The following is a 144179-nucleotide window of genomic DNA, read 5'->3' on the forward strand; positions in this document are numbered from 1 at the left end:
TTCTGTGATTGTTGACTGCGGAATATTTGAGGTGGGAATTAATGAATTTTTCAAGTGTCTGAAAGCCTACTTCAGAAAGTGGTGGAGCTGTCTGTTGTTTTGGCCCCACCTACTTTTTCAAACAGAGTGAACGTTTTTTTTAACCCTTTACAGTGTTGTCCTGTTTGAGGGAAGTTTTAAGAAACTATGAACCTAGAATTGAATTACATCTTCATTTAGAAATCCAGGTGTGGATTTATTCGGATGATATGTTATGGAGTTAGGAAATGCACAAAGGATAGGTTTGTTGAGCAAAAGATAACAAATGCGAGGTCCCGTTGGTTTAAATTGTTTTTTTCGACACGCTCACTTGTCAAAAGAAAACACGTATGCATTGATTACATTTTGTTGAAAGAAAATACATTTAGTCTAGGAATGAAATAAAGAACGATGAAGGGAAATTGTAATGCCTTAAAAAAAGAAGCCTGCGTGGGTGTCTCAAGGCTGTGGGCTTGGGAAATACGCCCCCATATTCCTTTGTGTAAAATCTTGATGCGAAAGCTTCTAGCTCTGTAAAAAGATTTTTAAATAAAAGATTGGCAATACAATATTTGAATTGGGACTTTGAGATATTTCAGGTGATTCTCCTTGACAAACATTTTGGTTGTATTGGAAAATATTGTGTTTGGAAGCCTTTTAATAAAAGTAAACATACTGTGTCAGAAGCTGAAGCTTAAAAAGATTACATTTATGAGATACTGTATCACAAAATTGAAGTTGCAGCGCAAAAGATTAGAGTTTTTGACGTTCAGCTTCTAAAACAGAGGATAGGCACATATTTATAAAACAAGTACTTTGCATTCTGTGATCTGTGACTCACTATAAGCATAAATGAGAAGTCCGATTAAAAAACAGTTTTACCATACTTGACATTTCATAATCCAACAAGAAATACAAATACAACAAAAGGGGAGCAGAAATTAGGATGGAAGAAGTGAACAGTTAATTTTGTTGTGAAGATTTCAAGTACCACTGTTTAAGAAAATACACAACATAAAAACTTAAATCTGATCTCTTAAAAAAAAAGAAATAAAACTATAATGTTTCGAAACAATGTAGAAATGCCTTCAGGGATCAGGGCAAATCCTGGGCAAGTGGGGAGCTACCTGTGAAAGTTAAAACGGCAGGCTTTAGCAGTTTAGAACAAAGGAAAATATAAGTTGAACTTGTGACTTCAGATACGGTGGTTGAAGAACCACAGAAAATGAGTCGTAAAGGCTTTGAAACTGGAACAATTGAGATAACGGAAAGCAGTTATCAAAGTCTATGTGTTAGACTCTGTTCTAGTTATGATAAAGACATTTGAGATAACGGAAAGCAGGATTTAAAGTAAATCCCAAAAAGGCACAAATCGGACAAGCTGTGGTACAGTACCTGGGACATAAAATATCGCAAGGAACTCGGACCATGTCCAATGACAGGAAGGAGGACATTAGGATTATGCCCCGACCAAAACCAGCCTGAGGGGGGTGTAAGATATTGGGGTTCTTTTGTTTTTGCAGGAATTTTGTACCTAACCACAGCAATTGCAGAACCAATACAGTGGCTAGTGAAAGGAAAATCCGGTTGAAATGGAAATGGTAAGACTCTAACTAAAACCTGGAATATCCAGGATGTGTTTTATCAACAGAATATAAACGTGATCATCACCGTCCTTCCGATTCTACAAGGACAAGCTGCAAGGCCGCCCCAAGGGGGCCCAGAAGCATTTTACCACACCAGAGGCTACGTAAAGCAGCCTCTAGGGGGCGGCATCTAAGTGTCAGGAGCGTTTGTCTTGAAGCCATAAGATAAGTGTGTAAAAAAGGTTACCTGAATATTGTAAACCAGGGGAATTAACCTTGGGAAATTGCGTGGTAGTTAAACCTGGAACAGAAGTAATGTTGTTATTTGACAATGGCCAGCATGAAATGTGACCTGTGAGCATAAATTGAACAGCCAGAAAAAAGTAGCCACAAGACGAAAGCTTTGTAAACATGATTGCTAGACACAATGCTGAGAATAGCTAGTGACACATCAGGAGCAAGGGAGTAACACAAGAAGCTGAGACACAAAGAAGGAAGACAGAGGAGATCTATAGCAAATGACGTATTAGCTGTACAGGGACATCTCTAGTAGATACACCAGATATACAGGCGATCCAGGCAGGTGTAGATAGTTTGAGGGGAACAACGGAGTTACTAATCAGGAATCAGACCAGGATTGGGATACAGTCTTCACAGTTAGGATACAAAACTTCCAAAAAAATGCTACAGGGTGTATCCGTATTAGAAGGCCATGCACGAACAATTAACGAGCTAAATAAGCAGGAATTGAGAGGACGATGCTGAGGACAGGAAAAGAGACACATGTCATGCCTATGGGAGATGGATGATTGGTCAGGTGAGACACAATATGGATCAGATACAAACCGGGCGAGTTACAGATTCAATAAATAGCACCCAGTTGAAAGTAATGGCACAACACACTGGGCCATTAGATGCATGTACCCTGAAACATAGAAACATAGAAACATAGAAAAAGGTTGCAGGAATAGACCATTCGCCCCTTCGAGCCTGCACCAACATTCAATAAGATCATGGCTGATCATTCACCTCAGTACCACTTTCCTGCTTTCGCTACACAAACGTTGATCCCATTAACTTAAGGGCCATATCCAACTCCCTCTTGAATATATCTGATGAACTGACATCAACAACGTTCTGCGGAAGAGAATTCCACAGGTTAACAACTCTCAAAGTGAAGAAGTTTCTCCTCATCTCGGTCCTAAATGGCTTTTCCCTTGTCCTCAGACTGTGACCACTGGTTCTGGACTTCCCCAACATCGGGAACATTCTTCGTGCATCTAACCTGCCCAGTCCCATCAGAATGTTTTTGAGGTCCCCTCTCATTCTTCTAAACTCCAGTGAATACAGGCCCAGTCGATACTATCTCTCCTCATAAGTCAGTCCTGCCATACCGGAAATCAGTCTGGTGAACCTTTGCTGCACTCCTTCAATAGCATGAACGTCCTTCCTCAGATTAGAACAAAACTGAACACAGTATTCCAGGTGAGGCCTCACCAAGGCCTAGTACAGCTGCTATATTCAAATCCCCAAGATATGGGGCCAACATGCTCTTTGCCTTCTTTCTGTCTGCTGCACCTGCATGCCAACCATCAATGACTGATGTACCATGACACCCGGATCTCGTTGCACCTCCCCTTTTCCTCATCTGCCGCCATTCAAATAATATTCTGCCTTCCTGTTTCTGCCACCAAAGTGCATAACCTCACATTTATCCACATTACACTACATCTGCCATGCAATTGCCCACTCACCAAACCTGTCCAAATCAACCTGCAGCCTCTTAGCATTCTCCTCACATTTCACACCGCCATCCAGCATAATGTCATCTGCAAACCTGGAGATATTATACAAAATTCCTTCATCTAAATCATTGATGTATATTGTAAATTGCTGGCGTCCCAGCACTGAGCCCTGCAGCACCCCACTAGTCACTGCCTGCCATTATAAAAATAACCCGTTTATTCCGACTCTCTGCTTCCTGTCTGCCAGCCAGTTCCCTATCCACGTCAATACATTATCCCCAATACCATGTGCTTTAATTTTGCTCACCAACCTCTTGTGTGGGACCTTGTCAAAAGCATTTTGAAAGTCCCACTACATCATATCCACTGGTTCTCCCTTGTCGACTCTGCTTGTTACATCCTCACAAAATTCTAGAAGATTTGTCAAGCTTGATTTTCCTTTCATAAATCCACGCTGACTTGGACCAATCCTGTCACTGCTTTATAAATGGGCTGCTATTTCATCTTTAAAAATTAATTACAACATTTTCCCCACCACTGATGTCAGGCTAACCGGTCTATAATTCTCCGTTTTCTCTCTCCCTCCTTTTTCAAAATGTGGTGTTAAATTCGCTACCCTCCAGTCCATACAAACTGATCGAGAATCGATGGACTGTTGGAAAATAATCACCAATGCATCCACTATTTCTAGGGCCACTTCCTTAGTACTCTGGGATGCAGACCATCAGGCCCCGGGGATTTATCGGCCTTTAGTCCCATCAATTTCCCTAACACAATTTCCCACAAATAAGGATTTTCTTCAGTTCCTCCTTCTCGCTAGCCCCTCGGTCACGTATCATTTCCAGAAGATTATGCGCATCTTCCTTCGTGAAGGCAGAACCAAAGTATTTATTCAACTGGTCTACCATTTCTTTGTTCCCTATTCACCTGAATCTTACTGCAAGGGACCTACGTTTGCCTTCACTACTCTTTTTCTCCTCACATATTTATAGAAGTGTTTATGTTTCCAGCAAGTTTCCTCTCATACTCTATTTTCCCCCTCCGAATTAAACCCTTTGTCCTCCTCTGCTGAATTCTAAATATCTCCGCGTCCTCGGGTTGATGCTTTTTCTGACCAATTTATAAGTCTCTTCCTTGGATTTAACGCTATCCTTAATTTCCCTTGTTAGCCACGGTTGAGCCACCTTCCCCGTTTTATTTTTACTCCAGACAGGGATGTACAATTGTTGAAGTTCATCCATGTGATCTTTATATATTTTCCATTGCCTATCTGCCGTCAACCCTTTATGTATCATTTCCCAGTCTATTCTAGCAAATTCATGTCTCATACCATCGAATTTACCTTTCCTTAAGTTGAGGACCCCAGTCTCAGAATTAACCGTTTCACTCTCCACCTTAACAAAGAATTCTACCTTATTGTGGTTACTCTTCCCCAAGGGGCCTCGCACAACAAGATTGCTAATTAGTCCTTTCTCATTACACATCAAGCAGTCTAGGATGGCCAGCCGTCTAGATGGTCCCTCGACATATTGGTCGAGAAAATCATCCCTAATACACTCCAGCAAATCCTCCTCCACCGTATTGTGACCAGTTTGGTTAGCCCAATCTATATGTAAATTAAAGTCGCCCATGATAACTGATGTACCTTTATTGCACACATCCCTACTTCCTTGTTGGATGCTGTCAGCAAACTCACTACGATTGTTTGGTGGTACACAACTCCCACTAGCGTTTTTGTCCCTTTGATATTCCACAGATCCACCCACGTAGAATCCACGCAAATGTCCTTCCTGACTATTGTGTTAATTTCCTCTTCAACCAGAAATGCCACCCTACCTCCTTTTCCTTTGTGTCTATCCTTCCTGACTGGTGAATATCCCTGGATGTTGCGTTCGCAGTCTTCGTCACCCTTGAGCCATTTCTCCGTGATGCCAATTACATCATATTCATTAATTGCTGCCTGTGCAGTTAATTTGTCCACCTTATTACGAATACTCCTCGCATTGAGGCACAGTGCCTTCAGGCTTGTTATCTTAACACACCTTGTCCCTTTAGAATTTTGCTGCAATGTGGCCCTTTTTGATTTTTGCCTTGGATTTCTCTGCCCTCCACCCTTACTATTTTACCCCAAAGGTTCCCATCCCGCTGCCATATCAGTTTAACCCCTCCCCAACAACACGAGCAAACTCTCCCTCGTGGACATTGGTTCTGCTGAGGTTTGCACAGGTCCCAGCTCCCCCAGAACGGTTCCAATGTCCCAAGAAATTGAATCCCTCCCTTCTGCAACACACATTCATCTGAACTATCCTGCGCTTCCTACTCTGAAAAGTGGTAGCTATCCCTGAGATTGCTACCTTTGAGGTCCGATTTGGTAATTTAGCTCCCAGCTCCCTAATTTCAGCTTATAATTCCTCAGACACAGGGAGTCAGACTCAAACACATGAAGAGCACTCTAAAGACAGAGAGTGAGAGGCACAGATACATTGCACAATCCCATTTCTTTGAATGTTACAAAGTTATCGACAAATGCAGATTCAACAGAATAGATTCGGGTATAACTGAGCAAGATGGGAGGAAATCGGTTTGAATTTAAAGATGTACCAGGAGAGGGGTTCGAACCCACGCACGTATAAACCCATCGGAATGCCTTAACAACTCGGCCATCCTGGTTTTGTCAATATTCGGATTTTGTCTCTGTGAGAATCTGGGCTGCAGCTCCACTCTCACAGACACAGGTTTTCAATGAGCATGTTCGAATATTTATAGTAATATTGACACAGGGGCAACTCTCCTGTTCTTTTTTGAGTAATGCACTGGGAACTTTCACATCCACCCGAGGGTGCAGACGGAGCTTCAATTTAACATTTTATCCCAAAGTCAACAGCTTCAACAATGCAAAATTCCCCAAATACTGCATTTGAGTGTCAGCCAAGATTATATGCTCAAGTCGCAGGAGTGGGACTTGCACACACAACCTCCTTATTCAGTCGAGGATGCTGCCACTGAACCAAAGCCGATACCAAAGTTCACATCCGTATTATTTTCCCCAAGTCTTTTTATAAAGTATCAGGACATACAGAAGTAATATTCAACATTTTAAAAATGCTTCATCCTGGTCGGGGAATTGAACGCCAAAACGTGCGTGACAGAGCGGGATATTAACTAAGACACGAATGAGGAGCTGAAGGGTGTGGATTCTGTCAGTGCAGGAATCGAGCTCAGAACAGAAATGGACACCATGAGAAGTAGACAGGCACATTGAGAGACAGAGATAAACCGACAAACAGGGAGAGACAGACAGCGAGTTCGAGACAACGTGAGACAGAAAGTGTGAGACTGAGAAGGAGAGGCAGACTGCGTGAGAAAAAGACTCAAACTTATACATATACAGATAGAAAGAGAGAGAGGGAAACAGTGAGAGAAAGACAGTGATAAAGACAGTAACAAGGAGAGAGACAGATGAAGAGTGAGCGACAGATAGAGAGATATACAGAGATATAAACAGAAAAAGATGGAAATACTCAGCAGGTTAGAGACAGGAACTAACAGAGACAGGCAAAGAGAGACAGACAGGTAGAGACATAGACAGACGGAGATGATGGGAATGAGAGAGACAGTCAGACAGATAGACTGAGAGAATCCCACTGGAACCTTCCTAGGGGACTGTGGGTCTCGTGAGAATGAGGAACTGAAAGATATCCTTATTGGCGGGAAATTGTGTTTGGGAAATTGATGGGATTAAAGGCCGATAAATCCCCGGGTCCTGATAGTCTGCATCCCAGAGTACTTAAGGAAGTGGCCCTAGAAATAGTGGATGCATTGGTGATCATTTTCCAACAATCTATCGACTCTGGGTCAGTTCGTATGGACTGGAGGGTAGCTAATGTGATGGCACTTTTTGAAAAAAGGAGGGAGAGAGAAAGCGCGTAATTCTAGACCGGTTAGCCTGACATCAGTCGTGGGGAAAATATTGGAATCAATCATTAAGGATGAAATAGCAGCCCATTTGGAAAGCAGTGACAGTATCGGACCGAGTCAGCATGGATTTATGAAAGTGAAATCACGCTTGACGAATATTCTGGAATTTTTTGAGGATGTAACGAGTAGAGTTGACAAGGGAGAAACAGTGGATGTGGTGTATTTGGACTTTCAATAGGCTTTTGACAAGGTCCCGCACTAGTGATTGGTGCACAAAATCAAAGTGCATGTTATTGGGATTAATGTACTGACATGGACAGAGAACTGGTTGGCAGACAGAAAGCAGAGAATCTGGATAAACGGGTCCTTTTCAGACTGGCAGTAAGTGACTAGTGGGGTGTCGCAGGGCTCAGTGCTGGGACTCCAGCTCTTTACAATATACAAGAACAATTTAGTTGAAGGAATAGAGTGTAATATCTCCAAGTTTGCGGATGACACGAAACTGGGTGGCGGTACGAGCTGTGAGGAGGACGCTAAGAGGCTGCAGGGTGAATTGGACAGATTAGGTGAGTGGGCAAATACATGGCAGATGCAGTATAATGTGGATAAATGTGAGGTTATCAATTTTGGGGGCAAAAACACGAAGGCAGAATATTATCAGAATGGCGGAACACTAGAAAAAGTTGAGGTGCAATGAGACCTTGGTGTTATGGTTCATCAGTCACTGAAAGTGGGCATGCAGGTACAGCAGGTGGTAAAGAAGGCAAATGGTATGTTGGCCTTCATAACTAGGGGATTTGAATATAGGAGCCAGGAGATCTTACTGCAGTTGTACAAGGCCTTAGTGAGGACACACCTGGAATATTGTGTTCAGTTTTGGTTTCCTAGTCTGAGGAAGGACGTTCTTGCTGTTGAGGGAGTGCAGCGAAGGTTCACCAGACTGATTCCAGGGATGGCAGGACTGTCATATGAGGAGAGATTGGATCAACTAGGCCTTTAATCACTGGCGTTTAGAATGATGAGAGGGGATCTCATAGAATCATATAAGATTCTGACGGGACTGCACAGGTTAGATTCGGGAAGAATGTTCTCGATGTTGGGGAAGCCAGAACCAGGTGACATAGTCTTAGGATAAGGGGTAGGCCATTTAGCAGTGAGATGAGGAGAAACTTTTTCACTTAGAGATTGTTGACCTGTGGAATTCCCTGCCACAGAGAGTTGTTGAAGCCAGTTCATTGGATATATTCAAGAGGGAGTTAGATATGGTGCTTACGGTTAAGTGGATGAAGTGGTATGGAGAGAAAAACAGGAAAGGGTATCTGAAGGAATGATCAGCCATGATCATATTCAATGGCGGTGCAGGCTCGAAGGGCCTAATGACCTACTCCTGCAGTTATTTTCTATGTTTCTATGTTTCAAAAACAGAAAATGATGGAAATACTCATCAGATTAGAGACAGGGACAAAATGAGACAGGCAAAGACACGGACAGGGATGATGGGAAAGAGAGAGACAGTCAGACAGAGAGTCTGAGAGAATCCCATTGGAACAGAACTGGACAGCGTGAGAAAGAGACAGATTGAGAGACAGAGACAAACAGAGAACCAGGCACAGACAGTGTGCGTCAGAGAGAGGCAGACTGAGGGAGACAAAGGCTCAAGCACACAAACACATACACAGCTCTCTAAAGAGAGAAAGTCAGAGACTGAGATACACAGATACATTTCACAATTTCATTTCATGATCGGCTCAGAGTGTCACAGAGTTACAGATTCAACAGATGAAAATCCGGTGTCACTGGGCAGGATGCGAAAAATCTCTGTTAAATTAAAGAGATTCTAGGATTGGGGTTCGAATCCACGTGGGAAAAACCCATTGAATTTAAAGGCCAACGCCGTAACCACTCGCCCATCCTGGTCTGTGTAGCGTTTGGATTCTGTCTCTGTGAGAATGTGGCCTTCAGCTCCACCCCCACAGCAACATACACACATACCGATCGGGTTTCAGTGAGCATTTACGAACATTTTTAGTAATATTGAGACGGGCACAACTCTCCTATTCTTTTTCGTGGAATGTTCTGGGAACTTTCACATTCACCCGAGGTTGCAGACGGAGCTTCAATTTAACATTTCAGCCGAAGGTCAACAGCTTCAACAATGCAAAATTCCCCAAATACTGCATTTGAGTGTCATCCAAGATTATCTGCTCAAGTCTCAGGAGTGGGACTTGCACACACAACCTCCCGATTCAGTGGAGAATGGAGCCAATGAACCAAGGCCGATACCAAAGATCACAACCGTATTATTTTCCCCAAGTTTTTAAAACATTTCCAGGACATACCAAATTCATGGTGATGATTTGCATCGACAGTTGCACATACACAGAGACATACATATAGATAGACATACACAGACACGCGCACACACAATAACCAAAAATATACACGCATCAACATAGAAACATAGAAAAATAGAAATTTGTTGCAGTAGCAGGCCATTCAGCCCTTCGAGCCTGCACCGCCATTCTTTAAGATCATGGCTGATCATTCAACCTCAGTACCCATTTCCTGCTTTCTCTCCATAACTCTTGAACCCTTGAGCCGTAAGGGCCATATCTAACTCCCTCTTCAATATATCTAACTAACTGGCCTCAAGAACTTTCTGCGGTCGAGAATTCCACAGGTTAACCACTCTCTGAGTGAAGACGTTTCTCCTCATCTCGGTCCTAAATGGCTTACCCCTTATTCTTAGACTGTGACCCCTGGTTCTCGAACTCCCCAGTAACGGAAACATTCTTCCTGCCTCTCACTTGTCAAATTTCGTCAGAATTTTATGTGTTTCTATGAGATCCCCTCTCATACTTCTAAACTCCAGTGGATACCAGCCCAGTTGATCCAGTCTCTCTTCCTATGTCAGTCCTGCCATCCCGGGAATCATGCTGGTGAACCTTCGCTACACTCCCTCAATAGCAAGGACGTCCTTCCTCAGATTTGGAGACCAAAACTGAACACAATATTCCAGGTGTGGCGTCACCAATGCCCTGTACAACTGCAGTAAAACATCCCTGCTCCTATACTCAAATCCCCTAGCTATGAAGGCGAACATGCCATTTGCCTTCTTCACCGCCTGCTGCACCTGCACACCAACAATCAATGACTGATTTACCATGACACCCAGATCAAGATATACAGAGGTTGCCTTGGACAAATAGATGGATAGACAGGCAGGGTCACTGTCGCTACTTTGTCTGGCTTTTGCGTTTTTCAGTCGAGGATGCTGCCACTGAACCAAAGCCGATACCAAAGTTCACAATCGTATTATTTTCCCCAAGTCTTTTTAAAAAGTTCCAGGACAAACCAAATTCATGGTGATGATTTCCACAGACAGTTGCACATACACAGCGACATATATACAGATAGACAGACACAGAGACTCACACACACATAACCAAAAATATACATGCACCAACGGACATGCACAGATGCCTTAGACATCTCGAGGGATAGACAGGCTTTTTGGTCCAGAGCCAGGGTCGCCGCAACCGAACCCATCTGTCCCGGGAAAGATGATCCGAGCCGGGGCTGCTCATCGCGTCCGTCCGCGCCGCCGCTAAAACCATGGCCGGAGGCGGGCCCTTATCAAAAGCGCAAGGCCTTGAGCTGCGCCGGCTCAAAGGGTTCCTCGCTGGGCTGCTGAAGGAGTGGAGGTCAACAAAAGACTCCGCTCCCTCCCCCACAATAGGTTAGGTAGAGGTTGCACTATGCTTTTGTCATGAAGATAACCATAGCCAGCCTCAACATCAACGGCGTAGATTTAACAATTTTTCGCTCCTGCGGGAGGGGAAATATGAGGTTTGCTTCCTGCAAGAAACCCACACCGTTCCGGGAGACGAAGCCACGTGGCTCCTGGAATGGCAAGAAGAGGTCCGCATGAGCCACCTCACCGCCACTTCTAGTGGGGTGGCCATCTTGTTGGCCCCGCATTTTCAGCCGGAGATCTTGGGGGTCGAGGAGCCCGTGCCAGGCCGCTTGCTGCACGTCACGGTTCGTCTGGGGGACGTGCAGCTCCATCTCGTGAACATGTACGCCCCTCAGCCCGGACCGCAGCAAACGCGCTTCTTTGAAGAGGTGTCCGCTCTTCTTGGCTCCGTCGACGTCGGCGACTGCATTGTCCTCGTGGGAGATTTTAACTGCACCCTCGAGGCGAGGGACCGCTCCGGTGCCCCGCAGAGCATGACGGCGATGGAGAAGTTGAGGGACTTCTTGAGGCTATGGTGGGACGTGGGCAAGGCTCACTTCCACGTCTTCTTGTGCTGAGGTATTGCTTCCTCTGACTTGGATATGGCGTTATATTAGAGTCTCATTCAGCGCTTTACCCGCCCGGCAAAAGTCCAATCCATTAATTATTTCGGTCATGACCCAGCACCCTCACATAAGATCCACCGCTTCACTCACTCCCTGTCACAACACCCAAACATCCCTTCCACTGGTACATTCAGTTCCTGTCCCACCATCCGCACGTCCCATACATTGATTCTTTCTGTACCTGTGCCAAACAGCACACGTCCCATCCGATGATTTCTTCAGTCCTTACCCACACACCACAAGGCCCATTGGCTGGTTCATTTAATCCTGACACATTTCACACGTAATTGTTTGAGACAGCTGTTATTGCTCTCAATCTGAAATATAAATTCCCTGTTTTTCTCTTCCCTGCAGTGAACTTAGTGACAATAATGATCCTGTCTCGACGAAGGTGCGGTCTCTCCAAGTGTGTCAGCCGTTACCTGGTGGCAATGGCAGCGGTGGATCTACTGGTCGTTATACTCGACCTGATATCCAGGCAGATTCCTATTCGTTATTAAACCGCTTTTGAGTTCATGTGGGCGATTAAAGTATGTAATATCCATGCCATCCTGCTTTACGCAGTCACAGACTGTTCCGTCTGGTTCACAGTTGATTTTACCTTTGATCGATGTATAGCCATTTGTTGTCAGAAGCTCAAGCCCAAATATTGCACCGAGAAAACGGTGACTGGGGTTGTGGGAACAGTGAGTGCGCTGTTCTGTGCAAAGAACACTTTCTGGTAGTTTATGTTTGGAGGTATGTATCAGATTTCCAATAATCCCTGGTTTTGTTTTGTTACATGGGATGTCTATGCGTCACTAGCATGGGCAGTAATTGAATTCCTTCATTATATTATTACACCGTTTTTCCATTTGTTCTGATTCTTCTGCTCAATGCTTTAACTGTCAAACACTTTTAGTATCGAGCAGAGCTCGTAGGCGATTCCGGGCCCACATTAGTGGGGAGGGTCCCAGTGACCCAGAGATGGAGATGCGAAGGAAATCCATCATTTTACTCTTTGTTATATCCGGCAATTTTATCCTCTTGTGGGCAGTGTTTCTGTGCTCTTCTGTGGTTCATCGATTGTATTCGTTAAAATTTCTTTCTGCACATCTACCTGATTATATACAGGAATTGGGATTTATGCTTCAGCTCCTGAGTTGATGCATCAACACATGTATTTTTGCTGTGAAATTCAGAGAGGAGTTAAAGAATGTGGTGAAATATCCCTTTACTGTAATTTTTAAATGTATTAAATAATAAGAATCACACAATATGTTGGGCGGGTGTTCTGCCCAATCCGCTCATCTCTGTGATACACACACAGTGAGGCCTGTTTTCATCATTCACCGCCCGGATTCAGCGACTAACAAAAGTGATAGAGGTGGGGAAGTCCACGGGTATCAGTACAGCTGGGCCCCTGCAGGTTTTAAGCCCGCTAAGACCTCTGGTGAGGCCTGGGACAGGTTTATAAAGCTCCCGACCGCCAGGCTCGGGTCTGATGTGGATACCCAAAGTCGTGGGGAATGTGTCTCTGTTACTGTACCGTCCACGGGCGGAAGGGCCGCTCAGTCCCAGCACTCCCAGGGAAACCACGGGAGAAATGGCCTGGGACCAAACAACAGCCAGGGAGGGAGGCTTTGAAAGGCTCAAAGGTCAGTGCTTTCAGCCTTTTACAGGCTCCTTGTGTTTTTATCCCAGTGGGGTTTAACCTGAGCAGCCCCAGCGCCTGCTGATAGCGACGAATCCTTCTTTCAGATAATCTACCTTTGGGATTAAAGGGTCTCCTGCAGACGGAGTATGTCCCAGTGACATTCACCACTGTAACGTTCCTTTGTAAATCTGCCTGAACAATGCAGTGATCTGCAGGATGAAGTGATCCTCGCAAATTGAACTCAGCTCCTCCTCACTCTCTGTAAATTCTCCTTGCTAAACATAGCCCATAATATACAATGTTCAAAGAGGGTGGAAACGAGTTTGTTGCTAGGTATTGCTGTACCTGTGAAGCAATACAGCGGTGAAACCCCCATGACACTGTGCCTGAGCATTGTGACATCACAGACCTGCCCTTCTGACCAAGCCCTGGTCTGTGGTTGACCCACAATCGCATTTCAGACATCCCTTCTCCTTCACCCATCACCTTACATAGAGTTACTTAACGTCTGCAACATAGAAAGAGGTAATTTGGTGGCCACGGCTGCACGTTGGTCTGAGCCTGTTTCTTGTGGTTTCCCTGGGGGCTCGTGGAGTCAGCAGCCCGACTGCCTGTAGACTGCAAATTTATAGAGCGACCTTCCCCACCCCGTCCCCTTTCGGCCCAGCACACCATGCCAGAGTTTACTCCATCACCACATCCTTTTCTTAAACGGAGGGCACAAAGAGAGTGTTAAACTTGGGAATGGGGAGCGAGTGGGATTCAATGGTAAGTCCTGGGTGAGTCTGGCTGAGTATTAGCTGTAAGAAGGGAAATTTAGTTTAACGTTTTGAATTGAACTTAGAACTTTAACTAATGTAGTTAGCAGAAACTGCCTGTTAGTGGTAGTTAAATATCAGTCAGCTGTAAGTGTGAGTCTTCAATATGTGCTAATTACTGCGAGCAATGGGCATGGAGCTGAGACAACTTGTGTGTGGGTCCAAAGGTAAGAATAAACACGAACTGCTGATGCACAGTGTGTTCAGCACAGTGATATTAAACGGAATTTGGAGAGAATTGGAATGGGAACAGTGGTGGAAGGAGGTGCTGCTTTGGTCTCCAAAATACAGCAGGTAGATGAATGTTTGGTGAGTATTGCCTTTTTCACGAAGCTTGGTCTAAACTAAGACCTGGGAGCAATAACAACACTTAATTAAATTAATAATTTAACTATATAACCTAATTAATTAATAGAATTATAAATAACCGTTTGAATAAAAACTAACTATTTAAATTAATTCAGTGTGTAAATAAGCAAATATATTTTTAAAAAATAACTAAAGATTGCAGGGTAGGAAATGAGTCAAGACTGCAGTGTGTGAGAGTTTGTGGACAGCAAATCTGTCCCGCATTTCCACATCTGAAGGAAATGTCTCTGCTTTATTCTCTCTGGCTCAGGGTAATTGGGCTGGAGCGCGAGTTCGACACATTCTGAAACACACAGGAGAAGTGATTTCTGGATAGTTTAATCCAGAAAACAGTCACACACCACAGAAAAGCGCAGGTTCAGGAAAGTCCGTGGCTGGTTGGGTGCCATGTAGCGAGAACTGAGGAGAGGCTGAGAATGAGACACTGCTCCTATCCAACAGGTAAGATATACTCGTTACCTTTAACGAGAAGGATACAGATTGAGTGGAGGACAGCCACAATACATACCAAGGTACGTGGCTCAGAAGGTTGTCCACAGGCAGAGATAGGTAGAAATATTAAACAATTACTTTGCATCAGTATTTATCAGGGAGACAAAAAGGTGGACATGACATCGGATGATATTAGAAATGAAATAACTGCGTTTAATAAGAACAAAAGGAAAATATTATTTAAACTAATCAAACCGAAAAAGGATAAAATGCTTGCTTCGGACGAATTACATCTTGGGAAGAGATAGCAGAGGCATTAATAAACATATTTAATATTTCGTTAGAATAAGGTGCAGTGCCGGAGGATTGGCAGATACCTAATGTAATACCTATTTTTAAGAAGGGAGATGGAACGTGTCTGAGGAACTATAGCCCAGTCAACTTAACTTCGTTCGTAGGAAAAATAATGGAATCCCTACTAAAGGAGAAAGTTAAAGAGCAACTAGAAACCAAAAATGAATAGTCAGCATGGATTATAAAAGGGAAAGTCTTGAATTGACCAAATTCTTAGAATTTTTCGAAGAAGTAACAGATAGCGTAAACTAACGGAATGTAGTAAATGTAATTTATCTAGATTTTCCAAAGGCCTTCGATAAGATACCCCATAATCGACTGAAAGGGCAGATCACAAATCGTAATTACAATTAATAATAATAATTGGGATGTTTTGAAATGGAGTTAACAGATTTTTAAATGGATCCCACAGCCTGATTTTCAGACTGTGAAAAGCATGTGTGAGATGCCTTCCGCACAGGGTCAGATGTTCCAATTCATAGACCAAAGGTCTTGGGAGCTGGGCACAGACACAGATAACATAGGATTTGAATTCTATAACAAAATACAAGTTAAATAAAAAGAATCATAACAACATGTATCCTGAATTACCAATTAAACATATAGAGGCCAGATTGGAGGAAGCAACCTACCAGATAATCATGTATTAATTAATCAGCACGTATTAATTGCAACTTGCGTAATTACGTAATGCTATAATCTGAAACTGTATAAAATAAGATGTCTCTGGCAGTTTCTCTGAGCATTCCTTCAAGGATAGCTCCCCTGTTGGCTTGTATCTTTTATTAATAAAAATTGCATTTACTTTAAGGCTAACGGACTCCGAGTGCTGGTTTGAAGTTAACCCTAACAAGTTGGCGCAGTCAGCAGGATCTACTGGACGGGCAGATTAGACTCAAAAAGCCCACCAACCTAACAACGAGTTAGTAGATAATTACCTTGAGGAATTTCTCTCGCAAAGTAACCAGATCCAACGAATCTGAAGCAGAGTCTGTGCAGCCAGTAAATCCAGTTGAGGGGTGCGTCAGGACAAAATAAGTAAATACATGTGTCGGGAGAATAAGTACGTATACGGGATATCGGGGTAAAAGCCTCGGTGTAAATAGTTCCGCTTAAGTAAAGATGGTAAAACAGGGGGAACTGGGGATAAAGCCCCTGTGTAAGAAATGGCAAAGGAATCTGCCAAGGCATTTGGAGGGGTGAGGTATAAACCACCAGAAGAGTTTCTGAGAGATAAATCTGAAAAGGTTAAGAAGATGGTTAAGGCAGGATATGATGAAGCGAAAAAGAGTAGTTTAACTGCCGGAAAGATGAAAAAAAATACCCGAAGGTGAGATGGACAGAAAAAGTTACAAAAGAAAAGAGGATGTAAGTATAAAAATAGATATAGATGACAGAAGGGAATGGACAGAGGAATTTGGCCCAAATTTGTATCCCCACACTAACAGGGTTATGATTAGGAGCAGAGGAAAATAAAGGATTCATTGGGGGCCAGAAGACTAGCTTAGTAGATATTTTTCCGAAGACCATAATAAAAACTGTTACTGACTACCTTAAGTGAAGTATGGATCCGAAATTAGAGCCGGCCAAACAATAAGCTTTGTTGAATGAAGAGAGCATTTTGTGAATGTCTGTCTTTGAATGAAAGTGATTGTGTGATTTTTGACTGCGGAATATTTGAGGTGGGAATTAATGAATTTTTCATGTGTCTGAAAGCCTGCTTCAGAAAGTGGTGGAGCTGTCTGCTGTTTTGGCTCCACCCACTTTTTCAGACAGAGTGAAAGTTTTTTTTAACCCTTTGCAGTGTTGTCCTGTATGAGGGAAGTTTTAAGAAAGTATGAACCTAGAATTGAATTACATTTTAATTTAGAAACCCAGTTGTGGATTTATTCGGAAGATATGTTCTGGAGCTAGGAAATGCACAAAGGATAGATTTGTTAAGCAAAAGATAAAAAATGCATGTTGGTTTAAAAAAAAATTACTGGGGAAGTACGCCCCATATTCCTTTGTGTAAACACTTGATGCAAAATCTTCTAGCTCAGTAAAAGTATTTTTAAATAAATTGTGTAAAAAATGTTACCTGAATATTGTAAACCAGGGGAATAAACCTTGGGAAATTGCGTGGTAGTTATGCGTGGTAGTTAAACCTGGAACTGAAGTAATGTTGTTATTTGACAATGTCCAGCATGAAATGTGACCTGTGAGCATAAATTCAACAGCCAGAAAAAATTAGTCACAAGACTAAAGCATTGTAAACATGATTGCTAGACACAATCCTGAGAATAGCTAGTGACACATCAGGAGCAAGGGAGTAACACAAGCAGCTGAGACACAAAGAAGGAAGAAAGAGGACGTCTATAGTAAATGACGTATTAACTGTACAGGGACATCTCTAGTAGGTGCACCAGATATACAGGCGATCCAGGCAAGTGTAGATAGTTTGAGGGGAACAACGGATTTACTAATCAGGAAACAGACCAGGATTGGGATAGAATCTTCACAGTTAGGATCCAAAACATCCAAAAAAATGCTACAGGGTGTATCCGTATTGGAAGGCCATGCACGAACAATTAACGAGCTAAATAAGCAGGAATTGAGAGGACGATGCCGAGGACAGGAAAAGAGACACATGTCATGCCTATGGGAGGTGGATGATTGGTCAGGTGAGACACAATATGGATCAGGTACAAACCGGGCGAGTTACAGATTCAATAAATAGCACCCAGTTAAAAGAAATGGCACAGCACACTGGGCCATTAGATGCATGCACCTTGAAACATAGAAACATAGAAAAATAGAAAAAGGTTGCAGGAATAGACCATTCGCCCCTTCGAGCCTGGACCAACATTCAATAAGATCATGTCTGATCATTCACCTCAGTACCCCTTTCCAGCTTTCGCTCCACACCCGTTGATCCCATTAACTTAAGGGCCATATCCAACTCCCTCTTGAATATATCTGATGAACTGGCATCAACAACGTTCTGCGGAAGAGAATTCCACAGGTTAACAACTCTCTGAGTGAAGAAGTTTCTCCTCATCTCGGTCCTAATTGGCTTATCCCTTGTCCTCAGACTGTGACCACTGGTTCTGGACTTCCCCAACATCGGGAACATTCTTCGTGCATCTAAACTGCCCAGTCCCGTCAGAATGTTTCTGAGGTCCCCTCTCATTCTTCTAAACACCAGTGAATACAGACCCAGTCGATCCTAACTCTCCTCATATGTCAGTCCTCCCATCCCGGAAATCAGTCTGGTGAACCTTTGCTGCACTCCCTCAATAGCAAGAACGTCCTTCCTCAGATTAGAACAAAACTGAACACAGTATTCCAGGTGAGGCCTCACCAAGGCCCAGTACAGCTGCTCTATTCAAATCCCCAAGATATGAGGCCAACATGCTCTTTGCCTTCTTTCTGTCTGCTGCACCTGCATGACAACCTTCAATGACTGATGTACCATGACACCCGGATCTCGTTGCACCTCCCCTTTTCCTCATCTGCCGCCATTCAAATAATATTCTGACTTCGTGTTTCTGCCACCAAAGTGCATAACCTCACATTTATCCACATTACACTGCATCTGCCATGCAATTGGCCGCTCACCTAACCTGTCCAAATCACCCTGCAGCCTCTTAGCATCCTCTTCACATTTCATACCGCCATCCAGTATAATATCATCTGCAAACTTGGAGATATTATACAAAATTCCTTCATCTAAATCATTGATGTATATTGTAAATTGCTGGCGTCCCAGCACTGAGCCCTGCGGCATCCAACTAGTCACTGCCTGCCATTATGAAAATAACCCGTTTATCCCGACTCTCTGCTTCCTGTCTGCCAACGAGTTCTCTATCCACGTCAATACATTACCCCCAATACCATGTGCTTTAATTTTGCACACCAACCTCTTGTGTGGGACCTTGTCAAAAGTATTTTGCTAGTTCCACTACACCATATCCACTGGTTCTCCCTTGTCGATTCTACTAGTTACATCCTCACACAATTCTAGAAGATTTGTCAAGCTTCATTTTCCATTCATAAATCCATGCTGACTTGGACCAATCCTGTCACTGCTTTCCAAATGGGCTGCTATTTCATCTTTAAAAATGAATTACAACATTTTACCCACCACTAATGTCAGGCTAACTGGTCTATAAGTACCCGTTTTCTCTCTCCCTCCTTTTTCAAAATGTGGTGTTACATTAACTACCCTCCAGTCCATACACACTGATCGAGAATCGATGCACTGTTAGAAAATAATCACCAATGCATTCACTATTTCTAGGGCCACTTCCTTAAGTAATCTGGGATGCAGACCATCAGGCCCCGCGGATTTATCGGCCTTTAGTCCCATCAATTTCCCTAACTCAATTTCCCACAAATAATGATTTTCTTCAGTTCCTCCTTCTCACTAGCCCCTCGGTCAGGTAGCATTTCCAAAAGATTATGCGCGTCTTCCTTCGTGAAGGCAGAACCAAAGTATTTGTTCAACTGGTCTACCATTTCTTTGTTCCCTATTATAAATTCACCTGAATCTGACTGCAAGGGACCTACGTTTGCCTTCACTACTCTTTTTCTCTTCACATAATTATAGAAGTGTTTATGTTCCCAGCATGCTTCCTCTCATACTCTATTTTCCCCCTCCTAATTAAACCCTTTGTCCTCCTCTGCTGAATTCTAAATTTCTCCCCGTCCTCGGTTCGATGCTTTTTCTGACCAATTTATATGCCTCTTCCTTGGATTTCCCTTGTTAGCCACGGTTGACCCACCTTCCCCATTTTATTTTTACTCCAGACAGGGATGTCCAATTGTTGAAGATCATCCATGTGATCTTTATATGTTTTCCATTGCCTATCTGCCGTCAACCCTTTATGTATCATTTCCCTGTCTATGCTAGCCAATTCATGTCTCATACCATCGAAGTTACCTTTCCTTAAGTTCAGGACCCCAGTCTCAGAATTAATTGTTTCACTCTCCACCTTAACAAAGAATTCCAGCTTATTGTGGTTACCCTTCCCCAAGGGGCCTCGCACAACAAGATTGTTAATTAGTCCTTTCTCATTACACATCAAGCAGTCGAGTATGGCCAGCCCTCTAGATGGTCCATCGACTTATTGGTCGAGAAAACCATCCCTAATACACGCCAGCAAATCCTTCTCCACCGTATTACTACCAGTTTGGTTAGCCCAATCTATGTGTAGATTAAAGTCGCCCATGATAAGTGATGTACCTTTATTGCACACATCCCTACTTTCTTGTTGGATGCTGTCAGCAAACTCACTTCAATTGTTTGGTGGTACACAACTCCCACTAGCGTTTTTTTCCCTTTGATATTCCACAGATCCACCCACGTAGAATCCACGCGAATGTCCTTCCTGACTATTGCATTAATTTCCTCTTCAACCAGCAATGCCACCCCACCTCCTTTTCCTTTGTCTCTATCCTTCCTGACTGGTGAAGACCCCTGGATTTTGCGTTCCCGGCCTTCGTCACCCTGGATCCATTTCTCCGTGATGCCAATTACATCATATTCATTAATTGCTGCCTGTGCAGTTAATTTGTCCACCTTATTACGAATACTCCTCGCATTGAGGCACAGTGCCTTCAGGCTTGTTATCTTAACACACCTTGTCCCTTTAGAAGTTTGCTGCAATGTGGCCCTTTTTGATTTTTTCCTTTGGGTTTCTCTGCCCTCCACCCTTACTTTTCTGCCCCCAAAGGTTCCCATCCCGCTGCCATATCAGGTTAACCCCTCCCCAACAACACGAGCAAATTCTCCCTCGTGGACATTGGTTCTGCTGAGGTGCAGACTGTCCGGTTTGCACAGGTCCCAGCTCCGCCAGAACAGTTCCAATGTCCCAAGAAATTGAATCCCTCCCTACTGCAACACACATTCATCTGAACTATCCTGCGATTTCTACTCTGAAAAGTGGTAGCTATCCCTGAGATTGCTACCTTTGAGGTCCGATTTGTTAATTTAGCTCCCAGCTCCCTTAATTCAGCTTCTAATTCCTCAGACACAGAGAGTCAGACTCAAACACATAAAGAGCACTCTAAAGACAGAGAGTGAGAGGCACAGATACATTGCACAATCCCATTTGTTTGAAAGTTACAAAGTTATCGATAAATGCAGATTCAACAGAATAGATTCGGGTATAACTGAGCAAGATGGGAGGAAATCGGTTTGAATTTAAAGATGTACCAGAAGTGGGGTTCGAACCCACGCAGGTATAAACCCATCGGAATGCCTTAACAACTCGGCCATCCTGGTTTTGTCAATATTCGGATTTTGTCTCTGTGAGAATCTCGGCTGCAGCTCCACTCTCACCGACACAGGTTTTCAATGAGCATTTTCGAATATTTATAGTAATATTGACACAGGGGCAACTCTCCTGTTCTTTTTCGAGTAATGCTCTGGGAACTTTCATATCCACCCGAGGGTGCAGACGGAGCTTCAATTTAACATTTTATCCGAAAGTCAACATCTTCAACAATGCAAAATCCCCCAAGTACTGCATTTGAGTGTCAGCCAAGATTATATGCTCAAGTCTCAGGAGTGGGACTTACACACACAACCTCCTTATTCAGCCGAGAATGCTGCCACTGAACCAAAGCCGATACCAAAGTTCACATCCGTATTATTTTCCCCAAGTCTTTTTATAAAGTTTCAGGACATACAGAAGTAATATTCAACATTTTAAAAAAGCTTCATCCTCGTCGGGGAATTGAACGCCAACCTCGCGCGTGACAGAGAGGGATATTAACTAAGAAACGAATGAGGAGCTGACGGGTGTGGATTCTGTCAGTGCAGGAATCGAGCTGAGAACAGAAATGGACACCATGAGAAGTAGACAGGCACATTGAGAAACAGAGACAAACCGACAAACAGGGAGAGACAGACAGCAAGATAGAGACAACGTGAGACAGAAAGTGTGAGACTGAGAAGGAGAGGCAGACTGAGTGAGAAAAAGACACAAACACACACACATACAGATATAAAGAGAGAGAGGGAAACAGTGAGAGAAAGACAGTGATAAAGACAGTAACAAGGCGAGAGACAGATGAAGAGTGAGCGACAGATAGAGAGATATACAGAGATATAAACAGAAAATGATGAAAATACTCAGCAGGTTAGAGACAGGAACTAACAGAGACAGGCAAATAGAGACAGTCAGGTCGAGACAGAGATGATGGGAATGAGAGAGACAGTCAGACAGAGAGACTGAGAGAATCCCACTGGAACAGAACTGGACATCGTGAGAAAGAGACAGACACGTTGAGAGACAGACAAACAGGGAAACATGGAGAGACAGACAGCGAGATAGAGGCAAAGAGAGACAGAAAGTTTGAGACTGAGTGGGAGGGTCAGACTGAATGAGAAAATGACTCCAACACATACATACACAGAGATGTGTTTGTGTGCTCCATAAGGAGAAGGAGGCAAATATGATGCAATGACAGAGACAAAGACAGGGACAAAGAAATAGACAAAGAGGGAGACAGATAGAGAGAAAGACAGATAGAGACAATAATTCGGTTCTGTCTTTACAAAGGAAGATACAAAAAACCTTCCGAATGTACGAGGGGACTGTGCGTCTCGTGAGAATGAGGAACTGAAAAATATCCTTATTGGCGGGAAATTGTGTTGGAGAAATTGTTGGGATTAAAAGCCAATAAATGCCCGGCTCCTGATAGTCTGCATCCCAGAGTACTTAAGGAAGTGGCCCTAGAAATAGTGGATGCATTGGTGATCATTTTCCAACAATCTATCGACTCTGGATCAGTTCCTATGGACTAGAGGGTAGCTAATGTGATGGCACTTTTTAAAAAAGGAGGGAGAGAGAAAGCAGCTAATTATAGACCGGTTAGCCGGACATCAGTCGTGGGGAAAATATTGGAATCAATCATTAAGGATGAAATAGCAGCCCATTTGGAAAGCAGTGACAGGATCGGACCGAGTCAGCATGGATTTATGAATGTTAAATCATGCTTGACGAATGTTCTGGAATTTTTTGAGGATGGAATGAGTAGAGTGGACAAGGGAGAACCAGTGGATGTGGTGTATTTGGACTTTCAATAGGCTTTTGACAAGGTCCCACACGAGAGATTGGTGCACAAAATCAAAGCGCATGGTATTGGGATTAATGTACTGACATGGATAGAGAACTGGTTGGCAGACAGGATGCAGAGAATCGGGATAAACGGGTCCTTTTCAAACTGGCAGGAAGTGACTAGTGGGGTGCCGCAGGGCTCAGTGCTGGGACTCCAGCTCTTTACAATATACATGAACGATTTGGTTGAAGGAATAGAGTGTAATATCTCCAAGTTTGCGGATGACACTAAACTGGGTGGCGGTCCGAGCTGTGAGGAGGACGCTAAGAGGCTGCAGGGTGAATTGGACAGATTAGGTGAGTGGGCAAATACATGGCAGATGCAGTATAATGTGGATAAATGTGAGGTTATCCATTTTGGGGGCAACAACACGAAGGCAGAATATTATCTGAATGGCGGAAAACTAGAAAAAGGGGAGGTGCAGTGAGACCTTGGTGTTATGGTTCATCAGTCACTGAAAGTGGGCATGCAGGTACAGCAGGCGGTAAAGAAGGCAAATGGTATATTGGCCTTCGTAGCTAGAGGATTTGAATATAGGAGCCAGGAGATCTTACTGCAGTTGTACAAGGCCTTCGTGAGGACACACCTGGAATATTGTGTTCAGTTTTGGTCTCCTAGTCTGAGGAAGGACGTTCTTGCTGTTAAGGGAGTGCAGCGAAGGTTCACCAGACTGATTCCAGGGATGGCAGGACTGTCATATGAGGAGAGATTGGATCAACTAGGCCTTTAATCACTGGCGTTTAGATTGATGAGAGGGGATCTCATAGAATCATATAAGATTCTGACGGGACTGCACAGGTTAGATTCGGGAAGAATGTTCTCGATGTTGGGGAAGCCAGAACCAGGGGACATAATCTTAGGATAAGGGGTAGGCCATTTAGCAGTGAGATGAGGAGAAACTTCTTCACTCAGAGAGTTGTTGACCTGTGGAATTCCCTGCCACAGAGAGTTGTTGAAGCCAGTTCATTGGATATATTCAAGAGGGAGTTAGATATGGTCCTTACGGTTAAGTGGATGAAGTGGGATGGAGAGGAAAACAGGAAAGGGTAACTGAAATAATGATCAGCCATAATAATATTGAATGTCGGTGCAGGCTCGAAGGGCCTAATGGCCTACTCCTGCAGTTATTTTCTATGTTTCTATGTTTCAAAAACAGAAAATGATGCAAATACTCATCAGATTAGAGACGGGGACAAAATGAGACAGGCAAAGACACGGACAGGGAGGATGGGAAAGAGAGAGACAGTCAGACAGAGAGTCTGAGAGGATCCCATTGGAACAGAACTGGACACCGTGAGAAAGAGACAGATTGAGAGACAGAGACAAACAGAGAACCAGGCACAGACAGTGTGAGTCAGAGAGAGGCAGACTGAGGGAGACAAAGGCTCAAGCACACAAACACATATACAGCTCTCTAAAGAGAGAAAGGCAGAGACTGAGATACACAGCTACATTTCACAATTTCATTTCATGATCGACTTAGATTGTCACAGAGTTACAGAAAATTGCAGATTCAACAGATGAAAATCACGTATCACTGGGCAGGATGGGAAAAATCTCTGTTAAATTAAAGTGATTCTAGGATTGGGGTAAGGATCCACGCGGGAAAAACCCATTGAATTTTATGGCCAACGCTGTATCCACTCGCCCATCCTGGTCTTTGTAGCGTTTGGATTCTGTCTCTGTGAGAATATGGCCTTCAGCTCCACCCCCACAGCAACACACACACATACACATCGGGTTTCAGTGAGCATTTACGAAAATTTTTAGTAATATTGACACGGGCGCAACTCTCCTAATCTTTTTCGTGTAATGCTCTGGGAACTTTCACATCCAGCCGAGGTTGCAGACGGAGCTTCAATTTAACATTTCAGCCGATTGTCAACAGCTTCTACAATGGAAAATTCCACAAACACTGCATTTGAGTGTCAGCAAAGATTATCTGCTCAAGTCTCAGGAGTGGGACTTACACACACAACCTCCCGATTCAGTCGAGAATAGAACCAATGAACCAAGGCCGATACCAACGATCACAACCGTATTATTTTCCCCAAGTTTTTAAAAAATTTCCAGGACATACCACATTCATGGTGATGATTTGCATCGACAGTTGCACATACACAGAGACATACATATAGATAGACATACCCAGACACACACACACACACAATAACCAAAAATATACACGCGTCAACATAGAAACATAGAAACTAAAAATTAGTTGCAGGAGCAGGCCATTCGGCCCTTCGAGCCTGCACCAACATTATTTAAGATCATGGCTGATTATTCAACCTCAGTACCCATTTCCTGTTTTCTCTCCATATCCCTTGAACCCTTGAGTCGTAAGGGCCATATCTAACTCCCTCTTAAATATATCTAACTAACTGGCCTCAACAACTTTCTGCGGTGGAGAATTCAACAGGTTAACCACTCTCTGAGTGAAGACGTTTCTCCTCATCTCGGTCCTAAATGGCTTACCCCTTATTCTTAGACTGTGACCTCTGGTTCTCGAACTCCCCAGTAACGGAAGCATTCTTCCTGCCTCTCACTTGTCAAATTTCGTCAGAATTGTATTTGTTTCTATGAGATCCCCTCTCATACTTCTAAACTCCAGTGGATACCAGCCCAGTTGATCCAGTCTCTGCACATATGTCAGTCCTGCCATCCCGGGAATCATGCTGGTGAACCTTCGCTGTACTCCCTCAATAGCAAGGACGTCCTTCCTCAGATTCGGAGACCAAAACTGAACACAATATTCCAGGAGTGGCCTCACCAAGGCCCTGTACAACTGCAGTAAAACCTCGCTACTCCTATATTCAAATCCCCTCGCTATGAAGGCGAACATGCCATTTGCATTCTTCACCGCCTGCTGCACCTGCACACCAACTTTCAATGACTGATGTACCATGACACCCAGATCAAGATATACACAGGTTGCCTTAGGCAAATAGATGGATAGACAGGCAGGGTCACTGTCGCTACTTTGTCTGGCTTTTGCGTTTTTCAGTCGAGAATGCTGCCACTGAACCAAAGCCGATACCAATGTTCACAACCGTATTATATTCCCCAAGTCTTTTTGAAAAGTTCCAGGACATACCAAATTCATGGTGATGATTTCCACAGACAGTTGTACATACACAGAGACATATATACAGATAGACAGACACAGAGACTCACACATACATACATAACCAAAAATATAAATGCACCAACGGATATGCACAGATGCCGGAGACATCTCGAGGGATAGACAGGCTGAGTCACTGTCGCTACTTTGGCTGATTTTTGCGTTTTTCTATCCGTATGAATCGTGAATATTGCAGATTAATAAAAATGAGATATGGATGTCAGTGTTGAAAGGTGTGGGACGTTATTCCACCTATCTCAGTATTAGTTTTGCAAAAACCTGGTTAAATTGTGAAGAAAATTGCTGAGAATCGAAATCGGCAGGATTCGAACCTGAGCGCCGAAAACCCAAAGAATTTCAAGCCAATCGCATTAACCACTCGACCACAATTACTGCGTCTTTGGCACTTTAAATGTTACTCAAAAAAAACTCAGTCATCCATCTCTGTGTAGCAGACGGCCACAGAATCCTGAAAAAGTCTCTGTTTGCAAAAAATCTGGAAGAGGCAATCGCCTCTTGCTGTATTTTTACTGTTCTATATTGTTCTGGAACTTTTTAATATGAATCTATACCAAGAAACAGAAGTAAAATTAGACATTTTGAAAAAACTGCTTTTCCGTCGGGGAATTAAACCCGGTTCTATGGCTTAACAGGGGAGCAAAATTACGACTATACGGACGAAGGTACGGGCGATGCTAGAGCAGTAATCGAGCTGTGAACAGAAGTCGACAGACACATTGAGAGACAGAGATAAACCGACAAACAGGGAGTGATAGACAGCGATAGAGGGACAACGAGAGACAGAAAGGGTGAGACTGAAAAGTCAGGCAGACTCTGAGAAAAAGACTCAAAAACCTACATATACAGAGATGTGTGTGTGTGATCAATACAGAGAGAGAGGGAAAGAGTGAAAGAAAGACAGTGATAAAGACAGTGACAAGGAGAGAGACATATAGAGAGAGAACGACAGATACAGAGATATAAACAGAAAATGATGGAAATACTCAGCAGGTTAGAGACAGGAACTAGCAGCGACAGGCAAAGAGAGACAGATAGGCAGAAATATAGACAGACAGAGATGATGGGAAAGAGTGAGACAGTCAGACAGAGAGACTGAGAGAATCCCATTCGAACAGAACTGGACACCGTGAGAAAGTGACAGACACATTGAGAACCAGAGACAGACAGGGAAATGGGGACAGACAGACAGTGAGATAGAGACAAAGAGAGACAGAAAGTTTGAGACTGAATGGGAGGATCAGACTGAATGAGAAAAAGGCTCAAACACATACATACGCAGAGATATATTTGCGTGCTGCATAAAGAGAGGGAGGCAAATAGTGATGGAATGACAGAGAAAAAGAGAGGGACAAAGAGATAGACAAAGAGGGCGACAGATAGAGAGAAAGACAGATAGAGAGAGAGACATAGAGAAAAAAACAGAACATAATGGAAATATTTATCAGGTTAGAGACAGGGATTAACAGAGACAGGCAAAGACATGGACAGACAGAGATAATGGGACTGAGATAGGCAGTCAGACAGAGAGTCTGAGAGAATCCCATTGCAACAGAACGAGACACCGTGAGAAAGAGACAGATTGAGAGACAGGGACAAACAGAGAAGCATGGACAGAGTGAGTGTGTCAGAGAGAGGCAGACTGAGAGAGACAATGACTCAAACACATTCACAGCTCTCTAAAGAGAGAGAGTGGCAGAGACCGAGCAACACAGATACATTTCACAATTTCATTTCATTGTCGGCTCAGAATGTCACATCGTTGCAGAAAATTGGAGATTCAGCAGATGAAAATCGGGTATCACTCGGCAGGATGGGAAAAATCTCTGTTTAATTAAGGAATCACCAGGAGTGGGGTTTGAACCCACGCGAGTATATAACCCATTACATCTTAAATGCAAAGCCTTTACAATTCGGCCATCCTGGTCCTGATCCTGTCAATGGTTGGACTCTGCCTCTGTGAGAATCTGGACTTCAGCTCCACCCACACAGACACAGAGGATTTCAGGGAGCATTTACGAACATTTTTCGTAATATTGACACGGGCGCAACTCTCCTATTCTTTTTCGACGAAGGCTCTGGGAACTTTCACATCCACCCGCGGGTGCAAATGGAGCTTCGATTTTAAATTTCAGCCGATGGTCAACAGCTTCAACAATGCAAAATTCCCCAAATACTGCATTTGAGTGTCATCCAAGATGATGTGTTCAAGTCCTGGAGTGGGACTTACACACACAACCACCTGATTCAGTCGAGAATGGAGCCACTGAACCAAAACCGATACCAAAGATCACAACCGTATTATTTTCCCCAAGTGTTTTAAAAGTTCCAGGACGTACCAAATTCATGGTGATGATTTCCACAGACATTTGCACATACACAGAGACATACATACAGATAGACATACATAGACACGCGCACACACAATAAAAAAAAATATACATGCATCACCATAGAAACATAGAAATTAGTTGCAGGAATATGCCATTCGGCCCTTCGAGCCTGCACCACCATTCAATAAGATCATGGCTCATCATTCAACCTCAGTACCCCTTTCTTGCTTTCTCTCCATACCACATGATCTCTTTAGCCATAAGGGCGATATCTAACTCCCTTTTGAATATATCTAATGAACTGGCCTCAACGACTTTCTGCGATAGAAAATTTCACAGGTAAACCATTATCTGAGTGAAGAAGTTTCTCCTCATCTCGGTCATAAATGGCTTACCCCTTATTTTTAGACTGTAATCCTTGGTCTCAAACTACCCAGCAATGAGAACATTCTTCCAGCCTCCAATCTCGTCAGAATTTTATATGTTTCTGTGAGATCCCCTTTCATTCTTCTAAACTCCAGTGGATACCAGCCCAGTTGAGCCAGTCTCTCCTCATATGTCAATCCTGCCATCCCGGGAATCATGCTGGTGAACCTTCGCTGTACTCCCTCAATAGCAAGGACGTCCTTCCTCAGATTCGGGTACCAAAACTGAACACAATATTCCAGGTGTTACCTCACCAAGGCCCTGTACAACTGCAGTAATATCTTCCTGCTCCCATACTCAAATCCCCTAGCTATGAAGGGGAACATGCCATTTGTTTTCTTCACCGCCTGCTGCACCTACATGCCAACTTTCAATGACTGATGTACCATGACACTCAGATCAAGATATGCACAGGTTGCCTTAGACAAATAGATGGATAGACAGGCAGGGTCACTGAGGATACTTTGGCTGGTTTTTGCGTTTTCCTATCCGTATGTATCGTGAATACTGCAGATTAATGTAGAAAGAAAACAGCGGCTGCATCGAAAGATGTGGGACGTTGCTCTATCTATCTCAGAATCAGTTTTGCAGTAACGTGGTTAAATTGTGAAACAGAATGAAATATGCTGAGAAACACAGTCGGCAGGATTCAAAACTGCGCAGAGAAACCCCGATGGATTTTTTGTCCATTGTCTTACACACTCGGCCACGACTATTAGCTCGCTGCATCATTAAATGTTAATCAGATAAAACTCAGTCATCCATCTCTGTGCAGCAAACGGCCACAGAATCAGGAAAAAGTCTCCGTTTGCTAAAAATCTGGAAGAGGCAACCTCCTCTTCCTGTATTTGTACTGTTCTATATTGCTCTGGAACTTTTTAATATGAATCAACACCAAGAAAGAAGTAAAATTCTGCATTTTGTAAATGCTGCCACCGCGTCGGGAAGTAGAATCACGGTCTCCAGCGGAACAGGCGGGGATACTCACCGCTATACTAACGAGCATGAGTTCTATCAGAGCAGGAAGCGAGCTGTGAATGGAACTGGACACCATGAGAAGACGACAGACACATTACGAGACAGAGACAAACCGACAAACAGGGAGAGACTGACAGCGAGATAGAAACAATGAGAGACAGAAAATGTGAGACTGAGAAGGAGAGGCAGACTGAGTGAGAAAAAGACTCAAACACACACATATACAGAGATGTGTGTGTGTGATCTATAAAGAGAGAGGGAAAGAGTGAGAGAAAGAGAGTAATAAAGACAGTGACAAGGAGAGAGAGAGCGACAGATAGAGAGTGTCAGAGATAGAAACACTAATGCTGGAAATACTCAGCAGGTTAGAGACAGGAACTACCAGAGGCAGGCAAAGACATGGACAGACAGAAATGAAGGCAAAGAGAGAGTCAGTCTTACAAAGAGTCTAAGAGAATCCCATTGGAACAGAACTGGACACCGTGGGAAAGAGACAGAGACACAAGAACAGACAGAGTGAGTCAGACTGAGAGCGAAAAACACACAAACACAAACACACCTCTCTAAAGAAAGAGAGGAAGAGACCGAGCGACACCGATACATTTCACAATTTCATTTCATTTTCGGCTCAGAGTGTCACAGAGTTGCACATTCAACAGATAAAAATCGGGTATCACTGATGAGAATGGGAGGAAATCCGTATTAAATTAAAGAAGTACCAGGAGTCAGGTACGAGAACACGCGGGAAACATACCATTTAATTTTAAGGCCAACGCCTTAACTACTCGGCCATCCTGGTCCTGTCAGAATATGGATTCTGTCTCTGTGAGAAACTGGGCTTCAACCCCACCCCCACAGACACACATACCTGGAGGCTTTCAGTGAGCATTTACGAACATTTTTAGTAATATTGACACGGGGGAAACTCTCCTATTCTTTTTCGAGTAAGGCTCTGGGACCTTTCACACACACCCGATAGTGCAGACTCAGCTTCAATTTAACATTTCATCCGAAAGTCAACAGCTTCAACATTGCAAAATTCCCCAAGTGCGGCACTTGAGTGTTAGCCAAGATGATATGCTCAAGTCTCAGGAGTGCGACTTGAACACACAAACTCCCGATTCAGTCGAGAATGCTGCCACCGAACCAAAGCCGATACAAACGTCCACAACCGTCTTATTTTCCCCAAGTCTTTTTTATAATTTCCAGGACATACCAAATTCAAGGTGATGATTTCCACAGACAGTTGCACATACACAGAGACATATATACAGATCGACAGACAGAGACACACCCACATACATAACCAAATATTTACACGGACCAACGGACCTACACAGATGCCTTCAACGTATAAAGGGATAGACAGGCTGACTCACTGTCGCAACTTTGACTGATTTTTGTGTTTTCCTATCCGTTGTATCGTAAATATTGCAGATTAATAAAAATGAGAAAAAAATGTCAGTGTTGAAAGGTGTGGGACGTTATACCATCTATCTCAGGATCAGTTTTGCAAAGTTCTGGTTAAATTGTGAAATGGAATGAAAAAATGCCGAGAATCGTAGTGGACAGGCGTCAAAACTACGCAGGGAAAACCCAATGGATTTTTAATCCATCGTCTTAACCACTCGGCCACTTCAAATGCGACTCTGTCTTCTTAAACGTTACACAGAAAAAACTCAGTCATCCATCTCTGTGCAGCAGACGGCCAAAGAAACCTGTAAAAGTCTCCGTTTACTAAAAATCTGGAAGAGGCAATCTCCTCTACGTGTATTTTTCCAGTTCTGTATGGCTCTGGAACTTTTTAATATGAATCTCTACCAAGAAACAGAAGTAAAATTTTACATTTTGAAACACCTGGCTTCCAGTCGGGGAATTGAAACCCGGTCTCCCGTATGACAGGCAGGGATACTCACCACTATACGAACGAGGAACTTACAGGTAGCAGCTCTGTCAGAGCAGGAATCGAGCTGTGCACAGAACTGGACACCATGAGAAGTCGACAGACACATTGAGAGACAGAGACAAACCGACAAGCAGGGAGAGACACACAGCGAGTTAGAGACAACGAGAGACAGAAAGAGTAAGACTGAGAAGGAGAGGCAGACTTAGTGAGAAAATGACTCAAACGCATACATATACAGAGATGTGTATATGTGTGATCTATTAAGAGAGAGAGGGTAAGAGTGAGAGAAAGAAAATGCTAAAGACAGTGACAAGGAGAGGAACAGACAGAGAGAGAGATAGAGACTAAAACAGAAAATGATGGAAATACTTATCAGGTTAAAGGCTGGACGAACAGAGACAGGCAAAGACATGGACAGACCGAAATGATGGGAAAGAGAGAGCCAGTCAGACAAAGAGTCTGAGAGAATCCCATTGGAACAGGCGTGGGCACCGTGAGAAAGTGACATATTGAGAGACAGAGACAAACAGAGAAACAGGGACAGACAGAGTGAGTCAGACTGAGAGAGACAAAGGATCAAGCATGCAAACCTATATGAAGAGAGAGAGAGAGGCAGAGACCGAGCGACACAGATAAATTTCACAATTTCATTGGATTATCGGTTCAGAATGTCACATTGTTACAGAAAATTGCTGATTCAACTGATGAAAATACGGTCTCACTGATCAGAATGGGAGGAAATACGCGTTAAATTGAAGAGATAACATGAGTGGGGTACGAACCAACGCGGGAAAAAACCCCATTGAATTTTAAGGCCAACACCTTAACCACTCGGCTATCCTGTTTCTGTGAGAACCAGGATTCTGTCTCGGTGAGAAACTGGGCTTCAACCCCAACCCCACATACAAAAAACATACATATCAGCTTTCAGTGAGCATTTACGAACATTTTTAGTGATATTGACACGGGGGCAACTCTCCTATTCTGTTTCGAATAATGCTCTGGGACCTTTCATATCCACCCGAGGGTACAGACGGAGCTTCACTTCAACATTTCATCCGAAACTGAAAGCTTCAACAATGCAAAATTCCCCAAGTGGTGCACTAGAGTGTTAGCCAAGATTATATGCTCAAGTCTCAGGAGTGCGACTTGAACACACAAACTCCAGATTCAGTCGAGAATGCTGCCACTGAACAAAAGCCGATACAAAAGATCACAACCGTATTATTTTCCCTCAGTCTTTTTGAAAAGTTCCAGGACATACCAAATTCATGGTGATGATTTGCACAGACAGTTGCACATACACAGAGACATATATAGAGATAGACAGACACAGAGACACACACACACATAACCAAAAATGTGCACGCACCAACGGGCATGCACAGATGCCTGAGACATCTCGAGGGATGGACAGGCTGAATCACTGTCGCAACTTTGACTGATTTTTCCATTTTCTTATCCGGAAGTATCGCGAATATTGCAGATTAATAAAAATGAGAAAAAAATGTCAGTGTTGAAAGGTGTGGGACGTTATTCCATCTATCTCAGGATCAGTTTGGCAGAGAACCGGTTAAATTGTGAAATGGAATAAAAAGTGCTGAGAATCGTAGTCGGCAGGATTCGAACCTGCGCGGGATAACCCAATGGATTTCTCGTCCATCGCCTTAACCACTCGGCCACGACTACTGTGTCGCTGCCTTTTTAAACGTTACTCAGAAAAATCTCAGTCATCCATTTCTGTGCAGCAGACGGCCAAAGACTCCTGAAAAATTCTCCGTTTGCTAAAAATCTTGACGAGGCAATCTCCTCTACCTGTATTTTTACAGTTCGATATTGCTCTGGAACTTTTTAATATGAATCTCTTCCAAGAAACAGAAGTAAAATTCTACAATTTGAAAAACTGCCTCCCCGTCGGGGAATTGAACCCCGGTCTCCCGCGTGACAGGCGAGGATACTCACCACTATAATAACGAGTAACTGACGTACTCCAGTTCGGTCAGAGCAGGAATCGAGCTGTGAACAGAACTGGACACCATGAGAAGTCGACAGACACATTGAGAGACAGAGGCAAACCGACAAACAGGGTGAGACAGACAGCGAGATAGAGACAACGAGAGACAGAAAGTTTGAGACTGAGAAGGAGAGGCAGACTGAGTGAGAAATAGACTCAAACATATACATATACAGAGATGTGTGTGTGTGATCTATTAAGAGAGAGAGGGAAACAGTGATAGAGAGACAATGATAAAGAAAGTGACAAGGAGACAGATTGAGAGAGAGCGAAAGAGACTAAAACAGAAAATGATGGAAATACTTCTCAGCTTACAGGCAGGGACTAACAGAGACAGGCAAAGACATGGACAGACCGAAATGATGGGAAAGAGAGAGCCAGTCAGACAAAGAGTCTGAGAGAATCCCATTGGAACAGACGTGGCACCGTGAGAAAGAGACAGATTGAGAGACAGGGACAAACAGAGAAACAGGGACATACAGAGTGAGTCAGACTAAGAGAGACAAAGACTCAAACATACAAACACATACACAACTCTCTGAAGAGAGAGAGAGAGCTGGAGACCGAGCGACGCAGATACATTTCATAATTTCATTTCATTATCGGTTCAGAGTGTCACATTGTTACAGAAAATTGCTGATTCAACCGATGAAAATCCGGTCTCACTGATCAGAATGGGAGGAAATCCGTGTTAAATTAAAGAGATACCAGGAGTGGGGTCCGAACCCACGCGGGAAAAAACCATTAAAATTTAAGGCCAACGCCTCAACCACTCGGCTATCCTGGCCCTGTGAGAACCTGCATTCTGTCTCTGTGAGAATCTGGGCTTCAACCCCAACCCCACATACAAACACATACACACCGGCTTTCAGTGAGCATTTACGAACATTTTTAGTAATATTGAGACGGGGGCAACTCTCCTATTCTTTTTTGAGTAATGCACTGGGAACTTTCATATCCACCCGAGGGTGCAGACGGAGCTTCAATTTAACATTTCATCCGAAATTCAACAGCTTCAACATTGTAAAATTCCCCAAGTGCTGCACTTGAGTGTTAGCCAAGATTATATGCTCAAGTCTCAGAAGTGCGACTTGAACACACAAACTCCCGATTCAGTCGAGAATGCTGCCACTGAACCAAAGCCGATACAAAAGTTCACAACCTTATTATTTCCCCCAAGTCTTTTTTATAAGTTCCAGGACATACCAAATTAATGGTGATGATTTCCACAGACAGTTGCACATACACAGAGACATATATAGAGATAGACAGACACAGAGACACACACACACATAACCAAAAATTTGCACGCACCAATGGTCATGCACAGATGCCTTCGTCATCTCGAGGGATAGACAGGCTGAATCACTGTCGCAACTTTGACTGATGTTTGCGATTTTTGAAACGGATGTATCGTGAATATTGCAGATTAATAAAAATGAGAAAAAAACGTCAGTGTTGAACGTTATTCCATCTATCTCAGTGTCAGTTTGGCAGAGAACCGGTTAAATTGTGAAATGGAATGAAAAATGCTGAGAATCGTAGTCGACAGGATTCGAACCTGCGCGGGATAACCCAATGGATTTCTAGTCCATCGCCTTAACCACTCGGCCACGACTACTGTGTCGCTCCCTTTCTAAACGTTACTCAGAAAAAATTCAAGCACGCCAAGGTCCCTCTGTTCCTCGACACTTCTCAGTGTCCGACCATTTATTGTGTATTCCTTTTCCTTGTTCGCCCTCACCAAATGCATTACCTCACACTTCTGCGGATTGAATTCCATTTGCCACTGATCTGCCCACCTGACAGGTCCATTGATACCTTCCTGCAGTCTGCAGCTTTCTTCTTCATTATCGACCACATGGACAATTTTCGTATCATCTGCAAACTTCGTAGTCATACCCATTACATTCAAGTCTAAATCATTGATGTATCCCAGAAACATCCTTCCAGTCACAAAAACACCCATTGACCATTAACCTTTGCTTCCTACCTCAGCCAATTTTGGATCCAAGTTGCCACTTTGCCTTGTATCCCATGGGCTATTACTTTCATAACCAGTCTGCGATGTGGGATCTTATCAAAAGCCTTGTTAAAATCCATATACACAACGTCAAACACAACACCGTCATCGACCCTCCGTATGACCTCCTCAAAAAATGCAATCAGGTTAGTCAGACACAACCTTCCATTAACAAATCCGTACTGAATGTCCCTGATTAATCCCGGCCTTTCTGAATGAAGATGTATCCTGTCCCTCAGAATTTGTTCCAATAATTGAAAGTCCAAACTGGGGGAACTGAATTTTATTTTGTCATGCTATCGAGATTGGGGCCAGAGGGACAATAAATAATAATACATAAATTATTTTAAAAATCGGTGATCAGACCTGCAGTATGATCAAAATCTCCAGATAACGCAAAAATTGGGAGCGTGGGGCTCTGTGCAGAGGAATGTAAGTGAGCTCAGTCTGAATGCACAGGTTTGTAAATGGGCTGGATGGATGGCAGATGAAATTTAGTGCAGAGAAATCTGATGCAAAACATTTTGGAAGAAAAATGGAGGAAATGTACATTAAATGGTAACATTTTAAAAGGAGTGGAGGGGTAGAGAGATTTGTGGAAGTAAAGGTCGAGCCAATCCCTTGTCTTATTAATGAGCAAGTTCCAGAGTCCAGTGTTAGCAACTTTAATACCTTAATAAGAAATATAAGATGAACAGTTTCTCCGTCACCCACCGTATCTTATACTGATCAAACAATCAGAGTAACTATGAAAGTCCGGTGTGTCCATAGTAACCGACACCAGGTCAGCCCACTGGATAGAACCTCGGGCGCCCTGAGCTTGATCTCCGGTGTCTCCAGTCCCCACTGCCCCCTTACATCAGTCTCCCCTCACTTTTATACCCTGCACTGATCCACCTCTGGCACCGGACTCTTCTTTGTCTTCTCTGCTGGGTTTGGGCAGGAAGTGAGGAAAAGACAGCTGGAACTTCTCTAATCTGTGATTTTCAAGGACACTTTCCCTCGTTCCCAGCACTTACTTTTCTTCAGTAATTTTCTCATTATGCATAAACTACCCTGCCTGCTGTTAATTCTTATAGTTACACAATTATAGGTATAAACCTCTCACATTATAATCTAATCTATTATATTACTCACAATGGTTTATGCTTGGAAGAAGCACTGAGGGTAGCAAGGGCACAGAATGTACTCTGGGTGGGGAACTTCAATGTCCATCACCAAGAGTGACTCGGTAGTACCACTACTGACTGAGCTGGTCGAGTCCTGAAGGATATATCTGCCAGACTGGGCCTGCAGCAGAGGGTGAGAGAACCAACACGAGGAAAAAACCTACTTGAGCTGGTCCTCACCAATCTACATGTCGCAGATACGAACAATGACGGACAGGTAAAGACCATCGGGTACATCCAGTCTGTCCCACATGGAGCTGCCTCTGTCTATGACAGCATTGGTAGCAGTGACCACCGCACACAGTCATTGTGGAGACAAAGTCACACCGAACACACTCTCAAATGTGTTGTGTGGCACCATCACCGTGCTAAACGGGATAGATGCAGGACAGATCTAGCAGCTGAAAACGGGGCATCCTCAGGGTGCTGTGGGCCATCAGCAGCAGCAGCATTGTATTCCACCACAATCTGTAACCTCATGGTCTGGCATATCCCTCACACTAACATTACCATCAGTCTGGTTCAATTAGGAGTGCAGAAGAGCATGCCAGGAGCAGCACCAGGCGTACCGAGAAATGAGGTACCAGCCTGGGGAAGCTGCAACACAGGACTACATGCATACTAAGCAGCGAGAGCAGCAAGGTATAAACAGGGCTAAGCAATCCCACAATCAATGAATCAGATCAAAGCTCTGCAGTCCTCCCACATCCAGTCGTGAATGAACACAAGAACATACATAACAACTAGGAGCAGGAGTAGGTCATACGGCCCATCGAGCCTGCTCCGCCATTCAATAAGATCACGGCTGATTTTCAACCACAACTCCACTTTCCTGCACTGTCCCCATATCCCTTGATTCCCTTAATATCCTATGCTGGGTTCAGTTATACACTCACTGGTTCCCCTCCCTTTCCTCCCCTGAAGGTGCTGACTCTGGCTGGGTTCAGTTCTACTCACTGGTTCCCCTCCCTCTCCTCCCCTGAAGGTGCTGACCCTGTCTGGGTTCAGTTCTGCACTCATTGGTTCCCTTCCCCTGAAGGTGCTGACTCTGGCTGGGTTCAGTTCTACACTCCCTGGTTCCCCTCCCCTGAAGGTACTGACTCTGGCTGGGTTCAGTTCGACACTCACTGGCTCTCCTCCCCTGAAGGTGCTGACTCTGATTGGGTTCAGTTCTACATTCACTGGTTCCCCTCCCCTGAAGGTGCTGACTCTGGCTGGGTTCAGTTCTACACTCACTGGTTCCCCTCCGCTGAAGGTACTGACTCTGGCTGGGTTCAGTTCTACACTCACTGGTTCCCCTCCCCTGAAGGTACTGAATCTGGCTGGGTTCAGTTCTACACTCACTGGTTCCCCTCCGCTGAAGGTGCTGAATTGGCTGGGTTCAGTTCTACACTCATCAGTTTCGCTCTAATATGTGACCCATGTGCCCAAATTCCATGTGTGAACCTCGGCAGTGAGTGTCGACTGGCTATTTTACTGTCGTCACCTAAGGCCTCACACGTGCATTTTCCAGCAAGGCCACCGGACCCTCCTCCCAATGGCTCAGTGGATAAAGGCATGTCGGATCTGTTCCCCATCCCCCCTCCCTAACTGTAAAATGAATTGTCGAATGCAATATAAAACCTACGGACGGTGGGACGGGTTAATAAAAAACAAACCTCACTACAAACACCCAGAGGGTGGGCTATACAGTCAGGGGTTTATTCAAACATTGCAGCAAAACGATGACTCATTGAGAGACTGGAAGGACATCCTCAGAGACAACGATACAGGACACCTGCCATCGATCTAATCAACACAGGCAATAGCACCAGACGCCGGCCATGCACATCTTCAATGGCCCCTGGTCCCTGTCAAGAAGGAAGAGGGACATTCACACATTCCTTAACTGTGGAGCCAGACCTGTTCCCAAGGAAGGTTTGCATTGTACATAACAGCAGGAGAGCTGATCGTGCCCCTGTCTGGGCCAGGGAGTGGAATACACTGATGATCAAGAGGTTATTAACCATCGGATGAGTCGACAGGGGAACAGCAGGAAATATGTTTGATGCTGTGATTATGAAACCCCATAAAAAGAGGACCACATCGGAGCGAGGGCAGTGCAGTGAAGGAGGATGCAGGGTGGTCACCTGGTCCCGGCCTACAATCCACACCACAACCACCAGCTGTGTGGGTGATTATAAGTTTCAGTCAAACCGTCGGGGAATTTGTCCGAGTCGTTTTATAATCGCAGTCGAATCGCGGAAGGGTGTTAAACTGTGATATTTCCTGTTAGGTTTCAGGTAACCTTGTGGAGGGGGTTTGTATTATAGTTTCGGTTTTATTCCGGTCGGAATCTCAGGGAGGTTGTGTGCTGGGTAATAACGCAAGTTCAATAAACATACAAGTTTAAGGTTGAGCCAAAACCCTGTGCCGAGTGTATTTTGTTCTTATAAATCCTGAAGTCAAGAACTGTTGGTGATGGTTTACCGAATCTCTCACAGGCACCACCCAGTGTGACTGAGTCATAGTCCCACCATTCAATTAGATCGTGACGGATCAGTATCTTATCTCCGTCTACCTGCCTTGGTTCCATCACTCTTAATACCCTAGCAATCACAGTTTTTGAATTTTCAATTGGGCCCCAGCCTCCGTTTTATGGGGAACAGAGTTGCAGATTTCCACAAGCGTTAAGAAGATAAGAAACAGGAGCAGGATTATGCCATACGGCCCTCAAGCCTGCTGCACCATTCAATAAGATCCAGGATGATCTTCTACTTCAGCTCCACTTTCCCGCACTATCCCCATATCCCTCGATTTCTTTCGTGTCCAGCAGCTTTCTATCTCTGCTCTGAATATACTCACACTCACAGGTTCCCCTCCCCTGAAGGTGCAGACTCTGGCTGTGTTCAATTCCACACTCACTGGTTCCCCTCCCTCCCCTCTCCAGCAGGCAGAGTTTAGGGAGTTTGGAGAGAGATTAAAAAGCAGGACCTCAAAGCTAGTAATCTCTGGATTCCTCCCGATGCCACAAGCTAGTGAGTACAGAAATAGGAGGATGGAGCAGATGTACACGTGACGGGAGAGATGGTGCAGGCGGGAGGGCTTTAGTTTCCTGAGGCACTGGGACCACATCTGGGGGAGCTGGGACCGGTACAAGCCGGACGGGTTGCACCTCAACAGAGCCGGGACCAATATCCTAGTGGGGTGGTTTGCTAGTGCTGTTGGGGAGAGTTTAAACCAGCTTGGCGGGGGGTGGAAACCTGAAAATAGATTCAGTAGGGAGGGGAGAAAAGCTAGAATTAGAAAGCAAAATTAAAGAAAGTGAGTTTGAAGGAGAGAGGAAACAAGCAGGAAAAAAATGCAAAAAAACAAACTGAAAGGCAGTTTGTCTAAATGCATGTAGCATTTGTAACAAAATAGATGATTTGACGGCACAAATAGATACAAATGGATATGATCTGATCGGCATTACAGAGACGTGGTTGCAAGGTGACCAGGTCTGGGAATTAAATATTCAGCGGTACTGGACAATCCGGCAGGACAGACAGAAAGGAAAAGGAGGTGGAGTCGCTCTATTGATAAAGAATGGAATCACTGCAATAGTAAGAAACGATATTGGCTCAAATGATCAGGATGTTGAAACAGTTTGGGTGGAGATAAGGAACGATAAGCGAAAAAAGTCACAGGTGGGTGTAGTCTATAGGCCCCGTAACAATAGCTACTCTGTTGGTCAGCGCATAAACCAGGAATTAGTGGGGGCTTGTAAAAAGGGAACAGCAATAATCATGAGTGATTTTAATCTCCATATTGTTTGCACAAATCAAATTGGTCAGGGTAGCCTTGAGGAGGACTTCATAGAGTGCATAAGGGATGGGTTCCTTGAGCAGTATGTAACGGAACCAACCAGGGGGCAGGCTATCTTAGATCTGGTCCTGTGTAATGAGACAGGATTAATAAACAATCTCCTAGTAAAGGATCCCTTGGAATTAGTGGTCATAGCATGATCTGAATTTGAAATTCAGATGGAGGGTGAGAAAGTTGGATCTCGAACCAGCGTACTAATCTAAAATAAAGGAGACTATGTTGGTATGAGGGCAGAGTTGGGTAAAGTGGACGGGGAAAATAGATTAAAGTGTAGGACGGTTGATGAACAGTGGTGTACATTTAAGGAGATATTGCACAACTCTCAAGAAAAATATATTCCAGTGAGGAGGAAAGGGTGTAAAAGAAAAGATAGCCAGCCGTGGCTAACTAAAGAAATAAAGGACGGTATCCAATTAAAAACAAGGGAATACAAAGTGGTCAAAACTAGTGGGAGGACAGAAGACTGGGAAGCTTTTAAAAGCCAGCAAAGAATGACTAAAACAATGATTAAGAAATGGAAAATAGACTATGAAAGTAAACTAGCACAAAATATAAAAACAGATAGCAAGAGTTTCTATAAAAAGGAAAAGAGTGGCTAAAGTAAATGTTGGTCCCTTATAGGACCAGACCAGGGAGTTAGTAATGTGGAACATGGAGATGGCAGAAACTCTGAACAAATATTTTCTATCTGTCATTACGGTTGAGGACACTAACAATATCCCAACAGTGGACAGTCAAGGGGCTACAAGGGGGTGGAACTTAACACAATCACTAAGAAGGTGGTACTCAGTAAGATAATGGGACTAAAGGTGGATAATCCCCTGGAGCTGATGGCTTGCATCCTAGGGTCTTGAGAGAAGTCGCAGCAGGGACAGTGGATGCATTGGTTGTAATTTACCAAAGCTCCCTGGATTCTGGGGATGTCCCAGCAATTGGAAAACTGCAAATGTAATGGCCCTTATTTAAAAAAGGAGGCAGACAAAAAGCAGGAAACGCGAGACCAGTTAGCCTAACTTCTGTGGTTGTGAAAATGTTGGAGTCCATTACTAAAGAAGCAGTAGCAGGATATTTGGAAAAGCAAAATTCGGTCAGGCAGAGTCAGCATGGGTTTATGAAGGGGAAGGCATGTTTGACAAATTTGCTGGAATTCTTTGAGGATGTAACAAACAGGGTGGATAAAGGGGAACCAGTGAGTGTGATGTATTTGGACTTCCAGAAGGCATTTGACAAGGGGCCACGTAAAAGGTTACTGCACAAGATAAAAGTTCACTGGGTTGGGGGCAATATATCAGCCAGGATAGAGGATTGGCTAACTAACAGAAAACAGAGAGTTGGATAAATGGTTCATTCTCTGGTTGGCAACCAGTAACTAGTGGGGTGTCGCAGGGAACAGTGCTGGGACCCCAACTATTTACATTCTATATTGAAGGACTTGGAAGAAGGGACTGAGTGTAACATTGCCAAGTTTGCTGACGATACAAAGATGGGAGGAAAAACAATGTGTGAGGACACATAAAATCTGAAAAAGGACATAGACAGGCTAAGTGAATGAGAAAAAAATTGGCAGACAGAGTATAATATTAGAAAGTGTGAGGTCATGCACTTTGGCAAAACAAAATCCAAGAGCAAATGGAAAAAGATTGCAAAGTGCTGCAGTACAGCGGGATCTGGGGGTACTTTTGCATGAAACACAAAAGGATAGTCTGCAGTTACAGCAAGTGATCAGGAAGGCGAATGGAATATTGTCCTTTCTGATCCATGTTTATGAAAGGATATACTTGCTTTGGAAGGTCAGAGAAGGTTTCGGGGATGAGGGGGATGACTTATGAGGAAAGGTTGAGTAGTTTGGGCCTCTACTCATTGGAATTCAGAAGAATGAGAGATGATCTTATCGAAACGTATAAGATTATGAGGGGGCAGGACAAGGTGGAGGCAGACAGGATGCTTCCACTGATGTGGGAGACTCGAACTAGAGGGCATATTTTAGAATAAGGGGCCACCCATTTAAAACTGAGATGAGGAGGAATGTCTTCTCTCAAAGGGTTGGAAATCTGTGGAATTTCCAGCAGCTGCTTCCAGTCCACTTTGGCTAAATCACATCTCAGCTTAGTAAAATTAGCTTTTCCCCAATTGAGAACTTTTATTCCTGGTCTATCCTTGTCCTTTTCCATAACTACGCTAATTCTAACTGAATTATGATCACGAGCACCAAAATGCTGTCCCACTGATACCCCTTCCACCTGCCCAGCTTCAGTCCCTAATACGAAGTCCAGAACTTCCCCCTCTCTTGTTGGGCTTGCTACGTACTGGCTAAAAAGTTCTGCTGGTTGCTGACCCCTCTGCGAAGGGAAATAGCTCCTTCCTATCCAGTCTATGTGGGCCGCTCCTAATTTTATACACCTCATTAAGGTCTCCCCTCAGCCTCCTCTCTTCCAAAGAAAACAAACTATTTAAGAGGGTTGGTGGGCTGGAGGAGTTACAGAGATAGGGAAGGGCGAGACCCTGGAGAGATTTGAACAAGAGTATGCGTATTTTAATAGCTGATGCCACCAGCCATCTCGCCCAGCACAGAATGTAACTCAGTACCAACAGGAAGGATGTTACTTTAACTACTACGAATGCATAATGTGGGGAAATCAATCTCTGTCCCTTTAACTAACAGCGACATGGAAAAGGGGAAATTAATGACCTTTAAACAACTGGTCCACTTGGCACTGAAGTGCCTGAAACTCATAATAGGAACTCCAAGAAAACAAAATGCTGACAAATGTTGAACTGTTTTGTTGACAAAAGAAATCTCGATTTAACTTTTAAAAGATGAATAGTGTAACAATGGTTCACACTGACTCACCTGACAGGCCGACTCAGGATCGATCCCTCAAGCACCACGATTGGTTGCAGAACACGCTGCTCCCTGTGCACTCCGGCTTCTGAGCTATCTTCCTTTGGTTCCCAGGGCAATCAATCACCACTCGCCAACATTACGTTGCCACATTAAGTTGAGGGACTCGGAGGAAGAAATAAAATGTGGCCGTGAATCTGAGTTAAGAAATAATATTAGTCGAGCATGATGATATAAACAAGGATAGACAATATAAACTAAAGGGTACAATCCTAAAGTGGGTGCATGAACAGTGAGACCTGCGGGTATATGTGCACAAATCGCGGAAGGTTGCAGGACAGGTTGAGAAAGCAGTTAAAAAAACTTACAGGATCCTGGGCATCACAGAGTACAAAAGCAAGAAAGTTATGATGAACCTTTGTAAAACACTGTTTCAGCCTCAACTGGAGCATTGTGTCCAATTCTGGGCACCGCACATTAGGATGTGAAGGCCTTGGAGAGGGTGCAGAAAAGAATGACAAGAATGATTCATGAGATGAGGGACTTTAGTTCGGTGGATTGACTGGAGAAGCTGGGGTTGTTCTCCTTGGAGCAGAGAATGTTGAGAGGAGAATTGATCGACGTGTTCAAAATCATGAGGGGTCCGGACAGAGTAGATAGAGAGATACTGTTCCCATTGGTGGAGGGGTCGAGAACCAGAGGAGATGGATGTAAGGTGATTGGCAGAAGAACCAAAGGCGACATAAGAAAAATCCTTTTGCGCAGCGAGTGGTTAGGACCTGGAATGCACGGCCTGAAAGGGTGGTGGAGGCAGACTCAATCAAAGCTTTCAAAAGGGAATTGGATAAGTATCTGAAAGAAAACATTTGCAGGACTGGGGGAAAGGGCAGGGCAGTGGGACTAGGTGGGAGCCGGCAAGGGTTCGACGGGCCGAATGGCCTTCCGTGCTGTAACCATTCTCTGATTCTGTGAGCAGAACCACTCTGTTCCCTGACTCAATCTAAAGCCTTCCTGATTGTGAGCACCTCTGTTAAACCTGCCCTGCACCTTCACTGCTCCAAGGAGAACCACCCCAGATGCTGCAGCCTTCATCTTATTGAATGGCGACAGGCTCGAGGGGCCAAAGGGCCGACTCATCTCCTACTTCTGATGTTCTCATGTATTCACGTCACTGGTCCTCATCCTGCACCTGCTCCCTGCAGTAAGATGGCCGCCGCACATGCTCCATGCCCTGCAGCGGGACAATGGAAAGCATTGCGATGTCGAGGAAGCCCCGCCCCTGTGGCTCCCTGCTTCCCGAGGCGGGCGGACCTCGGTCAAACTCCCCACAACCCCCGACAGTAACCAAGGCCCACTCCCCCCGAAGGTATCCCGTAACCGCCACCCGCCGACTTGGCGGCCAAATCTCCCCGACCGCGCGTGTCTGTGAGTATGTGAGTCTGCAGGAAGGCTGCACGTGCTGCTCATCCATCGTCCGCGGCAGCGGCAAAACATTGTCCGTTCGTCTATCTGTGGCCAATCTCCTAAAATAGGCTGGCCCCGCGCCTGTGCACAACACCGCCCCGCCTCACCCGGCCCACCAAGCTCAAAAGCCGCGAGCAGAGCCCGCCAACAAACCGCCTGCTGCACTCAGCCCGCAGCCAATGGCAAGGCACCAACCCAACCAACGCATGCTGCTCCGCTCCAATCAGTGGCGGGGAGGGGCGCTGCACCAATCAGTCAATGGTTCCCCTCCCCTGAAGGTACTGACTCTGGCTGGGTTCAGTTCTACACTCACTGGTTCCCCTCCTCTGGAGGTACTGACTCTGGCTGGGTTCAGTTCTATATTCACTGGTTCCCCTCCCTGAAGATACTGACTCTGGCTGGGTTCAGTTCTGCACTCACTGGTTCCCCTCCCCTGAAGATACTGACTCTGGCTGGGTTCAGTTCTACACTCACTGGTTTCCCTCCCCTGAAGATACTGACTCTGGCTGGGTTCAGTTCTGCACTCACTGGTTCCCCTCCCCTGAAGGTACTGACTCTGGCAGGGTTCAGTTCAAAACTCACTGGTTCCCCTCCCCTGAAGGTACTGACTCTGGCTGGGTTCAGTTCTGCACGCACTGGTTCCCCTCTCCTGAAGGCACTGTCTCTGGCTGGGTTCAGTTCTGCACTCACTGGTTCCCCTCCCCTGAAGGTACTGACTCTGGCTGGGTTCAGTTCTACACTCACTGGTTCCCCTCCCCTGAAGGTACTGACTCTGGCTGGGTTCAGTTCTGCACTCACTGGTTCCCCTCCCCTGAAGGTACTGACTCTGGCTGGGTTCAGTTCTGCACTCACTGGTTCCCCTCCCCTGAACGTACTGACTCTGGCTGGGATCAGTTCTGCACCCACTGGTTCCCCTCCCCTGAAGGTACTGACTCTGGCTGGGTTCAGTTCTGCACTCACTGGTTCCCCTCCCCTGAAGGTGCTGACTCTGGCTGGGATCAGTTCCAGACACAGACATCATTCACTTTGTTCCTGTATCAAGATGGCTGCGCATGCGCTGTGCTACTCACTGCATCAAGATGACCGAACGCTGAATCTCCCTTCCTAGACCAAGATGGCCGCCGTTAGACTGGGCCTGTAACCGGGAGAAAGCCCCGAAGCTTCAACCGCCGATATTACGGTTATTATTCCCGGCTTGCGGCGGGCACGGGTTGTTTATGACGCCTCCCCGGCTTTCCGCTGGTCCCTTACTCCTCTCCCTCCCGTTGAAAAGGACTCTTCTGAGGAGCCTGTCCAAAACATGTGTTCTCCGCCATTACATTAAATTGTGACGAACCCTTGCTGTACATGCCCTGGGATTCTTTAGGACCGTGCCGAAGGAGCTTTACTCTGTATATGCCCTGGGACTGTGTAGAGAGAGATTTACTCCGTGTTTAAGCCGTGCTGTACTTCACCTTAGTGTTTGATGAAGCAGAGTAGAGGGAACATTACTCTGTAACTATCCTCTTTTATACCTGCCCTGTGAGTGTTTGATTTGTCAGCGTAGAGGGAGCTTTAGTCTGTGTCGAACCCATGTCGTACTTGCCCTGGGAGTGTTTAATAGGACAGTACAGAGGGAGCTTTATTCAGTATCTGCCCCGCGCTGTACCTGCCCTGGGAGTATTTGTCGGGTCAGTGCAGAGGGAGAAATTATTCTGTATTTATCCCGTTCTGATCCTGCCATGGAGTGTTTGTGGAAGATATACTCCGGGTCTGACCGTGCTGTACCGGCCCGGGCCGTGTTTGATGGGACAGTGTAGAGGGAGCTTTACTCTGTATCTCATCAATGCAGTATCTACTCTGGAATTCTTGGGACAGTGCAGCGGCAGATATATTCCATATTTAATCTTTGTTGTACCTGCCCTTGGAATGTCTGGGGGCACAGCCTCAAAATACGGGGGAGTCAATTTAAAACCGAGTTGAGAAGGAATTTATTCTCCAAGAGGGTTGTGAATCTGTGGAATTATCTCCCCAAGGAAGCAGTTGAGGCTAGCTCATTGAATGTATACAAATCACAGATAGATAGATTTTTAACCAATAAGGGAATTAAGGGTTATGGGGAGCGGGCAGGTAAGTGGAGCTGAGTCCACGGCCAGATCAGCCGTGATCTTGTTGAATGGCAGAGCAGGCTCGAGGGTCTAGATGGCCTCCTACTGTTCCTAATTCTTATGTTCTTATGTATGTCTGGTGGGACAGTGTCGAGGGAGCTTTACTCTGTATCTAAGCAAGGTGAGTATATTCTTCCTTCGATTAGGAGACCAAAACTGTGCACAATACTCCAGGTGTCGTCTCACCAATTCACTGTACAATTGTAGAGCGAGCTTTGAGAGAGGATTACCTTGTATCTAAATTGTACTGTACCTGCCCTCGGAGAGTTTATTTGGAAAGTATAGAGGGAGCTTTACTTAGTATCCAACTAATGCAGTACCTGCCCTGGGCGTGTTTGATTGGACAGTGTAGAGGGAGCTTTACTTTGTGTCAAACCCGTGCTGTACTTGCCCTGGGGGTGTTTGATGGGACAGTGTAGAGGGAGCATTCTTGACTGAATCAGGAGTTTGTGTGTTCTTGGCTGACACTCAGTTGCAGTACTGGGGGAATTTTGCATTGTTGAAGCTGTTGACTTTCGGATGAAACGTTAAATTGAAGCTCCGTCTGCACTCTTGGGTGGATGTGAAAATTCCCAGAGCATTGCTCGAAAAAGAATAGGAGAGTTGCCCCCGTGTCAATATTGCGAAAAATGTTCGAAAATGTTCACTGTAACCCGTGTGTCTGTGGGGGTGGAGTTAAAGCCCAGATTCTCATAGAGACAGAATCCGGCTATGGATGGACGAGTGGTTAATGCGTCGGACTTGAAATGCGATAGTTTTATATCCACGTGGGTTCGTATCCCAGTCCTGGTAATTCCTTAATTTAACAGCAAATGTTTCCCATCCTGCTCAGTGATACCCGATTTTAATCTTTTGAATCTGCATTTTTCTGTAACTCTGTGACACTCTGAGCCGATAATGAAATAAAATTGTGAAATATATCTGTGTCGCTCAGTCTATGCCTCTCTCTCTCTTTGGAGAGATTTGTATGCGTTTGTGTGTTTGAGTCTTTGTCTCTCTCAGTCTGCATCTCTCTGACTCACTCTGTTTGTCCCTGTTTCTTTGTTTGTCTCTGTCTCTCAATCTATCTCTTTCTCACGGTGTCCATTTCTGTTCCAATGGGATTCTCTCAGACTCTCTGTCTGACTGTCTCTGTCTTTCCCATTACCTCTGTCTGTCCATGTCTTTGCCTGTCTCTGTTAGTCCCTGTCTGAAACCTGATGAGTATTTCCATCATTTTCTGTTTTTGTCTCTAACTCTCTCTCTCTACCTGTCTTTCTCTCTATCAATCCCCCTCTCTTTGTCTCTGTATTTCTCTGTCATTCCAGCACTATTTGCCTCCCTCTCTTTATGGAGCACGCAAACACATCTCTGTGTATGTATGTGTTTGAGTTTTTGTCTCACTCAGTCTAGACCCTCCCTCTCAGTCTCAACTTTCTGTCTCTCTTTATCTCTATCTCACTGTCTGTCTCTCCCTGTTTCGCTGTTTATCTCTGTCTCTCAATGTGTCTGTCTCTTTCACATGGTGTCCAGTTCTGTTCCAATGTGATTCTCTCAGTCACTCTGTCTGAGTGTCTCTCTCTTTCCCATCATCTCTGTCTATCTATGTCTCTGACTGTCTGAATAACCGGTCTATAATTCCCTGTTTTCTCTCTTCCTCCTTTTTTAAAAAGTGGTGTCACATTTGCTACCCTCCACTCCATAGGAACTGATCCAGAGTCAATGGAATGTTGGAAAATGACTGTCAATGCATCCGCTATTTCCAAGGCCACCTCCTTAACTATTCTGGGATGCAGTCCATCAGGCCCTGGAGATTTATCGGCCTTCAATCCCATCAATTTCCTAAACACAATTTCCCGACTAATAAGGATTTCCCTCAGTTCCTCCTTCTTACTAGACCCTCTGACCCCTTTTATATCCGGAAGCTTGTTTGTGTCCTCCTTAGTGAATACCGAACCAAAGTACTTGTTCAATTAGTCTGCCATATCTTTGTTCCCAGTTATGACTTCCCCTGATTCTGACTGCAGGGGACCTACATTTGTCTTTACTAACCTTTTTCTCTTTACATATCTATGGAAGCTTTTGCATTCCATTTTAATGTTCCTTGCAAGCTTCCTCTCGTACTCTATTTTCCCTGTCCTAATCAAACTGTTTGTCCTCCTCTGCTGAGTTCTAAATTTCAGCCAGTCCCCTGGTTCGCTGCGATTTCTGGCCAATTTGTATGCGACTTCCCTTGGCTTTAATACTGTCCCTGATTTCCCTTGATAGCCATAGTTGAGCCACCTTCCCTTTTTTATTTTTACGCCAGACAGTGATGTACAATTGTTGTAGTTCATCCATGCGGTCTCTAAATGTCTGCCATTGCCCATCCACAGTCAACCCCTTAAGTATCATTCGTCAATCTATCCTAGCCAATTCACGCTTCATACCTTCAAAGTTACCCTTCTTTAGGTTCTGGACCATGATCTCTAAATTAATTGTTTCATTCTCCATCCGAATGTAGAATTCCACCATATTATGGTCACTCTTCCCCAAGGGGCCTCGCACAACGAAATCGCTAATTAATCCTCTCTCATTATACAACACCCAGTCTAAGATGGCCTCCCCGCTAGTTGGTTCCTCGACATATTGGTCTAGAAAGCCATCCCTTATGCACTCCACGACATCCTCCTCCACCGTATTGTTTCCAGTTTGGTTAGCCCAATCTATATGCATATTAAAGTCACCCATGATAACTGCTGCACCTTTATTGCATGCACCCCTAATTTCCTGTTTGATGCTCTCTCCAACATCACTACTACCGTTTGGAGGTCTGTACACATCTCGCACTCGCGCTTTCTGCCCTTTGGTATTCCGTAGCTCCACCCATACCGATTCCACATCATCCAAGCTAATGTCTTTCCTTACAATTGCATTAATTTCCTCTTTAACCAGCGATGCCACTCCGCCTTCTTTTTCTTTCTGTCTATCTTCCTAAATGTTGAATACCCTTGGATGTTGAGTTCCCAGCCTTAATCACCCTGGAGCCATGTCTCCGTGATGCCAACCACATCGTATCCGTTAACTGCTATCTCCACAGTTAATTCATCCATCTTATTCCGAATACTCCTCGCATTGAGGCATAGAGCTTGCCTTTTTAACACACTTTGTCCCTTTAGAATTTTGCTGCAAAATGGCCCTTTTTGTTTTTTGCCTTGGGTTCCTCTGCCCTCCACTTTTACTCATCTCCTTTCTGTCTTTTGCTTCTGTCTCCATTTTGTTCCCTCTGTCTCCCTGCATTCGTTCCCATTCCCCTGCCATATTAGTTTAACTCCTCCCCAACAGCACTAGCAAACACTCCTCCTGGATCCTGCTTATTTACACACTGAATTAATTTAATTACTTTGTTTTTATTCAAATGGTTATTTATAATTATATTAATTAATTAGTAATTATAGTTAAATTATTAATTTAATAAAGTATTGTTATTGCTCCCAGGTCTTAGTGTGGACCAAACTTCGAGAAAAAAGGTAAAACTCACCAAACGTTCATCTACCTGCTGTATTTTGGAGGCCAAAGCAGCACCTCCTTCAACCATTGTTCCCATTCAAACTCTCACCAAATTCCGTTTAATATCACTGTGCAGAACACACTGTGCATCAGCAGCTAGTCTTTAGTTTTATACCATTGGAGCCACACACAAGTTACAAGTGCTGTCTCAGCTCCATGCCCATTGCTCGCAGTAATTAGCACATATTTAAGACTAACACTTACAGCTGACTGATAGTTAACTACCAGTAACAGGCAGTTTCTGCTAACTTCTGTTTTTAAAGTTCTAACTTCAATTCAAAACGTTAATCCAAATGTCCCTTTTTACAGCTAATACTCAGCCAGACTCACCACGGACTTACCACGGAATCTCACTTTCTCTCCGTTCCCAAGTTTAGCACTCTCTTTGTGCACTCCGTTTAAGATCAGGATGTGATGATAGAGTAAGCTCTGACATGCTTTGCTGGGCCGAAAGGGTCCGGGTGGGGAAGGTCGCTCTGTAAATTTGCAGTCCACAAGCAGATGGGCTGCTAAGTCCCAGCACCCCCAGGGAAACCTCAGGGCAACCGCCTCAGACCAGTTTGTAGCCGCGAGCAACGAATGGCCTATTTCTGTGCTGCAGACATAAGTAACTCTTTGTAAAGTGAGGTGTGAAGGAGAAGGGATGTCTGAAATGCGATTCTGGGTCAACCACAGACCAGGGCGTGGTCAGAAGGGCAGGTCTGTGATGGCACAATGCTCAGGCACAGTGTCATGCGAGTTTCCCCGCTTTATTACATCACACATACTGCAATACCTAGCAACAAAGCTCGTTACCACCCTCCCTGAACACTGCATATTATGGGCTATGTTTAGCACGGAGATTTTACAGAGAGTGAGGAGGAGCTGAGTTTAATGTGTGTCGAGTGTGTGCGGGGAACACTTCATCCTGCAGATCACCGCATTGTTCAGGCAAACTTACAAAGGAACGTTATAGTGGTGAATGTCACTGGGATATACTCCGTCTGCAGGAGACCCTTTAATCCCAAAGGTAGATTATCTGAAACAAGGATACGTCACTGTCTCCGGGCGCTGGGGCTGCTCACGTTAAACCCCACTGGGAGAAAAACACAAGGAGCCTGTAAAAGGATGAAAGCACTGACCTTTGAGCCTTTGAAACCTTCCCTCCCTGGCTGTTGTTTGGTCCCAGGCCATTTCCCCCCAGCTTTCCCTGGGAGTGCTGGGGACTGAGCGGCCCGCCCGTGGACTGAAATGTAACAGAGCCACCTTCCCCGCGCCGCTCCCTTTGGGTAAACACATCCGACACGAGCCTGGCTGTCGGTAGCTATATAAATCCGTCCCAGGCCGCAGCAGACATCTTAGCGGGGATAACATCTGCAGGAGTCCAGCGGGACTGATCTCCGTGGACTTCCCCACCTCTATCATTTTTGTTAGTCGCTGAATCCGCGCGGTGAAAGATGAAAACAGGCCTCACTGTGTGTGTATAACAGAGATGAGCGAATTGGGCAGAACACCCGCCCAAAACATTGTGTGATTCTTATTATTTAATACATTTAAAAATTACAGTAAAGGGATATTTCACCACATTCTTCAACTCCTCTCTGAATTTCGACTGGGTCACGGCATAAATACATGTGTTGGTGCAGCAACTCAGGAGCTGAAGCATAAATCCAATTTCCTGTACATATTGAGGTAGATATACAGGAATAAAGTTTAACAAATACAATCGTTCAACCACAGAATATAAGAGAAACACTGCCCATAGCAGGATAAAATTGCCGGATATAACAAACAGTAAAATGATGGATTTCCTTCGCTTCTCCATCTCTGGGTCACTGGGAATCTCCCCACTGCTGTGGGCCCTGAGTCTCCTGCGGGCTCTGCTCGATACTAAAACCTGTCTGACAGTTAAAGTATTGAGCAGAAGGATCAGAACAAATGGAATAAACGGTGTTATAATATAATGAAGGAATTCAATTACTGCCCATGATAGTGACTCAGAGACTTCCCATGTAACAAAACAAAACCAGCTACCATTGGAAATCTGATACATACCTCCATACATAAAGTACCAGAAAGTGTTCTTTACACAGAATAGCGCACTCAGTGTTCCCATAGCCACAGTCGCCGTTTTCTCGGTGCAATATTTGGTTTTGAGCTTCTGACAACAAATGGCTATACATCGATCAAAGGTAAAAGCAACTGTGAACCAGACGGAACAGTCAGTGACTGCGTAAAGCAGGATGGCATGGATATTACACACTTTGCTCTTCCACTTGAAATCAAACGCGGTTGAATAAAGAATAGGAATCTGCCTGGATATCAGGTCGAGGATAACGACCAGTAGATCTGCCGCTGCCATTGCCACCAGGTAACGGCTGACACACTTGGAGAGACCGCACCTTCCTCGAGACAGGATCATTATCGTCACTAAGTTCACTGCAAGAAAGAGAAAAACAGGGAATTTATATTTCAGATTGAGAGCAACATCAGCTGTCTCAAAGAATTATGTGTGAAATGTGTCAGGATTAAATGAACTATACAATGGGACGTGTGGTGTTTGGGTCAGGACTGATTACACCAGCGGATGGGACGTGTGGTGTTTGGGTCAGAACTGATTACACCAGCGGATGGGACGTGAGGTGTTTGGGTCAGGACTGATTACACCAGCGGATGGGTCGTGTGGTGTTTGGCACAGGTATTGAAAGAACCAATATATGGGACGTGTGGGTGTCGGGGCAAGGACTGAATGTACCAATGGATGGAACGTGTGGGCGTTGGCTCTGGACTGAATGTACCAGTGGATGGGATGTTTGGGTGTTGTGACAGGGAGTGAGTGAAGCGGTGGATGTGATGTGTGGTTGCTGGGTCATGACTGAAAGAGTTAATGTGTTGGACTTTTGCCGGGATGTTAAAGCGCTGAATGAGACTAATATATAACGCCATATCCAAGTCAGAGTGAGCAATAATTCAGCACAAGAAGCCGCGAGTTTGTCAATAACCTGTGTCCATTGAGGGGAATAGAGTCATTGTCCAGGGATGGGAATGTAGTCTGGGGACAGCGAGGGGAATGGAATCTGTGTCCAGGGAGGAGAATGGAGTTGTGGGCCAAGGGAGGAATGGAGTCTGTGGCCAAGAAAAGGAATGGAGTCTGTACAGGGAGGGGAATGGAGTCTGTGGCCAAGGTGGGGAATGAAATTTGTTGCCAGAGAGGGGAATGGAGTCTTTGGCGAGATTATGGCGGTTGTGTCGAAGGCTGAAGAAGATGACTTGAATTGCATTATGTATCGAAATCAGAACCTTTCCAACCATTGTATTGAAAGTACACTTTGTAACTGGCTTAAGCTGACTTTCCAGGAATATTGCAAATAATCTTTAAAGAAGGGACTGTCGCTTTACAATAGACTAATGATGACCCATGTTGTATGATGTCACAGAGGATTTTCGAACGTGTCTGTTTACAGCTGGAACTGTGTCAACCTGCTGCCTTTCACCTGGTGTGAGAAAGTTACAGACTTCCAGTTGACAGAGAGAGTTTGAGACTGGAAATATCAAAATATTTCACAATATAGTGCTACATTTTGAATAGTTGCTACCGTGCGGCCCACACCGAGATCTCCTGAACTGTGGCTGAACAAGGGAAATAAATCAATTCAAGCACAACTGAATAAACATTTTACTGGAAGACGCATTGCAGTTTTAACCCGGTCCTGATCATCTGGAATTAGTGACTATGAGGCAGAGCGGGAGGCGGTGGAAATTACGACAACTGTCTATAGCTGAATCATTAGTGGATAATGTCTCATATCTCAGTGTATTTGTGAAGGATCTCTCAACGCTGATTTCCACAGAGCAGTGTCATTAACAATAACCAGCGGTCCTTAAAACACGTATTACCGCTGAACACATATTTATTATCCAACACTGGGCATCAGTGCAGAAAGCTGACTGCAAGCTGTTCAATAATCTAATCGTTCACTAACATATCTTGTGTCAATAAAATAAAATTTCTGTCAAATCCTGTAAACCACTATCACTGGAAACAATTTGCGGAAACAACACACTGTTTATTGAACTGGGAGCAGTGAGTCAGCAAATGATCAAACATTACATGACAGAAACTTCCGTGCATTGCCTGACACAGAACAAGAGGTTTAAATTGTGAAAACAACATACTGTTCATTGAACTGGGATCAGCGAATCAGCAAATCATCAAACATTACATGACAGAAACTTCCGTGCATTGCCAGACACAGAAAATAGGTTTAAATTGTGAAAACAACATACTGTTCATTGAACTGGGAGCAGCAAATTAACAAATGATCAAACATTACATGACAGAAACTTCTTTGCATTGCCAGACACAGAACAAGAGGTTTAAATTGAATACAATTAATAACTAGAACTAAAGGACAAGGACAGAAAATACAGGGAAACATGGGTTACATAATTAATTGTAGATGAAGGACTCACCAGGAACACCAACTGCAGCGAGGAGCGGGTAATAAATACGTTCCACATTTAAAAGTGCCAACAGGATCCTAAGCTCAGTTGGAATCTCCCAGAACATGACTTGACTTTCTGTGACCTCCAATGAGAACTGTTCGTTTTAGAAAACAACTTCAGTCAAACATTGCTATACAGGCTGAAAAAAATCCCTATTTATAGGCTGAGTGATCTCTCCAGTGAGACAATTAAACTGCACACTGAAGGATATTAATCACAGTCACTGAATAAACAAGTTTTCCGAACCTTTTCTTTGCATCACTTTCAATTGCAAAATATCTTAAAAGCAACGTGGCTTTCAGATCAAATAACTTTATCCAAAACCAAGCACTATTGGTAAAAGCAGAAATAGTTAAGTCCACAGAATCACAGCATGCATGTGAAGGGAGCAGCTTCATTTAGGGAGTTTATATTATTACTGAGAAATAAAATAACTCTGTAATTTCACAATTTCAATTCACTTCTCGGCGTAACACAAGTGAAATAAAACAAATGGAAGGATAGATTTCTAAGTAAAGGTCAGTAACATACATGGGGACTGACAGTACAGTGCTAAGTAAGGATACATTGGCACTGATAATACAATGGTCAGTAAAGATATATGACGACTGATCACACACTGGTCAGTAATGATACATGAGGACTGATAATACAATGGTCAGTAAGTATACATGGGGACTGATAATACAGTGGTCAGTAAGGGTACATGAGGACTGATAATACAATGGTCAGTATGGGTACATGGGGACTGATAATACAGTGGTCAGTAAGGGTACATGAGGACTAATAATACAATGGTCAGTAAGGGTACATGATGACTGTTAATATAATGGCGAGTAAGGATACATGGGACTGATAATACAGTGCTCACTAAGTGTACATGCGGATGGATAATACAGTCGTCAATTAGGATACATGGGGACAGATAATACAATGGTCAGTAAGGGTAAATGGGGACTGATAATACAGTGGGCAGGAAGGGTACATGGGGACTGATAATACAGTGGTCAGTAAGGGTACATGGGGATTGATAATACAATGGTCAGTAAGGGTACATGGTGACTGTTAATATAATGGCGAGTAAGGATACATGGGACTGATAATACAGTGGTCACTAAGTGAACATGCGGATGGATAATACAGTCGTCAATTAGGATACATGGGGACAGATAATACAATGGTCAGTAAGGGTACATTGGGAAGGATAATAAAATGGTGAGTAAGGGTAGATGGTGACTGTTAATATAATGGTGAGTAAGGATACATGTGGACAGATAATACAGAGGTCAGTAAGGATACATGGGGACAGATAATACAGTGGTCACGAAGGGGACATGGGGCATATAATATATTGGTCAGTAATGGTTCATGGGGACAGATAATACAGTGGTCCGTAAGGGCATATGGGGGCCGATAACATATTAGTCAATAAGGGTACATGGGGACAGATAATACAATGGTCAGTAAGGATACATGTGTGCTGTTAATACAATGGTCAGTAAGGATTCATGGCGACCTATGCCATGCAGATAGTCACACGCCATGCTATCGTTTATTTTACTCAGAGCATGAAATGGAGAGACTGGAGGTGAGGAAATGCGATGAAAGGAGCAGAGAGGTGAGGTGGGGAGAAGAGAGAGGACAGGAGGCGGGAGGGGAGTAGGCGAAAGGAGATGAGTGTGGAGGAGAGGAGAGGAGGGGAATAGGAGAGCAGAGGTGAGGGGAGGAGATGAGTGGAGTGGAGAAGACAGCAGAGCAGAGTAGAGGATAGGAGGTGAGAGGAGAGGTTGGAGGAGGAAAGAGAGAAGATGAGCAGGAAGGGGAGAAGGGTTTAGTGGAGGAGAGGATAGAGGAGAGGGGAAGTAGAGAGGAGAGCAGAGCAGAGATGAGTAGAGAAAAGTTGATAAGAGGTAAGGAGAGGACAAGAGAGGAGAAAAGAGGGCAGAGGAGAAGATAGGAGAGGGGAAGAGAGGAGAGGAGGGGAATGGAGATGAGAGTGTAGGGGAGATGGCAGGAGAGGAGAGTGGAATAGAGGTGGGGAGAAGGTAGGGGAGAGAAGAGAGATGAGAGGGGAGAGGAGGAGAGGAGCGGAACGTAGAAGGGAGGAATGGAGTGAAGTGGAGAGAGGAGAGAGGATGCGAGGGAAGCAGAGTAGAGCAGAGGAGAGGGGAAGGGCGGCGGGAGAGTAGAGGAGAGACCATCAGAGGAGAAGAGAGGAATAGAGTGGGGAGAGCAGGGGCGAGAAGAGATGAGAAGGGAGGGGAGGAGAGGGGAGAAGAGAGGGGAAGTGGGGAGGAGAATGGAGGGGAGAAGAGCTGTGGAGAGTCGAGCAACGGAGAGGAGAGTAGAGGAGATGAGAGGAGAGGAGAGAAAAGATGAAAAGGAGAGAGGAGGGTAGTAGATTAGAGGAGAGGAGAGGATGAGACATGGGACAAGAGAGGAGAGTAGAAAAGAAGGCAGGAGAGGAAAGAAGAGTGGGTAGTGGAGAGGTGAGTAGAGGTGAATGGAAAAGAGGGGTGGTGAAGTTAGGGGAGAGGAGAGGAGAGAGAAGACAATGAATGAGAGGAGGAGGTGAAAAGAGGGTAGAGGAAAGGAGAGCAGATGGGAGGAGAGGGTAGGAGGGCAAGGAGAGGAGTGGAGAAGAGAGGAGTGGAGAGGGTACAGGAGAACAGAGTGAACGTGAGGAGCGGGAAGGAGAAGAGAGGGGAGAACATCAGAGGACACAAGTTGAGGAGAGGAGTTAAAATGAAAGGGGAGAAGAGGGGAGACGGAGGGGAGAGGGGAGAGGAGAAGAGGGGAGAATTTAGGGGAGCGGAGTAGAGATGATTGGAGTGGAGAAGAGAGTAGAGATAGAAGCGACTTGAAAACAGGGGGGAGGAGAGGATAGGGGAGGAGAGGAGATAATTGGAGATGAGAGAGCAGAGGAGAGGAGATGAGAGGAGATGAGAGGAGAATGGAGGAGAGGAAAGGGGAGGAGAAATTGGTCGGGGTGAGGGGAGAATGGAATAGAGGCATGGAGAAGGTAGGCGAGAGGGGAGAAAATGAGGACATAAGAGAGTTGAGGAGAACAGCTGAATGGGGAGGAGAATTGTGGAAAGGCGGGGAGATGGGAGAGGAGAGAGGAGAGAACGGGAAAACAGGTGAGGAGAGAAGTGGAGAGGAGAGAGGAGCAGATGGGAGAAGGGATGAGCCGAGTGGAGCGGATAGAGGAGGAGAGGGGAGAGGAGGAGAGAAGATGAAAGGAAAAGGAGGTGAGCAGAGTAGAGAGGAGATGAGAGGAGTGTGGAGGAGAGGGGAGGCGAGAGGCGGAGAGTTGTGGAGAGGGCAGGAAAAGAGGGACGAGCGGAGAGAGGAGGGTAGAGATGAGCAGGGAGGGGACGAGAGTGTAGGGGAGGAGAGGTGAGAAGAAAGCAGAGCAGGGGAGAGTAGAGGAATGGAGAGTAGATGTGATGAGAGGAGAGGAGAGGTAATTGGAGTGAAGAAGGGAGGGGATTAGAGGGGAGGACTGGGCAGGGGACAGGAGAGGGTAGGGGCGAGGATAGGAGAGGAGAATAGAGTAGAGGAGGGAAGAAGGCAGGGGAGAGGAGAGGAGACGAGCATAGGAGAGATGTGAGGAGAGAGGAGAGGGGAGGGGTGAGGAGGGGAGGTGTTGGGGTAAAAAGGAGGCTTCTCTCCTTTAACGTGGACTAACTGATGGAGCTAAACGACATCTCGCCCAGCTTCCCACTGTATAACGACCAAGGAAGTAAACAAACGAAACCTCAGGTTTATTGGTTTTATTACGAGCAATGCACGGGAAGGTTCAATCTTGGAACCTCTGAAATAGAAGGGTTTTCAAGCATAATTTATACAGGTGTTGGAGAGGAGCTTTCCTCCTGCAAAATCATCGATAGTTCTATTGCTATTAGCGAAGTTACATTGATTTATTGACTCTTATCAGATGGGCTCTGAGTGGTACATGCAACAGCCCATCTCTCATCTTTGTTTTGTTCCATTTTGCCCTCTACCCCAGTATATCCGATGTCTGGTACGGTTGTCCTGGCTTCTTTATCTCTTCTCAGGGACTTGTAAAGAAAACTGCTGATTTTGGCTGCTTAAGTCTTACTAAGGTTAAGCTATAATATGCTGCGTATAAGCGTGTTATACCTTTATAAGCAAGTGTTACATACATAGGTAATTGATAAGTTCACAACCTTCAGCATAATTCTGACCCCATATCTACAACCTTATTATTTATCCTTTACGATTCCCCCTAATGGCCCTTGGCTATATGCCCAAGATAGGCAATTTCGCAATTAATTCCACATGGGTGAGCTTCCAGGGGTGACCTTTTACTGGGTAGTGCTACTTCCCGAGCTCCTGGACCTATCTGTTGGTTTGCCCATCAAGGTTGTACTATGTATGTCCTTTCTGCCGGACAGTCTGATTTCCCTTTGTTCAATGTTTTATCCATAGTACGGACTAGGGCCTGCCTCTTACGTCGGTTGCAGCTTTTTAAAGGATAATACTAGCAAGGTGAGTTCCCTTGCACTACAACCAGTACAATGAGTCCAGCATAGTTCGTGTATAAGTCCTTTCTAGCCAATATTTTCTCGGTGTTAGAATTATGCCCCGCCTGGGGTATCCTCTCTTTCTTCTATTTTTCTTCCACTTGGGGTCTTCTCTATTGTACCGAATTCCTGCCCTGCCTGGGGTATCCTCTATGTTGACGAATGGTGTACAATTCAGTCCAGTTTGTTTCTCTTTCAGTTGGAGTATTGGTTTTCCTTGTTGTCCGATGGCCTTCGCATAACCTCCTTAGGTAATGTCCATCATTGCCCCGTCGATCTTTCCTCCTTTAGCTCAGGGGTTGTAATAAACCCATTTATATCTGTCTCGTCAAGTGGAGTAAAGCAGAAGTCAATATCCATAATGGTGCATGACGTGTTCCTTTCTTCATTTCAGTTGCCGTGATGCTCACACATGAATCTCCATATCCTCGTGAAACAGCGATAATTTTGTAGTCCTGTGTTAGTGGGGGTGATGCTCAAGGTGCACCCGTCCACTTGGTTATATCCACAGTCATCTTTGAACATTCGTAGTAGATCTCGAAATAAAGCAACTTTTTACTCCTACATTGTTTGGTGTAGAGTATCTACGATTGTCACATCATACTGTCATATAGATAATAAAAAATCTATTTAATGTGCGGTTACACAGCAGGCCTTTGAAACCCAAGCATGACTGTTTCTCTGCACCTCGCAGGCATGAGTCATGTTTTTTCTAAGGTCCAGTTGGTAAATATATCGAGTATTTTCCAATCCGGCACCTTTCTATTCTGAAGCTGTTCAATGTTATGTTGTATTCCATTCAGCAACCATACTCCATATCCTATACATAATAGTTCTGTCTGTATGGTTTTACTTAAGTTCGTTTCTGCTCTTTTCATTTTTAGTTCTGGCGTGGTCTCGCAATGTGTGGGCCACTTTAATAATTCCCTTTCTGCGCCATTACCGAGTTGTGTCTGTAACTTTTCATGATCCTCATCCCTTTCCAGCAATCCCTGTAAGGTTTGTGTTTGGGCGTTAACTCGATCATCTATCGTGTCTGGCTCGATAGTGTTCCAACTCCCGCATTGTATCCCACCGTGTACCATTTCTAGCATCCCTCTTTTTCCCCTGTCCCGTTTTTTACCTGACCCTCTTTCGACAATAAATTTCATGGCTTTTGATTGAGGGCCTTTAAGTGCTCGCAGGGTCAGGTTTCTATACAGGCTTATACTGTTTAACCTGCAGGTGTTGGTGTTAGTTATATTGTTTAAATTTACGAATACAGTAATTATTCGCTGACGTACCCTGAAGTGTATCTTATCCTTGGTCTGCCATAGCAATTTCTCTTTTGCCCCAGTGTTCACAGTTGGACAGGTTTGTGGCGCTAGGGGTGTGATGGTCGAGGTCCTGGTAATGCTCACTGTTGCTAAACTAGTGGATGGGGCCGTGTTGGTGGGTCTATCTCTGGAGATATCCCTCCACCACCATTCATAGATTTTAGTGAAATCTGCACCCCCTTCCCCGGGTGCAGTATGTTTGACCCTCCTGATTATAAAACACACCGCGGTCTTATTCCCACTAATTATGGTCCCGTATTATTGACACATCCCCAATGTTGTTTCGTTTCCTTGTTACGTTGTTTTATGCCCGTTATTTAACTCTACTGTTGTTCCGTCCGTCACCATCAGTGTTTTTGATGTTTTATTAAACTAATGTCGCCCAAGTCCCTGTAATACAGGCCTTGCCATCCCTCAGTCTGTTGTCCCTGATATGAGGCTGCGTTACTCCACGTTATTTCCACGAGCTCTTGAGTCCTGCAAAAAGCAATATTTTCCAGTCGTCACTGGTTAGTTAGTGACCATGCTTTTTTAACTGGATCCAGTGTTTCCACTTGCCGATACTCCTTATAAGTACCATAACTTACCATGATTACGTGATAGAGGCCGATCCATTTGGATGCGATCCCGAACCTCTCTGGGGTAATCTCTTGACTGCCTATTTGGGGTGTTTGGAACTTCTGTTTCTTAGTGTCGTTCTCTAAATCCATCACCAGCATCTGGACATCAAGTTTATCATGTTGGTTCTACCTGTATGCACATACCCGTGGTATAAATTTAATAGGCTCCCGTGGATGCATTCCGGGGCCACCACATTCCCATCTTTTCTCCATATCCCGTCGGTCCCTTGTTTGGCCCTCTCTGCTTCCACTCCTCCTGTTCCTGCGGAGTGGCCTCTCCCTGTACCTCAAGCATATTTACTTCCTCAGGCCCAATTGTACATGCTCCGCCTTGGGCTTCCCCGGCCAGTGTACCTGCCACTCGCTTGGCTGCTTCATCTGTCCATGCATTCCCCTGTTCATACTGATCATTATTTTTTACGTGTGCTTTGATCTTTATTATCGCACACTCCTGGGGTAGGAAGGAGGCTTCCACTAGATGTTTCCCAATCTCTTCATGTTTAATCGGTCCTCCTCCTGAGGTCGTGTATCACCGTCTGCTCCAGGCTATCATATAATCATGCTCTACTCCGAAAGCATATCGACTGTCTGTATAGATATTTACTCATTTTCCCCTCGCAAGCCTCAGAGCCTCAGTGAGAACCACTAGTTCAACCACTTGAGCTGATAGATTCTCTACTAACCGTCCTTCCCCTTTGACCTGACCGCTGCTATCTACCACGACCCATCCTGTCTGTGGTGTCCCATTGATATAGCGCCGAAACTCATCTACATTTCGATCCATGTCTGCCTCCTCAAGCAGGGTTTCACTTGCCTGACTACTTCCCTCATCTTCTGTTGTGCTACAATGATGCTCCTCTCCCTTTGTAATGATCCACCCTGCAGGCGTCTTTTATTATTGTTACCGTCCCGTTGAGTGGGGCGGGGCGGGGGGTGGGGGGTGGCGGGAGAGGAGAGGGGAGAACATTATTTACCACCTCGCCATTTGTGCATCGAATACATTTTTAGCCTTCCAGTTTTAAGTAATTCTACTGAGGTACGCTGGGTTTGTAGAATAATGCACCCTGACATTATTATTGGTTCGTTAAATCTGATGGCCCAAGCCGCACAGTCGTGGGCAGCAACGCACCTGGACAGTCCTGCAGCTACAGGTTGCGGTTTATCTGAGTAATATGCCACTGGTCTATGCCTGTCTCCATGTAATTGAATCACCACCGCGTTATAATGATGGTTAATATGGTAGGTATAGACGTGAAAGGGCCTATTCTGGTCTGGTAGTCCCAGGGCTGGAGCACTTGTGAGAGTTTGTTTTAACCGCACACATGCAGTTTCTTGATCTGGACCCCAGTTTACTGGCTCTTAGGAGGGTTCCCATCCTTTGACCTGTTTCTGTATAGGTTAGGTCATCTTGGCATATTCGGGAATAACATTTCTGCAGTAGTTGAATAGCCCGAGTACCTGCCTGACCCCTTTCACGGTTCCTGATCTGGGGATTGATTGAATTGTTCCTTACTGTCCTCGGGCATCTGTCTCTTCCCTTACGATATTATGTATCCCAGATATGTTACTTCGCTCCTTCTTTCTCCTGACAATATTCGATGAAAGATGCTCCAGCTGTTATTGAATCCCAGTGGTACCTTCGCCCATGTGTTTTGTTATCCATTTACCTTGAAGACAAATTTTCCTTGAGACTCTTTGGCTAAGGGAATAGTCCAAGTTCCATTCACTATATCCAGCATGGTGAATATCTTATGATCTGGATCCAGGCCATTAAAAATTGTGGCTGGACTTGCCAATATTGGGTGTTCTCCGGAAGTCACCTTATTCAGGGTGGTATAATCGATAGTCAATCGGTAAGACCTGTCGGGTTTCTTCATCAGCCACACAGGTGAATTAATGGAGGCTATTACATGTTTCAATATACTTTGCTCCTCTAATTCATGCACTATCTAACAGACCGCTTCCTCAGCTTCTGGTGTTAATTGGAACTGTCGGTGAGCTTTGTGTTCGGGTCCAGGAATTTTGATGGGTGATATCTCTGCTAATCCATAATCTTGTTTGCATTGTGCCCACAGAGTCGGGTATAATTGGCACACGCTAGCCCATACACGCTTTGTTTCCCTCTCGGGTTGGATTATGGTTGTTCCTACCACTCGTTGCTGCTGGTGTCCCGGGTTTTCGAACTTAATTCGGTTTCGTGCTTATCTCCCAAAATTATCCGATTACGCTGAAGAGCTATCAGTACCCCTATCTCCCTTAATGTATCGCTGCCTTCTGTATGCCTTCTTTATGTTGTCTTCTGTATTCTGACAGCACCAAAACTGAGCAGGTAGCATTACCCCTGTACTTCGACAACACCATCTCACTTCGGGTCGCTTTCTGATATCCCCCACTCTCTCCTTGTATGTTGATGGTCCTATGGGTCAGGGGCAAATCTAAGTTGGTTATTGGGTGTTCTCGGGTTGGGGCTGTGGTGGCAGTGGTACCAGTGGTGCTGGTACCTGTCTGAGCATGTCCATCAGATCTTCCCTGGTTAATGGTATTCCCTTCTTTGCCTGTTGTGGTCTCGCCATCCAGCGCCTTCCTCATAACTCCAGCAATCTTTGGCCAAATGTCCAAGTTTACCACAATTTTGACATGTCCCTTTAGAATTGCTGTAACGTCTGCTTTTCTGCAGGCAATCCCTACTGAAGTTACCTTCCTGATTGCAGTTTAAACATATCAGTGGAGCTGCGCGGGAGTCTGTCTCTTCCTCCTTCGTCTCTGCTACTAACGCTGTTGCTGCTATTTTTGCTCATTTATCCCTTGTTCTAACTTTAACCACTCTACATGTTCTGCCCATTCCAAAGTTTTATCATAATCATCTCCTGTCTTAAATACTCACTTAATTATCTTTTGATGTGCCTTTCCTAGTCCATCCTTAAACATTTTCAAGAATGCTGCATCATTTCTGTTGCGGTCATCAGCCCCAGAGTGGTTTTTGTATTCAATCCACTTTCGTTCCCCGTACTCCCCAAACCTTTTCCCTGCCATTTGAGTCACAGTATTCTACTCCAGTCTTTTGTCAGAGTTCTGTATCTCTACTATTTTGCTTTAGCGGGTGGTAACTTATTCAATAGAATTTGTCTCCTGTGGGCTGAGGGGCACCTCCTATATGGCAATGTGGGCTGCTCTACATCCGCTGGAGCGAATGGTGGTCGTGCGTATCAGTGCCACTGATAAATAGCCATTATCATGTGCCGGGGCCACCTCTACTCCAAACTCATTATCCCTGTCTGATTGACTGTTAGGTTGGGGTTGTGGACTGCACTTACCCAACTTGGGGTACATTATCTCTATTACCGTAGGTGATGGTGCTGTGGCTGTGCTCTGCACTATCTATCTGGTCCTGTCTTTTTCTCTGCCAGCTTATTTATCTTAGCTTCTAACTCTTGAATTTGATGTGTTTAAGTATCTATGTGTCCTCTGTAGCAGGTGAGTATTATTACATAGGCTTTCTTCGTTTTGTTTTCATTCTGAATATCCCCACATTTCTTCTGTCTGTCAGGTGAGTCTTTTTTCTTTTATTAAGAAATCCAAACTAATAATGTCCAGTATAAAATATCTTTCAATGGAAAGGGTTAACTCCACTACAGGTTTGTAAGAAGGTCTGGCGTCATTACGTGACTTCGGGTATCCATCTGAAAATATTACCCCAAGTCTTTGTGCTTTCAAAGCTTGATAAGAAATTAGGAATCCGTTAAAATAGCAGAAATTATTGGTAAAGTTGTCAAAATAAAACTTTCTCAGCGGGAAAGGCAGCATTTTAGATTAAACTCCAATTTCTCTACACACCCAATTCAAATACGTGCCAACGAGTTTTTCATATGATTTAAAGCGAGACCACACATTTTAATAGCTATTTTGTTTACAGAAATCCAATTTCCACGCAAGCTATATACATTCCAGCATTTTGTTTTTTTATGGTCCCGTTCACTGAGCAAATCTTGTGTTTTATTTTCTCTCGGCACAAAATCTAAACTTCGGTGCCAGTCCATCTTTTTAAGAATCCTGTAATTCCCAGTTTTTTCTTTCTGTGCTGAGTTCACATAGCTTAGATCGTTTCCCCCTTTTGAATCTGAACTTAATAATTTTTTGATGACCTTACTTCAGTCCATAGTTAAACATCTTTGTTTCTCTTCCTCGGCACAAAGTGTTGTCGCGTTTAACTCATAAGTTTTTATATTTCAACCAATATCCTTTTCACAGCCAATTTAAATCTCGTTTCTTCAAATTAGGTTTTGTATTTTGATGATCTTCCTCCAGTCCATTTTGCTCAACATCTTTGTTTCTCTGCAGCTTTCAAGGTCAAATTTCTATCTTTTGATAAAAACAGACTGTCCTTTGTAAATTCAATTTGATATCCAACATTTTTCTTTTCTTTTATTAATTTTCCATTTATCTCAGCTCGCATTTTATCCCACTGGCCAGTTTTCCTAGGATCCTGGGGTCCCACCCCACGGTTTAGGTTGTATTCCTTCTTGTTTGCACCGCACACGATCAATACCAGCTTCACTGTGTGATTACCACGTCATGCTTCAGGACATACACCTTATATTTCCCATAACGATCGCTGGGGTCCACTCCCCATGCGGTTGCATTCCTTCTTTCTCAGGCATACACCTATCCCACCCTTGGTTTTCAACCATCTTTGGTTCGTTATAAGTTGTCCTACAGCTGACCCCTTCAAATTCTTCATACAAATTAGTTCCTTCCCCGTAAATGCTGCAGCTGCATGTGGTAAAAAACATGCTCACTACCATTTAGCAGTCACGTGATCCAGGTCGGAAGGTCTGCATCCGGTTCATGACGCCAAATGTTGGGTTTAAAAAGGAGGCTTCTCTTCTTCCACGTGGACTAACTGATATAGTTCATCGACACCTCACCTTTCTCCCACTGTATAACGACCACGGAAGTGAACACACGAAATCCCAGGATCAACTCGCTTTTATTACGAGCAATTACAAGGGAAGGTTCAGTCGTGGAACCTCCGAAATACAAGAGTTTTCAAGCATAACTTATACAGGTTTTGGAGAGGAGCTGTCCTCCTGCAAAATCATCGATAGGTCTATTGATATCAGCGGAGTTACATTGATTTGTCGACTCTTATCCGACGGTCTCTGAGTGGTAAATGCAACAGTCCATCTCTCATCATTGTTTTGTTCCATTTTTCCCTCTACCCCAGTCTATCCGACGGTTAGAGTGGCTGTACTTGCTTATTTATCTCTTCCTCATGGACGTAAAAAAACTGCTGACCGGCTGTTTAAGTATTACAGAGATTACGGATTCAGTTCAATGCGTTATACATTTGCGCTGTACCTACATAAGCAAGTGTTACCTACGTAGCAATTATAAGTTCAAGACCTTCATCATAATTCTGAGCTCCTATTTGCAACCTTATAATTTATCCCTTGAAGGGGTCGATGCAAAGCCTCCATCATTGTTCCCCATGAGTCCTCTAATTGTTTGGTGAGACGTTTATTCTCTCTGCTTAGATCTTCTTTTTAAATCTCAAGATTTCCTAATTGTTTACATTGCAGCCCCTACGTGAATTGCATTGATACTCTGCTGTTGCATTACTGCAGTAGCTGAGGCAAATTGACTCTGCAAATTCACAATTTTCTGTTTAATGTCTGAATCTATTTTCTGCAATTCTTCATTCTTAGCCGAATTCTTTTTTCCAGTTCTGATATTTTATCCCCTAATTCTTTCTTGACCTTTGATTGACGTCCTGCGAAGTACGAAGCTGCACAGGTGACTAGACTCATCGCCTTACCCAGCTTCCATTTCTTAGCTTTAATCTGTTCATCAATAAAAGTGACCGTATCCTTAAGGGATACATTCGGATTCTTCCCTAGGCAATCTAGCAACAGTGTCTGCACTTGCGTTTTGTCACATATTTTTTCTAACTTTTTCTGATACTCTTCCAAGAGACACTCCTCCGGCATCTGAAAATTAAATATTTTTAAGTAAGCTTCCTTAATGAAGATAACAGTCACTAGCAGTTGACGTAAATCAACCTTACACAAGATTTGATCTGCCTTGCATCTGCTGGTGACACACAAGAACTTGTTTTCAAATAGACAGAAAAAATTACAAGAGTTCCCAATTAACTTGATTATTGAGTATATTGCATTTTGTTCAATATCTCTTTGTTTTGTTCCTTCGTGGTCGCCAGATGTAGTTTTTAAACAATGAGCAGCTTTTTGCCGCTTTGCTAACTATAGCAATTCAGCTATTTCCAGGGTATATACTTAATTCAAACTGGGAGACTCTTGTTCACATCATACCAAATACTTTTAATACAGGTATAGTGAGTAAAAACAGTGTTTTATCAAGTAAATTACATTCTGTTACAAAAGTAATACTTAACAAATTATAGTCTCAGCCTAATTCTCGATAGCGTCCTCTCGAGCTGACCGTGGTGCCGACTCCTTATCTCCTGTTCGCTTGATTCGCACTGCCTTCTGAGTAGAAGAGCTGTTACTTTATACCATTTTTCTCCCATTCAAAAGCTGTGAAAATTTACAGCTGTTGTAGCCTTACAGTAGATCATATTATCTACTGCCTTTGACTTTCCATGTTATCTCTATCTCCCTCCCTCTCTGTGGCAGGAATCAGTTCTCTGAGAACAATTATACAGACCATGGTCACACAGAATTCATTACTGAGCTTGGCTTTACAAAAATATGACTAGAACTGGTACGCAATGTATACCTTTATGTTATTGATTAATAATTTTGGCCTTGATCTTTCTATTTCTAAATGAAGCTTTATCAGCAGTTACAAAAATGGATAAAATAATAATGACTCAATTTTAAAATTTTGCTTTGTTCATGTTTGTAAATGTATATGTGTGGTTATGTCGAAATGTTTGTTTATGTTGAGGTGTAAGTGTGTGTGAGTTTTCGTGTAACATTGTGTTCACATGTAAGTGTGTGTGTGTGTGTGTTTTGTGTTAGTTTGTGTTTGGATTTATAGGCATATCCATGCTTGTGTAAGTGTGTTGAGGTATGTGTTTTCCAATAAGTGTATGGTTATGTCTCAATGTTGTTCATGTTTGGTGAGTGTTTGTGTGTGTGTGTTTTGTGTAAATCTGTATTTGATTTGATGCATTTGTTTACGAGTGTGTGTGTGTTTTGTGCAAGTCTGTGTGTGGATTGACGTGTGTATTTACCTGTGTGTAAGTCTGTTTCTGTGTTTTGTGTAAGTGTGTGTGTGGATTGATGTGTGTGTAAGTGTGTTTTTGCAAGTGTGTGTGTGGGTAGATGTGTGTGTTTATGTGTGTGTAAGTGTGTATAAATGTGTTTTGTGTAAGTGTGTGTGCGTGGAATAATGTGTGTGTTTATGTGTGTGTAAGTGTGTGTGTGCTTTGTGTAAATGTGTGTGTAGATTGATGTATGTGTTGATATGTTTGTAAATGTGTGTAAGTGTGTTTTTTGTAAGTGTGTGTCTGGATTGATATGTGTGTCTATGCTTGTGTAAGTGCGTATAAGTTTCCGTTGTGTTAGTGTACGTTTCGATTGACGTGTATTATTGTTTTGTTCAAAGTTTCAGAGAGTACCAATAACTGGATTTGACAATGGTGGTTTTCATTAGATTCTAGTTATGTATAATATTATGTTTCAGGTTGTTAGTATGTCTTCATATGTAAGTCTTTGTGCGTTCATGTGTAATTGTGCACTTACACAAAAACACAAACATATACAAAATCATCAAAACACTTACATGTGAACACACACAAACTCACTTTCACATGTATTCTCCTCCGCTCTGTGTAAATGTGTTCTGTGTGAGGCGCAATGTGATATCAGCCGAACGAATGCAACAATTCAACCGATGGGCTTCAGCAACATCAGGGACACAACTGTGAGAAACTCGGAGAGGATTCAGTCACCAGTTTAGACATGGCCCATTAGAATTCAACATGTTAGTTTACAATTAACAGGGACTGTTGCACCCCCAAGCCTATTTAAAAATATTATGTGGAATAAATAGTTATTTCAGAATATAATACTCATATGGCAAATTTAAAATTTTTAGATCATGGGTTAGAATGTACGATGGCAACTTAGTGCATTAAAAAGAGAGTGGTTCACTTCCCATCTCCCTGCGGGAGTGGCAGTGGGGGTTACATGAATTATACGTTTCCCTTTCTCCTCTCGCTGGTGCGTGTGAGAGGTATAGTGAGTTAAAATTACCATTTACTCCCTCTCAGCTGAAGTTACCTTCAGGAATCCTGTAATGAGAGAACTCCACGCAGTTTCTAACTCATGCTGTATCTGAGCTGGGAGCGCTGGCTGTACAAGCCTTGGGACCGAGATCCGCAAACACCCTACTTCAGATAAACAGCCCTCACATTGGCCAAAATAGGAAACATAATTAATTGAGTGGCTGTGTGTTTAACTCACGATGGAAGAAAAGCCCTTTATTGTTTTTTATTTAAGAACTGAAATGCAATCGAGACATTCTCATTGACAAGAATGACTAAGAAAGCAATAAAGGAAGGAAAGATAGATTACAAAGGTAAACTTGCGCAAAACATGAAAACGGATAGTAAAAGCTTTTACCGATATGTAAAACGGAAAAGAGTGACTAAAGTAAATGTTGGTCCCTTAGAAGATGAGAAAGGGGATTTAATAATGGGAAATGTAGAAATTGCTGAGAGCTTAAACAATTATTTTGCTTCGGTCTTCACAGTGGAAGACACAAAAACCATGCCAGAAATTGCTGGTCAAAGGAATGTGGGAAGGGAGGACCTTGAGACAATCACTATCACTAGGGGGGTAGTGCTGGACAGGCTAATGGGACTCAAGGTAGAAAAGTCCCCCGGTCCTGATGAAATGCATCGCAGGGATAAAGAGATGGCAGAAGTTATAGCAGATGCATTCGTTAAAATCCACCAAAACTCTCTGGACTCTGGGGAGGTACCAGCGGATTGGAAAGCAGCTAATGTAACACCTCTGTTTAAAAAAGAGGGCAGGCAAAAGGCAGGTAACTAAAGGCCGGTTAGTTTAACATCTGTAGTGGGGAAAATGCTTGAAACTATCATTAAGGAAGAAAGAGCGGGATATCTAGATTGGAATAGTGCAATCAAGCAGACGCAGCATGGATTCATGAAGGGGAAATCATGTTTAACTAATTTACTGGAATTCTTTGAGGATATAACGAGCATGGTGGATACAGGTGTACCGATGGATGTGCTGTATTCAGATTTTCAAAAGGCATTCGATTAGGTGCCACACAAAAGGTTACTGCAGAAGATAAAGGCACGTGGAGTCAGAGGAAAAGTATTAGCATGGATAGAGAATTGGCTGGCAAACAGAAAGCAGAGAATCGCGATAAATGGGTCCTTTTTGGGTTGGAAATCGGTGGTTAGTGGTGTGCCACAGGGATCGGGGCTGGGACTACAACTGTTTACAATATATATAGATGACCTGGAAGAGGGGACAGAGTATAGTGTAACAAAATTTGCAGATGACACAAAGATTAGTGGGAAAACGGGTTGTGCAGAGGACACAGAGAGGCTGCAAAGAAATTTAGATTGGTTAGAGAATGGGATAAGATTTGGCAGATGGAATACAATGTCGGAAAGTGTGAGGTCATGCATCTTGAGGGAAAAAAAAACAGCAAAAGGGAACATTGTTTGAATGGGGAGAAATTATAACATGCTGCGATGCAGAGGGACCTGGGGGTCCTTGTGCATGAAACTCTTTTAGGAGCAAACAAAAAACATTAACCCGTGCCCCCCGATCTGGGGGAAACACCAACATTTACAAGGTTTATTTTTGGCACAAAAATATATTTTTTCTCCAAGTGCCCCCTATAAAAGGGGAGGGGGACACTAAAAGCACCGGCAATTAAAACAAATTAACTTAAAAATATGAAATCAAGTTAAAATTTGGTTGCCGGGCGTGATGATGCACTCCAGTCCCTCCGGTGCCCATCTCTTGCAGAAGGCCACGAGCGTACCGGTGGACACCGCATGCTCCATCTCCAGGGACACCCTTGACCGGATGTATGCGCGGAAGAGAGGCAGGCAGTCTGGCTGAACGACCCCCTCGATCGCCTGCTGCCTGGACCGGCTGAGGGCCCCCTTGGCCGTGCCCAGGAGCAGTCCTACGAGGAGGCCTTCGGACCTACCCGCTCCCCTCCGCACAGGGTGCCCGAAGATCAGGAGTGTGGGACTGAAGTGCAGCCAGAATTTCAGGAGCAGCTCCTTTAAATAACAAAACAGGGGCAGCAACCTCGTGCACTCAATAAAAACATGGAACACGGACTCTTCCAGACCGCAGAAATTGCAGGCGGCCTGGGAGCCCGTGAACCGGCTTAAAAATTTATTGCACGGCACTGCTCCGTGCATCACCCTCCAGGCCAAGTCCCCGGCAAATAGTGGGAGGACCCCTGCGTAGAGTGCCCTCCATCGGGGACCCCCGCCTCCTCTGGACGGCAAGATGGTACGCCATGGCGTGTCCAGACGGCAGGCAAGGATGGCAAAGTTGAGAGTGTGCAGCAGCAGCCCGTACAGGAAACCCCTCCGCGCAGAACTGAAAGGCACGGAGGGGATTTCCACGAGGCGGCTCAAGTTGTGAGGCGTCGGCCCCCGAGGGAGGTTCCGGGGTTTGGCGCCGATGAGGAATTCCGTCCGGACGGGGGTCAGTTCGGATGGGATCTCCCCGCGTGCTTGAGCCTCCTCGATGCACCTAATGGTGTCGGGGCCCAGAGCTGTTTTTATCGACTCGATGGCATCAGCCGCGCGGCGGACGTTGGCGGAATTTAGGCGCCGCGCCAGCATGTCTGGCACCATCCAACCCGCTCCTCCGCCATCGAGCAGGTCCCTGACCCTGGTCACCTCACCAGCCAAAGCACGCTCATCCGATCGCCACCTAAAACCTCGGTCGTGGAGGTACGGATTCCCGAGCAGCGGCTCCTGCAGGACGGCCGCCACTCCAGCCGGTGGAGAGCTCCGCTTGGTGGAGACTTTGTTCCAGACCCTGATGAGTTCCTTGTAAAAGACAGGCAGCTCCCGGAGGGCGGTCCTGACGACCCCCACACTCACAAACAGGAGCTGCGTGTCGTAGTTGCGGCCGTGCTGCTGGCGGAAGAAAGACATCGCCAGAGCACACCACCTGGGAGGGGGGTCAACGTAAAGGTATCTCTGCAGGGTCTGAAGATGGAAAGTCGCGAGCTGGGCGCTGACGCACACCAACAACTGACCGCCCTCCCCAAGCGGGAGACTCAAGACCGCGGCAGAGACCCAGTGCTTCCTGTTGTTCCAGAAGAAGTCCACCAGCTTCTTCTGTATCTTGGCGACAAACTCAGGTGGAGGGGTCAAAGTGACCAGCCGGTACCACAACATGGCGGCCACAAGCTGGTTTATGACTAGCGCTCGACCCCTGCAGGACAGCACTCGGAGCAGTCCTGTCCAGCGCCCTAGGCGAGCGGCGACCTTGGCCCCCAGCTCTTGCCAGTTCGCCACCCACACTTCCTCGTCGGGGCTAAGGTAGACTCCCAGATTGAGGAGATGGGTCGTGCTCCAGGCAAAAGGCGTGAGCTCCTCCGGCAGGGAGTCCACCCGCCACTGACCCACCAGGAGTCCGGAACATTTCTCCCAGTTGATTCTGGCGGAGGATGCGGCTGAGTAAATCTCCTGGCACTCACACATCCTCCGCAGGTCAGCGGGATCCTCTACCGTGAGGAGCACGTCATCGGCGTAAGCCGAGAGGACGACCTCCACGCCCGGCCCTTGCAGAGCCAGTCCCGTCAACCTCGTCCGCAGGAGGCGCAGGAAAGTCTGCACGCAGACGGCATATAAATGGCCGGACATGGGGCATCCCTGGCGCACCCCTCTCCCAAAGCGAAGGGGCGCCGTCAAGGACCCGTTAACATTAATCAGACACTCTGCGGCGGCGTATAAAAGTCGGATCCAGGCGACGAAATGCATCCCAAACCCGAAAGCGCGCAGAGTTCCAAGCAGATAGTCATCATTCACCCTGTCGAACGCCTTCTCTTGGTCGAGGGATAGGAAGGCGACCGGCAGACCAGCCTCCTGGGGAATAATGGATGAGGTCCCGGACCAGATGGATGTTATCGTGGATTGTCCGGCCCGGGACCGTGTAGGACTGGTCGGGTTGGATCATGTGGTCCAGCACGGCACCAAGGCGAGCAGACATCGCCCTGGCGATGATTTTGTAGTCCGTGCTGAGGAGGGATACTGGGCGCCAGATATTAAGGAGGCGGAGATCGCCCTTCTTATGGAGCAGGACAATGACTGCCCTGCGCCAACAGAGGGGCATCTCCCCGGTCACCAGACTTTCCCACAGGACCCGCGCGTAGTCGCCCCCCAGGACTTCCCAGAACGCCCTGTGGAGCTCCACGGTCAGCCCGTCCAGACCCGGGGATATTCACCTCGAGAGCCGGTCGAGGGCGCCGGTCAGCTCCGCCAGGATTAGCGGAGCTTCCAGATTTTCGGCGCCCTCCGGGCTGACCTTCGGCAGGTCCTCCCACAAAACTCTATGCACTTCTTCGCTGGACGGCTCCAGAGAGAACAGGGCCCCGTAATATTCAATGGCCCTGTTGTTGACGTCCTCCGGATCCGAGACGAGAGAGCCGTCGTCGGCCAGCAGCGTCAAGAGCTGCTTACGGACACTCTGTCTTTTTTCCAGCGAGTAGAAGAAAGGCGGAGCCGCGGTCCAGATCCCGCAGGAACTGGATCTGTGACCTCACGAACACGTCTCGGGACCCTACGAGCTGCAGGTCCTTCAGCGTGTCCTTCTTCGCTTCGTACACCGTCCGCAGGGCCGGGTCCCCGACGACTTGCTCCAGGTCGAGCACCTCCTTTTCTAGATGCCCGACCCTGGCCGCCCGCCTCTTGGTCGACCCCCTCGCGTACTCTTGATAGAAGACGCGGACGTGAGCCTTGCCCACGTCCCACCATAGCCTCAAGGAGGGGACGCCCCCCTGCTTCCTTCTCCAGTCGGCCCAGAAACGACGGAACGAGTCCTGGAACCGCACGTCCTCCAGCAGCTGGTTGTTAAAATGCCAGTACGCGGACCCCGTCCTCGCGCGGAGCGAAGCGAGCTCTGCCCGCAGCAGGTGGTGGTCCAAACAGGGTACCTGCCGCATGGAGGCTGCCGGGACGCAGGAAACGTACGCCCAAGACAGGTAAAGGCGGTCGACTGTGGACCATCCAACTCCAGGCCTCACCCAAGTAAAGGCGCTGGAGTCTGGGTGGAGATTTCGCCAGACGTCCACCAAGTCGAAGGACCCGACCAGGTCCCACAACTTCTCCATCGCCGTCATGCTCTGCGGGGCACCGGAGGGGTCCCTGGCCTCGAGGGTGCAGTTAAAATCCCCCCCGAGGACAATGCAGTCGCCGACGTCGACGGAGCCAAGAAGAGCGGACACCTCTTCGAAGAAGCGCGTTTGCTGCGGGCCGGGCTGAGGGTCGTACACGTTCACGAGGTGGAGCGGCACGCCCCCAGGCGAACCGTTCCGTGCAGCAAGCGGCCTGGCACGGGCTCCTCGACCCCCAAGATCTCCGGCTGAAAATGCGGGGCCAGCAAGATGGCCACCCCACTAGAAGTGGCAGTGAGGTGGCTCATGCGGACCTCTCCTTGCCATTCCAGGATCCACGTGGCTTCGTCTCCCGGAACGGTGTGGGTTTCTTGCAGGAAGCACGCTGCATATTTCCCCTCCTGCAGGAGCGAAAAATTGTTAAATCTACGTCGTGCCTCTCTGCTGCAGTTGATGTTGAGGCTGGCTATGGTTATCTTCATGACTAGAGCATAGTGCAACCTCTACCTAACCTATTGTGGGGGGTGGGAGTGGAGTCGTTTGTTGACCTCCACTCCTTCAGCAGCCCAGTGAGGAACCTTTTGAGCCGGCGCAGCTCAAGGCCTTGCGCCTTTGATAAGGGCCCGCCCACGGCCATGGTTTTAGCGGCGGCGCGGACGGAAGCGATGAGCAGCCCCGGCTCAGACCATCTTTCTCGGGCCAGATGGGTTCGGTTGCGGCGACCCTGGCGCTGGACCAAAAAGTCCCGGAGTTCCTCGACGGGAATGAGGGGGGATTCAGCGGCGGTCACGAGGAGATCTACCGCCTCACTGGCGATGGACTCGAGATCTTCACCCGCGTCCTCCACCGAGTCCCCGTCCTCCTCCGGGAGGTCGCCGCTAGCAGCCGGCTCGTCGACCGCACGAGGTATGGCAAACGGCCCGGCCGCTCCATCTGGCCCTGGCTCTGCCCCAATCCCACCCCAGGATCGTCGGCAGAGGAGTCCCCACTGAGCTCTTTTAAAATTGGTACTGGGTCGGGAACCAACAGCGGAAGGGTTTCCTCCTCCGCCCCAGGAACCGCGGAACACGGAGAGACCTGGTCAAAGTAATGTTCCAGGTCCTCCAAGTACCCCAGCTCCAAAGTAGGTGGCGAAGGTTGTTGTTCTTCCCCCTCCCCGCCGCCACCCCCCGGCCCAGCGTGTACAGAATCGTTAAAATTAATCCATTTTCAGTTTCTTCCGGGCCGAGCGACTCTAGGGGGCAGATAATTAATATCTGGGCGGGCTCAGGTTCGGACTGTTCGGCCCCGCCTGCCTCAGTCCCGGGGACGCTCGACTCGGCGGCTACGCATTCCACCGCTGGCCCGTCGCCCCCCTCGTCAGGCAGATCATTCACACCATCCCCGGGAGGCAGAGGCCGGGCAGCCTCGACTGCCTCACCCTCCCCGGGGACAGATTCCTCACGCCTGCAGCGCAATTTGGGGGCGCTGGTGGGGGACGCGGGACACGCGGCGGGCACCGACTCCTCCGCGGAGGGATGTTGTTCCCCCTCCGCCTCATTGGAGCGGCGCCTCCTTTTGTTCCTGGGAGGGCGTGGAGGCAGGGAGACCTCCATGTCTGCCGAGGCCTCCCGCTCCACCCACCCCCTTTTTCTTTTCTTGCCCGCGCCCGAGCGCCTCTGTGATACTGGTCAAGGGCTCAGGCACGGGCTCAGGGCATCCCGCGCTCGCCGGTGACGGGGTTGGCCCGAGCGCGGTAAACAGATTGTCTGGCGCACTGTGGGGTCCCGCCTCTAGATGTTTCGCCTTCTTCCGTGCCTTCTTTCCGGTCGGACGCTGTCCCTCCCCCCCCGCCGGAGGCCGTGAAAACAATGGCCTCCGACGATGCCCGCGCACCTACGGCTCCCGGCACGTGGACGCTACTAGGGGGAGGTGTGGCGGCGGCGCAAGCCTTGGCCACCCTCGGTGGTTTGGCGGCTTTGGAGGCGGGGCAGTTCTTGCGAACGTGCCCCACATCACTGCAGGCATGGCACCGCAACCCGTTCGACGTCCAGAAGACGTGGTAGGCAGTCCAATCGTGCACCACATTGAAATTGCCCTCCGTCGTCTCCTCCCGCGCCAGCCGGACAAAGAGCTGGCGGCGGAAGGAGAACACATGGCGCAGGCTGTTCTCCCTGAGGCCGAGCGGTATGGGGTTGATCCCCGACCTTACCTCCCCCATTTGGTGTAGATGAGGGAGGAGGAGCTCAGCGGGATCAAAGGGCGGGACGTTTGAAATGATGACCCTCTGCGCGGTGGCCTCGAGAGGGTCCACCGGCAGGAACACCCCGCCCACCATGAGCCCCTTTTCAATGGCCAGGGACATCGCCCGCTCTGACCCCAGGAAGAACACGGCCTTCCCAGACATCTTGGAGACTTCGACAATGGCCGAGGGGCCGACTACCCCAGCCATCGCCCGCACGCACTCCTCAATGCTCATTGCGGGTTTAGTGTAGCCCTTGACCCCGTGTTTTTTAGTTATCAGTCTGAATGGTGGCAGGGCAGAAGGAGGCGCAGGAGGTGCCGTGGATGTGGATGCCACCTGCGCATAAGTCCTAGCTGGCCCTGCCACCGGCGTGGATGGGGTCGCCATCACGGGGTCCCTTTCAGGGCTACACCCACCCCAAAGTCACATGCCTTAATTGTCTTAAGTGGCCTCGTTTAAATATTTAACAGCGGGAGCTCTGAAAGAGGCACTCCTCTCCCCTAGTTGGCATTTGGGGAGGGGCCTTGCTCCCTCTGCTCAGTTGTCTAAATTGTTCTTGTCTTTTTTTTTTCCAATTGGGAGGAAGGGCTCTCAGAGAGAGAGGGGAGAGACAGAGAGAGAGATAGAGTGAGGGGTTGTGGGAAAGAGGGAGGCTGCAAGGGCAGATCTCCCCTCACAGTAATGGGTGGGTGCACTCCCCAGATGGCAAACAAAACAGTCTTTGGGGTTGACTTCGGGTGGGGCAGAAGATGTCTTCACCTGGGGCAGCTGGAGCCACACAGGTACACACTCCCAACGATGTTAATTAGGGTGATTTAGTTTCTTCAGCCTGGTAGCTCCAGCTATCCCAGGCTAGGCAATGGGGGAGGGGTGCTTCAGTGGTGTGTGGGCCTAGCTGTAGTCAAGACCCCCACATACACTTCCACACACACACACACCCCCCGCGATGTTCTGGCCCTCGATTGGTCATCTTTCCTCCCCCCACCGATACAACAAAGTCTTTTTGGTGAATGCACCAAAACACACCCACCTTTGGCTGAAGAAGTCTTTCCCTCCTTCCACATTGGCAAGTTGTTGTTCTTTTTCCCCCCTCTCTCCAAATCTTTGTTGAAATAATGAAGGTGTTGCAGTCTTCTGCTCTCCTCCTCTCACTCTAGATGAATGGTAATGAAGCCCCTTCCTTCCTCCAGTTCCTGGGCTGGTCTCAGGGCTCACTCCAGGCCTTCCAGACGGGAGCTAAAGCAGGGAGTTCCTTCTCTCACAGCAGCTAGGCTCCAAGTGCATAGGCCACGCCTCCAAAGCTCCACCATTGGTCCTTGTGCATGAAACTCTTTTTGGGAGTAAACAAAAAACATTAAACCGTAACCTCCCCCCGATCTGGGGGAAATACCACACATTTACAGGCCCTTTTATTTTTTTGTGGTATTTTTTGGGGGGGGTTTTTGGGCACAGAAACATATTTTTTTCCAAGTGCCCCCTATAAAAGGGGAGGGGGACACTAAAAGCACCGGCAATTAATGTTAGTTTGCAGGTGCAACAGGTAATCAGGAAGGCGAATGGAATGTTGACCTTCATTGCCAGAGAGATGGAGTACAATAGCAGGGAGGTCCTTCTGCAACTGTATAGGGTATTGGTGAGGCCGCACCTGGAGTACTGCGTGCAGTTTTGGTCACCTTACTTAAGGAAGGATATACTAGCTTTGGAGGGGGTACAGAGACGATTCACGAGGCTGATTCAGGAGATGAGAGGGTTACCTTATGATGATAGACTGAGTAGACTGGGTCTTTACTCGTTGAAATTCAGAAGGATGAGGGATGATCGATAGAAACATTTAAAACAATGAAAGGCATAGACAAAATAGAGGCAGAGAGGTTGTTTCCACTGGTCGGGGAGACTAGAACTAGGGGGCCCAGCCTCAAAATACGGGGGAGCCAATTTAAAACTCAGTTGAGAAGGAATTTCTTCTCCCACAGAGTTGTGAATCTGTGTAATTTACTGCAAAGGGGAGGAATTGAGGATAGCTCATTGAATGTATTCAATTCACAGAAAGATAGATTTTTAACCAATAAGGGAGTTAAGGGTTATGGGGAGCGGGCGGGTAAGTGGAGCTGAGTCCACGGCCAGATCAGCCATGATCTTGTTGAATGGCGGAGCAGGCTCGAGATGCAAGATGCCCTACTTCTGTTACTAATTCTTATGTTCTTATGTTCTTATGAAGGTGTCCATCAGAACAAGGGAAATGCTTTACCACTGGATTTATTGACGGTTCTGTTGGTGATTATCAATGGGATCGCTTCATGTCCCACCACACAGGAGTGAGAGGCGCCGCTCGCCCACTCCTCGGCTGCAATGGATAGCAGGCTGTACATGAAGAAGGAGCTGCTGCCGTTCTCCGCCATCAACTCGGTGTTCATGGAGTTGCCGGAATCCACGGGCTTGTCATTGACGGTCCATTTGATGAAGATCTCTCGGGGGGAGAAACCTCTCACTAAGCAGGTGAGGCTGACCAACCTCTGAGCAGAGACTTCTTCTGCTGAGGGCAGGAGGACAGACACGGCCGCTTCCCGCGGATCTTTCGCTGTAGAACAGTTACAACAAAGGCCAATGAACTGGTTAGTTCCAGAGACAATGGGGGAATTTCAACCCAATACAGCGGGCGCATTTTGGGCGTGGTGGTTGTTAAATTGGTAAAAATTAGAATCCCTACCTCAACTCGCTCACTTCCGGTTGTAATATTATATTTCAGTAATATATTTAAATGAGACTTGAATCCTCTATTTTAACCACCATTTGGTGTTTAACAGTCGCTGGTCCGGTTTGACACACTTTGTAAATCTCAGCAGTTACAGCAAGGTGGAGATTGCTGCTCCCAGGTGGTAATTGCCCTTACACCTACCTCCTGAATCCAGGGTCCCTGCCTAACCCACCCCCCGCGATCCGCGACCTCCTCACTCGGCTTCCAATCCTCCCGTTTTCACTGGTGGCCTGTGAGATCAACGCCCACAACTCGCCTTCCTCATTTAAATTCAGCCAATTTCCGGTGGTTAGATGTGAGAGAAATGGACACTGCGTTTAATTTTTTACGCTTTTCCTTTTCCCCTCTGTTGCCTCTCTGGTTTTCCATCCCTTATCCGAGGGAATGTAATCTTTCTCTCTGAAATCTTGAAGCATTGGACTGGAAAATGACAAAGAATTTAATGCACAGAACGATGAGATTTGGCTAACTGGTCTATGCCGGTGTTTATGATCCACACAAGCCTCCTACGAGCCCACTTCATCTAAACCTAATAATATACCCTTCTATTTTTTTCTCGCTCATGGACTTATCCAGTTTCCCCTAAAATACATAATGTCAGGTCCCAGAGTGCTGAGTTGGTGGATTTACCAACCTGAATGATCAGAGTAGCCATTAAACACTTTATATAATCAATTGGCCCTTGCACACGCATCGAAATTGTCGCAGTGTCTCAATTATTGCAACAATTTCCCCGCTCACCCTTTTCCTTGTGGATGGAATCTCTGAGAGGAGTCGACATATCCTGATGGCTCACCACGCAGTAGAACCTATCCCCACTCAGCCAGTCTTCTGTCGAGATGTTTAAGTTGCTGATCACACTGTTGGGATCCTCTCCGGGTTGGACGGCAATCTCTGATTTCAAAGTCTCGTTTTTTCGGGTCCAGGTCAGGGTGAGCCCGTAAGGAACGTCAGACACGACGTACGTTAAGGTCACCGTGGCCTCCAGTAAAACCTGTTCCAGTGACGGTGGGCGAAGAGTGATTTTTAATCGCTGCATGGGACATCCACTGCGAAACAGGAATGAAAGTAAGGAAAAGCCGCATCTTCAGAATCAGGACACCAATAATTAGCCTTAACTCTTTCAAGGGGAATAACTCACTTTTGAGATATCAACCTCTCGCTATTGCTTGAACACTTTCGTTATGGAAGGGCAATGAATTGGCAACGATTCTGGGAGGTCTGTAATATTTCCTGTGTATTTGAGCCAGAGCCACCTGTAATGGGCTGTGAAGCAAATACCTGGCCTACAATGGGAATACATTGGGACACAATTGTGATAGGCACTGAATGGCGCTCTCCCTGCAATCCCTTGCTCCTTTACGCCCGTCTATAGATTCTTGCACCCAAACGCATCTCCACTGCGTATAATAGCTGATGCCCGATAATCCCCAAGTTCAAGAGGTCGACACCAGCATTATACTGGTTCAAAACCAGTGTCAAATTAATTGCAGGATTTATGGGACAACAGGAAACAAAGTTAAGTTTCTAGTCTTTTGCTGCTATTTTTGTTGCGATGAAAATGTGCAGGAACCAGTCACATCCCACGTCAGAGGAGAAGTGCAAGGTCCGGAGAATGGAGTTGCAAGGAATCTTTTGTGGTGGGGCATCATTTGTAATGAGGTGAGGTAGTTTGTTAATATCTGTAATTACTGAACATTTATCATGTCTGGTGAGAGAGATTCAGAAAGCACTATGACCTCAGGGCATTAATATCAACATAGGAATAGGAGAAGGCCATTCAGCCCATCCATCCTGTCCCGCCATCCAGTTAGATCATGGCTGATCAACACTCAACACCATCTTCACGCCTTGGCTATGTAACCCATGATAACCTTGCCGAACAAAAATCTATCAATCTCAGTTTTCAACTTTTCAATAGAAAGCAAGTGTCAGCAGCTTTTGGGGAGGGAAATCCCGACTTGCACTATTCTTCCTTTGAGAAATTCCTTTCTGACATCACCTGTGCACGGCCTAACTCTAATGTTAAGGTTCTGCTACTTGTTCTGGACTCTCCCATCAAACTAAATCAATGTTTCTATATCAACTCGATCAATTCCATTTATCAACTTAAACACGTCAATTGGATCATCTCTTAACGTTCCATACTCGCCACCTGATCATTTTACATTATTAGCCCCGGTATAATTCGGGTAAACATGCAGTTTAGCACCTCCACGTATATCCTTCCTCAGGTGCAGAGCCCAGAATTGGGCTCAGTACTCTGAATAGGGTAGATGCCCATTCTTGCAGTGGGTTCCTGGACAGTTAGCAGTAAAGGATTCCAGACTCCTATTGCCGTTGCGTATATAGAAACATAGAAACATAGAAAATAGGTGCAGGAGTAGGCCATTCGGCCCTTCTAGCCTGCACCGCCATTCAATGAGTTCATGGCTGAACATTCAACGTCAGTACCCCATTCCTGCTTTCTCGCCATACCCCTTGATCCCCCTAGCAGTAAGGACCTCATCTAACTCCTTTTTGAATATATTTAGTGAATTGGCCTCAACAACTTTCTGTGGTAGAGAATTCCACAGGTTCACCACTCTCTGGGTGAAGAAGTTCCTCCGCATCTCGGTCCTAAATGGCTTACCCCTTATCCTTAGACTGTGACCCCTGGTTCTGGACTTCCCCAACATTGGGAACATTCTTCCTGCATCTAACCTGTCTAACCCCGTCAGAATTTTATATGTTTCTATGAGGTCCCCTCTCATTCTTCTGAACTCCAGTGAATACAAGCCCAGTTGATCCAGTCTTTCTTGATAGGTCAGTCCCGCCATCCCGGGAATCAGTCTGGTGAACCTTCGCTGCACTCCCTCAATAGCAAGAATGTCCTTCCTCAGGTTAGGAGACCAAAACTGTACACAATACTCCAGGTGTGGCCTCACCAATGCCCTGTACAACTGTAGCAACACCTCCCTGCCCCTGTACTCAAATCCCCTTGCTATGAAGGCCAACATGCCATTTGCTTTCTTAACCGCCTGCTGCACCTGCATGCCAACCTTCAATGACTGATGTACCATGACACCCAGGTCTCTTTGCACCTCCCCTTTTCCTAATCTGTCACCATTCAGATAATAGTCTGTCTCTCTGTTTTTACCACCAAAGTGGATAACCTCACATTTATCCACATTATACTTCATCTGCCATGCATTTGCCCATTCACCTAACCTATCCAAGTCGCTCTGCAGCCTCACAGCATCCTCCTCGCAGCTCACACTGCCACCCAACTTAGTGTCATCCGCAAACTTGGAGATACTACACTCAATCCCCTCATCTAAATCATTAATCTACAGTGTAAACAGCTGGGGCCCCAGCACAGAACCCTGCGGTACCCCACTAGTCACTGCCTGCCATTCTGAAAAGTACCCATTTACTCCTACTCTTTGCTTCCTGTCTGACAACCAGTTCTCAATCCATGTCAGTACACTACCCCCAATCCCATGTGCTCTAACTTTGCACATCAATCTCTTGTGTGGGACCTTGTCGAACGCCTTCTGAAAGTCCAAATATACCACATCAACTGGTTCTCCCTTATCCACTCTACTGGAAACATCCTCAAAAAATTCCAGAAGATTTGTCAAGCATGATTTCCCTTTCACAAATCCATGCTGACTTGGACCTATCATGTCACCTCTTTCCAAATGCACTGCTATGACATCCTTAATAATTGATTCCATCATTTTACCCACTACCGATGTCAGGCTGACCGGTCTATAATTCCCTGTTTTCTCTCTCCCTCCTTTTTTAAAAAGTGGGGTTACATTGGCTACCCTCCACTCCATAGGAACTGATCCAGAGTCAATGGAATGTTGGAAAATGACTGTCAACACATCCACTATTTCCAAGGCCACCTCCTTAAGTACTCTGGGATGCAGTCCATCAGGCCCTGGGGATTTATCGGCCTTCAATCCCATCAATTTCCCCAACACAATTTCCCGGCTAATAAGGATTTCCCTCAGTTCCTCCTCCTTACTAGACCCCCCGACCCCTTTTATAACCGGAAGGTTGTTCGTGTCCTCCTTCGTGAATACCGAACCAAAGTACTTGTTCAATTGGTCCGCCATTTCTTTGTTCCCCGTTATGACTTCCCCTGATTCTGACTGCAGGGGACCTACGTTTGTCTTTACTAACCTTTTTCTCTTTACATATCTATAGAAACTTTTGCAATCCGTCTTAATGTTCCCTGCAAGCTTCTTCTCATACTCCATTTTCCCTGCCCTAATCAAACCCTTTGTCCTCCTCTGCTGAGTTCTAAATTTCTCCCAGTCCCCAGGTTCGCTGCTATTTCTGGCCAATTTGTATGCCACTTCCTTGGCTTTAATACTATCCCTGATTTCCCTTGATAGCCACGGTTGAGCCACCTTCCCTTTTTTATTTCTATGCCAGACAGGAATGTACAATTGTTGTAGTTCATCCATGCGGTCTCTAAATGTCTGCCATTGCCCATCCACAGTCAACCCCTTAAGTATCATTCGCCAATCCATCTCAGCCAATTCACGCCTCATACCTTCAAAGTTAGCCTTCTTTAAGTTCTGGACCATGGTCTCTGAATTAACTGTTTCATTCTCCATCCTAATGCAGAATTCCACCATATTATGGTCACTCTTCCCCAAGGGGCCTCGCACAACGAGATTGCTAATTAATCCTTTCTCATTACATAACACCCAGTCTAAGATGGCCTCCCCCCTAGTTGGTTCCTCGACATATTGGTCTAAAAAACCATCCCTTATGCACTCCAGAAAATCCTCCTCCACCGTATTGCTTCCAGTTTGGTTAGCCCAATCTATGTGCATATTAAAGTCACCCATTATAACTGCTGCACCTTTATTGCACGCACCCCTAATTTCCTGTTTGATGCCCTCCCCAACATCACTACTACTGTTTGGAGGTCTGTACACAACTCCCACTAACGTTTTTTGCCCTTTGGTGTTCTGCAGCTCTACCCATATAGATTCCACATCATCCAAGCTAATGTCCTTCCTAACTATTGCCTTAATCTCCTCCTTAACCAGCAATGCTACCCCACCTCCTTTTCCTTTTATTCTATCCTTCCTGAATGTTGAATACCCCTGGATGTTGAGTTCCCAGCCCTGCTCATCCTGGAGCCACGTCTCCGTAATCCCAATCACATCATATTTGTTAACATCTATTTGCACAGTTAATTCATCCACCTTATTGCGGATACTCCTTGCATTAAGACACAAAGCCTTTAGGCTTGTTTTTTTAACACCCTCTGTCCTTTTAGAATTTTGCTGTACAATGGCCCTTTTTGTTCTTTGCCTTGGGTTTCTCTGCCCTCCACTTTTCCTCATCTCCTTTCTGTCTTTTGTTTTTGCCTCCTTTTTGTTTCCCTCTATCTCCCTGCATTGGTTCCCATCCCCCTGCCATATTAGTTTAACTCCTCCCCAACAGCACTAGCAAACACTCCCCCGAGGACATTGGTTCCGATTCTGCCCAGGTGCAGACCGTCCGGATTGTACTGGTCCCACCTCCCCCAGAACCGGTTCCAATGCCCCAGTAATTTGAATCCCTCCCTGCTGCACCATTGCTCAAGCCACGTATTCATCTGAGCTATCCTGCGATTCCTACTCTGACTAGCACGTGGCACTGGTAGCAATCCCGAGATTACTACTTTTGAGGTCCTACTTTTTAATTTAGCTCCTAGCTCCTTAAATTCATTTCGTAGGAATGATCAGCCAACTCAGGATATACCTTAGACTAAGGACACGTCACTCACTGCCTGACACCAGAGCAAGGGGAAAACTTCTTTGGCGAGGTTAATAAATCCTGAGCAATGAGGAATCCTGAACCAGAAGATCGTGGGTTGAAGTCCCACTCCAGATATTTGATCACAATATGTAAGCAGAGTCTCTCAGTGCAGTGCTGGGGGCCTGGTGCATTGTCGGAGGTGCCGTATTTCGGATCATGTGTTAAACCAAGAATCCATCTAGCCTCTCAGGTGGAGGTAAAAGTTCCCCTGGAATTATTTCAATGAAAAGCAGAGGAGTTCTCCCTTGTGGCCTGTGAATATTAATCCCTCAAGAAATAACACTAAACAAAAAAAATGGTCGTTATCACACTGCTGTTTGTGGGAGCTTGCTGTGCACTAGGTGACTGCCGCACTTTGTACATTACAACTGTGACCACATTTCACAACTTAATTCATTGCCTGGCAAGCGCTTTGGTTCAGTCTGTGGTCGCTGAAGGCGCTGTATAAAGTCAAAATTGTATCGCAAGAATACACAAACTGCATGATTGGGAATTAGGAATATTCCTCTGTTTCTACTAATTTCAATCAAAGTCCTGACTGAGATCAGCGCTCAGAATGGTCTGGAACCTCCCTGGATTGTGCCTCTTACCCTGAGATCTGCTGAAGTTACGGCTTTGTGTGCCCCCTTCATGAGTGACTTGGCAGGTGTAGACCGAGCCGGTGAACCATTCCCTGGCGGGGAGTGTCAGCCGACTGGCCGTCAAAACGTTTCCGTTCATCTCAAAGGCGGGAGAGGTGATGAAGCCCGAATCCAGGAGTTGTCCACTCTTCAGCCAATTCATGGTCAGTGACTTTGGCCTTAATTCGATGATTGAACACATGGCGCTTGCATATCTGCTGCTGATGATTTGTTCAGTGGAACATGGCAAGAGGAGAACAATTGGAGGAACAATGATCCGTTCACGACGTTCACGAGAAGGCATTTTATTGACATTGCTTGCAAAATAAATGAGTAAGAAATGCAAAGTGTCCTTATATTTTAACAAGTTCTTTGCTGTCAGATTCACACCAACCTGGCATTTGCAGAGAGCAAAATTGTGCACAGTATACTCAGTGTAATATGCAGACCAGAACTGTGCATAATATTCTAAGTGCGATATGGGGATCAGAACCATGCACAGTATTCTAAGTGTGATATGGAGACCAGAGCTGTGCATACTATTCTAAGTACGATATGGAGACCAGAACTTTACACAGTATTCTAAGTATGAGATGGAAACCAGAATTGTAAACAATATTCTAAATGTGATAAGGAAACTAGAACTGTGCACAGTATTCTAAGTATTATATGGAGACCAGAACTATGCACAGTACTCTAAGTGTTGTCTAACCAAGTTTCTATACAAGTTCAACATAACTTCTCACCTTATCACAGATTGCCCTGTATCCCACATCATTAACCTGACATTGTGATGTTCCACACCGACACACCACGTCGAACCTCGCAGCAGATTGTGCTGCTCCCCACCTCCGACTCGGTGATGGTTAACTGGCTGCTCAGGGTGCAGGTTCAATTCTTTTTGAGCAATGACGGGTAGGTCTTCAATCCAGTGGTGATCGGCTCTTTATCTTCCTTCCAGAAAAGGCTGATGATGTCAGGGGAGTAGTCCATCACCAAACAGCCCTACGTGATGGAGCCATCGGTGCTGGGTTGTTCACAGGAGGAGAGCAGGGCGCAGAGGGTGGGGGGAGACGGTGTTACTGGGAAGGAATGGCCCATTGAACAAGTTAGACTCTGTAATCCGTGCTTACAAAAGAAATAAACAAATCGAAATTTGATTGCAGAATAAACTAATTCCACCATTTCTCCATCAAAGACTACACGGGCATTTGAGCTTCTGTCAGTTCTATCGTAAGCACCTGTCAATGCGCTGGTCAGGAACGCACCTCTCTATCACCGAGCTCTATCACATTACACAACAAGAACCTTTACACAACTCGTCAATAAAGAAGCCTTCATTGGATCATACAATAGCAGAACAGAGACGTTTTTCCTGTTATTTCGGCCTGCATTTATTTCTCAATCAGCACCATTTCTTGTCCTTTATTTAATTGCAGTTTGGGAAAATTTGCTCTGTGCACGTTGCCTGCGGTGTATCCGTACAAAGCAACAGTGACTGCACTTCAAAGTAACAGCGGAATTCCGGCTTAGGACGTTCGCAAAAAACCCTGCAAACTTGCCTATCACATAATTCAACAGGTAGCGTTTCCATAGTCTAGTTTCTAAGATGCAAGTTGTAAATGAACCGCGATTGAGTCGAATTTCTTCCTTATTTTCTCAGCATTTGAGGGAGAGCGATGTCCTTCAGCGCACTGTGATCTGAGCTCTATTCCATCCTATTATATGCATGTCTCTTGAGTAGCCTGCTTCCTGCAACTCAATTAATAATCCGAATAAAATACCATTCCAAAATCCGGTTAATTTGAAGTTACTCCTTAAATGGCCCGTTTCAATTCCCATTGTTGTTCTTGTTATATAAAAATGACATCGACTTGGTTACAGGGAATACAATTTCGAAGTTCAAAAATGATGCAAAACCTGGCAACGTAGCCAATAGTGAGCATGATAGCAGCAGACTCCATGAGGAGACAGATGGACCAGTGAAATAGGCTGGGACATGGCAATTGCAATTCAATGCGAATCATTGAGAAGCAATGCACATTGGGTGGAAGTTGGAGAGGCATATAATCTAAATAGTATTGTTTTGAGCGGATGCACGAATAGAGAGATCTGGATGTACATATTCACAAATCTTTGAAGAGGGCAGGGCAAACTGGTAAGGCTGTTAGGAAAGCGTATGGGATACTTGACTTTGTAAATGGGGCATTGAATACAAAAACAAGGCGGTTATGCTAAACATACAGATCACGTGTTAGGCCTCAGCTGGACTATTGCTTACAATTTTGTCACCACAATGTAGGAAGGATGTCAAGCCCTTGGGGAGTGTAGAGGGGAGGCTTTTACCTGGATGATGCCAGGGATGGGGTCTTCAGTTATGCGGAGAGATTGGAGAAGCTGGAATATTCTCCTTAGAGCAGAGGTTAAGAGGAGACCTAAGAGAGATATTCAACATTATGTCAGGTTAAGTATACTAAGTCGGGAGAAAATGTTCCGCTGGAAAGTAGGTGGGTAACCAAATGTCGCAGTTTTAAAATAATTGTGAAAAGATCAGAAGGTGAAATTCAGGTGATTTTATTCACACAGAGGTTTGCTAATTTTAGGAATGCTCCAGGCAGTATCTCCTGTACGTCAGGAGGACTCATTTGCACGTTTACAATGTAAACTCTGGGGAGTTGGACTAAATTGGACAGCTCTTTCAGAGCCGGCACAGGCACGATGCCTGAATGGCCTCTTCCAATGCTGTGTGATGCTATGAGTCTACACAAGTCAGTGGGAATAGTTCTTCTAGATTTCATGGAAGGAAACACTTCATATTTTGGACACCTCTACCAGATCTATTTTTATTGTTCGTTATAATGAAAGAGAATATTTAAAATAAAGGGATCTTATAAATCTGACGCAAATTGGTCAATCGCTTGCTGTTAGAAAAGCTTAAATTCATTGCGAATGATGACTTATTGCAGGTTGACTCTCTCTCTTTAAATGTTTCACAAAATTGCAGCTCAGTGACTGTGTGCCTTGTGTTGTGACCCAGGCCAATAGCTGCATCTCCTCACAGTTTGTCGCTGCCTTTAACCTTCACAGGAAGAATTGGACAACGTAATTTTTCTAAACATGAGGTCCCCATGATGGTTATTTGAAGTGGGAGTCTCGATATTCTCTATTTTAATTGTGGAAATAACTTGTAACCTCCCATCAGATCAGAACAGGCGCTGCTTTCTCGAGCGTTATTCACTTCCTGAAACTGTTTGTTCTGAAAGTGAGCTGAGGATCAGGCCAATCATGTTCTTTAGTAATCTGATGCTCAAAATGTTCAAACATTAATAACTCATAAAAAATTGGGCATTTTTTCAGAAAGAATATAAACATCAAAGAATGTGCGCTTTTTAATCTGTGCAATGGGACGAATTATTGTATATATCTGGCACGAGCAGTTTATCTGCTATCTGTTAGACGCAGATAACGGTGCCTAGAACATTGCCTGACCAAGCACTCTCAGGTCAGACACAGCACGGATAAGAGAGCAAAGCTCCCGCTATGCTGCCGTGTGGGTCAGGACAGGTATAGCAAGTGTTGCACACAGAGTAATATGTTATCTATACTATCCCGTCAAACATTCCCAGCTCAGGTACTGCAGAGATGTGCTACGAAATGTCTCCCCATAAAATGCGTTATCAAATTTACCGATTAATTAAGCACAATTATTACGAGTACAATGAAAATCTTCCAATACACTGTCCCATTAAAGCGCACCACCCCTCCAAAGCTCTGATTAAATAGAAGACATTCTATATTGAAGGACCCAATTAAGTTCCACGTCCTTGTAAAGAAAAGGTTAAATACTGATTAAAGCTATCTCTGCAATGTCCCATCATGCACTGCCAGGTAAGATAACGCACGGGTTAGTTGCAGAGTAAAGCAGTCATATCAAACACTGTCAGGGCAGGTACAACCGGGTTAGAAACTGATTAAAGCCTCTTCGACTGTCTCCTCGTGGTGTTTCGGAACTGCTCCTTCTGACTGTCACAATCTGGGTTACTGATCTCATTTCTACGGCGAATCCTCAACCTTAAAGTCAATCTTTCACGTTTCTCACAGATACCAATTTCTTAAATAACTGAATTAAATGACACTCCCCGCAATACAGGATCACAACCCAGAAGGTTTACAACCCGTCAGGAGGACTCCTGATGCTCACACAGTGAGCAGGCGCACAGAAACAGAACAGACACAAACGGTGCAAGAAGGGTGCTCTAGGCAGAGAGAGACCAGTTCAATCTGTTAATTTCAATGAAGATGTTAGATTTCTAGTTTATTTCTTGTCAATTTCCAACCACCTCAACGCTGCAGATTCTTTGAAATTAATCTGATATTAATTTGAGAGACTCTTCAACATCCAGCCATTTCCCCATCTCTGTCAACTATCTTGTAAACCGTGTAAAAATTTACTTCCCTGAAAGCAAGTAGCTGGAAATAATTCACATTCCACGGGAATTTGCTGCCCGTCACACGGGACTCGGTGACAGAGTAAGAATGTCACAATCCAGGAGACATATACAGCGATACCTAATCATCCACTGATTTTATATGTTTTCATCAGTAAATATAACCTGTAAAATCATCGCGGCAAAATAGGAAATTAATTCACTAAAATCTGCAGCGACACATTGTCGAACTCAGCACAGCCGAGTTATCAATGCATTGTTTTCTAAATTAATTCATGAATGAATTAAACATTATCTCCAACGCTTGAAATTTTGCAATAATTGTAATACTGACCAGTATGCAACACAATTGTAAGTGCTCGCTTATGTTTTAATGAATTAGCACTGATGTTACATTCTAATTTAATGTTCATGTTAGCTGAATATTGAAAATAATCTGAGTGCCATTCTGGCCCTTCCTCCTCAGAAGCATACCTACCTGGAACTTTTGAAATTAAATTAACGTGCTTGAATTTCAGCCATACAAATAGAAGTAATTATTAAACTTTTTAAAACCTTTTCTGCCTGATAACTTGTGATATATTATGGTTTACTTAACTTACCACAACAATTAATCAATATTAAAATATTAAGCTGCATATTAATACATGACTACTCTGAAATATACCTTATTTTTACTTAAATGGAATCAAATTTGAATAATTGACAATAATCACGCAGTTCTACTATTGTCCCGTTCTCGACCGACACCTTTTTAAACTCTGCATGTTTCTAATATAGCATAAACTGCGTCTATTTGCAGAGAGCATTTCACATTATGGATTTGGGTGTGGACTAATTTAAATAGTTCTCTGTCCAGCCAGGGTCACAACTCCGATGGGCTGTAAACCGCTTGTTTACTAATGCTGGAATCTCGAGCTGAAATATTCTCCTCAATCTTAAACCCCAAAAATGGTTTTATTAATTAAAATCCATCCTTGCAGTTTGCAGTCAGTAGCAGAGCCTCCACTACTTAATAACACAGACAATCTTTTAAAGTTCATAGAAACATAGAAAATAGCTGCAGGAGTAGGCCATTAGGCCCTTCGAGCCTGCACCGCCATTCAATGAGTTCCTGGCTGAACACTCCAGTTATTCACAAAATGCCCGTAAGTTAATGATTAAATATATTCTGCTACTTCTTGAAAATAGTTTCCAGAATGGTCAGTGTAAAACTAGAGGATAACAATTCATTCAGACCATCTGGGGCACTGAAACTGAATGTGCAAATGGAGGAGAGACTTTGTTCATCAATTTAATATTAATAAAAATTAAACATAGCTCTCAGATATGGTTTGTGCTTTGTCTACCTTCTATTCCGCATACAGCAGCGTTTTGGGAGATAGGATTTTGTTTCAAATACAAAGTAAGATGAACCTTTTGTAAGTAAATTAATCTGCTTGAATTTCAATGGATTACTTGCTGTCTCCAGCCATACGCATTCGGAATCTGCCTTGAATTTCAATATAATTACATGAACAATTCTTTGACTGCCAGCGATGCCTGTCTCTCAGCTTTTGTTCTTGCAAAGTGTTCAAGGTTAACTTAGTGATAATTCTATCAAACAACACACAATATTGATTCAATAACAAATTTAGGCTACACAGTGAGAATGTCATACCCCGGCAGATAGATTAAATTGACAAAATGCAATTTGCAACACGGCTTTAAGTTATAATTAATTGCACTCAGTCATTCATCTGTGTAAAGAGGAGGTAGCAAGTAATTGAACTCCCGACTCAAACTGAACACAGCGGTGGAATCAGTATGTTGTTAATGAAATAATTGCAGGCATAATTAATAACTGTATCCAGCCTCTAAAAGTTTCTGCTTCCCTTAATGGTGCCCAGTGTAGAGCAGGATTTTTGAAGGCGAATAATATTCAGAACATGAACATTGGACAAATAGCATATTTTAATAACATTCGGTGATATTATTGCATTATAATCGGTTGGTTAATAGTAATTTAATTCAACTACAACCTGAATAAGTTAATTATGTAGATGGCAACTAGTTACATTTCACATATTAATATACCAGCATCGTCAAAATAGATTAATAGTTGAATATATAATTATCACTTCAATAATTGTGATGTTAAAATACCTTTCAATGACTTCTGATGTCTAAACCCGTCCTGTTCTTTGCCTACCTACTGTTTAAAAACAGTTTCAAAATACATATCTTGTTTGGATTCGATCAGAAACCTGCTGCTGCCCGCTGTCACCGATATTAAACATTGTAGAAACGCCAAACAGCTTCACTAATTCTAGGTATTCTGAGTAACACAGGCACAAACTCTCCTCAGCAGATCAATACTAAATCACATCGCTGAGGGGCGGAATCCATCGACAGAACCTTTCATGGAGCAGATCCGTAATTCTATAAACCCTTTCAGCAGAATCAAATGTATCATTGCAAAAAAATCTCATTACACAATCACCGAACCCGCCTCACACTGAGATATCTAATGATTGAATTCAACAGAAATATAAAATACTGACAGAGAATTGTGATTCGACGGATTATGTTAAATACGTTAATTTTGATATTATAGCGTATTTCAATAATAATTGGTGATATTACTACGTTATAATAATGTTAATTTAAATGTGTTCCAGCTGGAAATATGTTAATTTTTCAGTTCTTAATTACAGCTCACGTATTGAATCTGATCATTTGGGAACATTCGGTCAGTAGATGACAATGTAATTTTCATGAAAAAACTAAAAGTCCTTTAGGTTATTTACTGATCGCTAAGCTTTCTGTTTTGTGCCTACAATGTTCTCTTAAACACATTCAAACACAATGTTTGCATTCGATCAGAAAAACTGCAGCAATCAGAGGTCACCAAGATTAAACATTGCAGAAACGTCAAACAGTGTAATAATCATAAAGTATTTAAAGTAACCTAGACACACAGTCTCGGCAGCAAATAAATACCAAATCACATCAACAACATTTTCTGTGGAGAAACAGTTGAATTCTATAATCACTTTGCAGCAGAATCACATTGATAATTGCAAAAAATCTCAAAACAAAATCCACCGAACCCAAGTTTCAGTGAACGAAATAATTATTAAAATAAACAAAAATATAAAATAAAGACACAAATAAAAGTGTTACTGAATCAGTGAATGCTCCTTACCTGCAGTCACCGTCACCATGGTCCCTTGTCCCCAGTAGCCCATTGCGTAACACAGTGAGACACGTTGTGTCAAATACTCAGGCGGACTGTTAACTGTAAAATACAGAGATTAAATTCCACCCAGCTCTAAAAACCCGATTCTGACTGTCGTAAGAGTGAATCAGCGAGATATTTCATTTTGTAGCGTTCATTATATTTACAAAAATGATTGGAATACTTCTCAAGCATCTGTGCATGTTCAACATGGCAATCAATAGTAATAAAGAAGAAAACTGTTATACATTTAAATATATATATATATATATATATATATATAACTTATTTCTAATTATTTTTATTTAAGCCTCAGTTCCTTCGACGCTCCTGGCGTGGTAATGGTCGCAGGTTTTAGCAAACTCCCTGTCTGGGGTATTTGTATGGAGAGCTCACTCTGTATTGCACCGTGACCCACTCCCGTAGTCCTTCCTTGCACAGTAATAGATGGTGGTGTCTTCGCTCCTCTTGTTCTTTATGTCCAACGTGAAGATGTTGTTTGAAGTGTCTTTGGATGCATTAAATCGGCTGTCGATCCCTGGGACGTTATTCTTGCTCGATGGAGTGTAGTAGTAAACCAGCCACTCCAGCCCCTGACCGGGAACCTGGCGGACCCAGTTCATGCCATAGCCGCCAAAATCGAACCCGCTGGTTTACAGGTCAGTCTCAGGGAGACTCAGGAAATCCTGGTCTTTGCCTCGGGCTGAGTCAACACCACATCCGACTGGACACCTGTAAAAATAATCAAAATATCCCGAGGATCAATCCTCGGGAAATGATTCCTGACTCTGTAAAATTTCATAGAGAGACTCGCACTGAGACAGTAACAATGAGAGAATTGGACAATAAAAACTACTCACGGGAAAGTAAAGCCAGCAACAGAACGAAAGCAATCGCCGACCTCATCCTCCTGGCAATGTGTGGTGACTGGTTCCAGCAAGAACTCACTGAGCAAACCCACTCCCAGACTGTTGTATTGCGCTCCCAGTGGCCGGCAGCTAAATACCTGGGAGATGGGGGCGAGGTTAAAGACGCCACCCATTGCTTCCCTGATAGAAGCGGTTTCTGGATCCACGTCACTTCTTCCACATCACCAACAGAATGGACTCACATCTGGACTGTAAATTAAATCCCTTTATTCCTCACTCTTTCACAGGGGATGTAAATCTTTGAGATTGAATTACATTATCAGGATCTAATGACACGGCCAGTTTGTGCTTTTACATCTCCCGCTATCTATCCATGCAACTGTACCAATAAAGTATCCCCTATAATCTGAATTGATATCACTCTATGTAACCGAGTGCGGTAGATGGGTAATGTGATTCTATTTACAGTGTACTTGGCTGAAGCTACATTTTGTTCTGGAGATGAGATCATACTCCTCACATTATACAATTGTCTCTCACTGCATTTCACTAACTGCCCCTGAGTCTGTGACTCTAAGACAGCCGTTTGTAAATTTAGCTGTAAAATAAGTCTGCTTGTCTGATGATTAAGGAGTGAGTTGACGAAGACACATAAGAAAGTGGGGGCCGCCCGCTTCAGACCAGCGTTTTATGAGAGAAGCTGGTGAATCAGAATCGATAATGTGATCAGCAAACCTTGACATCCAAATCCTTGCCGCTAACTTTAATAGCGACCGAATGTGTAACAGACACGGGTAACAGGAACACGGTGTATCAGGACATAGTGGTATCTTACAGAATATCACAGGAATAAATGCTTCATCTCCAGCAGAAACAGAGATCACAATCTGGGCCTTTCACCACCCACTGGTAGCCGGGCTATGAGAGGGCTTGTTCAGGGATCCAAATCAGTTCAAGTTACACCGCACCCTGCGCGGCTACTGATCACGAATAATGGAGACATGTGTTTAGACCAGGCTCAAAATTCTGTGAGAATATTAAAGAAGTGCAGCTGGCACTTCTCTGTGAGAATATTCAAGGCAATTCAACCTGTTTTAGTTACTTTGCGAATCCCACTCATCTCATTACAGTGTGGGGTGAGGACATTAAACGTCTCTCCAGCACTTCATGCTGTACTGAATAAATCGATTGAAAGATTTAGAATGGTCTTTATTTGGAAATAGTTTTCATTAGGTACCGTGTGGATCAATTCATTATTTTCAGATCCTGTTTTGTAATATTGTGAGCATGCAATTTACGTAAAATCATTCTTGAGATGTTATACTATGGAAAATGTTTCTTATTTTAAAAGTTCGACTGAATAATGTAATATTTAAATAGTTAAATACCATATTTCTCTCATTCTTGTTCACGCTAATCTGACCCGCACAATATTTGGCAGTAACCCAACCGACTGCCGTCAGCGAGCCTCGAACACCAGTGTCATTTTCAGGAAGCATCTGGGGTTCTGTGCACTCCATCAAAGGCCAGTTTTCTCACTACTGACCGCATGCCTGGAAGCCAACTTCAAAACATTTACATTGACAAAAGACCTATTTATATACACATCTACCCAATAACAGAACTGGTGTTAAGTTAAATTTTTTCGTTGTGTAAATGTGTGTAACTGTTCACATATTGCAGGAAAGGAAATATATGCAAAGTCTCAGACACCATGTCAGTCGCAGCAGTCAGCTGGATTATCAGTACTGCACATAACCCTGTAATAGATAGATAGATAGACCGATAGATAGATAGATAGATAGATAGATAGATAGATAGATAGATAGATAGATATATAGATAGATAGATAGATAGATAGATAGATAGATAGATAGATAGATAGATAGATAGATAGATAGATAGAGAGAGAGAGAGATAGATAAACAGATAAACAGAGAGATAGAAAGAGGGACCCCACAAAGATCAGTGCTGGGTCCACTATTGTTCACAACTTATATTAACAATTTAGATTGAATGACGGAACAGGCTCGCTGAACCATATGGCCTATTCCTGCTCCCAATTCTTATGTTCTTATGTTGTGATTTCCGAGGAAATATGGACATAAGATACTCAATCTCTCCTGATAGAACAGCCCCCCGCCCCCGCCGCCGTCCCAGGAATCAGATCAGTCTGATGAACCTTAGATGCACTCCGTCCAAGGCAAGTATATCCTTCCTTAGATAAGTAGAACAAAACTGTACACGATACACCAGGTGTAGTCTCAGCAGAGCCCTATATAAGTGCATGAAGGCTTCTTTTTACTAATACTCCAATCCCTTTGCAATAAAATGTTGCTTTCCATTTGCTTTCCTAATTGCTCACTTTGGCTCCATGTTAGCTTTCTGTGATTCGTGCACAAGGCCATCCAGGTCTTTCTGAATAAGAACATTACCCAGTTTCTCAGCATTCAAAAAATATTCTGCATCTCTATTTGTCCTACCAAGGTGCGGAACTTCACACTTCTCCTATTATACTCAATCTGCCATGTTCATGCCCACTCACTTAACCTGTCAATATCCCTTTGCAGCCTCCTTACTTCTTCCTCACTGTTTACTGTCCCACCTACCTTTGTATTGTAAATTACGCTAATTTAAGTCATCTTTCTATACACGTGTAGAAGCTCTAACAATCTGTTTGTAGATTTTTGATAGCTTATTTAATTTTATATTTTCTCCCATATTATCAGTTGCATGTGCATCTTTTGCAGAATTCCAAAATCTTCCCAATTTTCGGGCTTACTACTCTTTTTGTCAACATTCCATGGCTGTTAATTTAATCTAATACTATCTTTAACTTCCCTTGTTAGCCACGGTTGCACCATTGTTCCTGTGAGGTTTTTATTCATTGTGGAAGTTTATCTAATCTGACGGCTCTGTATGATGAGCTGAAGGTGAATTTGCAATAATAATTTTGCTAATTCCGCCCTTGATACTTCCTGATCATCTGCACCTCTTGTGGTTTGTTCTAAAAAATCCTCTGGGTAAACGTTCAAACAAGTTATTGTAGTGGGTGTTATGAATCATGTTTAAAGTAAGCTCTGGAGCTTGCAGTAGATGTCTTTTATCAGAAGGTGGCGACAGTGATCATATTGATACATGAGTCATGTGGAGACGGATATTGCTGAGCATTTCAGTCACCGTCCGTTTTGTCAAAACAAGTAAAACAATATAATTAATGCTTCTCAGTCAGTCAAATTTAAAGGGAGCATGTATCCTTAGAAATAATCTGAAGGGCAAATAAAGATTGCATTTTTTTCAATCCACATTTTAAGAAGATTGTCAGCCTCTTGTCGAGGATGCAGAGGAGATTGGTGCAAGGCATGAGGGAGTTCAGTTTTGTGGAGACGAGAGAGGATGGGTTCATTCTTATTATAGCAGGGAATGCTTAGGGGAGAATTAACAGATGTTTTCAAAATTGTGAAGGGGTTTCATTGAGTTGATAGTAAGGTGGGGATTCTATCGGCAGGTCTATCGGTAACCAGAACACAAAGATTAAGATGAATGAAAAAATAAATCCAGACGGGAGATAAGGAGATTTTTTATGCAGCGAGTTGTAATAACCTGGAATGTACTCTCTGAAAGGGTGATGGCAGCAAATTTAATTATAACTTTCAAATAGGGAAATCAATATATATTTGAAAAGGAAAGATGATCTGGTGTAATAAAGAGAGAGACAGTGTCGAGGATAATATAAACAGTGACAATGCCTGGCGTATTATAAAAAGAGACAGGGTGTCGTGTGACATAAACTGAGACAGTGTCTACTGGAATATAAACAGAGACAGGGTCTAGTGTAATACAAACAAAGACAGGGTCTAGTGTAATATAAACAGGGATAGTGTCAGAAGGAATATAAACAAAGATAGTGTCTGGTGTAATGTAAACAGAGACATGGTCTAGTGTAATATAAACAGAGACAGGGTCTAGTGTAATATAAACATAGAGAGGGTCTAATGTAGTATAAACAGAGACAGTGTCTAGTATTTTATAAAAAGAGACAAGGTCTAGTGTATTATAAACAGAGACAGCGTCTAGTGTAATATAAACAGGGATAGTGTCTGGAAGAATATAAACAGCGACTGGGTCTTGTGTGATATGAACAGAGACAGGGTCCAGTGTAATATAAATAGAGACAGGGTCTAGTTTAATATAAAGACGGATAGTGTCAGAAAGAATATAAAAAGAGGCAGTGTCTGGTGTAATATAAACAGAGACATGGTCTAGTGTAATATAAACATAGACAGGATCTAGTGTAATACAAACAGAGACAGGGTCTAGTGTAATATAAACAGGGATAGTGTCAGAAAGAATATAAACAGATGCAATGTCTGGTGTAATATAAACAGAGACATGGTCTAGTGTAATATAAACAGAGACAGGGTCTAGTTTAATATAAACAGAGATATAGGGTCGAGTCCAATATAAACAGGGATAGTGTTAAGAAGAATATAGACAGAGACAGTGCCTAGTGTAATATAAACAGAGACAGGGTCTAGTGTATTATAAACAGAGACAGGGTGTAGTGTAATATAAACAGGGATAGTGTCTAGTATATTATAAAAAGAGACAAGGTCTAGTGTATTATAAACAGAGACAGCGTCTAGTGTAATATAAACAGGGATAGTGTCTGGAAGAATATAAACAGCGACAGGGTCTTGTGTGATATGAACAGAGACAGGGTCCAGTGTAATATAAATAGAGACAGGGTCTAGTTTAATATAAAGACGGATAGTGTCAGAAAGAATATAAAAAGAGGCAGTGTCTGGTGTAATATAAACAGAGACATGGTCTAGTGTAATATAAACATAGACAGGGTCTAGTGTAATACAAACAGAGACAGGGTCTAGTGTAATATAAACAGGGATAGTGTCAGAAAGAATATAAACAGAGGCAATGTCTGGTGTAATATAAACAGAGACATGGTCTAGTGTAATATAAACAGAGACAGGGTCTAGTTTAATATAAGCAGAGATATAGGGTCGAGTCCAATATAAACAGGGATAGTGTTAAGAAGAATATAGACAGAGACAGTGCCTAGTGTAATATAAACAGAGACAGGGTCTAGTGTATTATAAACAGAGACAAGGTGTAGTGTAATATAAACAGGGATAGTGTCTGGAAGAATATAAACAAAGACAGGGTCTAGTGTAATATAAACAGAGACAGGGTCTTGTGTAATGCAAACAGAGACAGGGTCTAGTGTAATATAAACAGGGATAGTGTCAGAAAGAATATAAACAGAGGCAGTGTCTGGTGTAATATAAACAGCGACATGGTCTAGTGTAATAAAAACAGAGACAGGGTCTTGTTTAATATAAACAGAGACTGGTTCGAGTCCAATATAAACAGGGATAGTGTTAAGAAGAATATAGACAGAGTCAGTGTCTAGTGTAATATGAAGAGAGACAGGGTCTAGTGTAAAATAAACAGAGACAGGATCCAGTTTAATATAAACAGAGACAGGGTCCAATATAATATGAACTGGAAGAGGGTCTAGTGTAATGTAAACAGAGGCAAGGTCTAGTTTAATATAAACAGAGACAGTGTCTAGTACAAAATAAACAGAGACAGGGTCTAGTGTAATATAAACAGAGACAGAGTCTAGTGTAATATAAACAGGGATAGTGTCTGGAAGAATATAAACAGAGACAGTGTCTAGTGTAATATAAACAGAGACAGGGTCTAGTTTAATATAAACAGAAACAGGGTCCAGTGTAATTTAAACAGAGACAGGGTCTAGTAGAATATAAACAGAGACAGGGTCTAGACTAATATAAACAGAGACAGTCTCTAGTGTTATATGAACTGGGAGCGGGTCTAACGTAATGTAAACAGAGGCAGGGTCTAGTATAATATAAACAGAGACAGGGTCTAGTACAATATAAACAGAGACAGGGTCTAGTGTAATATAAACTGGGACAGGGTCTAGTGTAATAGAAACAGAGACAGGGTCCAGTGTAATAAAAACAGAGACAGTGTCTACTGTAATATAAACAGAGACAGGGTGTAGACTAATATAACAGAGACAGTGTCTAGTGTAATATAAACTGGGACAGAGTTGAGTGTAATATAAACAGAGACAGGGTCTAGTACAATATAAGCAGAGACAGGGACACGGGTAATATAAACAGAGACAGCGTCTCGTGTAATATTAACAGGGACAGGGTCTTAAGAGAGACAGGTTCTAGTGTAATATTAGATAGAAGTACAGATAGATGGATAGAAGTACGAATCGACGGTCGGACGGACAGACGAATGGACCGACCGACCGAATGACAGACAGATAGACAGTCAGACAGACATGAAGATTCGCATGGCTGGAATGTTACTATCAAATTATTCCAGGCATTCTATATGTTTAAATTACTCTGGACCCTGTTTAATTATAACTACATCTGATCATCTCTCTTTTCGGATTGCACAAGGCCCTGTCTCAGTTATTACTGCACTAGTCTCGGGATCAATTTTATTTCTGTGGATACTGTCTCAGTTACACTGCACTAGACCCTGTCTCTGTTTATATTATTCTCGGCTCTGTATCAGTTATCACAGTACTGGACCCTGCGTTATATTACATTAGACCCATTCTCAGTTACTACTGAACTAGACGCTGTCTCTGTTTATATGACCGTACACCATGTTTTTGTCAATATTTCACTAGTTCCTGTCTCTCTTTATATTACACTCGACATGTCTCAGTTTATATTGCACTAGAAAATGTCAATGTTTCTACTAAAGAGCTCATGTATTAGTTAGTATTAGAGCACGTTATTCTTTGTTATATTATGTTGGACCCTGTCACTATTTATATTATACTATCCCCTGTCTCTTTATAATAGATTGGTCCTGTCTCTGGTTATATTACACTAGACCCTGTCTCTGTTTATATTACACTCGACCCTGTCTCTGTTTATATTATACTAGACTCTGTATTTTTTACATTACACTAGACACGGTCTCTGTTTATATTACACTAGACACTGTCTCTGTTTATATTACACTAGACCCTGTATTTTTTATATTACACTAGACATTGTCTCTGTTTATATTACACTAGAGCCTTTATTTTCTATATTACACTAGACACTGTCTCTGTTTATATTACACTAGGCCCTGTCTCTGTTTATATTACACTAGACGCTGTGTCTTTTTATTTTACACTGGTCCCTGTCATTGTAGATATTACACTATATCATCTCTCTGTCTATGTTACACTTGGACGTGTCTCGGTTATTACTGCACTAGACCCTGGGGTATAGATGTGTCTATATAGGTTAAATCGAGCAATCCATTTGGCTGAGGGTCAGACGTCGCACTGATGTAGCTATGGCGACCAAATCACGTTGATGACGTTGCTTTGTTGTAAACAATTACGTCACCCATTGTTTACGTGTTGCTGACGTGATGATGTCAAACAGGTAAACACGAAATGCAATATACAGGAAGTTGCACTGACAAAATCAATTTTCTGCGATAGTGATGTCACACTGTGCCATCAAACATTCCCAGGGCAGGTACAGCGCGGGCCTATGCAAAGAAAAGCTCCGTCGATGCTGTCCCATCAAACACTCCCAGCTCAGGTACAGCACGAGTCGAAAAACAATAAAGCTCCCTCTACACCGTCACATCAAACACTCCCAGGGCAGGTACAGCACGGTTTAGATAGAGAGTAAATCTTGCTCTACACCGTCCCATCAAACTCTCCCAGGGCAGGTACAGCTCTGGTCTATGCAGAGTAAAGCTCCCTCCACACTGTCCCAGCAAAGACTCCCAGGGCAGGTACAGCACGGGTAAGCTATGGAGTAAAGCACCCTCTACACCGTCCCATCAAACTCTTCCAGAGCAGGTACATCACTCGTCTATGCAGAGCAAAGCTCCATCGAAACAGTCCCATTAAACACTCACAGGGCAGGTACAGCACGGAGTTAGATGCAGAGTAAAGTTCCCGCTACAGAGTCACATCAAACACCCAAGATCATTGAGTTCACACGACATATTTTATTATAAAGCTGCCTCTCCGCACACCCACCAATTTGGTTTGAGGCCTGGAAATAGACCTTAGAGAACATTTTTGTTAGACATTGACTTCTTATTGTGAGGTAAAAATAATGACGCATTCTTTAGAGGCAAGTCAAAATGTGGGGATAGTAGAGAGAGGCAGAGAGGGAGGGGATACAGAGAATTGCCACGAATACATTTGAGCTGTTACTATATACGGTGACTAGAATCTTGCCCCATTCTGGCCGCAGATAACATCGTTGATTTGTTCACCAATAACTGAAAAAAATATCACAAACATCAATTGTTGCTGGAATCCGTTGAGACATTAGCGTTTCTTTATCTGTTTATTTCTATTCTGTCGTTCACTATTCTAATCTGGGTCTTCTATTTCTGCGTTTATTTACATAAACACCTCACAGGTTTCCATGAAGTGTTCATGGCAGCAAAAGCAGATCCACAAAGTCATTTATTGATTAGTTTTAACTCACAGCACGGGTTTATTTTATGAATATTGGTAGTTGGTACAAAGAAATGGAAATATCTCCAGCTGTGACATCGGTTTTTGGTTTGTTCAATTAGAAGAGATGTGATTTATATCAAAGGGAACATATTAAAATTAATAATTCAATTCTGAAAATTCTGCTACCAATGTCAATGGAACCTCGCTGAACAGATCAGTAATTCACTGAATGTCCATTTAGCTTAAGAATCCAGCCACTTAAACTAAACAAGTTAAAACAGCGACCAGAGGAGTCACCCATTGCAACGTGTATTTTAAATGTTGACGTTTAGAAATAACTTTCACGACTTTCACGTCCTCAGAATGTCCAAAAGTGCTTTATAATGAAGTATGTTTGAAGTGTAGTCACTTTTATAATGTAGGAAACATGGAGTCAAATTGCACACAGCAAGCTCCCACAAACATAATGTGATAATAACCACAGAATCTGTGCTTTAGCGATGCTGGTTAATGGATAAATATGTGTAATGGACTTCGGGGTGAACTCCCCTGCTATTTAAAATAGTGCCATTCAATCTCTTACATCCAACTGTGAGTGAAGACTCAGCAGATGTAACGTCTCATCCGAAAGACTGCTCCACCGTCAATATAGCCCCCCCTCCCCTTCTCCTTCGGTACTGGTACCGGGAGTGCCAGCCGAGATTAGGTGCTCAGCCTCTGGAGAGGGGTTGAGAACCCACAGCCTTCTCACTCAGAGGTGAGAGTGATCCCATTGTACCGGGGCTTTAGCACGTCACAGCTTAATTTTGTAGACTTTGTCATTTAGTTCAGAGTGTCCAAAATTTAGTGCCTGAGACGAGTCTTACACAATCGGTTTAATTCCCGGGGATAATGCTCTTATCTTGCCTGGGATGATATTCTGGCACTGTTGTAAAATGGGATCAAATCTTAGCGACTCCTCATCTGGATGTTCATGAGGTGCATCAGTAGAACAGCTGGAAACTGGGACGGTGCTCCTTATATCCGAGAATGTTAAGGCAGATTTAATAGTGGCGATCAAAATTATGAGGAGTTTTAATCAAGTAAATAGTTAGAAACCTTTACCACTGGTAGGACGGACAGTAACCACAAGCCAGAGATTTAAAATGTATTACTGCACTAGACCCTGTCTCTGCTGAGATTACAATCGACCCTGTCCCTGCTTACATTGCACTAGACCCTGTCTCTGTTTATATTACACGAGACCCTGTCCCTATTTTCATTACACGAGACCCTGTCTCTATTTATATTACAGTCGCTTAAACAAAGGGGACTACAGTGGGATGATGGCAGAGTTGTCTAAAGTACACTGGAAAGGCAGACTAAACGGTGGCACAATTGAGGAACAGTGGAGGACTTTTAAGGAGCTATTTCATAATGCTCAACAAAAATATATTCCAGTGAAAATTAAGGGCGGTAAGAGAAGGGATAACCAGCCGTGGATAACCAAGGAAATAAAGGAGAGTATCAAATTAAAAACCAATGCGTGTAAGGTGGCCAATGTTAGTGGGAAACTAGAAGATTGCGAAAATTTTAATCGACAGCAAAGAATGATTAAGAGAGCAATAAAGAAAGGAAAGGTAGATTACGAAAGTAAATTTGTGCAACACATAAAAACAGATAGTAAAAGCTTTTACCGATATATAAAACGGAAAAGAATGACTAAAGTAAATGTTGGTCCCTCAGACGATGAGAAGGTGGATTTAATAATGGGAAATGTGGAAATGGCTGAGACCCTAAACAATTATTTTGCTTCGGTCGTCTCAGTGGAAGACACAAAAATCATTGCAGAAATTACTGGTCACGGGAATGTGAGAAGGGAGGACCTTGAGATAATCACTATCACAACGGGGATAGTGCTGGATAGGCTAATGGGACTCAAGGTAGACAAGTCCCCATGTCCTGATAAAATGCATCCCAGGGTATTAAAAGACATGGCGGAAGTTATAGCATATGCATTCGTTATTATCTACCAAAATTCTCTGGACTCTGGTGAGGTCCAGCGGATTGGAAAGCAGCTAATGTAACGCCTCTGTTTAACAAAGGGGGCAGACAAAAGGCAAATAACTATAGGCCGGTTAGTTTAACATCTGTAGTGGGGAAAATGCTTGAAGCTATCATTAAGGAAGAAATAGCGGGACATCTAGATAGGAATAGTGCAATAAAGCAGACGCAACATGGATTCATGAAGGGGAAATCATGTTTAACTAATTTACTGGAATTCTTTGAGGATATAATGAGCATGGTGGATAGAGATATACCGATGAATGTGGTGTATTTAGATTTCCAAAAGGCATTCGATAAGGTGCCACACAAAAGGTTACTGCAGAAGATAAAGGTACGTGGGGTCAGAGGAAATGTATTAGCATGGATAGAGAATTGGCTGGATAACAGAAAGCAGAGAGTCGGGATAAATGGGTCCTTTTCGCGTTGGAAACCGGTGGTTAGTGGTGTGCCACAGGGATCGGTGCTGGGACCACAACTGTTTACAATATACATAGATGACCTGGAAGAGGGGACAGATTCAATCAAGTTAGTCAGACATGACCTTCCCTTAACAAATCCGCGCGGACTGTTCCTGATTAATCCATGTCTTTCCAAATGAAGATTTTTCCTGTCATTCAGGATTTTTCCAAAACAAATTCCCACCACTGAGGTTAGGCTGACAGGCCTTTAATAAATCGATCCATCCTTGCTCCCTTTTTAAACAAAGGTTAAACATTAGAGGTCCTCCAGTCCTCTGGCACCACACCTGTAGCCAGTGCGGATTGGAAAATGATGGTCAGAGCCTCTGCTATTTCCTCTTTTGCTTCTCTTAACAGCCTGAAATACATTTCATCTGGGCCTGGGGATTTATCCACTTTCAAAGCTGCTAAGTCCCTTAATACTTCTTCTCTAACTATGTTTACCTCGTCCAATATTTCACACTCCTCCCTCATTGCAAAATCTGCAACGCCCCTCTCTTTTGTGAAAACAAATGCAGGGTATTGATTAAGAATGATAGTCACATCTTCTGCTTCCACACAGATTTCCTTTGTGGTCTGTAATAGGCCGCATTCTTTCTCTAGTTATCCTCTTAAGGTATTTATAATGTCTACCTGTCCTGAAACCTTCATGGGTCTGTGGATATGCACTCCTAGGTCTCTTTATTCATCTACACTTCTCAGTAATCTACGATTCATTATGTATTCCCTTGCCTTGTTAGCCCTCCCCAAATGCAAGACCTCACACTACCGCGGATTGAAGTCCACTTGCTACTATTCTGCCCACCTGATCAGTCCATTGCTATCTTCCTGCAGTCTAGAGCTTTCTTCTTCATTATCAACCACAAGGCCAATTTGTGTGTCATCTGCATACTTCCTAATCATACCCTATAGATTCAAGTCCAAATTATTGATAAAAAAGGGACCTGGTAGTGAGCCCTATGGATTCCCCACTGGAGACAGCCTTCCAGTCTCAAAAACACCCATCAACCATTAACCTTTGCTTCCTGACTCTGAGCCAATTTTGGATCCAACTTGCCACTTTGCCTTGTATCCCAATTGCTTATAATTTTGTGACCAGTCTGCCTTGTGGGACTTTATCAAAATAGTTGCTAGAATTCATATACGCTACATCAAATGCACTGCCCTCATTAAATTTTTTGAGGGGATATACAGGAGAGTCAATCGGTAGACAGACCCGACTTTCCCTTAACAAATCCATGCTGAATGTCCTTGATTAATCCGTGTCTTCCCAAATGAAGATTTATCCTATCCCTCAAAATTTTGTCCAAAAATGTTCCCACCAACGAGCTGAGGCTCTCCCCAGCTTGTAGAGGAACTAGGTCCCAGCTTTGTTCAGGTGCAACCCGACTGGCTTGTCCAGGTCCCACCGCCCCCAGAAACAGTCGCAATACCACATAAATTTAAAGTCTTCCCTCCTGCATCGTCTCAAGCCACATATTCACCTGCTCGATCCTCCTATTTCTATACTCACTAGCACGTGGTACTGGGAGTAATCTGGCGATTACTACTTTTGAGGTCCTGTTTTTTAGTCTCCTTCCCAGCTCCCTTAAAACTGCCTGAAGGACGTCATCCCTCTTTCGACCTTTGTCATTGCTGACAATATAGACCACGACTTCTGGCTATTCACACCCCTCCCCCCGGTTCCCTCACAATGTCCTGCAACCTTTTAACGACAAACCTTGACCCTGGCACCAGGGAGGCAATGACTATCTTGGAGTCACGTCTGCAGCCGCCAAACGTCCTTATTACTAGGGGGATCAAGGTGTATGGCGAGAACGCAGGAATGGGGTACTGAAGTTGCATGTTCAGCTATTAACTCATTGAATGGCGGTGCAGGCTAGAAGGGCCGAATGGCCTAGTCCTGCAACTATTTTCTATGTTTCTATGTCTGTCTATTCCCCATGTATCAAGTGACCTACCACTATTGCTCTTCCACTCTTCTTCCTTCCCTTCTGTGCAGCTGAGCCAAACATGGTTCCGTGGACTTGGCACTGGCTTCACTCCCCAGAGCAACCATCGTGCTCCTCATTAACCTGAACTGAAAAGCGGTTAATGAGTCAGGGGATTCCTGTCCTACATGTCAGTTCCTCCTTGCCTGTCTGACGATCTTCCATTCCCTCTATGCCTGCACAATTTAAACTGCTGGGTGACTACCTCCTGAAATGTGGTGTCCTCAAAGCTCTCAGCTTCACGGATAGACTGCATTGACGCTAGCAACCGGTCAAGCTGCGAAACCCGGAGCTCAAAATGCACCCTTATGATATGGAATCGATATGGGTAGAGCTGCAGAACACCAAATGGCAATACACGTTAGTGGGAGTTTTGTACAGACATATAAACCGTAGTAGTGATGTTGGGGAGGGCATCTTACAGGTAATTAGGGAGCTGGCGACACTTCCCGCAACGTGGTCATCCAGATGTTCCCACATGGCCCAGTATGTGTATTCCATGGGACTTTGCTGCCTGACCAGGATGTACATTCCATGGGACTGAGCTGCCTGCCCAGGATGCGCATTCCATGGGACTGAGCTGCCTGCCCAGGATGTGCATTCCGTGGGACTGAGCTTCCCTGCCCAGTATGTACATTCCATGGGACTGAGCTGCCTGCCCAGGATGTGCATTCCATGGGACTGAGCTGCCTGCCCAGGATGTGCATTCCATGGGACTGAGCTGCCTGCCCAAGATATACATTCTCTACAGACAGTTCTAGTTTCTCTGGAACATTTTTTCCTCTCTTGCTCATCCTAAGCTGTATAATTAGTCCACTCCACTGCTCTGCCTCATAACCCTGCAAATCTTTGCAACTCAAATATTTATCTCTTTTGCACTTAAAGAGTGAATCTGCCTCCACCACCCTTACAGGCAGTGCGTTCCAGGCCATAACATTTCGCTACTGAATGTTTTTCGCTCGTGTGGCATCTGGTTCATTTGCCAATCATCTTAAATAAGTGTCCTCTGGCTACCGAGCCGTCTGACACTGAAAATGTTTTCCCTCATTAAGAGGGTTGGTGGGCTGGAGGAGGTTACAGAGATCGGGAGTGGCGAGGTCTTGGCGGGATTTGAACAAGAGGAGGAGAATTTTAAAGGCTGAAGCTACCCGCCGTCTCCCCCAGTGCAGAATGTGGCTCTCTATTAACAGGAAGGATTTTTGTTTCACAACTAAAGATGCATAATGAGGGGAAATCAATCTGTGTATCTTTAACTAACAGCGAAATGGAAAGAGAGAAATGAATGGCCTTTAAACACCTGGTTATCGACCCCCGAAACTGTAAATTATTTCTCATTATATAACCATACAAATTTACAGCACGGAAGGAGGCCATTTAGGCCCATCTTGTTTGTGCAGACTGATAGAGAGCTATCCATTCTAATCCCACTTTCCAGCTCTTAGTCCGTAGCCTTGTAGCTTACAGAGGCGTGAGTTCGGGGCCATTGGGCAGCGCGGGCCAGACCACACAGTGATAAGTGTGCACACTAGGTCCGTGCAGCAGAGCACATCTAGGATAACCCTTGCCACTGGAATAAGACCTAGCTCTGTCAAGCCCGCGTGGCGGCTGGTGTGTAACGGCCAGCACACGTTAAAAAAATCCATGCACAAGCATCTTCCACCCGTCAGGATGTAGTTTGGAACATGGAATATTAGGTCCTTCATTGAAACATCTGTGAACTCATCCTTCTTTTTGGCGTGGAAGCAAGTCATCCTCGTTTCGACGCACTGCCAATGATGATACTTTGTATCGGGTGAGTATGCAATGTGTTGTGTGAGTACAGATTGACATTTGTCCGTATATGTTGTTTTGTGTGGGGACACCTTGTATTGTGTGAAGTCACGATATATTGTGTGAGTAGAACTTGTGTTGCATGAGTACAGCTTGTGTTGCGTGACTACATCTTGTATTGTGGGAGTGCACCATGTATTTATAAGTAAAGCTTTTATTGTGTGAGTACACCTTGTATTGTGTGAGTACTGACTTTGTTGCATAAATACAGCTTATATATTGTGAGTACTGATATTATGGTGTGAGTTCACATTTTATATCGTGTGAGTATAGTTTTTATGGTGTGAGCACACGTTTTATCGTGTAAGTACATCTTGTATTGTGAAAGTAAAGCTTTTGTTGTATGTGTACACCTTGTATTGTATGAGCACCCCTTTTACTGTATGTGTACATATTTTATTATGTGAGTACACCTTGGGGTTGTGTGCGTAAACCTTGTAATGTGTATGTACACCTTGTATTGTGTGAGAATAGTTTGTATTGCGTAATTTCAGCTTGTATTGTATAAGTACACCATGTATTATGTGAGTAAACCTTTGTCTCTGATCGGGAGGAGCATCAGTTGGAGGAGGTAGAGGGAGCGGGAGGATCGAGGCGGATAAAAGTACTGCAGCAGATCGGGAGGAAGAGCAGTCGCAGGAACAGCTGCTGTAGCGTCAAAAATCAAAAAGCAAAATAGAATTAAAAAGAAATCGAAGAGTAATGTCACAGCCAAGCGGGTAAGTTTTTGGCTGGTTGATTGGTAAGCATTTTTTCTTTTTTTTTTCTTTTCTTATCAGTAGGAAACCTTTGGCATTGTTGCCAAATTATGTTAATCTAAAGGTTAAGTCATGGCAGGAGAGCCCAGAGCCGTGTCCTGCTCCTCCTGTGGTATGTGGGAAGTCAGGGACACTGGCTACTATGTGTGCGTGAAGTGTGTCGAGCTGCAGCTCCTGTCAGGTCGCATTGAGGCACTGGAGCTGTGCATGGATTCACTCTGGAGCATCCGCGATGCTGAAGATGTCTTGGATAGCATGTTTAGTGAGTTGGTCACACAGCAGGTAAAGGTGACACAGACAGATAGGGAATGGGTGACCATCAGGAAGAGCAGGGGAAGGAAGGTAGGGCAGATATACAGTTTTGGATACTGCTGAGGATGGTGGCTCATCAGGGAAAGGGAGCAGCAGCTAAGTTCATGGCAGCAGGGGTAACTGTGCTGCGCAGGTGGGCTGGAAAAAGAGTGGAAGGTATATAGTGAGAGGAGATTCTATTAAAAGGGGAAGAGATAGGCGTTTCTGCGGCCGCAAACGAGACTCCAGAGTGGTATGTTGCCTCCCTGGTGCAAGGGTCAAGGGTGTCTTGGAGCGGGTGCAGGGCATTGTGGAGGGGGAGGGTGAACAGCCAACTATCGTGGTGCATGTAGGTACCAACAATATAGGTAAAAAACTGGATGACATTCTACAAGATGAATTTCGGGAGCTAGGAGTTAAATTTAAAAGTCGGGCCTCAAAGGTAGAATCTCAGGATTGCAATCAGTGCCACGTGCTATTCAGAGTTGGAACAGCAGGATAGTTCAAATGAATACGTGGCTTGAGGTTTGGGGCAAGGGGGAGGTATTCAAATTCCTGGGACATTGGAACAGGTTCTGTGGGAGATGGGACCAGTACAAACCGGATGGTCTGCACCTGGGCAGGACCGGGACCGAGGTCCTTGGTGGTGTGTTTGCTAGTGCTGTTGGCGAGTGTTTAAACGAATATGGCAGGCGGATGGGGATCTATGTAGGGAGGCAGAGGGAAGTAAAAAGGCTGCAGAAGCAAAAGATAGGAAGGAGAAAAGTAAGAGTGGAGGGCAGAGGAATCAAAAAGCGGCATATTAAAATATAATTCTAAAAGGACAAAAAGTTTAAAAAAAACAAGCCTGAAGGCTTTGAGTCTCAATGCGAGGAGCATTCATAATAAGGTGGATGAATTAACAGCGCAGATAGCTTTTAACGGATATAATGTAATTGGGAATTTCGGAGACATGGCTCCAGGGTAACCAAGGCTGGGAACACAACATCCATTGGTATTCAATATTCAGGAAGGATAGACAGAAAGGAAAAGCAGGTGGAGTAGCGTTACTGATTAAAGAGGAGATTAACACAATAGTAAGGAAGGCATTACCTTGACTGATGTGGAATCTATATGGATAGAGCTGCGAAACACCAAATGTCAGAAAATGTTTTCGGGAATTATGTACAGACCACCAAACAGTAGTAGTGAGCGTGGGGATGGCAAGAAACAGGAAATTAGGGATGCGTGCAATAAAGGTACAGCAGTTATCATTGATGACTTAAATCTACATATTGTCTGGGTAACCAATCTGGTAGCAGTACTGTGGAGGAGGATTTCCTGGAGTGTATTTGGGATGGTTTTCTGTACCAATATGTCGATGAATCAACTAAAGAGCAGTCCATCCTAGACTGGGTCTTGTGTAATGAGGGTGGATTAATTAGCAATCTTGTCATGCGAGGGGATGGGCGACCATAATATGGTATAATTCTTCATTAAGAAGGATAATGTCACAGTTAATCCAGAGTCTAGTGTCCTGAACTTAAAGAAAGGTAACTTCGATGGTATGAGACATGAATTGGCTAGGATAGAGTGGCGGATTATACTTAAAGGGTTGCTGGTAGATAGGCAATGGCAGACATTTAAAGATCACAGTGATGAACTACAACAATTGTACATCCCTGTCTGGCATTAAAATAAAACGGGGATGGAGGCTCAGCCGTGGTTAACAAGGGGACTTGTGGATATTATTAAATCCAAGGAAGAGGCATATAAATTGGCCAGAAAAAGTAGCAAACATGAGGACTGGAAGAAATTTAGAATTCAGTAGAGAAAGACAAAGGGTTTAATTATGAAGGGTAGTGGGATACCGCAAGTTTCAGTGCTGGGACCCCAACTATTTACAATATATATTAATGATTTAGACGAAGGAATTGAATGTAATATCTCCAACTTTGCAGATAACACTAAGCTGGGTGGCAGTGTGAGCTGTGAGGAGGATACTAAGAGGCTGCAGGTTGAATTCGCCGGATAAGTGAGTGGAAAAATGCATGGCAGATTGAGTAAAATATGGAGAAGTGTGAGCTTATCCACTTTGGTGGCAAACATAGGAAGGCAAATTATTATCTGAATGGTGAAATATTAGTAAAATGGGAGGTGCAACGAAACCTGGGCATCATGGTACATCAGTCATTAAAATAGGCAGGCATGTACAGCAGACAGTAAAGAAAACAAATGGCATGTTGGCCTTCATAGCATGAGGATTTGAGTATGGGAGCAGGACGGTCTTGCTGCAGTTGTACAGGGCCTTGGTGAGACCACACCCTGAGTATTGTGTGCAGTTTTGTCTCCTAATCTGAGAAAGGACCTTCTTGCTTTTGAGGGAGTGAAGCGAAGGTTAACCGGACTGATTCCCGGGATGGCAGGACTGACATATGAAGAAAGGTTGATTCAATTGGCTTATATTCCCTGGAATTTAGGAGAATGAGAGGGGATCTCATCGAAGTATATAAAATTATGACGAGATTGGTCAGGTCGGATGCAGGAACATTGTTCCCGATATTGGGGAAGTCCAGAACCAGGTGTCACATGCTAATGATAAGGGGTAAGCCAAATAGGACCGTGATGAGGAGAAGCTTTTTCACCCAGAATATCGTGAACCTATGGAATTCTCTACCACAGAAAGCTTTTGAGTCCAGTTCGTTGGATATATTCAAAAGGGAGTTAGATTTGACCATTACGGCTAAAGGGATCAGGGGGTATGGAGAGAGGGCAGTAATGGGGTACTGAAATTGCATTATCAGCCCTGATCATATTGAATGGTGGTGCAGTCTCGAAGGTCCGAATGGGCTGCTCCTGCACCTATTTTCTATGGTTTCTATGTTTCTACACATTGTATTGTGTGTGCACACCTTGTATTTTGCGAGGACAATCAGAGTTGCATGAGTACATCTTGTATTGTGTACGTACACGTTGTACTGTGTGAGTAATCCTTGTATTTCGTGAGTACATTTTGTATTTTGTGAGCACTTTGCACTTTGTGAGTACACCTCGCATTTTGTGCGTATGCCTTGTATCATGTGAGTAAACATTGTATCGTGTGAATACATCTTGTATTGTGTGATTACAGCTTGTATTGTGTGATTACACCTTGTATTGTGAATACACCTTGAATTGTGTGATTACATCTTGTATTGTGAATAGACCTTGTATTGTGTGATTACACCTTGTATTGTGTGATTACAACTTGTATTTTGATTACCCTTGTATTGTGAGTGTACAGCTTGTATTGTGTGATTACACTTTGCATTATGTGAATACACCTTGTATTGTGTGATTACACCTTGTATGGTGATTACCCCTTGTATTGTGTGAATACACCTTGTATTGTTAGTGTACACCTTGTATTGCGTGATGACACTTTGCATTATGTGAATACGCCTGTATTGTGTGGGTACACCCCGTAATCTGCCAGTTCACGTTTTATTGTGTGAGAATAACTTGGAATATTTGAGTACACATTGTATTGTGTGAGTACACATTTTATAGAACGAGTACATCTTGTATTGTGCGAGTACATCTTGTATTGTGTGAGTACACCTTGTATTGTGAGAGTACATCTTGTATTGTGTGAATATATATTGTATTGTGGCAGTACACTTTAAAGCATGTGAGTACACATTGTATAAGTACACATTGTATTGTGTTCGCACATCTTCTATTGTGCGAGTACATCTTGTATTGTGTGAATATATTATCTATTGTGTGAGTACAGCTTCTATTGTGTGCGTACATCATGTATTGTGTGAGAATCCATTGTAATGTGTGACTGCAACTTGCATTGTCAGTTTGTGCATCTTGTGTTGTGTGAGTACACCATGTATTTTGTGAGGATACATTGTATTGTGTGATTTCACCTTGTATTGTATGAGTAGTGCTGATATTGTGTGAGTACACCTTGTATTGTCTACCGACACATTATTTTGTATTAGTACAACTTGTATTGTGTGAGCGATCCTTGTAATGGGTAAGTACAACTTCTATTTTCTAAGTACACGTTGTACTGTGTGTGTGCAACTTGGACTATTTTATTGCAAATTGTATATTGAAAGTACGCTTTCTATTATGTGAGTACATGTTTTGTTTATTTGTGCATCTTGTATTCTGTGAGTACACCTAGTATTGTGCGAGTACACCTTTTATTGTGTGGGTACGTCTCATATTCTGGGGTGTAACTTGCATTGTGTGGGTATAACTTCCATTACATAACTACATACGGCAGCATGTGACTGTCACTGTTGCTCTGATTCGTGCCTGTTCTAGATGTCCTTGAGCTGTGATTGGTTCCGCCTCATTAGAAGTGTTGTTCCTTTGCTGCTTCACAGAATTGAACATTCCATATGAGTCAGCCGTACTTAGTTTTGCAAAAACTGCTGGGATATTACTTTAGATGCTAAGCTGGGCCACATGATATCTCGAGCCTTGGGAGTCATATCCCAAGAGTCCGAACAAAATTGTTCCTCCTCCCACAATGAAAATGGAAAGTAAGTGCTGAATTTGTTTGTTCAAATAACTGTAAATAATTGTGAAAACTAATTGTCTACCTGTGGATTTCCAACACATATAAATGAGGACCCTTTGAGCCTGTCATGGAGAATCTGTTTGATTGACTCTCACAAGCAGAGACCATCGCTTCTCATAGAATATGCACGGTCGGATAACTGGTCTACTTTATGCCATTTACTATCCTATTCTCGCAGCTATTGGAGTTCCGGGTGAGTCATTGCACTAAATCATTAAATTGTAAATGATTGTTGAATGAACTTACAGCTGTTACTGACAATTTAAAATGTGACATATTCATCTCCAGTTGTTTGTTAGAAAGTCACTTCGTGAGTGGTATCCTAGTTTTCCATCATTCTTTAATTTATATGTATTGTTTTACACAAGCTGCAGTGGTTGAGTCTCAAATACACACAGTACTCTGCGATTATTGCAAATAGCAAGCATTATGTTCGGCTTGTTCATTGTACTGAATTATATTTTTTAAATAATGTTTTGTTCACTTTTTTAACACCTATGATTGTGTGTGGATAATTCTACATGTGAACATCTGAGGACAAATTTTCAGCAAGATCACCTTAGATAGAATTTTAATATGTGTCATTGTGAAAAAGGTGAAAGTGAGTTGGCAGTCCGTGTTACATCTCTCCCGAATTTTATTTCATTGACTTCAATAGAAATACTAATTGGGATGCTGGAGTTTTGCCAGCGCTCAGAGGACGGGATCGGTGGAGAGTCAGCTATCAAAATAAAAACATTGACAGTGGGTTGGGACCGAGCGCCATGCTACTTTCCCAGATGTCGTGTCTGTAAACTCTCAACAGACCCGCCACGCTGCAGCAGGCGAGGCAATTTAGGTCATTGTGACCTTGTTAAGAGTTTATTAAAAATAATGTTGAGCTGAACTTCCCATTTTGCCAGGTTTTCAATGAGATTCACACGGCTCGGGAAGCAGGACATCGGGCCATCTGTTACCATGAATTCATTTCTTTACCTGCTAGCTACAAATATGTTATAAATACTCCCATCTCACAGCTGTTTGCATTTCAAGATTAAAACGTCATGCTTACTGGGTTTGGGAGGCACATTGAACTTTGTGGACGTTGCACGTCCTTGGAACAATCTCTCATTGGAAGTTTCACCTCATTGGAACAATCTCTCACCATTGATAGATCACTTCTGTCCTCTCAAGGTCATTTGCCATCTATTACATTAGCCTTTGGAAATTTAAGCTTTCTCACTTTGCTCCTCTGAATCACATCACGATTAGCGCCAGCACCATAATCACAATTAACACTAGCAGCACCAACAACAACATCCTTCTCCGCAATCAACTGATGCTGCACAGGAGAGAGGGCATCAGAACTCGGCCACATTGCTGACCAGGACGGGAGGGATGGCCTGACCATGATTTACTTCAGCAGACGCTGTACATCCTGCCTGTCACATAATGCGCTATTTTGACACCACTCCAAAAGAACATCATACAGCGTCGTTACAGTGCCCAAGCCACAGCTTTCACAATCGTTGCCATTGCGGGGGGGTACCGTTATGTTTCAACATTCACACAGCTCAGAGCATCACATCTGAAGATGCGCATAAATCTGTCCAAGAACACAAAGTGATGAAATTACAGGTGTCAATATTTGACAGCACATTAAAAGAAATCTTGTATGATCATTGGCTAAACCACACATGCCTATCCTTGTGTGTTGTTAGTTGGTATAATTGCAACAGGATGAGGGTGAGTATGGGGCGTGGCTAGCGAGATGGAGAAGTTATAATGTAGATAGAGAGGGATAGGTGGATGTGCAAGGAAAGTTGATGTGCGTAAGAATGTGCAGGAAGTGATGGGGCTGTGGTGAGTGGCACAACAGGATAAGGTTGAGAATGGCTTTGCAATAAAGTGTGTGATCCACTTAGATCATGGAAAGATTTTCACCACTGCAGTCTGGTCCTGCTGACGATATCACTGCCTTTGATTCCACTGCAATGTGCAACCGTATTGATTTGGTTTCCTGGGGAGGTCGCCCCTGCCCATAGTAAGTAACGAAAACGTCTCTCTGTGCTGCATAGGAGAGCCTGGGTGAAGCCGTGCACCTTTCTGCAGTGCGTGTCACTGTTTGTAGCAATTCAATGCTGTGGAACTCTCAGAGCACAACTATTAAATTCAATTTCGAAAAGGTCCCTTTCAGGAAACCGTCTGATGAAGCGTCTCCAAATGACGTCATCAGGCCCCCTTCCTTCAAACCGCCCGAGCAATGCTCTGGGCGGGCTTAACAAGCTTAATCAATGGATAATCTTATCTATATAACTGGCTGGAGCCAGCAGCGAGATCGGAACCTGCACGGAGCCACTGAGGTAGGCGAAAATGCGGCCATAAAACGAGCTGCAGGTTCATTATCAGCCGCTTTACACTACCTCTTGAAGTGAAGATGTGCCTGCTTGAAATGATTATGGGTGAAATTCGTCTTGCATGGTAGAGGGAATCAGTAAACAGTTTTACAATTCTCCCGGTTATCTGCCCATTGACATCGAAGGAGAAGAAATTACGACTGAGCATATAACAGGTGGCCTATTCGCTACAGCCCGTCATTAATTGCACCCGTGTGTTCCTTCGGATTTTTATATTCCCGTGTTGCTAAGGACGGAGGCAATTTACAACATCCAGGTGTATATATCGCCCGGTATACGCAGTGCCTGACATTCAGTGTCTAACACCTGAGATTAATTCTTCGGCCCTGACTTTCAATATTGAGGTAGGATTGCAATTTGCAGCTATTACCTAAAACTGGCATCGCTGATCACTTGTCCTTATGGAAGCTGGTCGATTTTCATTTCCAGCTCCAACACCAAGCTGCTCAGTTGGGATCGACCTTTTGTGTTCCATGTTCTACATATCTCAATCAATGCAAGCAGTCTGTTTCTCGCTCCCTTGTCCTATCTTTTCATAATTTGAAACATTTCTATCACATCGTCCCATAATTAGGGTTCTAATCAATTAAAAAACATTTTTGGAAGATTTATTGATATTTGTATCTCATCATGCCAATCAGCATCGCGTGATTTTCTCTCTCTATTCCCTCACTATCCTTCCTATACTGCAATACTTTATACCGTATTCTTAACTAAATCTCGTTAACCATGCTTTCCGTATGCTAACTCCCACCATCCGTTTCATCCATCATGCCCTGTGCTTGCTGACCTACACGAGTTCCTGGTCGAACAACGCTTTGATTTGAACGTTCTCACCGTTGGTCAAATCCTTCCATTGCACCACACCTCCAGACCTTTATAACCTCCTTCAGCCCTACCATCTTGGATCATGAATGCATTCCTTCAATTATGGCCTATCCCCCATCCCCAATGTTCTTCATTCCACCATTGGTGGCCATGCCTTCAGCTCCCTAGTCGTTAAGCTCTGGAATTCTCTCTCGAACCGTGCTATCTCTCTCTCGTCATGAAAGACGCTCCTTAAACCTATCTACCTCTGATCCAGCATTTGGTTATCGTTCCGAATATTTGGCTCAGTATGATGCTCCTGTGAAGCGTCTTGGGACGCTTTACTACATTGAATGCGCAATATAAATGCAATTTCTTGTATTATATAGTTTCATTATTATCTCTTGGCTTTTATTTTCTATTCCACTAGAGATAAAATCTCGGGATTTATCCCCATTTAATTAGTTGCTACAATTATTGGGGATTGCAATCTCCAATATTTTCGTTGTCGTACAGTGTGCATGAAAAGACAACATGGAAAAGTTGCACATGAATAACAGGTGGGTCCCCGTTTGTAAGGAGCATTCGACATGTAAGGGTTGATGTGTAGGTCATTGGTGAGGAATTTATCATTTCTGGTGAAGGGCCTGCAACCGAAGCCAGATTCCTTCTGTGTTCTTTACAGATGCTGATTGAGTTGTTGTGCATTTCCATCTCAATGGTTTATTTTCAGAGCTGCAATATTTGCAGTTTCATTTCAGAGGGTTTTGGTTCATTTTTGTTACCCACTTTTTATTGTTATTTCTCATAATGCGCTAATTTTGGCCTTTTAATTGGATCTTTCGTCGGCTTCTAGTGGGTTTCCTAGCAGAAATGATTGCGTTGCTGATAATGAAAGACTGAATATAAACTGAATACAGACAACATTTTGTAAACCAATGAAGATATCAGACGAGAACGATCACATGCATCGGATAGAATTTTTAAAAAGTGAGGTTGTTAAATCAATTATTCAATCAATGATTACATTTATCGAGTAAGTTAACTTAAGTGATTATGTTTAATTTATACAATAATTATTAATTGAGAGAGTCAGTATCACTGTCAAATAAGGTGAATAGTTTATTGACTCGATAGAACGTTGTTCAGGTATGGCTGCTTAGTGTTAATGGGTAATTTCGCGATGCTCGATTCTGAGACACACCTGATGGCCAGAAGTTGATGAGCAAGGAAGGTGGCAGGGAAGACATGCTGCTTGCACGTTCAGCATAAAACCGGGCTAGTAGACCGAGGAGTGATGTGTTTGACAGGAAAATCGTTGAGGCTGAGTAGACAGAATTAGAATTTAACATGTATCATAGGACCAGTGTTTAAGACATAATGAACGTGGAGGGAGTCGGTGGGGTCGGCATTCATCGGGGAAGCTGGAACAGGTCTTGAAACGGTCGTTAGGTTGAGAGTTGGGCACAGGGCCTAGTCAAAGGCCAGTAGAACAAAACAAGTTTTGGCTAAGATTTATTTAAAAAGTGTACATTAGTAGCCACACGTAATTAAATAAACTGTGAATAAGTTTGATGTTTTTTCTTGTAAATTTTATATTTAGTTGCAAAGAGAAGCTATAATATTTTAGTGATAGATGAACGTTTGATATAAAACAATAAGCTGCATGAAATTTCCATCTAAAATATGCTCGCATCTAATTGAGTGTGATAAAAAACTCTGAGAAAACATTGAGATAGAAAGAGTGATGAACAGGAAATTCACGTGGAATGTAGGGTCCGGATATTGGGAGATCTCAATCCAGGAGCAGCATCGGGACACCCGTTTGGTGACCCGAATTGCCGGCCTGGCGTAAATGAGGCCGTTGCTTCAAAATCACAGGGACAGCACTGATCTTCGACTTCAACTCGACCTTCCCGTACTATCACCATATCCCTTGATACCTCCAATATGAAAAATCTATCGATTGCAATATTGAATAATAATATGCTAAACATATTTATGCTTGCTCTTGGTGACTAAAGGAAAGTGACTTTCCATTTTTACGTTTTGGCAAATGTTTGTGCGAATTTATTTCATTACATTAATAGAAACTGCTAACTGTAATCATTGCTATTTACTTACACAATTCCGGCATAAAGGGCGTTATAGCGCTTTAGTTTGATGTGACACAGCTGCTCACTTTACACTATAAAAAATCGCCAAATCTTCAACCATCTATTTTCCTCAAATTCAGTAACGGTTTCTATTTAACTAGGAATAATAATACTGAATCAGTATTGTAGGACTGGGGTAAATTCCTACTTTTGCTGCCAGGCAAAAAATGTGTCGCAGGCAATCCCAGTCCCTTTTGCACACCAATCTATTTTCATCGACTTTGCCCATTATAAAGATCGCTGTTTGTGTTAAACATTGAAGTAAATCGAAATGAAACGCAGCCGATGCTACACGCTTAATAAAGTATAAGGATCCATCATCTCTTCAACAGAGCATTCGCGCACACATTCCCATCCCATTTCTCTATCTACATATATATATATCGAAAATCTATAACCACATGTATTCTCGAACTTGTTTACTTTATTAATATTGACAGAACGTACAAGTATGTCATACTTCTACACTTACTAGTAGGATACCCACCGGTTTATAAGAACTATGGATCAACCCAGGATAATTTTCAGCACGGAGTGCCAAAGCATAACTGATGGGACCAAATTGCCCATTTTTAGAGGCCCGTTAGTGCCTCCAGGGCTGCCAACGGGGCAAAAGACAATTTTAGCAAGGGGTGTGGGGCTCTCCTGGCTCCTGGTAAATTGCACGGGAATTTGGAGAACGCTTCCCGCAAGGCTGGCGCGGGTGGGTGCCAACACCATCTTCTGACATCCGCTGCAGCCAGAAGTTAAAGGTAATGTCGCCAGAGCCCGGCGACATCATCTTCCTCGTTTTGCCGACTCTCGGGTTAGCTCTTCATGTCCCCCTCTGGCATGGTCAAAGGGTACTGCACAAGATAAAGTTCACTTGGTTGTGACATGTAAAGAGGATTGGCTAACCAGCAGAGAACAGAGTGCCGGGATGAATGGTTCATTCTCTGGTTGGCAACCAGTAACTAGTGGTGTGCCGCAGGGATCAGGCTGGGACCCCAACTATTTACAATCTATATTAATGACTTGAAAGAAAGGACTGAGTGTAACCTAGCCACGTTTGCTGACGATAAAAAGATGGGAGGAAAACAAATGTGTGAGTGGGACACAAAAAATCTGCAAAAGAACATTGAAAGGCTAAGTGAGTGGGCAAAAAATTTGGCAGATGGAGTTAAATGTTCGAAAGTGTGAGACAGTTTGGCAGAAAAAAATCAAAGAGCAAGTCATTATTTGAATGGCAAAAGATTGCAAAGTGCCGCAGTACAGCGGGACCTGGGCATAATTGAACATGAAATACAAAAGGATAGTACGCAGGTACAGCAAGTGATCAGTAAGGCCAATGGTATCTTGGCCTTTATTGCAAAGGGGATGGAGTATAAAAACAGTGAAGGCTTGCTACAGCTATAAAAAGTTTTGGTGAGGCCTCTCCTGGAATACTGTGTGCAGATTTGGTTTCCATATATACGCAAGGGTATCATTGCTTTGCAGGCAGTTCAGAGAAGGTTCACTAGGTCGATTCCGATAATTCTGGAGTTGATTTATGAGGAAAGGCTGAGAAGGTTGGCCCTATATTCTATGGAGTTCAAAAGAAGGAGAGGTGATCTTATCGAAACGTATAAGATTATGAGCGTGTTTGACAAAATGCATGGAGAGAGACTGTTTCCACTGATGGGGGAGACTCGAACTAGGGGGTATGATCTTAGAATAAGGGGCCGCCCATTTAAAACAAAGATGAGGAGGAATTTATTCTCTCAGAGGATTGTAAATCTATGGACTTCGCTGACTCAGAGAGCTGTGGAAGTTGGGATGCTGAATAATTTTAAGTCAGAAATAGACAGTTTCTTAAACGATAACGGGATAAGGGGTTGTGTGGAGCGGGCGGGGATGTGGAGTTGAGTCCATGATCAGATCAGCCATGAACTTATTGAATGACAAAGCAAGCTCGAGGGGCCGTATAACCTACTTCTGTTCCTATTTTTTATGGTCTTATGTTCTTATGGTCCGAGCCACAATCGTGGAGCCCGTTAATCTCTTTTGGGTGCCGGGCTGCAGGGCCGGTACCACGCTGTCCTGGTGGTTTAGTGGAGACCACCAGAGGCTTGCAACTTCAGTAGGGATTGCCTGCAGAAAAGCAGACGTTACAGCAATTCTAAAGGGACATGTCAAAATTGTGGTAAACTTGGACATTTGGCCAAAGATTGCTGGAGTTATGAGGAAGGCGCTGGATGGCGAGATCACAAACAGGCAAAGATGGAAATACCATTAACCAGGGAAGATCTGATGGACATGCTCAGACAGATACCAGCACCACTGGTACCACTGCCACCACCGCCCCAACCAGAGAACACCCAATAACCAACTTAGATTTGCCTCTGACCCATAGGACCATCAACATACAAGGAGAGAGTGGGGGATATCAGAAAGCAACCCGAAGTGAGATGGTGTTGTCGAAGTACAGGGGTTATGCAACCTGCTCAGTTTTGGTGCCGTCAGAATAGAGAAGGCAACATAAAGAAGGCATACAGAAGGCAGCGATACATTAAGGGAGATAGGGGTATTGATAGCTCTTCAGCGTAATCGGATAATTTTGGGAGATAAGCAAGAAACCGAATTAAGTTCGAAAACCCGGGACACCAGCAGCAACGCGTGGTAGGAACAACCATAATCCAACCCGAGTGGGAAACAAAGGGTGTATGGGGTAGCGTGTGCCAATTATACCCGACTCTGTGGGCACAATGCAAACAAGATTATGGATTAGCAGAGATATTACCCATCAAAATTCCTGGACCCGAACACAAAGCTCACCGACAGTTCCAATTAACACCCGAAGCTGAGGTAGCGGTCTGTCAGATAGTGCATGAATTAGAGGAGCAAAGTATATTGAAACATGTAATAGCCTCCATTAATTCACCTGTGTGGCTGATGAAGAAACCCGACAGGTCTTACCGATTGACTATCGATTATACCACCCTGAATAAGGTGACTTCCGGAGAACACCCAATAGTGGTAAGTCCAGCCACAATATTTAATGGCCTGGATCCAGATCATAAGATATTCACCATGCTGGTATAGTGAATGGAACTTGGACCATTCCCTTAGCCAAAGAGTCTCAAGGAAAATTTGTCTTCAAGGTAAATGGATAACAATACACATGGGCGAAGGTACCACTGGGATTCAATAACAGCTGCAGGATATTTCATCGAATATTGTCAGGGATTTTGGAACCAGTAGACTTAGGAGAAAGAAGGAGCGAAGTAACCAATCTGGGATACATAATATCGTAAGGGAAGAGACAGATGCCCGAGGACAGTAAGCAAGCAATTCAATCAATCCCCAGACCAGGAACCGTGAAAGGGGTCAGGCAGGTACTTGGGCTATTAAACTACTGCAGAAATGTTATTCCCGAATATGCCAAGGTGGCCTAACCTATTCAGAAACAGGTCAAAGGGTGGGAACCCTCCTAAGAGCCAGTAAACTGGGGCCTAGATCAAGAAACTGCATGTGTGCGGTTAAAACAAACTCTCACAAGTGCTCCAATCCTGGGACTACCAGACCAGAATAGGCCCTTTTACGTCTATACCTACCACATTAACCATCATAATAACGCGGTAGTGATTCAATTACATGGCGACAGGCATAGACCGTGGCATATTACTCAGACAAACCGCAACCTGTAGCTGCAGGACGGTCCAGGAGCGTTGCTGCCCTCGACTGTGCGGCTTGGGCCATCAGAGTTAACGAAACAATAATAATGTCAGGGTGCATTATTCTACAAACCCAGCGTACCTTAGTAGAATTACTTAACACTGGAAGGCTAAAAATGTATTCGATGCACAAATGGCGAGGTGGTAAATAATGCTCTCCCCCTCCTCTCCCGCCACCCCCCACCCCGCCCCCCACACCACTCAACGGTATGGTAACAATAATAAAAGACGCCTGCAGGGTGGATCATTACAAAGGGAGAGGAGCATCATTATAGCACAACAGAAGATGAGGGAAGTAGTCAGGCTAGTGAAACCCTGCTTGAGGAGGCAGACTTGGATCTATATGTAGATGAGTTTCGGCGCTATATCAATGGGACACCACAGACAGGATGGGTCGTGGTAGATAGCAGCTGTCAGGTCAAAGGGGAAGGACGGTTAGAAGAGAATCTATCAGCTCAAGTGGTTGAATTTGTGGTTCTCACTGAGGTTCTGAGGCTTGCGAGGGGAAAATGAGTAAATATCTATACAGACAGTCGATATGCTTTCGGAGTAGAGCTTGATTATATGATAGCCTGGAGCAGACGGTGATACACGACCTCAGGAGGAGGACCGATTAAACATGAGGAGATTGGGAAACATCTAGTGGAAGCCTCCTTCCTACCCCAGGAGTGTGCGATAATAAAGATCAAAGCACACGTAAAAAATAATGATCAGTATGAACAGGGGAATGCATGGACAGATGAAGCAGCAAAGCGAGTGGCAGGTACACTGGCCGGGGAAGCCCAAGGCAGAGCATGTACAATTGGGCCTGAGGAAGTAAATATTGTGTACAGTTTTGGTCTCCTAACCTGAGGAAGGACATTCTTGCTATTGAGGGAGTGCAGCGAAGTTTCACCAGACTGATTCCCGGGATGGCGGGACTGACCTATCAAGAAAGACTGGATCAACTGGGCTTGTCTTCACTGGAGTTCAGAAGAATGAGAGGGGACCTCATAGAAACATTTAAAATTCTGACGGGGTTAGACAGGTTAGCTGCAGGAAGAATGTTCCCAATGTTGGGGAATTCCAGAACCAGAGGTCACAGTCTAAAGATAAGGGGTAAGCCATTGAGGACCGAGATGCGGAGGAACTTCTTTACCCAGAGAGTGGTGAACCTGTGGAATTCTCTACCACAGAAAGTTGTTGAGGCCAATTCACTAAATATATTCAAAAAGGAGTTAGATGAGGTCCTTACTACTAGGGGGATGAAGGGGTATGGCGAGAAAGCAGGAATGGGGTACTAAAGTTTAATGTTCAGCCATGAACTCATTGAATGGCGGTGCAGGCTAGAAGGGCCGAATGGCCTACTCCTGCACCTATTTTCTATGTTTCTATGTTTCTATATTTCTATGCTTGAGGTACAGGGAGAGGCCACTCCGCAGGAACAGGAGGGGTGGAAGCAGAGAAGGCCAAACAAGGGACCGACGGGATATGGAGAAAAGATGGGAATGTGGTGGCCCCGGAATGCATCCAGGGGAGCCTATTAAATTTATACCACGGGTATGTCCATACAGGTAGAACAAACATGATAAACTTGATGTCCAGATGCTGGTGGTGGAAGGGAATATCTAGAGATATAGAGGACCTCTGCAGAAGGTGAGTGATATACGCAAAATACAACCCAGGGGGGAAAGTAAAGGTCAAAATGGGACATCAGCCCCCACCGAAGGGACTCTGGGAAAATTTGCAGGTAGATTTTACTGGACCTTTATCCAGCAACAAGGGGAAAACATACTGCTTAGATATAATAGACACGTTTATGAAGTGGGTAGAAGCTGTCGCCACTAGGAATTGTTCAGTAGAAACCATGGCCAGGATCCTAGCAAACAAAATAACGGCACTGCAGCTGAACTCAGATCAAAGTTCAGACTTCACAGGGAAGATCATGAAACAGGCGTGCGCTTAGGGATTAGGCAAAAACTATCCCACATCAACGAGACTGGAAAGGGATGGGTTGACAGGATACACCGAGTATAAATAAAGCTCAAGGCAACCCCTAGTCGAACGATAGGAATGATACCCTTTTAACTAAAATAATATGGAAATCTGTAATGGAACTCTGTAAGCAGTTACATGATATAGAGGCAAAGATTAGAGATCAGCAAATCAAGGATTTAGAGAACGACACTAAGAAGCAGAAGTTCCAAACACCCCAAATAGGCAGTCAAGAGATGACCACAGAGAGGTTCGGGATCGCATCCAAATAGATCGGTCTCTATCAGGTAATCATGGTAAGTTATGGTACTTATAAGGAGTATCGGCAAGTGGAAACACTGGACCCAGTTAAAAAAGCATGGTCACTAACTAACCAGTGACGACCGGAAAATATTGCTTTTTGCAGGACTCGAGAGCTCGTGGAAATAACGTGGAGTAATGCAGCCTCATATCAGTGACAACAGACTGAGGGATGGCAAGGCCTGTATTACAGGGACTTGGGCGACATTAGTTTAATAAAACATCAAAAACACTGATGGTGTCGGACGGAGCAACAGTAGAGTTAAATAACGGGCATAAAACAACGTTACAAGGAAACGAAACAACATTGGGGATGAGCCAATAATATAGAACCATAATTAATGGGAATAAGACCGCGGTGTGTTTTTAATCAGGAAAGACAAACATACTGCACCAGGGGAAGGGGGTGCAGATTTCACTCAACATCTATGAATGGTGGTGGAGTGATATCTCCAGAGATAGACCCACCAACACGGCCCCATCCACTAGTTTAGCAACAGTGAGCACTACCAGGGCCTCGACCATCACACCCCCAGCGCCACAAACCTGTCCAACTGTGAACACTGGGGCAAAAGAGAAATTGATAAGGCAGACCAAGGGTAAGATACACTTCAGGGTACGTCAGCGAATAATTACTGTATTCCTAAATTTAAACAATAAAACTACCCCAACATCTGCGGGTTAAACAGTATAAGCCTGTATAGAAACATGATCCTTCGAGCACTTAAAGGCGCTGAATCCAAAACCATGAAGTTTAATGTGGAAAGAGAGTCAGGTAAAAAAAAACGGGACAGGGGAAAAAGAGGGATACTCGAAATGGTACGAGGCAGGATACACGGCAGGATACGTGGCAGGATACACTGCAGAATACACGGCGGAATACGTGTATGTGGCGGGAGTTGCGAAACTATAGACCTACACACGATAGATGATTGAGTTAACGCCTTCGCATGAACCTGACTGGGATTGCTGGAAAGCGATAAGGATAATGAAAAGATACAGGCACAGCTGGGTAATGGCGCATAAAGCGAATTATTACAGTGGCCCACACATTGCGAGACCACACCAGAACTCTAAATGAATAAAGCATAACGCAACTTAAGTAAAACCATACAGACAGAACAAGTACGTGCAGGATATGGAGCATGGTTGCTCACTGGAATACAACATAACAGAGAGTAGCTTCAGAAGAGAAAGGTGTCGGATTGGATAACACTCGATATATTTACAAACTGGACCTTAGACAAAAACATGACTCATGCCTGCGAGGTGCAGAGAAACAGTCATGCTTGGGTTTCAAAGGCCAGCTGTGTTACCGGACATTTAAATAGATTTTTTATTATCTCTACCACAGTATTATGTGACAACAGGAGATCCTTCATACCAAACAATGTAGGAGAAATAAGGATTCAAACTCGCGTGTGGTGTGATGACAAACCAGAAATGTAACTGAGGAGAACAACAGTCCTAAGAGTCTCAGCATATGTAGATTGTTATAAAAATAACCAAGTTGCTTTATGTCGAGATCCACTACGAATGATCAAAGATGACTGTGGATATAACCAATTGGACGGGTGCACCTTGAGCATCACCCCCACTAACACAGGACTACAAAATTATCGCTGTTTCACGAGGATATGGAGATTGATGTGTGACCACCACGGCAACTGAAATGAAGAAAGGAACACCTCATGCACCATTATGGATATTGACTTCTGCTTTACTCCACTTGATGAGACAGATATAAATGGGTTTATTATAACCCCTGAGCTAAAGGAGGAATGATCGATGGGACAATGATGGACATTGCCTGAGGAGGTTTTGCGAAGACCAGCGGGCCACAAGGAAAACCAATACTCGAATTGAAAGAGAAACAAACTCGACTGAATTGGACACCATTCGACAACATAGAGGGTACTCCAGGCGGGGCAGAAATTCGGCAGAACAGTGAAGACCCCAAGTGGAGGGAAGATAGATGAAACAGCAGATACTCCAGGCGCGGCATAATTCGAACACCGAGAAAATGTTGGCTACAAAGGACTTATACATGAACTAAGCTAGACTCAATGTACTGGTTGTAGTGCAAGGGTGCTCACCTTGCTAGTATTATCCTTTAAAAAGCTGTAACCGACGTAAGAGGCAAGCCCTAGCCCGTACTATAGTTAAAACATTGAAGAAAGGGAAATCAGACAGTCCGGCAGAAAGGACATACATAGTATAACCTTGATGGGAAAGCCAACAGATAGCTCCAGGAGCTCGGGAAGTAGCACTACCCAAGGGCAAGGACAACCCTGGAATCTCACCCATGTGGTATTAATTGCGAAATGGCCTATCTTGGGCATATAGTCAAGGGCCATTAGGGGGTAATTGTAAGGGATAAATAGTAAGGTTCTAGATAGGGGGTCAGAATTATGCCGAAGGTAGTGAACTTATCAATTGTCGATGTATGTAACACTTGCTTATATAGGTATGACACACTTATACGCATTATATCATAGCTTAACCTGAGTAAAACTTAAACAGCCAAAGTCAGCAGTTTTGTTTAAAAGTCGCTGATCAAGAGATAAAGAAGCCAGGACAACCACACCAGGTGTCGGATAGACTGGGGTAGAGGGCAAAATGGAATAAGACAATGATGAGAGATGGGCAATTTCATGTACCACTCGGAGCCCGTCTGATAAGAGTCGACAAATCACTGTAACTTCGCTGATAGCAATAGACCTATCGATGATTTTGTAGGAGGATACCTCCTCTCCAACACCTGTATACATTATGCTTCAAAACCCTTCTATGTCGGAGGTTCCAATACGGAACCTTCCCGTGCATTGCTCGTAAAAAAACCGATAAACCTGAGGTTTCGTGTGTTTACTTCCGTGTTCGTCATACAGTGGGAAGCTGGGCGAGGTGTCGATTAACTATATCAGTTCGTACACCCCGAGGGAGAGAAGCCTAGTTTTATCCCAACGGAAGGTCAGGTGTCGATTAACTACATCAGTTCGTCCTTGAAGGAGAGAAGCCTCCTTTTTACCACAACACCTTCCCTCCTCACCACTCCTCTCCTCACCTCTCTCCTCACGTCTCTCCAATGCTCATCTCCTCTCATCTCCCCTACCTTCTACCCTCCTCTACTCTATTCTCCTCTCCCACCCTCGCCTCTACCCTCTCCTCTCCCCAGTCCTCTCCTCTAATCCCCTCCCCACTTCACTCCACTTTCATCTCCTCTCGTCTCCTCTCATCACATCCACTCTCCGTTCCACTACTCTCCCCTGCTCTGCTTTCTTCTCCCCTCTCCTCCCCTACACACTCGTCCCCTCCCTGCTCATCTCTACCCTCCTCTCTCCCCTCGTCTCTCGTTTCCTCGCCTCTCCACTACTCTCCTCCTCTCGCCTCTCCTCTCCTTCACACTCCTCTCCTCTCCCCTCTGCTCACCTCCTTATCCTTTCATCATCTCTACTCTCCCCTCTCCTCCCCCATCCTCTCCACTCGGCTCATCCCTTCACCCATCTACTCCTCTCTCATCTCCACTGCTCTTCTCACCTGTCTTCCCGTTCTCTCCTGTCTACTCTCCTCTCTCCTCTCCCCTCTCCTCAACTCTCCTCCCCTTTCAGCTGTTCTCCTCAACTCTTTTGTGCCTCATTTTCTCCCCTCTTGCCTACCTTTTCCACGCCTCTACTCCACTATTCTCCTCCCTTTCCCTCTCCTCCATTCTCCTCTCAGCTCCTCTGCTTTCTCATCTCCACTCATCTCCCGTCTTCCCCGATCCACCCCTATCCTCACCGATCCTCTCCTCTCTCCTGTTTTCAGGTCGCTTCTCACTCCACTCTCCTCTCTCCTCTCCACTCGTCTCCACTCCAATCATCTCGACTCCTCTCCCCTAAATTCTCCCCTCCTCTCCTCACCCCTCTCCTCTCCTCTTCACCTCTTCTCCCCTTTCATTTTAACTCCTCTCCTCACTTGTGTCGTCTGATGTTCTCCCCTCTCCTCTCCTCCCCGCTCCTCTCCTTCCCTCTGCTCTCCTGTACCCTCTCCAGTCCACTCCTCTCCTCCCGCTCCTACCCTCTCCTCCCCTCTGCTCTCCTTTCCTCTACCCTCTTTTCACCTCCTCCTCTCATGCACTGTCTTCTCTCTCCTCTTCTCTCCCCTAACTTCCCCCCCTCTTCTCCACTCACCTTTACTCCCCTCTCCGTTACCCACTCTTCTATCCTCTCCTGCCCTCTCTTCTAATCTCCTCCCTTGTCCCCTCTCTTGTCCTCTCCTCTCCTCTAATCTACTACCTCCTCTCTCTACTTTGCTTTCATCTTTTCTCTGCTATCCTTACATCTCTTCTATTCTCCTCTCCATTGCTCGTATCTCCATAGCTCTTCTCTCCTCCACTCTCCTCTCCACTTCCCCTCTCTTCTCCCCTCTCCTCCCCTCCCTTCTCATCTCTTCTCGCCCCTGCTCTCCCCGCTCTCTTCCTCTCCTCTGAGGGTCTCTCCTCTGCTCTCCCACTGCCCTTCCCCTCTCCTCTGCTCTACTCTCCTTCTCTCTCATCCTCTCACTTCTCCACTTTTCTCCATTCCTCCTTTCTCTGCTACGCTCCTCTCCTCCTCTCCCCGCTCCTCTCATCTCTCTTCTGTCCCCTACCTTCTCCCCATCTCTACTCCACTCTCCTGTCCACCCCTCTCCCCTACACTCTCATCTCCACTCCCCTCGCCTCTCCACTCCTCTCATCCCTCTCCTCTCCCCTACCTTTTCCTCACCTCTATTCCACTCTCCTCTCCTTCCATCTCCCCTACACTATCATCTCCTTTCCCCTCCTCTACTCTCTTCCCCTCTCCTATCTTCTCTTCCCCCCTCTTTTCTCCTCTCCTTTCATCTTATCAACTCTCCTCTGCTTTCCTCTACTCATCTCTGTTCTGCTCTACTCTCTACTCCCCCTCTCATCTATCCTATCCTCCACTAACCTCCCCTCCCCTTCCTGCTCATCTTCACTCTTTCCTTCTCCCACCCTCTCCTCTCACCTCCTACCCTCTGCTCTGTTCTGCTGTCTTCTCCACTCAACGCATCTGCTCTCCTCACCTCTGCTCTCCTATTCCCCTCCTCTCCTCTCCTCCACACTCATCTCCTCTCGTCTACTCCCCTCCCACCTCCTGTCCTCTCTCTTCTCTTCTCCTCACCTCTCTGCTCCTTTCATCTCCATTCCTCACCTCCAGTCTCTACATTCCCTGCTCTGAGGAAAATAAACGATTTGATGGCGTGTGACTGTCAGTATGGCATCGGTCGCCATGAATCTGGACTGACCATTGTAATAATAGCACACACATATCCTTACTTACCAATATGTTATCTGTCCCCATGTGCCCTGACTCACCACTCTATTATCTGTCCCCATGAACCTTTACTGACCAATATATTATCTGCCCCATGTCCCCTTACTGACCACTGTATTATCTGTCCCCATGTATCCTTACTGACCTCTGTATTATCTGTACCCATGTATCCTTACTCACAATTATATTAACAGTCACCATGTACCCTTACTGACGATTGTATTATCAGTTCTTATGTAGCCTTACTGACCACTGCATTATCAGTCTCCATGTACCCTTACTGACAATTGTATTATCAGTCCTCATGTACCCTTACTGACCAATATATTATCTGCCCCATGTACCCTTACTAACCACTGTATTATCAGTGCCCATGTATCCTTAATTTGCACTGTACTGTCAGTCCCCGTGCATGTTACTGACACTTACTTAGCCTGCCTCTATCATTCCATTTGTTTTATTTCACTTGTGTTACCCCGAGAAGTGAATTGAAAATCTGAAATTACAGAGTTATTTTATATCTCAGTAATAACAGAAACTGCCTAAATGAAAGTTGCTCCCTTCACATGCATGCTGTGATTCTGTGGAATTAACTATTTCTGCTTTTGCCAATAGTGCTTGGTTTTGGATCAAGTTATTTGATCTGAAAGCCACGTTGCTTTTAAAATATTTTGCAATTGAAAGTGATGCAAAGAATAGGTTCGGACAACTTGTTTATTCAGTGACTGTGATTAATATCCTTCAGTGTGCAGTTTAATTGTCTCACTGGAGAGTTCCCTCAGGCTATAAATAGGGATTTTTTTTCAGTCTGTACAGCAATGTTTGACTGAAGTTGTTGTCTAAAACGAACAGCGCTCATTGGAGTTCACAGAAAGTCAAGTCATGTTCTGGGAGATTCCAAGTGAGCTTTGCATCTTGTGGGCACTTTTCAATGTGGAACGTATTTATTACCCGCTCCTCGCTGCTGTTGGTGTTCCTGGTGAGTCCTTCATCTGCAATTAATTATGTAACCCATGTTTCTCTGTATTTGCTGTCCTTGTCCTTTAGTTCTAGTTATTAATTGTATTCAATTTAAACCTCTTGTTCTGTGTCTGGCAATGCAAATACGTTTCTGTCATGTAATGTTTCATCATTTGCTGACTCGCTGCTGCCAGTTCAATGAATAGTATGTTGTTTCCACAACTTGCTTCCAGTGATAGTGGTTCACAGGTTTTGACAGAAATTTGACTTTATTGACACAGATATGTTAGTGAACGATTATATTATTGAACAGCTTGCAGTCAGCTTTCTGCACTGATGCCCAGTGTTGGATAATAAATATGTGTTCAGAGGTAACAAGTGTTTTAAGGACCACTGGTTATTGTAAATGACACTGACCAGTGGAAATCAGCGTTGAGAGATCCTTCACAAATACACTGAGATATGAGACATTATTCACTAATGATTCAGCTATAGACAGTTGTCGTAATTTCCACTGCCTCCCGCTCTGCCTCACAGTCACTAATTTCAAACGATCAGGACAGGGTTAAAACTGCAATACGGATTCCAGTAAAATGTTTATTCAGTTGTGTTTGAATTGATTTATTTCCCTTGTTCAGCCACAGTTCAGGAGAGCTCGGTGTGGGCCGCACGGTAGCAACTATTCAAAATGGAGCACTATATTGTGCAATATTTTGATATTTCCAGTCTCAAACTCTCTCTGTCAACTGGAAGTCTGTAACTTCCTCACACCAGGTGAAAGGAAATTGGTTGACACAGTTCCAGCTGTAAACAGACACGTTCGAAAATCTTCTGTGACATCTTACAACATGGGTTATCATTAGTCTATTGTAAAGCGACAGTCCCTTCTTTAAAAATTATTTGAAATATTCTTGGAAAGTCAGCTTAAGGCAGTTACAAAGAGTACTTTCAAAACAATGGTTGGAAAGGTTCTGATTTCGACACATAATACAATTCAATTCATCTTCTTCAGCCTACGACACAACCACAGTAATCTCGCCAAAGACTCCATTCCCCTCTCTGGCCACAGATTTCATTCCCCACCTTGGCCACAGACTCCATTCCCCTCCCTGTACACAGATTCGATTCCCCTTCCTGGACAAAGAATCGATTCCTCTCATGGGCCACATACTCCATTCCCCTCCCTGTCACAGACTCCATTCCTTCCTTGGCCACAGGCTCCATTCCGTCCCTTGGCCCCCAATTCCATTCTCCTCCCTGGACACTGATTTCATCCTCCTCGCTGTCCCCATACTGCATTCCCATCCCTGGACAATGACTCTATTCTCCTCAATGAACACAGGTTATTCACAAACTCGCGGCTTCTTGTGCTGAATTATTACTTCCTCTGACTTGGATATGGCGTTCTATCAGAGTCTCATTCGGAGCTTTACCCACCTGGAAAAAGTCCAATACATTAATTATTTCAGTCATGACCCGGCACCCACACATCACATCCACCGATTCACTCACTCCCTGTCACAACACCCAAACACCCCATCCACTGGTACATTCAGTCCAGACCCAACACCCACACGTCCCATCCATTGGTACATTCAGTCCTTGTCCCGATACCCACACGTCCCATATATTGGTTCTTTCAATACCTGTGCCAAACACCACACGTCCCATCCACTGGTGTAATCAGTCGTGACCCAAACAGCACACGTCCCATCCGATGATTTCATCAGTCCTGACCCAAACACCACAAGTCCCATTGGTTGGTTAACTTAATCCTGACTCATTTCACACATAATTCTTTGAGACAGCTGTTCATGCTCTCAATCTGAAATATAAATTCCCTGTTTTTCTCTTTCTTGCAGTGAACTTAGTGACAATAATGATCCTGTCTCGAGGAAGGTGCGGTCTCTCCAAGTGTGTCAGCCGTTACCAGGTGGCAATGGCAGCGGCAGATCTACTGGTCGTTATCCTGGAACTAATATCCAGGCAGATTCCTATTCATTACTCAACCGTGTTTGAGTTCATGTGGAACATTAAAGTGTGTAATATCCATGCTATCCTGCTTTACGCAGTCACAGACTGTTTCATCTGGTTCACAGTTGCTTTTACCTTTGACCGATGTATAGCCATTTGTTGTCAGAAGCTCAAAACCAAATATTGCACCGAGAAAACGGCGACTGTGGTTGTGGGAACAGTGAGTGCGCTGTTCTGTGTAAAGAACACTTTCTGGTACTTTATGTATGGAGGTATGTATCAGATTTCCAATAGTCCCTGGTTTTGTTTTGTTCGATGGGAAGTCTCTGATTCAGTATCATGGGCAGTAATTGAATTTCTTCATTATATTATAACACCGTTTATTCCATTTGTTCTGATCCTTCTGCTCAATACTTTAACTGTCAGACACGTTTTAGTGTCGATGCAGAGCCCGCAGGAGACTCAGGGCCCACAGCAGTGGGGAGAGTCCCAGTGACCCAGAGATGGAGAAGCGAAGGAAATCCATAATTTTACTGTTTGTTATATCCGGCAATTTTATCCTGTTATGGGCAGTGTTTCTGTTATATTCTGCGGTTGAACGATTGCATTCGTTAAACGTTATTCGTGCATCTCTACCTCAATATGTACAGGAAATGGGATTTATGCTTCAGCTCCTGAGTTGCTGCACCAACACATGTATTTATGCCGTGACCCAGACGAAATTCAGAGAGGAGTTGAAGAATGTGGTGAAATATCCCTTTACTGTAATTGTTAAATGCATTAAATAATAAGAATCACACAATGTTTTGGACGTGTATTCTGCCCAATCTGCTCATCTCTGTGATACACACACAGTGAGGCCTGTTTATATCTTTCACCGCACGGATTCAGCGACTAACAAAAATGATAGAGGTGGGGAAGTCCACGGAGATCAGTCCCGCTGGACTCCTGCAGGTTTTATCCCCGCTAAGACATCTGCTGCGGCCTGGGATGGGTTTATAAAGCTCCCGACCGCCAGGCTCGTGTCGGATGTGTTTACCCAAAGGGAGCGGCACGGGGAAGATGGCTCTGTTACTTTTCAGTCCACGGGCGGAAGGGCCGCTCAGTCCCCAGCACTCCCAGGGAAAGCTGGGGGGAAATGGCCTGGGACCAAACAACAGCCAGAGAGGGAAGGTTTCAAAGGCTCAAAGGTCAGTGCTTTCATCCCTTTGCAGGCTCCTTGTGTTATCCTCCCAGTGGGGTTTAACCTGAGCAGCCCCAGCGCCTGGTGATAGCGACGTATCCTTGTTTCAGATAATCTACCTTTGGGATTAAAGGGTGTCCTGCAGACGGAATATATCCCAGTGACATTCACCACTATAACGTTCCTTTGTAAGTTTGCCTGAACAATGCGGTGATCTGCAGGATGAAGTGTTCCCCGCACACACTCGACACACATTAAACTCAGCTCCTCCTCACTCTCTCAATAATCTCCGTGCTAAACATAGCCCATAATATGCAGCATTCAGGGAGGGTCGTAACGAGCTTTGTTACTAGGTATTGCAGTATGTGTGATGTAATGAAGCGGGGAAACTCGCATGACACTGTGCCTCAGTATTGTGACATCACAGACCTGCACTTTTGACCATGCCCTGGCCTGTGGCTGACTCAGAATCGCATTTCAGACATCCCATCTCCTTCACCCATCACTTTACAAAGAGTTACTTAATGTCTGCAACAAAGAAATAGGCCATTCGGTGCTCGCGGCTGCAAACTGGTCTGAGGCGGTTCCCCTGAGGTTTTCCTGGGGGTGCTGGGAGTTAGCAGCCCGTCTGCCTGTGGACTGCAAATTTACAGAGCGACCTTCCCCACCCCGACCCTTTCGGCCCAGCAGAGCATGTCAGAGCTTACTCGATCACCACATTCTGATCATAAACGGAGTGCACAAAGAGAGTGGTAAACTTGGGAACGAAGAGAAAGTGAGATTCAGTGGTAAGTCCGTGGTGAGTCTGGCTGAGTATTAGCTGTAAGAAGGGAAATTTAGATTAACGTTTTGAATTGAACTTAGAACTTTAAAAACAGAAGTTAGCAGAAACTGCCTGTTAGTGGTAGTTAACTATCAGTCAGCTGTAAGTGTTAGTCTTAAATATGTGCTAATTACTGCGAGCAATGGGCATGGAGCTGAGACAGCACTTGAAACTTGTGTGTGGCTCCAAAGGTATAAAACTAAACACTAACTGTTGATTCACAGTGTGTTCTGCACAGTGATATTAAACGGAATTTGGTGAGAGTTTGAATGGGAACAGTGGTTGAAGGAGGTGTTGCTTTGGCCTCCAAAATACAGCAGGTAGATGAATGTTTGGTGAGTATTACCTTTTTTCTCGAAGCTTGGTCCACACTAAGACCTGGGAGCAATAACAATACTTTATTAAATTAATAATTTAACCATAATTACTAATTAATTAATATAATTATAAATAACCATTGAATAAAAACTAAGTAATTAAATTAATTCAGTGTGTAAATAAGCAAATACATTTATAAAAAATAACTAAAGATGGCAGGGTAGGCAATGAGTCGAGACTATAATGTGTGTGAATTTTTGCACATCAAATCTGTCCCACATTCCCACATCTGCAGGAAATGTCTTTGCTTTATTCGCTCTGGCTCAGGGTAATTCGGCTGGAGTGCGAGTTCGACACACTCTGAAACACACAGGATAACTGATTTAATGCAGAAAACAGTCACATCCCACAGAAAAGCGCAGGTTCCGGAAAGTCTGTGGCTGATTGGGTGCCGTGTAGCGAACTGAGGAGAGGCTGAGAATGAGACACTGCTCCTGTCCAACAGGCACGATATACTCGTTACCTTTAACGATAAGGATAAAGATTGCGTGGAGGACATCCAGATTACATACCAAAGTACGTGGCTCAGAAGGTTGTCTACAGGCAGAGATAGGTAGAAATATTAAACAATTACTTTGCATCAGTATTTATCAGGGAGACAAAAAGGTGGACATGACATCGGATGATATTAGAAATGAAATAACTGCATTTAAAATAACAAGAGGAAAATATTATTTAAACTAATCAAACCGAAAATGGTTAAATGCCAGCTTCGGACGAATCACATCTAGGGAAGAGATAGCAGAGGCATTAATAAACATATTTAATACTTCGTTAGAATAAGGTGCAGTGCCGGAGGATTGGCAGACACCTAATGTAATAACTATTTTTAAGAAGGGAGGTGGAACGTGTCTGAGGAACTATAGTCCAGTCAACTTAACGTTGTTGGGAGGAAAAATAATGGATTCCCTACTAAAAGAAAAAGGGGAAGAGCAACTAGAAACCAAAAATGAATAGTCAGCATGGATTATAAAAGGGAAAGTCTTGAATTGACCAAATTCTTTGAATTTTTCGAACAGGTAACAGATAGCGTAAACTAACGTAATGTAGTAGGTGTAATTTATCTGGATATCCAAAGGCCTTCGATAAGATACCCCATAATCGACTGAAAGGGCAGATCACAAATCATAATTACAATTAATAATAATAATTGGGATGTTTTGAAATGGAGTTAACAGATTTTTAAAATGGATCCCACAGCCTGTTTTTCAGTCTGTGGGAAGCATGTGTGGGATGCCTTCCACAGAGGGGCAGATGTTCCAATTCATAGACCAAAGGCCTTGGGAGCTGGGCACAGACACAGATAACATAGAATTTGAATTCTACAACAAGATACAAGTCAAATAAAAAGAATCATAACAACATGTATATTGAAATAACCATTTAAACATATAGGGGCCAGATTGGAGGAAGCAACCTACAAGATAATCATGTATTAATCAATCAGCACATATTAATTGTAACTTGTGTAATTACGTAATGCTATAATCTGAAACTGTATAAAATAAGATATCTCTGGCAGTTTCTCTGAGCATTCATTCAAGGATACCTCCCCTGCCAGCTTGTATCTTTTATTATGAAAAACTGCATTTACTTTAAGGCTAACGGACTCCGAGTGGTGGTTTGAAGTTAACCCTAACAAATTGGCGCAGTCAGCAGGATCTACTGGACGGGCAGATTAGACACAAAAAGCTGACCAAACTAACAACGAATGAGGAGAGAATTACCTTGATAAATTCTCCTTGCAAAGTAACCAGAGATGCAACGAATCTGAAGCAGAGTCTGTGCAGCCAGTAAATCCAGTTGAGCGGTGCGTCAGGACACTGTAAGTAAATACATGTGTCGGGAGAATAAGTACTGTACGTGATATTGGGCTAAAAGCCTCGGTGTAAATAGTTCCGCTTTAGTAAAGGTGGGTAAAATGGGAACTGGGGAAAAAGCCCCAGTGTAAGAAATGGCAACGGAATCTGCCAAGGCCCTTGGAGGGCTGAGGTATAAACTACCAGAAGAGTTTCTGAGAGATAAATCTGAAAAGGTTAAGAAGATGGTTAAGGCTGGATATGATGAAGGGAAAAAGAGCAGTTTAACAGCCGGAAAGATGAATAGAAATATACCCGAAGTTGAGATGGACAGAGAAAGTGACAAAAGACAAGAGGCGGTAAGTATAAAAATAGATATAGTTGACAAAAGGGAATGGACAGAGGAATTTGGCCCAAATTTGTATCCCCCACTAACAGGGTTATGATTAGGAGCCGAAGAAAATAAAGGATTTATTGGGGGCCAGAAGTATTGCTAAGCAGATATTTTTCGGAAGACCATAATAAAAACTGTTAGTGACTATCTTAAGTGAAATATGGATCCAAAATTAGAGCCGGCCAAACAATAAGCTTTGTTGAATGAAGAGAGACTTTTGTGAATGTCTGTCTTTGAATGAAAGTGCTTCTGTGATTGTTGACTGCGGAATATTTGAGGTGGGAATTAATGAATTTTTCAAGTGTCTGAAAGCCTACTTCAGAAAGTGGTGGAGCTGTCTGTTGTTTTGGCCCCACCTACTTTTTCAAACAGAGTGAACGTTTTTTTTAACCCTTTACAGTGTTGTCCTGTTTGAGGGAAGTTTTAAGAAACTATGAACCTAGAATTGAATTACATCTTCATTTAGAAATCCAGGTGTGGATTTATTCGGATGATATGTTATGGAGTTAGGAAATGCACAAAGGATAGGTTTGTTGAGCAAAAGATAACAAATGCGAGGTCCCGTTGGTTTAAATTGTTTTTTTCGACACGCTCACTTGTCAAAAGAAAACACGTATGCATTGATTACATTTTGTTGAAAGAAAATACATTTAGTCTAGGAATGAAATAAAGAACGATGAAGGGAAATTGTAATGCCTTAAAAAAAGAAGCCTGCGTGGGTGTCTCAAGGCTGTGGGCTTGGGAAATACGCCCCCATATTCCTTTGTGTAAAATCTTGATGCGAAAGCTTCTAGCTCTGTAAAAAGATTTTTAAATAAAAGATTGGCAATACAATATTTGAATTGGGACTTTGAGATATTTCAGGTGATTCTCCTTGACAAACATTTTGGTTGTATTGGAAAATATTGTGTTTGGAAGCCTTTTAATAAAAGTAAACATACTGTGTCAGAAGCTGAAGCTTAAAAAGATTACATTTATGAGATACTGTATCACAAAATTGAAGTTGCAGCGCAAAAGATTAGAGTTTTTGACGTTCAGCTTCTAAAACAGAGGATAGGCACATATTTATAAAACAAGTACTTTGCATTCTGTGATCTGTGACTCACTATAAGCATAAATGAGAAGTCCGATTAAAAAACAGTTTTACCATACTTGACATTTCATAATCCAACAAGAAATACAAATACAACAAAAGGGGAGCAGAAATTAGGATGGAAGAAGTGAACAGTTAATTTTGTTGTGAAGATTTCAAGTACCACTGTTTAAGAAAATACACAACATAAAAAGTTAAATCTGATCTCTTAAAAAAAAAGAAATAAAACTATAATGTTTCGAAACAATGTAGAAATGCCTTCAGGGATCAGGGCAAATCCTGGGCAAGTGGGGAGCTACCTGTGAAAGTTAAAACGGCAGGCTTTAGCAGTTTAGAACAAAGGAAAATATAAGTTGAACTTGTGACTTCAGATACGGTGGTTGAAGAACCACAGAAAATGAGTCGTAAAGGCTTTGAAACTGGAACAATTGAGATAACGGAAAGCAGTTATCAAAGTCTATGTGTTAGACTCTGTTCTAGTTATGATAAAGACATTTGAGATAACGGAAAGCAGGATTTAAAGTAAATCCCAAAAAGGCACAAATCGGACAAGCTGTGGTACAGTACCTGGGACATAAAATATCGCAAGGAACTCGGACCATGTCCAATGACAGGAAGGAGGACATTAGGATTATGCCCCGACCAAAACCAGCCTGAGGGGGGTGTAAGATATTGGGGTTCTTTTGTTTTTGCAGGAATTTTGTACCTAACCACAGCAATTGCAGAACCAATACAGTGGCTAGTGAAAGGAAAATCCGGTTGAAATGGAAATGGTAAGACTCTAACTAAAACCTGGAATATCCAGGATGTGTTTTATCAACAGAATATAAACGTGATCATCACCGTCCTTCCGATTCTACAAGGACAAGCTGCAAGGCCGCCCCAAGGGGGCCCAGAAGCATTTTACCACACCAGAGGCTACGTAAAGCAGCCTCTAGGGGGCGGCATCTAAGTGTCAGGAGCGTTTGTCTTGAAGCCATAAGATAAGTGTGTAAAAAAGGTTACCTGAATATTGTAAACCAGGGGAATTAACCTTGGGAAATTGCGTGGTAGTTAAACCTGGAACAGAAGTAATGTTGTTATTTGACAATGGCCAGCATGAAATGTGACCTGTGAGCATAAATTGAACAGCCAGAAAAAAGTAGCCACAAGACGAAAGCTTTGTAAACATGATTGCTAGACACAATGCTGAGAATAGCTAGTGACACATCAGGAGCAAGGGAGTAACACAAGAAGCTGAGACACAAAGAAGGAAGACAGAGGAGATCTATAGCAAATGACGTATTAGCTGTACAGGGACATCTCTAGTAGATACACCAGATATACAGGCGATCCAGGCAGGTGTAGATAGTTTGAGGGGAACAACGGAGTTACTAATCAGGAATCAGACCAGGATTGGGATACAGTCTTCACAGTTAGGATACAAAACTTCCAAAAAAATGCTACAGGGTGTATCCGTATTAGAAGGCCATGCACGAACAATTAACGAGCTAAATAAGCAGGAATTGAGAGGACGATGCTGAGGACAGGAAAAGAGACACATGTCATGCCTATGGGAGATGGATGATTGGTCAGGTGAGACACAATATGGATCAGATACAAACCGGGCGAGTTACAGATTCAATAAATAGCACCCAGTTGAAAGTAATGGCACAACACACTGGGCCATTAGATGCATGTACCCTGAAACATAGAAACATAGAAACATAGAAAAAGGTTGCAGGAATAGACCATTCGCCCCTTCGAGCCTGCACCAACATTCAATAAGATCATGGCTGATCATTCACCTCAGTACCACTTTCCTGCTTTCGCTACACAAACGTTGATCCCATTAACTTAAGGGCCATATCCAACTCCCTCTTGAATATATCTGATGAACTGACATCAACAACGTTCTGCGGAAGAGAATTCCACAGGTTAACAACTCTCAAAGTGAAGAAGTTTCTCCTCATCTCGGTCCTAAATGGCTTTTCCCTTGTCCTCAGACTGTGACCACTGGTTCTGGACTTCCCCAACATCGGGAACATTCTTCGTGCATCTAACCTGCCCAGTCCCATCAGAATGTTTTTGAGGTCCCCTCTCATTCTTCTAAACTCCAGTGAATACAGGCCCAGTCGATACTATCTCTCCTCATAAGTCAGTCCTGCCATACCGGAAATCAGTCTGGTGAACCTTTGCTGCACTCCTTCAATAGCATGAACGTCCTTCCTCAGATTAGAACAAAACTGAACACAGTATTCCAGGTGAGGCCTCACCAAGGCCTAGTACAGCTGCTATATTCAAATCCCCAAGATATGGGGCCAACATGCTCTTTGCCTTCTTTCTGTCTGCTGCACCTGCATGCCAACCATCAATGACTGATGTACCATGACACCCGGATCTCGTTGCACCTCCCCTTTTCCTCATCTGCCGCCATTCAAATAATATTCTGCCTTCCTGTTTCTGCCACCAAAGTGCATAACCTCACATTTATCCACATTACACTACATCTGCCATGCAATTGCCCACTCACCAAACCTGTCCAAATCAACCTGCAGCCTCTTAGCATTCTCCTCACATTTCACACCGCCATCCAGCATAATGTCATCTGCAAACCTGGAGATATTATACAAAATTCCTTCATCTAAATCATTGATGTATATTGTAAATTGCTGGCGTCCCAGCACTGAGCCCTGCAGCACCCCACTAGTCACTGCCTGCCATTATAAAAATAACCCGTTTATTCCGACTCTCTGCTTCCTGTCTGCCAGCCAGTTCCCTATCCACGTCAATACATTATCCCCAATACCATGTGCTTTAATTTTGCTCACCAACCTCTTGTGTGGGACCTTGTCAAAAGCATTTTGAAAGTCCCACTACATCATATCCACTGGTTCTCCCTTGTCGACTCTGCTTGTTACATCCTCACAAAATTCTAGAAGATTTGTCAAGCTTGATTTTCCTTTCATAAATCCACGCTGACTTGGACCAATCCTGTCACTGCTTTATAAATGGGCTGCTATTTCATCTTTAAAAATTAATTACAACATTTTCCCCACCACTGATGTCAGGCTAACCGGTCTATAATTCTCCGTTTTCT

At 44.2% G+C, this 144179-nt stretch overlaps 3 non-coding genes and 1 pseudogene across 3 annotated transcripts; all 4 read right to left on the reverse strand.

Moving 5' to 3' along the window:
• Positions 1-913: 913 nt before the first annotated feature.
• LOC139235453 (Ig heavy chain C region, secreted form-like) lies at positions 914-95175 on the reverse strand (annotated as a pseudogene).
• On the reverse strand, positions 28336-28419 carry trnal-uaa (transfer RNA leucine (anticodon UAA)). The gene has a single exon. It is a non-coding gene; the product is annotated as a tRNA-Leu (tRNA).
• On the reverse strand, positions 33744-33824 carry trnas-aga (transfer RNA serine (anticodon AGA)). The gene has a single exon. It is a non-coding gene; the product is annotated as a tRNA-Ser (tRNA).
• trnas-aga (transfer RNA serine (anticodon AGA)) lies at positions 35690-35770 on the reverse strand. The gene has a single exon. It is a non-coding gene; the product is annotated as a tRNA-Ser (tRNA).
• Positions 95176-144179: the final 49004 nt, after the last annotated feature.

This window comes from Pristiophorus japonicus, chromosome 23 (assembly GCF_044704955.1).
Source record: "Pristiophorus japonicus isolate sPriJap1 chromosome 23, sPriJap1.hap1, whole genome shotgun sequence".
Classification (NCBI taxonomy): Eukaryota; Metazoa; Chordata; class Chondrichthyes; family Pristiophoridae; genus Pristiophorus; species Pristiophorus japonicus.